A 121,896-nucleotide genomic window follows, 5' to 3' on the forward strand; every position below is an offset into this window, starting at 1 on the left:
ATGTGACCAAGAAGAAGAAAAGCAAGAAATCAAATGAGGACGCCATGAAGAATGTGAACATCGGCCTGCTGAACAGCATCTTTGTACAGGTATCTCACACTCAGTCACTTCTGCTGTTGTGTTTGGAGTCTGTATTGAGATTGCTGGTCTGGTGTGTCAAGTTGAGTCATGTTCCTCACTCAAAACTATAACTTTAAAACAGTTAGATCATATTGAAACAGTCACAGACCCCATTATGGAAAAGAATTCAGTGTTTGAGAAAGACCCTTTATTTTATGCTAAAGACTGTAAAACAATGAACCTCCTCATCTGTGTAGACACAAGATGAATGTGCACCATTACATTTACATTCACATTTTTTCCGTTACATTTTTCCACCGTTTAGAATGAAAAGTAAATACATGATGTTAAGCAGCCTACGCTGATTTTCCCACATGCACATATGCATGTTCAGTACATAAGAGTATCTAATGACCCATAAATCAGGGAAGATTAGAATGTGCAGCAGTTGATTTGATCTTGTACTGTATCACTTAATTAGAAACAACACAATTAAATTGTCGTCTGTTCCATAAAGACTGGTGAACAGACATTAAGAAGAGTTTTAAAGTACAAAATATTGAAAATTGAAATGTGTTTAAAAAAAAAAAAAAAAAACTAAACTTGCATTTTTAGAACACTATAACATCAGTTAATCAATGATTCTCCAGCAGGGATGAGGAATAATGGTCCTGCACTCTTAAAAATAAAAATTCTTAATTGGCATCAACAGTTTCATGAGGAAACTTTAACATCCATGTAATTTTCCCATTGAACAAAAGCATCTTTATAGTGGAAAAAGGTTCTTTATATTTTTTTTAAATGTTCTTCACTCTGAACTGAAATGTTTTTTGGGGAACCAGTAATAGTTCTTCTATGGGATCACTGTGAAAACACAATTTTGGAAACTTAGCTCCATCCCCAATCAAACACACCTGCCTGTAATTTTCTAGTAATCCTAAAGATTTTTGTTAGATTCTTTAAGTGTGTTTGATTGGGATTAGAGCAAAACTCAGCAGGACAGTGAACCGGACCAGTGTTGTCCATCCCTGTTCTACACACACTTGAGGTCTTTACGATAACTTGAACATTTTGCCCAAATACCAGAAATATGTCATGCAAACCGATGAAGATTTTGGACATAGGTCTTTCTTTACATCCAGTTTAAACACTGCAGTGGTCAGTCAGCCATCTGAGCTGTTATTACTCAGTAAAGGTTGACTGGACTCTTCAGCTGATTCTACAGGTTTTGGGCAATCCAGAATTCTAAGCATGCTCTCATCACCCACACCAGGATTAAACAGAGGAACGACTGATCCAGAGAATGTGGTGCTGATGGTCAGGAGATGTTTACTCTCTTTGATGTTGTAAAATGACAGCTGACCCTCATCATAATCTAACAGAACTCCCAGTCGTTCAGGTCTCGGTGTCAGTGAGAATGTGACTGATTGGTCAGTGTTGGTGTGAAAACCATTAGGACCGTCTGAACACAAGAACCAGTAACCACTTGATGGAGTTAAAGCAGATCTGTCTCTTGAAGTAAAAGTTCCCTCCTTCACCACACCAATTAACCAGTAGTTTTTAGGAGGGGTATTTTTTTGTGCCAGCTCTACCTCCCAATAGTGACGACCAGAGGTGAATCTTTGGGCTCCAAATGCGCATAATTCATATGGAAATCCCTCTCCAGTGTGTTTATATTCTGGACCGCCCCTCATGATTTTCCGGTTCTCAGAAACCGTCAGATCTGGATGTAAACGCTCACGGTCAATAGTGATCTCAACTGTGAGGAAAACATACATAAAGCAGTTAGTAATGCTCATGAATGTGCAATGGTATTTACACATATATTATGAAATATATTCTTATATAAATTAAATGATGAAAGATGTATGAGATGATGCCTTACCTGCATGTTTCCTCAGTTCTTCTATATTTACGTATCCTACAACTGAAATATAAAAGATATAATTTGTGAGTGAACTACAGCTATATATGAGAACATCTACAGTATCAATATACAACAAATGAGTTTGTTATTGAAAGTAAATAATGTTAATAACAGTATTAATAATTGCCTGACTGTGGGAGTGTCACACAGAGGCTCTTTATTCTGATAAAATAACTTATTATTATGACTTAGAATAACTTAGAATTATGATATATGATATGGTAAATTGTAAAAATACAAAACAGAAGCATTTTCACTGATGCTTTCAGATCTCTGGATGTCACTGTATGAAATGACTGGTTTATAAATATTTGGCTATAACTGCTGTGAAATGAAAATGCTGGTTTATGTTTAACATGTGTGGATACTTTAGGCTATTTCCTCACATCTAGCACATTCCACTCAGACTCAGCAAACCTGTCATATTGATGTTATTGTCTGCTATAACATAAATAGACATTTATGTAATCATTAGTAAATCATTTCAGCAGTTACAGTTATTATAAAATAAAGCAAACAACAAAAGTCTTCAAATACCTTCTTTCTTCAGTTTCTCCATAATTTCTTTCCCACAAACTAAAATGAGAGTAAAATTTCAGTGCAAACTTTATCAGTCTGGTTCACAAATACAAACTCTGAAAACCACATTAAATTACATTTTAACCCTCTCAGGCATTGACTACCATAAAACACACACTTCTTTAGCTAAGAAAAGTCTTCTCAGAAGCAGGCATTTTCTCCCAGTAATGCTGTCAGAGTTGATGTTACTTACTTTCTTTAGCTGGTTTCTTCCCTGCAGAACAGATCACAAATATCAACACATGAGATGTATGAAACAAAAACCAAATCTTTAAAATTTCAACCATATTGTACCTGTCAGTTTGTTTCTGTATTTGTAGAGAATCAGCCCAACCAAACCCAGAAGAGCACAGATGAGAAAGGTGAGGAAAAGAGCCTTCCATGGACCTGATGAATCTGACTGATCTGAGACAGAACTCCTCTCTGAAATGAAATATGTAAATCATAATAAAATATACAGCAAAATATAGAAATGATAAAAATAAAGCTAGACAAAACAACTACAAAAGCAACAATGAATGTCAGCATGAAATGCCAGTCGCATTAGTGCTCATGTTCAGTTCATGTATGTTCACACCAAGCTTGGCAATGGCATCATGATTTTCCTAAAATAATAACAAAAACCTACTGGACGACAAAGACTTGAGAATATACAGTACTGACTATGATATGATTGACTGTTATGACTGTTATTGGATTTGATAAACACCAGTGGAAAGAAAATTATATGAGATTGGAGCACCATGAGGGAGAGTCATTTCTACAGGAGAATTATTCCTTTAATGAGGTGCAGATTAATGAAAACACACTGAATTGTAGTTTTTGACTCACCAGTGATTTTGAGATCTATTACTTTGCTGTCATATGAATTTTCTCCACTCACTTCACAGTGAAATGAACCTTCATCCTGAAATGTGAGTTTCTCCAGCCGTAGAGAGACGTCTCCATCCTTCAGTCCACCAGACTGATCTGACCGCGGAGTCAAAGCGGTTTGATTCCTGAAACATTCATGGATGTCCTGGATCTTCCCATCTTTATAGTGGAGAACAGGGTTGTTGAACTGATTCTTTCGGTACCAGCGGATCTCCAGAGCTTCAGCGTTCTCAGGAGGATTGATCCAGCAGGGCAGAATCACTGTGGATCCCACATGAGCCACTACAGGATCACCAGGAACCACTACAGTGAACGACACTGACACACACAGGGAATAAATATACTATGAATTAATTAAATGTTAAATATGCATTAGTTACTGAATAATGTATATTTTTATTTAATATATTTCAGATGTGGTCACATTTACTGTTACTCAGCTTTCAGCTTGCTTTGTGAACAAAATCCAGTCATTCTAATGGGAAAATTGAAAATTCCAAAATTTCTTAAAGAGGCTTAAAGATTTCCCACTCAGACTGTGGAATTCATGGATTTGCAGCACGGATGAACAGAATGCTTAAGTAACTGCACTGTAAAAAACAATCTGTTGGGTCAACTTAAAATAATTTGTAACCTGGCTGCCCTAAAATTTGAAGTTCAGTCAACTCAAAAAAAGTTTATTCAACTTGAAATATTAAATTATACTAAGCGGCAACTTAGATATTTGAGTTGAATCAACTTAAAATTTTAAGGCAGCTGGGTTACTTACCCATCTGTTAAGTTTAGCAAACACAAATATCTAAGTTGTTACTTACTACAACTTAACATTTCAAGTTGAATAAACTTATTTTAGTTGACTGAATTTTAAGGCAGCAGGGTAAAAAATTATTTTAAGTTGACTCAACAAATTGTGTTTTTATTTTTTACAGTGTGTGCTTCATACACTGCTTCACTATTGACTATTAAAATCTTTCTGCAAAATGTAACTAATGTGTGAGACTTCATATTCATTACATCTATAGGGGTAAAAAATCAACAAGGCAGGCTGCAATTCTCACTTTAAATGTCTCTGAACAACTGGTCATTGATCTCTACTGTAAAATAAATGTATATAAATGTACAGTTGGCATTCTGGCTTTTACAGTGTGTTTGCTGGTAGAGACATAGAAATCTGCTTGTTATTGTATGACCTTGTGGAGAGTGAATCACCTTAAATCACCTTCCATAGGCAGATCCTATATATAACCCAGTGCCATAATATCTAACAGAAAGTGTTCACATATATGAATTATTCGATGTGTTTAAACATTTGCTGAACTCATCAGGCCTGTGTGGAATATTTAAGCCTTAAAACTGAATGAAATCCAAACGTGTCTGTGTTCTTACCAGAAGTCTCTATGAGGAGATTCAGCAGTAAAGCGACAATAATCGACAACATGCCTGTGAAATATATGCAGACTCAATAAAACAAACACTGAAAGATATTATTACCAAAATAAATGATACAGAGATATAATCGATCAGACTGTTCTTCAATGAGGAAAACAAACTCACCGACTCGTCCGTTGAATCACATTAATCTGATTTTAGATGAATTTGAGCGGTTATAGACGCGTTCAACACAATAATGGAGAACAAACGATAAAATAAACGAAAACAGGTAGAATCCAAACGTGCTCCTGATTTTCCTCCTGTTTTACTTTCGTTTTCTAACAATGAAGCTTCTAATGATCCCCAATAAAACCGACGTCACCAGATTGATATTCTGTCATATTCTGTTAGATGTGATTTTGTGTAATAATATTTGAGATGTGAACATGCATATGTGTGTGTGTGTTCTGTTGTGAGGCGATGGAAAATAACGGAAAATCCACACAGATCTCGCCACATGGACACGTGACGAGGATTTGTCAATTTTTCTCCTGTTAGATCCACTGAAGTAAAAAAAATATATATTAAAGGGAAAAGCATAAAATATGACTGTTTCTGCGTCTGATGATTGAACAGAGTTTGAAATGAAAATATGGTTCGTTTTATTAAGCAAATGATAAGTGACATTAAGGAAATGCTTGTTGAGTTTCATAGTAGGCTATTTGATTCAATGAACTATTTACAAATGTATTGTGCCACATTTATGTTGAAATTCACAACTCTCTACAGAATGGCACAGCCAGCAGAGAGACCAGCAGTCAGGTCAGGGAACGTTCAGTCCATCGATAAAGAAGAAATAACATCAGTTTCTGCTTTGAATTTCTGCAAACTGTGATGTTAGAGCAGTTTGGTCACTATCCTTTAATGTTTTTGTCATAGGCAGCCACGATCATGAACATCACAACATTTCTCTGTTAATTTCTTGGTCTCTTATAGGTATATTTTGAAACATTTTGCATCAGTCTCGATTAGGGCACAGTGTTACATGCAACAGAAATTTTCATCTTCAGTTAACAAGTTTATCACATGTTTGCATTTTGTTTTTCTGACAGCATCAAATCCAATCAACTGATGGCTTTGCCCCAAATCAGCAGCTGGTGATGTGACAAAATAGAAGAAAAGCAAGAAAACAAATGAGGACACCTTAAAGAAGGTGCACACCAACCTGCTGAACGGCATCTTTGAACAAGTATCCTCCATCTCAGTGTCAGTCCTCCATCTCAAGTGTCAGTCATTTCTGCTGTTGTGTTTGGAGACTGTATTGAGAATGCTGGTCTGGTGTGTGTCAGGTTGAGTTCTGTTCCTCACTTAAAACTGATAAAACTTCAAAACAGATCATATTAAAACAGCCCCAGTCCCCATTATGGAAAAGAGTTCAGTGCTTGAGAAAGACACGTTTTTATGTGTCTAAAAAACAATTGAAAATGAAAACAAAGACTGTAAAACAATTCACCTTATCATCTCTGTAGACAGAAGATAAATGTGCACCTTTACGTGTATATTTGCATTTATTCCACCGTTTAGAATGAAAAGTAAATACATGATGTTAAGCAGGCTACACTGTACCTGATTTTCCCACGTGCACATAAACACATACATAGTTCAGTACATAAGAGATTCTAATGACCCATAAATATATGATCAGATTAGAATTTGATCTTGTTGTGTGATACTGTATCACCTAATTAGAAGCACCACAATCTATCATACATCTGATGATTGATGACCAGACATTCAGAAGCTTACTTTAAAATGCAAAGTAATGAAAATTAAAATGTGTAAAAGCTCAGCAAGAAAGAAGGGGAAAAAAAACTACTTCCATTTTTACAACACTATAACATCAGGTAATCAAAGATTCTCCAGCAAGGATGAGCAACAATGGTCCTGCACTCTTAAAAATAAAGTTTGTTTATTAGCATTGATGTTTTAGTGAAAAACCTTTAACACTTGTGTGTCAGTTTAACAAAGTTACACATAGGTTTAGACGACAAAAAAAAAGTCCATGTCAAAAAACTCTCATAAAAATATGAAGCTTGGGAGTACAGACTTAAGTTCTTATTTTAAGTTTTTAAGGTCTTATTTTAAAGAAGACCCTTGAACAATTATTGGGGGAAGAAAATGAACCCCAAAAAGTTATAGACGTTTGAACACAATATGGAACACAACATGAACTTTTAGTAAGATTTTGTTTGGGTGCAGTACCAAACTTTTCCCATTAGGTTCCAGCAAAGCTCCGCTGGTGTTGCTTTATATGCCAAACTTTGAAAAAAAAAATGGCACCAAAAAAATTGCACCAATTTTTGTACAAATTTTAATTTTAAAGCCTTGCCAACAGAATGAAAGTCTGTTAACAAATATTATCATTTATCATTTTATAGTTAAATGGTCCTGGGATTAAAAATAGCATTTTTAATGGTTTTCAATGAGGACATGTCCAAAATGTGCTGAGAGGAACTATTTTTTGTACCTAGAGTAAAATAGATTTATTAAAGGAAATGAGGGTGAAATATTACAATTCTAATAAAAATACACACCTGAGCCAAAAATTATGCAGTTAGCATGAACACAGGCAAAAAAAAATGTCTATAAGGTTGCACAAGGGTTAACATCCATGGAATCTTTTCATTGGACAAAGCATCTTTATAGTGGAAAAAGGTTCTTTATATTTTTTTAAATGTTCTTCACTCTGAACTGAAATGTTATTTGGGGCAACAGTAATAGTTCTTCTATGGCATCACTGTGAAAACACCCTTTTGGAAGCTTTATTTTTAGGAGTGTGCAGAGTTTCGCTCCATTCCCAATCAAACACACCTGCATGTTATTTTCTAGTAATCCTGAAGACATTGTTTGAAATCTTCAGGTGTGTTTGACTTAGAGCTAAACTCCGCAGGACAGTGAACCTCCAGTACAGAGATGTCCATTCCTGTTCTACACACACTTGAAGTCTTTACGACGATTTGAACAGTTTGACCAAATAACAGAAATATGTTATGTAAACAGACTGGGAATCAAACCTATGACCTTGAGACTGAAGATTAGTGTTTTTGTGGACATTAGGCACGTTAGTCAGGCATCTGAGCTGTAAAAACTCAAAAGGTTACTTGACTCTACAAATATTGGGCAATCCAGAATTGAAAGTGCACTATGATCACCAACACCAGGATTGAACAGAGGAACGACTGATCCAGAGAATGTGGTTTTCATGGTCAGGAGATGTTTACTCTCTTTCACGTTGTAAAATGACAACTGACCCTCATCATAATCTAACAGAACTCCCAGTCGTTCAGGTCTCGGTGTCAGTGACAATGTAAGTGATTGGTCAGTGTTGGTGTGAAAACCATTAGGACCGTCTGAACACAAGAACCAGTAACCGTTTGATGGAGTTAAAGCAGATCTGTCTCTTAGAGTAAAATTTCCATCTTTCACCACACCAATTAACCAGTAGTTTTTAGGAGGTGAATTTTCTTGTGCCAGTTCTACCTCCCAATAGTGACGACCAGAGGTGAATCTTTGGGCTCCAAACGCACATAATTGATATGGAAATCCCTCTCCAGTGTGATTATACCCTGGACCGTCCCTCACCATTTTACAGTCTTCAGAAACCGTCAGATCTGGATGTGAATCCTCACGGTCAATAGTGATCTCAACTGTGAGGAAAAAATACATCAGTACAATTATTAATCCTCATGTATCTGAGATTTACACACAGACCTATATGCAGCTGTGTATGTATAACTGAGATCATCATACCTGCATGTCTCCTCAGTTCTTCTATATTTATGTCTCTCACAACTAAAATGAAAAACAAATCATTTGAAAATACAGAAAATTCCTTCACATTAGTACAGTACATTTTGCCCTATTTTATGGATTTTTTTTTGAAAAGTGCAGAAATGAGGAAAAAAAAGAATAAATTCTTCTTCCAGAAACACTGTGTGTCAGCATCTGATTCATGGTTGTGTTTAGATGTTGAATGAGTTCATGTTACTTACTTTCATCTGCTGGTTTCCTTCCTGCAAAACAGTTTAAAAATATCAAAACATGAGATGCATAAAACAAACAAACAAACACAGCAAATAAAATCTTTCAACTAGATTGTACCTGTCAGTTTCTGTCTATATTTGTAGAGAATAAACCCAACCAAACCCAGAAGAGCACAGATAAGAATGGAGAGGAAAAGAGCTTTCCATGGACCTGATGAATCTGGTGGATCTGAGAAAGAAATTCCAAATTATTTTAAACTCAACCCAAGATATATAATAAAATATATAGCAAAATATTGAATATAAATAATTAAGGTTAAAAAACAAAACAAAAAAAAAGTCAGCATGAAATGGCATTCACATTAGTGCTCCTGTTGATGTATGTTCACATTCACAACAGGCTTTGCATCATGATGTTAATGTTTTCCTAAAATGTCAGTTTGATGTCAGTTTGTACTTTACACTGGATGACAAAGACTTGAGAATATATTGGACTAGACTGTTATGATACTTGGGGTTTTATTTTGTCTTGCAGCTTTACAGCCTATAACTAAATCCCATAAACCCCAGTGTATGAGCCATCTTTTGGTTGTTGTGATCACACCCGTATGAGGGGGCATAATGTATTCATGCTCTCAAGTTAACTCATAAGTGGTTGGACTGGAATGGATGGTTCTTTGTTTTTGTTGTTTGCTTTTTATTTGATGAAAAGAAATTGACAATAAATGGATCGCAATATTCAGATCAGCATTATCAATCTGTTAAAGAAACAAACATGTCAGATCCAAGGATCAAACTGTTACGAATCTGGTCGGTGTCCTGCGGTCCGCTCACCGCTAGATGTCGCTCTCACCCTGTCACTACACACAGGCTGTTGCATTGCACCCCGGACTACTACTCCCATCACCCATCGCGCTGATTGCGTCGACTCCTGTGGCCAATCAGGCGCGCTATAAAAGCCCCGGTCTTTCCCCATGCTAGCCACGGAGTATTGTTGTTGTTGTTGTTGTTGTTGTTGTTGTGGTTAGCATTTTTATCGTTCCTAGTTCGCTTGTCTCCTAGTTACCTTGTTCCCTAGTTCCCCTGTGTTTTGTTCCCTCACCTGGCCATCTCGTTTCGTCTGTCTCTCCGCCTGCCCATTGGACTATTGCTCGTTTCTCGGATTTATCCCTACGCCTTGCCTTTGATATACCTGTTTGCTGTTGTTTTGACCCTGCCTGTTTGACTATGTATCTGTCTCATCCCTTCAATAAAAGCTCGCAGATGGATCCACTCGCCTCTCGCCTTTCACTCAACGTTACAGAATACTCCGTCGAAACAGGATCCAGCAGCTTCACCCCCGGACAATCGACAGATATGGACACCGACAGGATTCTTTTCCGGATTAAACAAGGACCACGCACACTCGAGCAACACATCCGTGAGTTTTTGGCCATTTCAAACCATTCCACCCTCCTGGACTGTATCATAATTGAAATATTCTGCGATGGCATAAATGATCCTTTAAAAACGAGACTGAGACGCGAGGGTCCGCGCTCATCCCTGGCTGACTTTTTGGACTTTGCTCTGTTGTCTGTGGGCTCGCCATTTACTGTGGGCGTCGCGGATGAGGAGCGCGACGCCACGGAACCGCTGACCGCCTGGCTCGCTCGTGAAATGGCGGCCACGCTGGAGCGCGCTCAAGCAATGGCGATGGCTACGGATAGCGCTCATCTAATGGCAGCGACAGCTGTTCCCGTTCACAAGATGGCGGCCGCGCCGGGGCGCGTTCATACCATGGCGGCGACGGCGGAGCCAGTTCACAAAATGGCGGCGAAATTGGAGCTCCGTCACGTCACAGCTGCTATATCAGAGCCATATAAAGTCACAGCTGCATTTCCTGAGTCAAGTCAAGTTGCAGCTGCGTTTCCTGAGTCAAGTTTCAGAGTCAAGTCAAGCTGCAGCTGCGTTTCCTGAGTCAAGTCAAGTTTTCAAGTCAAGCCAAGTTGCAGCTGCGTTTCCTGAGTCAAGTCAAGTTTCCGAGTCCAGTCAAGTTGCAGCTGTGTTTCCTGAGTCAAGTAAAGTCACAGCTGCCACTCCAGAGTCAAGCAAGATTACAGCTGATGTTCCAGTGTCAAACCAAGCTACAGCTGCTGTTCCTGTGTCAAGTCAAGCTGGAGCTGTGTTTCCTGCGTCAAGTCAAGTCAGAGCTGCTCTTCCTAAGGCAAGTCAAGTTAAAGCTGTGTTTCCTGTGTCAAGTCAAGTCAGAACTGTTGTTCCTGTGTCAAGTCAAATTACAGCTGTTGCTCTTGTCTCAAGTCAAGTTACAGCCGTCTTTCCTGAGCCAAGTACTGTCAAGATGGCCGCCACGCCAGAACCACTGCACAAGATGGCCGCTACACCAGAGCCACTGCACAAGATGGCCGCCACGCCAGAACCACTGCACAAGATGGCCGCCATTCCAGAACCCGTGGTCAGCACTCGGACGCCACCTATGGTCATGATGGCCCACGTGCTGGACTCACCCCTAATGGCGGTATGGGCAGCTAAAATGACGCTTCATCACGTCACGGCTGCTACCCCTGAGTCGAGTCAAGTTGCAGCTGTTGTTCCAGGGTCAAGTCAAGCGTCAGTGTCAAGTCAAGCTACGGCTGTTGTTCTAGTGTCAAGTCAAGTTCCAGCTGTGTCTCCCAGGCCAAGCCAAGCTAAAGCCGCTCTTCCAAGGTCAAGTCAAGTTAAAGCTGTGTCTCCTGAGTCAAGTCAAGCTACGGCTGTTGTTCCAGAGTCAGGTCAAGCTACAGCTGTAGCTTCCAAGTCCAGTCAAGCTTCCAAGTCCAGTCAAGCCTCCAAGTCCAGTCAAACTTCCAAGTCCAGCAACGTCAAAGCTGTCGTTTCTGCGACAAGCAACGTCAAGGCTGTCGTTCCTGAGTCAAAGCAAAGTCACAGCCGTGATTCCTGAGTCAAGCAAAGTCACAGCCGTGGTTCCTGAGCCAAGCAAGTTCATAGCCGTAGTTCCTGAGTCAAGCAAGGTCACCGCCGTGGTTCCCGAGTCAAGCACGGTCAAAGCTGTCATTCCTGAGCAAAGTCAAGTGAGAACCGTCGTTCCTGAGCCAAGTCAAGTCTCTGCTGGTCTTCACGTGTCAGATCAAGTCACTTCTGATCTCCATGAGTCAAGTCAGGTCACTGCCGAGCTTCGCAGGCCAAGTCAAGTCACCACTGATCTTCCCGTGTCAGGTCAAGTCATCACTGGTCCTCATAAGCCAAGTCAAGTCACTACAGATCCCCATGAACCAAGTCAAGTCACCACTGATCCTCATAAGCCAGGTCAAGTCACAGCTGGCCTCCATGAGCAAAGTCAGTTCACTACTGGTCTTCATAAGCCAGGTCAAGCCACAGCAGGTCTCCGTGAGCCAAGTCAGGCCCCAACCAATCTCCACGAACCAAGTCAAGCCACAGCTGATCTTCATGAGCCGAGTGAAGTTATTTCTGCTGTTCCAAAGTCAAGTCACATCCCGCCTGACAGCCCAGAGTCAAGTCACGTCCCGCTTGACGGCCCAGAGTCAAGTCACGTTTCGTCTGACCGCCCAGTGCCTCGTCACGTCTCGACAGACCGCCCAGTGCCTCGTCATGTCTCATCTATCTGTCCAGAGCCTCGCCATGTCTCATCTGACCGCCCAGAGCCTCGCCAGGTCTCGTCTGACATCCCAAGGTCACGGCCTATTATGATGGCCAGTGTGCTGGACCCACCACTTGTGTCAGTGAGGGCAGCGAACATCCCAGTGGCATCAACACCGTTAAAATCCAACATCAAAAAGGTCCTGCCACCCGCCACAGCCCTTCCCTTAATGGCGGTTGCCATTTGGTGTGTGTGGGCTGCACACTGTGCTCCTGAGGTCATGTCTGTTCACAAGTCTGCTCCTGAGGTCACGTCTGTTCACAAATCTGCTCCTGAGGCTACGTCTGTTCACAAGTCTGCTCCTGAGATCACATCTGTTCACAAGTCTGCTCCAGAGGTCCCGTCCGATCTCAAGTCTGCTCCAGAGGTCCCATCTGGTCTCAAGTCTGCTCCAGAGGCCTCTTCCGTCAGAGAAGCTGCGCCCATGCCTCCTGAGGTGTCGGCACCCGCCGTAGAACCTCCTAGGGAGGCGGCGTTAACCTGTGCACTCTCTGCTTCTCCCCTTATTCTGTCTGCCTCCTCTGTCCCTGCTCTCCCCAGGTTCCAGTCCTTGACACGGGTCCTTGTTCCGCCATGGAGGGCTTCTGCGCCTCCTGCTCCGCCCTGGAGGGCTCCTGCACCTCCTGCTCCGCCCTGGAGGGCTCTTGCGCCTCCTGCTCTGCCTCCGGCTCCGCCCTGGAGGGCTCCTGCGCCTCCTGCTCCACCCTGGAGGGCTCTTGTGCCTCCTGCTCTGCCTCCGGCTCCGCCCTGGAGGGCTCCTGCACCTCCTGCTCCGCCCTGGAGGGCTCCTGCACCTCCTGCTCTGCCTCCGGCTCCGCCCTGGAGGGCTCCTGCACCTCCTGCTCTGCCTCCGGCTCCGCCCTGGAGGGCTCCTGCGCCTCCTGCTCCGCTCTGGAGGGCTCCTGCGCCTCCTGTTCCACCCTGGAGGGTCCCTGCGCCTCCTGCTCTGCCTCCGCTCTGGAGGGCCCCTGCGCCTCCTGCTCCAGGACTGTTTTTCGGTTGGAGCGTCTGGAAGCCGCTCATTGGGGGGGGGCTATGTTACGAATCTGGTCGGTGTCCTGCGGTCTGCTCACCGCCAGATGTCACTCTCACCCTGTCACTACACACAGACTGTTGCATTGCACCCCAGACTACTACTCCCATCACCCATCGCGCTGATTGCGTCGACTCCTGTGGCCAATCAGGCGCGCTATAAAAGCCCCGGTCTTTCCCCATGCTAGCCACGGAGTATTGTTGCTGTTGTTGTGGTTAGCATTTTTATCGTTCCTAGTTCCCTTGTTTTCTAGTTACCTTGTTCCCTAGTTCCCCTGTGTTTTGTTCCCTCACCTGGCCATCTCGTTTCGTCTGTCTCACCGCCTGCCCATTGGACTATTGCTCGTTTCTCGGATTTATCCCTACGCCTTGCCTTTGATATACCTGTTTGCTGTTGTTTTGACCCTGCCTGTTTGACTATGTATCTGTCTCATCCCTTCAATAAAAGCTTGCAGATGGATCCGCTCGCCTCTCGCCTTTCACTCAACGTTACACAAACAATGTGTGCCTACAAAAGTCAAAAAAGTTTGACCGCAGTTAATGCTGCTTTTTATTTGCTTGGATGTAAGTCTACATCAACAGACTGAACTGGATTAAACTGGAGACTAAAAGAACAAGCCGACTGATCTGCTGGAGGAAAAGCACGTTGACGGCTCGTTTGAAAGCAGCAGCTGCATATGAAAAGCCGTTTGTGGATCTTGTTGCGGATTATCGCTGTGGATGTACCGTGACAGCTGCATGGGCTAAGGGGCATCTTTAAATCTCAAGCTACAATCAGACTGACTTGACAAATTTACAAGGCCATTTAAAACACAATCAAAAAGACAGTGTGCACACACTGTTTAAAAAACAAGAGAAAGAAAAATGTATGGTTTATCGTGTCCAATCTGTCCATGTTTACAATGTTCATTAAGTATGTGTTTTTATATCTGATGTGAACAAGCAGTGAGTGTTTTATGGTCTGCAAGATGTAGACGGTAATGGGAAAGATGACCAATCAATTCAAACTAAAAAACGGTTGTTGCATAAACTTGATATGTTGCAAAATGATCATGTGGTATCTGCTGCCTACATGGAGAAAGTGATTCAGTGGCAGCTGATACCACGTGACAGCTCTTCAAGATTACGCAGTCTTTCTGCGAGGTTGCTGCAATGCGATGTCAGAGGTACAGTACTTACAGAAACTGGATCTGCTAGCCAATATAAGACCAGAATGTGGTAATCATCATGTAGAAACAACTGCACCAACAGTAAACAACACACTTGTGTCTGCACAGGCATGTCATCATAAAGAGTCTGGAAATAACAGTGGCATTATTGCTATTCTTCCAGGACAAGCAAGCATTGAGCAACAAAGGCTGAATTTACACTGGCAAAAAAAAATCAGATTTTTTGCTCACATCTGACACAGATCAGAATTTGTTGCACACAAATCCAACCTATCGGATACATATCCGATATCTGGACATCCGACCTACATGTAAACCAGTGGTGTGAAATGAGGCTCTGCTGTGGAGTGGATGTGAGCCAATGAAAGTACACCTACACTTCTCAATCCAGCAGATAATGTGTTTAGAGTTATGACGGTTCAGAAGCTCATAACCTGCAAGAGGTGGTTAAATGGTCCAAAATTTCCACTCATAGACTGATCACATACTTTTCTGAGTGGAAATGGCTCAGCATAGCAGTAGCATGTTTACTGAAGTTACAGAGCATTTTTCTGGAACTAAACCGCCAACGAAAGCAGTCTGACTTTCAATTAGACGACCCAAGCAATGTGCAGGAATTTTAGACTTCAATAACAGGACAATGCTTGTCTTCGGATGACCTATTTGACGCAGAAAAGACCATCATCCAATTCTGTCAATGAGAGAGGTTTGGCATGGAGTCTAAAATCAGCAGGGATAGTACTATTTATAAGCTGAACCCTATTCTTGAAGATGGACTGTTGAGAGTTGTTGGTCAGCTGTGCAGGATCGAAATGCCAGAAAAGGTAAAGCATCCTATAATTCTCTCCAAAGATCAGCATATTTCCAAGCTTATCCTTAAGCACATACGTGAACAGATTGGTCATGGTGGAAGGAACCATATTCTTTCTACATCAAGAAGAAAGTACTGGATCACCCACGCCAATGCAACTGCCAGGTGAATCCTTTCGAGTTGCGTCTTTTGCAAGCAACAGAAAAGGAAATTAAGTGAGCAACTAATGGCTGACATACCTGTAGAAAAGATACTGTAGATCTACCTCCATTTACCAATTTAGGAGTGGATTACTTCAGTCCAACTGAATTAAAAAGAGGCTGCTCTTTTGTGAAATGTTATGGTGTGATTTTTACATGCATGGCCAGTAGAGCATTCAGTTTTAAAGGTCGCTTCTTCTCTAGACACTGACTCTTGCATTAATGCATTGCGCAGATTCATATGTAGAAAAGGACAAGTGTCACATTTAAGATCTGACAATGGGACAAATTTTATTGGCGCAGAAGTGGAATTGAGAAAGGGCCTTACAAACTTGATTCAAAACAAGATTTAGAAAACCTTGGCACACAAAGATATCAAGTGGAGTTTTAATCCACCTATGGAGGCACATGGAAACGTCATAAGAATGGTAAAGAAAGTATTGTCTTCAGTTCTGCGTCAGCAAATGTTGGATGATGATGAATTGCACACCTTTCTATGTAAAATAGAGGCAGTCCTAAATGATCGACCCCCTTACCAAAGTGTCTGAGGATCCAAATGATTTAGCGCCACTCACCCCAAACCATCTTCTTACAATGAGAAAAACACCAATCCTGCGTCCTGGGCTGTTTGATGAAAAGGACCAGTATGGAAGAAGAAGATGGAGGCAGGTTCAATACCTCTCTGACCTCTTTGGACGAGGTGGATTAAAGAATACTTACCTCTACTTCAAGAAAGGCAAAAGTGGACTGAAAAAAGACGTCATTTTCAACCAGGTGGCATTGTTTTCATTGCAGACACTGTGGTCCCTTGCAATTTGTGGATGCTTGGAAAAGTGCTAGAAATGATCCCAGATCAAAAAGGTAATGTATTCGTGCTCTCAAGTTAACTCAGAAGTGGGCTCCGAAGAAGGTCAAAAAAACGTTTTTGACCGTAATAGACTTGAATGGATGGTTCTTTATTTTTGTTGTTTGCTTTTTTATTTCATGAAAAGAAATGGGCAATAAATGGATCAGAATGTCCAAATTTATTTTTATAGGTATGGACGTCGCATTTTATCATCAATCTATTTAAGAAAGAAACGCATCAGAACCAAGAATCAAACAATGTGTGCCTACACCCAGTGGAAAGAAAGTCATGCATTTGAAGCAGTCATGATGCAGATTAACTTCTGCAGATTAATTTCTTTAGTAATGTGTAGATCCATTAAAAAAACACAATGAATTGTAGTTTTTGACTCACCAGAGATTTTGAGATCTACTACTTTGCTGTCATATGAACTTTCTCCACTCACTTCACAGTGAAATGAACCTTCATCCTGAAATGTGAGTTTCTCCAGCCGTAGAGAGACGTCTCCATCCTTCAGTCCACCAGACTGATCTGAACACGGAGACAAAGAGGTTCTGTTCCTGAAACATTCCTGAATGTCCTGGATCTTCCCATCATTATAGTGGAGAACAGGGTTGTCGAACTGATTCTGACGGTACCAGCGGATCTCCAGAGCTTCAGCGTTCTCAGGAGGATTGATCCGGCAGGGCAGAATCACTGTGGATCCCACATGAGCCACTACAGGATCACCAGGAACCACTACAGTGAACGACACTGACAGACAGAAAAACACACTCAATGAAAAATTATTAGTCTGTAATCTTTATTTATTTCATATAAATTGAATTTATTATATAAAATATATAAACTGTACATTTATCTTTGTTCTGTGAATTTTTGCAGGCAAAATCCACTATTCTTTACTAGGAATCCACATTTGGGAATTTCATGTGAGAGCGATGAATTTCCCACTTAGAGTGTGGAATTCACGGATTTGCCACGTTAACCAACAGAAACGGATTGGTTTTAAAGCGAATCCTGTGCTTAACACATTGTTACACTATTGACTCTATAGTCTACAACTGATGTTTGACGCAAAAGTTTGCACATGAAAGGTAGGGAAAGGCTAGCGATAGCAAAGAGTAGTTAAGATTAAGAGTTTAATAATTTAGATTAGTTTAGAGTTTAGTTTTTCAGATTATACTAAATCACTATGTCTGTATCAAATGTCTAAACACATGTAATCTAATGCAATAACAAAGTAGAAACTCAACACATATATGAGTTACTTGATAAATATGAATATATTTTATCTCATCAGGCTTGTATGAAATATTTATACCATGAAACTTCATGAAAACATGTTTGTGTTGTTTGTGGTGTTCTTACCAGAAGTCTCTATGAGGAGATTCAGCAGTAACGCGATAATAATCACCAACATGCCTGTGAAAATAATGACAGACTCAAATAAAACAAACTCTGAGGGAGATTTTCTTCCAGAAAAAATGATATGAGAAACGTAAATCGAACAGACTGTTGTATTCAGAAACAAACTCACCGGAGACAAAAATGTGTCTGTTTTTCCTGTTTAACTTTTGCTTTCTAAAAATAGTTGATGAATGACAGTAAGACATCTGTCAAGAGATGATGAATGACGTTTCATATTCAGTGTGAATGTGTAAAGGTATTTGCATTGTGAACATTTCATCTGTGTTTTCTGTTGTTATGAGGCAACTGAATGTAATGGAAAACCCCAACTTGCCACTTTGACATGTAATGTATGAGAAGTTTTCTCCACATTTTCTTTTGTTATATTGATGGTACAAAAATATACCAAGAGGGAAAAGCCTGCCCTGCAGTATGTGATATCTAGATCAACAGTGTGACTATATGGACTGATAATGAGCATGACTGACTTCCAGCTAGAAGAAGATTCTTCATTCTGTCCCTGTGTTTGATGGAAGAACAGCTTTGTGAATTTTCTCATAGTGATATCAAGGTTTGCATTTTGTTTGACCCTGTTGGATCTAAACCTCTATTAAGGTTATGGAGAGATTGATTGTCTTTCTTATAAATAAAAGTGGTACATTGCAGCTCTTTTTATTAATTTAATAAATTATTATTATTTATTTATTTTTTATTTTTTTATTTTTTTTTATCAAAATATATTATTCCATATTATGGAAAATACTTACACTTGATTGGAAAAAAAAGCACTTGTGTTATAATATGTTGTTCAATGAACTGTTTACAAATATAGGGTTTGATACTTCTATGGTGCTTTATATGGATTGATAATGAGCACAATATATTAAAGCACATTAAAATATATCATATTATCAGTTCCAGTAAACTCAGACCCAGGAAAATCTCTTTATGCTCTTCTGCACCATTTTACATTTCTTTTCTTTTTTTTTCTTTTGGATGCAGTTCTGTTGTCTCCGTGTGTTTTCTCTTGTTTAATTTGCTTTGAGCAACTTGTTTTGTGGAATCATCTTTAGAAATCTATGTCAGACTTTGCTCTTCAGATCATTGTGTCATTTATTAAATTAACACAGAAACATCAATCAATGTTTAAATATTACAATATTAAATATCATTAAATATCAGTTACAATATTTTAGAAAAGAAACATAAGACCCGAAGTACAACGAAAAATCGAAGTATTTGGCTGAGGCACCTTATTCTTCTAGGTCTTTTAGCCCTGTCCCATTAGGGTGAGCATTTACAGACACTTTCAATTAGCAGAGACTTTTTTCCAAATGAGGAACATCACAGGGAATTTGTCATTAGAGCTATCAACATTTGTAATACAAAATAATATGTTTAAATGATTGATCAGTACACAGGTTTGTGTATAAACTTAAGCATTTGAGATCTCAGTTGATCAGGTGGAGGCCAGAACTTAATGTTATTTGCCTCATTCAGTAGAATTTGTTCAATTTAATTGACTTTTCAGGCATTTGAGCTGTTATTAGTCAGTAAAGGTTGACTGGACTCTACAGCTGATTCTACAGGTTTTGGACAATCCAGGATTTTCAGTGGAGTCTGATCAGCCACACCAGGATTGAACAGAGGAACGACTGATCCAGAGAATGTGGCGCTGATGGTCAGGAGATGTTTACTCTTACTGACATTGTAAAATGACAGCTGACCGTTATCATAATCTAACAGAACTCCCAGTCGTTCAGGTCTCGGTGTCAGTGAGAATGTGACTGATTGGTCAGTGTTGGTGTGAAAACCATTAGGACCGTCTGAACACAAGAACCAGTAACCACTTGATGGAGTTAAAGCAGATCTGTCTCTTGAAGTAAAAGTTCCCTCCTTCACCACACCAATTAACCAGTAGTTTTTAGGAGGGGTATTTTTTTGTGCCAGCTCTACCTCCCAATAGTGACAACCAGAGGTGAATCTTTGTGCTCCAAATGCACATAATTCATATGGAAATCCCTCTCCAGTGTGATCATATCCTGCATTGTACCTTATGATTTTACAGTCCTTAGAAACCAGTAGATCTGGATGTGAATGTTCACGGTCAATAGTGATCTCAACTGTTAGGAAAAATACATGAGTAACATTTATTAATCCTTATGCATATGAGATAATTACATACTGTCACGAATCTGGTCTGTGTCTCGTTGTCCACCAACCACCAGATGTCACTCTCGCATCACTTACACACTCTGACTGTCACTATCAATCTCGGACTGCATCTCCCATCCTCCACCGCTCTTATTGCGTCAGTCCCCGTGACCAATCAGGCATCCTTAAAAACCCCGCTCCCCCTCAGTGCACTCACGGAGTATTGTTGTTGTTATTGTTGTGTTTCCTAGTTCCCGGTTCCAAGTTCCTAGTGTTTAGTTCTATCGCCTGGTCTTCTCGTTCTCGTCTGTCTAGCCGCCTGCCTTTTGAACCCTCGCTCGTGTTTACTGATTATTCCCTTCGCTCAGCCCCTTTATGGATTATGTTCGCCACGGATCGACCCACGCCTGACTCACGGACTTCTATTGTGCATCGCCCCAACATACCTGTTTGCTGTGATTTTGACCCTGCCTGTCTGACCATGTCTTTGCCTCGTCCATTAAATAAAAGTTCGCAATTGGATCCGCTTGCCTCTCGTCTCGTTCATCCCGTAACAGAATACTCCGTCATACAAGGATCCAGCAACTTTTTCACGGACATCATCCAGGTATGGACTGTACTTATTTGACTGTGGGCTCGTCTTTCACGGTGGGGGTCGCTAATGAGGAACGCGATACCCCAGTGATGCCGGTCGCGCAACCCGCTCGCGGAGTGGCGGGCGCGTCGGAGCGCGGTCATATAATGGCGGCTACTGTGGAGCCGGCTCGCAAAATGGCGGCCGCGCCGGAGCGCGACGCCACGAACACGCCGGCCGCCTGGCCTGCTCACGACACGGCGGCTCTGCTGGAGCACGCTCAAGCAGGGGTGGCCGCGTTGGATCGGCTTCTCGAAATGATGGCGAACTTGGAGCTCATTCGCAAAATGGCGGCGAGAACGGAGCTTCGTCACGTCACAGCTGCTATACCTGAGCCATATGAAGTTGCAGCTGCGTTTCCTGATTCAAGTCAAGTTTCCAAGTCAAGTCAAGCTACAGCTGCTGTTCCTGTGTCAAATCAAGCTGGAGCTGTGTTTCCTGTGTTAAGTCAAGTCAGAGCTGCTCTTCCTAAGGCAAGTGAAGTTAGAACTGTTGTTCCTGTGTCAAGTCGGGTTAAAACTGTGTTTCCTGTCTCAAGTGAAGTTACAGAGCCACCGCACAAGATGGCTGCCACGCCAGAGCCACCGCACAAGATGGCCGCCACGCCAGAGCCACCGCACAAGATGGCCGCCACGTCAGAGCCTGCTAAAGCCCCGTCAGTCAAGCCACAGCCTGCTCAGGCCATCTCAGTCAAGCCACAGCCTGCTCAGGCCATCTCAGTCAAGCCACAGCCTGCTCAGGCCATCTCAGTCAAGCCACAGCCTGCTCAGGCCATCTCAGTCAAGCCACAGCCTGGTCACGTCATGTTTTCTGCTCCTGAGTCGGCACCCATCATGGCCGGTCTTCCCGAAGCGGTTTCAGACTCAAGTCACGCCCCGCCTGACGGCCCAGACTCAAGTCACGCCCCGCCTGACGGCCCAGACTCAAGTCACGCCCCGCCTGACGGCCCAGACTCAAGTCACGCCCCGCCTGACGGCCCAGACTCAAGTCACGCCCCGCCTGACGGCCCAGACTCAAGTCACGCCCCGTCTGGTCCCAAGTCTGCTCCAGAGGTCCCGTCAGTTGGAGAAGCCGCGCCAATGCCTCCTGAGGTGTCAGCCGTGGCTGTGGATCCTCCCTTGAAGGTGGCGCCCCCCTACAAACTCTCTGCTTCTTCCCTCATTCTGTCTGCCTCCTCTGTCACTGTTCTCCCCAGGTCCCAGTCTATTATGCGGGTTCCTGCTCAGCCCTGGTGGGCCCTGGCGCCTCCTGTTCCGCCCTGGAGGGCCTCGGCGCCTCCTGCTCTGCCTCCGGTGCTGTCCTGGAAGGTCCCGGGGTCTCCTGCTCTGCCTCCGGCTCCGCCCTGGAAGGCTCCTGCTCCACCTCCGCTCTGGAGGGCTCTTGCTCCGCCTCCGGCCCCACCCTGGAGGGTACCTGCTCTGTCGGTCCTGCCTCAATCTCTGGGCTTCCCTCATGGACCTGGTCCTCCAGCCCTCGCCCTGTCTCGCTCCCACCCCACCGCTCCCCTGGACTGTTGTTTCCCTCGAGCGTCTGGAAGCCGCTCCTTGGGGGGGGGCTATGTCACGAATCTGGTCTGTGTCTCGTTGTCCACCAACCACCAGATGTCACTCTCGCATCACTTACACACTCTGACTGTCACTATCAATCTCGGACTGCATCTCCCATCCTCCACCGCTCTTATTGCGTCAGTCCCCGTGACCAATCAGGCATCCTTAAAAACCCCGCTCCCCCTCAGTGCACTCACGGAGTATTGTTGTTGTTATTGTTGTGTTTCCTAGTTCCCGGTTCCAAGTTCCTAGTGTTTAGTTCTATCGCCTGGTCTTCTCGTTCTCGTCTGTCTAGCCGCCTGCCTTTTGAACCCTCGCTCGTGTTTACTGATTATTCCCTTCGCTCAGCCCCTTTATGGATTATGTTCGCCACGGATCGACCCACGCCTGACTCACGGACTTCTATTGTGCATCGCCCCAACATACCTGTTTGCTGTGATTTTGACCCTGCCTGTCTGACCATGTCTTTGCCTCGTCCATTAAATAAAAGTTTGCAATTGGATCCGCTTGCCTCTCGTCTCGTTCATCCCGTAACACATACATACACACACACACACACACACACATTTATATATATATATATATATATACACACACACACACGCATGCATGCATATATAACTGAAATTACGTCATACCTGCATGTTTCCTCAGTTCCTCTATATTTATGTCTCCCACAACTAAAATAATAATAATAATAATAATGATAATGATAATAATAATAATAATAATAATAATAATAATAATAATAATAATAATAATAATAATTTGAACAGGAAAAGAAAGTGAGCAGTAGTTAAAGTAAAATATCAGTATCAATATACAACAGAAATCAGTTTGATTCAGGAGGTGAGTGAATAATTATGTGATAGTGGGAATGTCAAAGCAGATAATTCTATAATTATAATTATTTTCCATATTGAAATGATATGACATTCTATATTGTGCTCTAAAACACTTATCTGCTTGTTAAGTGATGTAATGTGTCCAACGAACGCACCAACGAATGCAGTTTCTGGGTCTAAACCCCAAATCATTTCACTTGAGAATACTGTCTCAGCAGCCGTTTATGGGCACTGTTTGTTCATATTAAACATTTACGTTTTCAAACTTACGGTGTACATTACAGTCTCTGTGCTCACAGCGTCCCAAACACAAATCATTTTTATATTTATTTATTTATATTTATATTTTCATTGTCTGGCTATCTGGGATTTCAGTATGAAAAGTAGCGTTATGATTTTTTTGGTAGTATCATATCACATTGTGAGTGCATAATTAGCAAGTGGCCCTTTGAAGTGGCCAGTTTTGAGTACTTCGGTTTGGAGCGACCCTTCAATATGGTGGCCATGATTGTTTTCACTCTGAAGTGCCCTTTGGAGGGCGATATCCGTTTAGAACACATTGTGTGTTTTTCCCCTGACCTAGTTTTGCCTTGTGGCTTAATTAGTTACTCTGTTCACCTGTGTCTAGTTAATTATCCTTATTAGTCCCTCGTTTGCTTTAGTACTTATAGCCCTGCCTTTCCCCACTTTCTTCGTTTTCTCTCTGTTATATTGAGAGGTTGTTGTCTCTTTGGGTTTACTAAAAACTCTGCCTCCTCCATGCTCCTTCGACCGTCTACCCCAACAACCTGTGACGCACTGAAGATCTGAGAGGAAAAGTATTTAATATAAATACGTTGTTTAGTCAGTTTCCCCGCAGTTTTCTCCACACAAACTAAAATGAGAGAAAGTTTCAGTACAATGTTTAATTATTAATCAGCTTCACAAATACTCCAGACCTTGTAAACCACATTAAATGACACTTTCAGCCAGAGAGACAGAGTCTCTGTTTAAATATCTGACATATTTATTTTGCCAGACAGGAGCAGTGAGTGCTGTTTTGGTTTTAAAACTTTGAACTTTTTTTAATTTGACATGGCAACTTAAAATATCTGCTCGTACATAAGAGGCAAGAAGACACAATGATCAAAGATCATGCATCTAAAACATTTAAACATCATTTTACTAATCATGGTGTTGATTTATATAATGTTTTAGGAATCATGATTTGTAACAGAATTAAATGTTCCCTCTAATTTATGGATTGTAATTCCCGATAATCTTTTGAATAAAACATACAGGAACAGTTTTAAAAAGTAAACAGTCTAACTGGTAACTATTTCAGAAACACCAGATTTTTGTCTGAAACTCTAAAGCCAAATGAGGACTAAGAAATGAATCATTTTCTCCCAGTAACACTGCGTCTGAAATGATTCATCTGATTCATGACTGTGTTCAGATGATAAATGAAGTGATGCATGTTACTTACTTTTACCTGCTGCTTTCTTCCCTGCAAAATGGATCAAAAATATCAACACATGGGATTTATAAAACAAAACACTGTTTAAAAGACTGAATCTTTTAAAACTTTCAACCGGACTGTACCTGTTAATTTTTGTCTGTATTTGTGGATCAACCAAACCAAACCCAGAATCAAACAAAGGAGAAGAATGAGAAGGGTGAAGAAAAGAGCCTTCCAGGAACCTGATGAATCTGAAAAAAATAAAGGATAAAGAAAAAATTAAAAGCAGAGTACAGTAACTTCTACAGTAACTGTTCCTTTAATGAGGTGTAGATCCATGACAACATGAATTGTTTTTGACTCACCAGTGATTTTGAGCTCCACTGCTTCACCATCATATGCTGTGCCTCCACTCACATAACAGTGAAATGAACCTTCATCCTGAAATGTGAGTTTCTCCAGCCGTAGAGAGACGTCTCCATCCTTCAGTCCACCTGACTGATCTGAACGCGGAGTCAAAGACGTTCGGTTCCTGTAACATTCCTGGATGTTCTGGATCTTCCCATGATTATAGAGGAGAACAGGGTTGTCGAACTGATTCTGACGGTACCAGCGGATCTCCAGACCTTCAGCATTCTCAGGAGGATTGATCCAGCAGGACAGAATCACTCTGGATCCCACATGAGCCAGTACAGGATCACCAGGAACCACTACAGTGAATGACACTGACAGACATAATCAAATAAATATACAGTGTGTTAGTCTTTAATCAGTATGTGTTTAATATATTATTTACTATAAGTTTAATTTATCATATAAAATAAACATATGTTTTATTTGGCCTTGATCTGCGAATTTTCATGGGTGAAATCTAGTCATTTTAATACAGAGCCCTTCACATGACATGCAGGGGGGGAAAAATGAAATCATGTGCATGATATAATAATTTGTTCCCTCGTTTTACTAAATCATGTGTACAACATTTACTATTTTTTTTGCATGTCATGTGCAATCTTAAGGAATATCTACTAAATGGAGTGTTGAAGATACAGTAGTTGGAGTTGTCCTCACAATCCTTGTGAAGCATCAAGCTTTCTAAAATATTTGGCACCTAACATTTCTTTCATTTATTTCTTCACATTTTGGTATTTGAAAGTGCTCGTGCTTAATGTCGTGCATACTCTCAAGTCTCTATTATTTTTCTTGACGCACATCATGGAGTTCACCCAGTCATCACCCAGAACTCAACATTCATTCACTACAGACTGTGCATTTTCCTTCAGCTGAATCTTGTAAACAGCAACGACACAGAACAGCAGGTGATACACTTTATTTTTCACTGTAAAGATGTATCATCCAGGTCGATGTCTAGGTCTACGTTTTTTATTTCTGCTCACTTCTGCTCATTTCTGCTCTTATGTGTTCTTCTCTGAATGACTGATCTTTTTTTTTTTTTTTTTTTTTTTTTTTTTTTAATTAAACATAGAATACAAAAACTTGTAGAGGTAACAGCATTGTATCAAACCAAGTACAATAACAGTCAGCATCAAATCTTAAGGGGATCCACATTACAAGTAAATCAATAAACTAATTAATGAATATATATATATAGATATATATACATATATATATATATATATATATATATATATGTGTGTGTGTGTGTGTATGTATGTATGTGTTGGGAAGGTTACTTTGGAAATGTAATAGGTTACAGATTACAAGTTACTTGATTTAAAATGTAATAAGTAGTGTAACTTTTCAATTACTTTATTAAAGTAATGTAACATTACTTTTAGTTACTTGATTTCTAACTTTCTAATATTTTCAACTGTTAATCATTTTGAAACATTTAAACCAGGCAGAGTTAACCTTACAGTAGCACTCAACACTGATTACTGTCAGACTTTTAAAATACTTTATGACTTGAATTAAGATTATAATAAGTAAGGGATAATATACATCTTTATTTTGCAATAACAACTGGCTGAATGTACATTATCTCACTTATTACACAGCTGCTTGATAGATTATTTAGATGGTTTGTGGCAAAATTATTAGACACGAAACACTGATCTGAGTTGAAAAATTTGAACGCAAAGCTTCCATGAAAAAATCAGTTGCTAGCAAACGGCAAGTTCAAACTAGACATTTTAGGGATACGGTGCTGTCACGGATCTGGTCGGTGTCTTGCGGACTATCCGCCACCAGATGTCACTCTCACCTTTTCATGCTCTCTGACTGTTGCTTTGCATTTTGGACTGCATCTCCCATCCTCCACCGCGCTGATTGCATCAGCCCCCGTGACCAATCAGGCGCTCTATAAAACCCCGGACTTCCTTGTACACTGCACGGAGTGTTGAATTGTTGTTTTGTTAGTGTTTTCCCTTTGCTTAGCGTTCTCTGGTTTCCTAGTTCCTGGTTTTTGACCTCTCGCCTGGTTTTCTCGTTTGGACTGTCTAGCCGCCTGCCTATTGGACTATCGCTCTTGTTTATTGGTTATTCTCTTCGTCTGCCTGTGATATATCTGTCTGCGCCCGTCTCGACCCTGCCTGCACGACTTTGTATCTGTCTCGCCCTTCTAATAAAGCTTGCTAATGGATGCGCTCGCCTCCCGTCATTCACTAAACGTAACAGGTGCAGTCATACCAGTTTTCTTACACAACATTTCACCACATAAATTATTATGGAAGTAGTACTAGTTTGTTAGTTATCTTATAATCCATTACAGTGTCCAAAAAAAAAAAAAAATGGCAGCAGCTGCGTTTGTATGAAACAATAGAGCGAGTCCACGATACCAGGATGACAAAATTAAGAAATTGTCCACATAATATTGAATTAAGCTTTAATATTTTATTAGCTAACCAAACGCAAAGCTTCCACCAAGAAAAATTATCAAGCATATAGCACTGACTTATTTTGCCCCGAAAAAGTCTGAGCTGTGTAATCATTTAATTTAAAGCACAGCCACCACAAATTCAGACTTTTTTTTTTAACTTATATTTTTGGGCTTTTTATACCTTTTAATGTGATAGGACAGTAGAGAGATGACAGGAAAGAGCTGGGAGGAGAGAGGGGAGCGGGATCGGCAAAGGGCCTCGAGACGGGAATCGAACTCCGGTCACCGTGAGCGCAGTTGCGCTATATGTCATAACAAGATCATAACATAAATAACATCATAACAGGAAATAGTTTAATAGCTATGATACTGGGTTTGAAATCAAATGTTTGCATAGTTTTGACAGAAAACACTAGCATCTAACAATGCCTTGGAAAAAACAATCTTAAAAAATAAAGTTTATGCATAAACCCAAATAGGAAATAAAACGGTTATCGAATAAGCATGTGTCCTATTCTGTGTCCTAAACTCCTGAAACATTGGTGTCTCATTTTAGAGCAGTCAATGCAATTTAAAAGAAGTCAATTAAATCTGTAAGTGGGGGTGGGTGTGGAAAAAATTCAGATGTGATCCCCTTTGTAATCACTGGCATTTTTCAAAAGTAACTGTAATTTAATCACATATTCTTTCTCAGTAACTGCAACTAATTACAATTACATTTATTTTGTAATTAAATTACGTAATTCCATAACAACTAGTTACTCCCCAACACTGTATATATATATATATATATATATATATATATATATATGAATGACTGATCTTCTGTCTCTTGCATAAAAAATATGCATAAAACAGTGCCATCTAGTGATCTTATTATGAACAACAGGCACAATCGATGAGTGTCATTACAGTGTTCTTACCAGAAGTCTCTATGAGGAGATTCACCAGTAAAACGATGGTAATCGACAACATCCCTGTGGAAACACAGACAGACTCAGATAAAACAAGCTCTGAGAGATATTCTTCCAGAATAAATTAAAGGAGAGACGTAATCGATCGGACTGTCGCAATTAATGAGGTTCAAAGACTCGTTCAATAAATCCCAGTAATCTGGTCAGTTTAGATGAATTTGAGCCATTAGACGCGTTCAACACAATATTAGAGTCAGATATGAACGATCAAATAAAATCAAACGCTCTCCTGTTCTTCCTCCTGTTCTATTTTCAGTTTAACTGCAGTTTAATGACCCCAATAAACACCGTCATCAGCAGCTCTACACACGTGTGCGATTAAATCTGCTGTTAAATTCACACAGATTTGGGCGCTCGTGTTTCTGTTTAGGTCGTGTTTACAGGATCCGCGCACAGGAACCTGAAGGGAATTGGGCACCCCGGACCTTAAGTTCCCTAATTTTTTTCTCTGTTTAATTTTTACAGCCTAAAATCAACGCTCCCTACATATTATTTTTAGCTTTGACTGTTTAAAATGAAACTATCTAACTCTGCATAAGTTTTTTGTGTGAAAATCAATATGAAGCTAAAATGTGACGATTAGAAGACTCCTCTATACTCCACTGCCATTCCATTCTGGTCTGGTCTTCATCTCCCACAATTCTTTATTTTCATTGTGTCTTTGCGAAGCCTTGCTAGTGTTGCTGCTGCATTTCTGAGCGTTCTGTTGTGTTTCTGTTCTATAGTTTTGACCCCTGCCTGTTTCTGAATTTCCCTGTTTGCTTGAGTTCCCTGCCTGGTGTTTTGTGTTGGACTGTACCCTGTAATGACTTCTAATAAACTCTGCATTTGGATCATTCTTGACCCATGCACCAGAACAGTTTTATATATATATATATATATATATATATGTTGTGACATTTTGCTGTTCACCTGTGGCCAGATACATAAACTTAACCTCTATGTTAAGAAACAAACTAGCAGTTACATTTTTATGTAACTACCTTAATAAGATTAAACATTTTAACACATACTGGATTCAACAGTGAGGCTGGAATTAAGACATGTACTTGGCGAATGTTAAACACTTCATGGAAAAAGATTTGAAATGAACAATTTTGAAAGAAAAGTGATGCATTATCCGGTGTGGTTATCATTTCTGACAAAAGAAATTTCTTTGTAAAAATAAGAAAAGTAAAATCATATACCTTACACACAATCATATTCACTGTGTAAGTGTAAATGTAACACATTGTGTAATAAGTTATAACGGTGTGGATATTTTCTAACGCAGGACATCAAGAGTCTGATGTGGTAGGGAGATGTGTACGTGCTTTCATTGAGCTTAATCTTTGCTTTTTAAGTGCAACTAAATATTCTCAGGAGAGCCACTGATCCCCAGAAATAGCTCCTTATGAAGATCTCACATGTGCTGTTTCATTCAAGCGTAGTTTACAACTTTGAAAGTTGGCTGGTTTGCAAAGAATGAAGTCTTTCTTGTATCTGTAGCTGCCTTATGCCCGGACAAGTTGTTATTGTTTAAACAAACTTTTAAACTGAATCAGAACGTTATGGGGACAAAGGGCAGTTTCTTGATAAAGTCATCAACTCATCAACTCATCAACTTCAAAGACTCTTCATGTGATCAGCAGACAGACGCTTACATCAACATGTGCAAACTTTTGTACATGTATTTTTGAGTAGAAAACCAATAGTGTATTTTCAGAGAAGGGCATGTTTCACCCTGTTATTTATCACACTGATAAAGGCCGGTTCAGAAAAGTACGATCATGTACAGGATGTCAGATATTGAGTGCAGACTTTGTTGTGTAGTAATACATCAAATAATTGGCCTGAGCAATATTTGTCCCAATGAGCATAACAGCTTTTTAAATAATAAATTATACTAAATTGTGTTTTTAAAAATATAAAAATGCAGAAAATTACTGGTGGGCTCACAATATGCTTTGGTCTCTGGAAATGTGTTTTTTTTTTTTTTTACTTAATTTGATATTGTTCTTAAAACCAATCAATATCTTTCTCACATCCCCATAGAGGGGAGAGACCATAACACACCCTGCAGCAGATGACCCCAGATAAGAGTTCAAAAATTGGTCTGAAAAGTCTGAACAGTTCATTTATGAGCTGTCACTGTTCAGAATCGATCGGTCTTCACATTGACCCCAGAGGATACACAAGGCCACGGACCAAAACTGGAATTTCAGTTATGTTTATTAGGAAATGCTCAAATGTATTTAAAAGTATTTTGTGGTGGGGAAGATTTATAGATTCTGTCGTTGTGATACGGTCTGGCTCTGAGGTTGATCTGTTGGCTTTTCATTCACATTTGAATACTACAAATGCACATTTAAAGCTTAGTTTGGATTTTTCATTTCCTTATTTTATTCACTCAATTTTTTGGATTTAAGAATATTTAAGGACAATGAAGGAAAACTGCATACAACTATTTTCAGAAAAGAAACAAACAGAAATAGAAATACTATTTTAAGAGCAGACATTTCATTCCCCATGGTTAATTGATAACAACCCTTTTGGACAATTTCAGAGGTTAAAAGGGATTTGTGATAAGGAGGAGGATTTCAATATCAGGGCCCAAGATATGACTCAAAGATTTAAAGAACGAGGATATAAAAATAGTGTGATTCATAAAGCATACAATAAAGCTAAAAACATTAGTAGAGATGAGTTATTAGTACAAAGACAAATATCAAGTCATTCTGAAAATTCAGTTTATGTTGTAACACAATACAGTACAGAGGCACATAAAATTAGGAAAATTGTATAAACTAATTGGGAATTTTTGATGAGTGATCCTCACCTTAGGGAAGTATTAGCTGAATCTCCTTCCACTGTGTTTAGAAGAGCTCCAGCTATTTAAGTTAAATTGGTGAGAAGTCATCTTTCCTCCATAAGGCCAAGAACTTGGTTAAGATTAAACATAGGAAATCACAGATGTGGTAATTGCAATCATTGTGAGAATATGGTCAAGACAAATATATTTAATGATGTAAGATGAGGCCGTGAGTTTAAAGTAAATTAAATGGAGAATTGGATTTTTTTTCCTTTTTTCAACACAACACAAATGTGTTGTTTTTAAAACTTTAAAGCCATGTAAATAAAGCCTTTTTATATTTTTCACATTATTCGAGTTCCTTGGACTTATGAGGGTTTTTTTTAATGTATTTAAAAGTCTGACTGACCAAATGACTGGCTTGGTTTGACATGCTCAAGCTCAAGCTCAAGCTTTACTTTTCCTTTCTGAAAATAAGAAATAAGACAGATGTCATCAGATGATGAGTGACGCTTTATGTTCGACATTATTTTGTTTAGATGTGATTTTGTGTAATGACATTTCCAATGTGAACATACATTTGTCTGTATTTTCTGTTGTTATGAGGCAACTGAATATAATGGAAAATCCACACTTCATAGGACAACAAAAAAAAAAAAAAAACTATCATAGTATGCCATAGTATTTAGAAATGTATTGTGTCACATTTATGTTAATACTCACAACACTCTGATATTTCAAGATACAGATTGGCACAGAGAGAGTGCCTCCTACAGACAGGACAGGACACATTAAGTCTATTAATAACTAAGAAATTTCATTTCATTTCACTTCTATTCTTATTCTTAAATTCTTGTATTAGAATCACTCCTCCACATGATGGCATGCAGTGACGTGACCAAGTACAATAAAATGAAGAAATCCAGTGAGGACATTTTGAAGGTGTAGACCAACCTGCTGAGCAGCATCTTTGGACAGGTAGGCCTATTTCACGCTCATTTCTTCTCTTGTGTTTGGAGTCTGTATTAAAAATGCTGGTCTGTTGTGTCAAGCTGATCAATTTCTGTTTACACTTATATGATTTATTCTAAGTGTTCTGTCATAAGATAAACTTCAGAAATCAGAACACTTAGAATAAAGCACACAAGTCATGTGCACTACTATTAGGATACTTTCATAGTGCTTTATGTCACATTACAGCATATTCAAAGTTCAATCATATTAACAGCCCCACACCCTATGGAAAAGAGCCATCCGGACATTCTACTGAATGTCTCTTTGTGGACTTTTTACCATTTTATTTTTTCTCTTCTTTTAATACATTGAGCATCTTGTTTTTGTCATTTGTGTGGTCATGATAAACACAATAAGCCACAAGGCAAAATCCAGTACAGAGAAACAGTCCAGTACAACAGTTCAGTTTAAGTACAAGGTAGACTTAAAGAACCCCATAATGAATTTTTGAAAATGACCTCTCATGCAGTGTGTAACACAGCTCTAAGTGAATGAAAACATCCTGCAAAGTTTTAAATCTGAAAGTGCACCGTGTATTAAGGTATTGTCTCTCAAAAGAAAGAGTCGATTCGGAATCATTTAAACGAGTCATTTTTAAAACGAATCCCAAGCTGTTCCTTGTTGACATCAACTTGAAACATTAGCACTTGTTGTGCGCAAAGACCCATGAAAACTTGAGCCCCCCCTCCCCTTAAAACGCCATAGCAGATTCCTGTCAAGAAGACGCAGTGTGAGTACAGTTAGGGTATGTCCAAAAACTCCAATCACATTTTCTCCTCCAACTTCAAAATCGTCCTACTTCACTGCAGAAATACATACCCAGTGTTTACAAACTGAACGTGCAAGAAGGGTCAAACACCCTTTACAAAAAACTGTAAAACAGCGATGTAGGACAATTTTAAACAAGACGGTGAAAGTGGTTTTGACCCTTGCATGCATGTCAACCTGTTGTTGGGGACTCCCAAAACCAAAATATGAACCTTTCATAATCCATAATAAGGGCCATTTTATATGAAGAATTATTGTTACAACTTATTATGTTTTAATTCGGTAACGCTTTAGATTACAACCCGCAAAGAACTACGTAAGTAAACAGAATTTACGGTGTATGTTTCTGTAATTATAGTGTACCTATAAAGTACGTACATGTAGGTATAAGGGAACAATATGTTATATTTGGGTAATAAGGGGATAACAAACCAGATATTCAACCTGCAAAGAACTACATAAATATACTGAATTTACGGTGTACGTTTCTGTAATTATAGTGAACTTATTAGTACGTATGTGTAGGTATAAGAGAACAATAGGCTATGTTACGTTTTGGTAATTCGGGGGGTAACAACCAGATATACAACCTGCAAAGAACTGCGCAAGTAAACTGAAGTTACAGTGTATGTTTCGTATTTATATTGTACCTACGTGTAAGTATAAGGGAACAATATGTTACGTTTGGGTAATAACGGGGTAGCAAACAGATATACAAATAATTTATAATGGAATTAATTAAAAAACTTAACAGGTACCTGTTCTATTAAATCGTAAGTTTGGTGTATCTATACGTAAACTTTTTAAAATTACTGGGAAATTATACTCTTGTTCCATGTAGTTACAGGGTAATTGTGCCCTCTGCGGGCTGTAAATTAAAGTGGCAATTGTTCCCCTCTTGTTCAACGAAGTTACAGTGTAGGTTCAATACATAAACACACAATCTGAAAATATATCTAAAAATGTTTTTTTATAGTCGCTAATCCCACTTCTACCTCTAAACCTAACGTTAACTGTGACTGAACAGTAATAAAAATATAAAAAACAGGAAAGTGCAATCACAATCATTTATTTATTGCAAACATGTCAACAGCCATACAAAAACGTAATCCAAATAACGATGCGTTTGCAGCCGCAGTCCTCTTTGGCGTAATACAGTAGGTTTGAGATGCAGTAGATAAGAGCAGAATTTAAATTGTTAATCGCTGAAAATATTATCCAGATTATTGTCTTGATCCACTCCTCGAAGGCGCCTTTAAGCGCGTCATTCCAACACATCTCACCAGAAACACGGCATGTCGTAATCTGTGACGAATGCAGGCGAGAGCCAATGAACGTCCGATTTTACTGTCGCAAAATGCACTTTAGCACGGGTTTACGGCTGTTGCTGCTAGGGATGGAGATGAAGATCGCCGGACAAAGCCTTGAATTTGGTTCTGATCAACCGCAAATCGTATGGATTCTGAAGATCTGGGTTCCAGCACACAAATAAAATTGTTTAATTTGTAATTATGATGCGTGTTCGTTGTATTTTATGGTTCTATTGTTAGTCACAGCATGTTAGAGAAAACGCCTTTGTGTTCCACCACGGCAAACGAAGTTAATATTACATGAATGATTAAACGATTGCAGAAATATTATTTATTTTAAGGGTTTAACGTGTAGTCATGATAACATTATGTAGACCTATTCTTGGAAACGAGCTGGCAACAGAAATCACACAGAGCAGAATGAAATGTTATAATTTCATATTAAGTAAACGTTAAATGTTTAGATGATGTAAATATGTCAGTATTGTACATTTACTGTCTGTAAAAAATGTAAATAAATGTACAGTTTGTGGAACCACATTTTACGTCGCGTTGTTATATGTATCGTACCCTGTAACTTCGTTGAACAAGAGGGGAACAATCGCCACTTTAATTTACAACCCGCAGAGGGCACAATTACCCTGTAATTACATGGAACTAGAGTATAATTTCCCAGTAATTTTAAAAAGCTTACGTATAGATACACCAAACTTACGATTTAATAGAACAGGTACCTGTTAAGTTTTTTAAATTAATCCATTGTAAATTATTTGCATATCTGTGATAAACGTAACCTTTTGTTCCCTTATACTTACACGTAGGTACAATATAAATACGAAACATTCACCGTAACTTTAGTTTATTTGTATATTGTTGTTACTCTCTATTACCAAAACGTAACATATTGTTCTCTTATACCTACACATACGTACTAATAGGTACACTATAATTACAGAAACGTACACCGTAAATTCAGTATACTTATGTAGTTCTTTGCAGGTTGAATATCTGGTTTGTTATCCCCTTATTACCCAAATATAACATATTGTTCCCTTATACCTACATGTACGTACTTTATAGGTACACTATAATTGCAGAAACATACACCGTAAATTCAGTTTAATTACGTAGTTCTTTGCGGGTTGTAATCTAAAGCGTTACCTTTAATTCTATGTGACTCATCATTAATTCAACACAAGTTCTTATATTCTGTCTGGAATATATTTCTGCATCACATCTGGCTCAAAAATTAAATGTCTCTTATTTACCCACCTTCATGCCATTCCAGATGTATATTAGTTTCTTCAAATGAACACAAAGATTTTTTTATGCATATAATGCAAGTGTACGGGACTGCTTCAAAAAGCACACAAAGTGAACACAAATGTAAAGTTCAGAAAAATTAGTATTTGTATTTTTTTTTTTTTTTTACACATCTATTGTTCCACTTAATGAGAAATCAGTAGGGGTTATATGGGTTAACATCATCATCATCTCCTTGTGTAGTTTTTGACGCATCATCTTTGTACACTCTGTACACTTGTATTATATGCAGTAAGTTTGTTGTTGTTGTGTTTGATTTGTTTTGTTTTTTTCTAAAACTCTTAGTTCGTGTTCATCTGAAGAATGAAAATTGTATGAGATGGCATTAAGGTGTAAAGGATGAATTTTTTTGTGTGCCACTGTGCTGTGTTTTAACCCTAATAAAAACACACCTGCTTATAGCTTACTAGTAACCCTCCAGACCTTGATTAGCTTGTTCAGTTGTGTTTAATTAGGGTTGAAGCAAAACTCTGCAGGGCTGCGGCTCTCCAGGACCAACATTTGCCAACCCTGCACTAGATAGATATGTTTGACAAGTGCCATTGCGTGTTGTTTTCTCCCTTTAATCAAACCTTTGTATATCTGTCTGACAAAACGTTATATGCAGTTTATTTTTAAGCAGTTTCATTTTGCATTGAGAAGGTGGTTCAATGAGATGAAACAATTTTTTATTTATTTATTTATTTATTTATTTTTTGCATAGGTTACTTCTACTTTTTCATTACTTGAAAGTATCAACAGGTTTTGGACAGTGCAGGATTTTAAGTGTACTCTGATCACCCACACCAGGATTGAACAGAGGAACGACTGATCCAGAGAATGTGGTGCTGATGGTCAGGAGATGTTTACTCTCTTTGACGTTGTAAAATGACAGCTGACGGACATCACAATCTAACAGAACTCCCAGTCGTTCAGGTCTCGGTGTCAGTAAGAGTTTAACAAACAAACTTCATTGTTACCTTTTTTTGACAGTTTCTCCATAGTTTCCGCCTCACAGTCTGAAATGAGAGGATTTCAGTGGAAGATTTAATGATCTGCTTCACAAATACTCCAGATGTTGTAAACTGTATTAAATTACACTTTTCTCTTTAAGCCACAGAGATGGACTCCCTAATTATATACTATTTATGTATAGTATTTAATCATGAAAAAATAATAAGAACAATTCTGTTTAACATAATTTTAAAACATTAATCATAATGTAGAACAGTGAAGGGTAGTGAAGTTTTTGTTGCAGGTTCGAGTCACAGGTCTGGCAGGGATTGTTGGTGGGGGTGAATCAGCGCTCTCTCCCTCAATACCGTGACTTGAGCAAGGCACCGAACGCCCAAACTTCTCCCTGTGTGCTTAAGCAATATTGCTGCCCACTGCTCTGCGTGTGTGTTCACAGTGTGTGCATGTACTTTTCTTTCCAACGAAACACAGTACAACCAATAAAACTAACTGTGTTCGGTGAATATATAACTACTGAAGTTTGTCAAACAAGAGCAGTGAAGAGTGTTTCTGTTTCTCTCAACATTAATGTTGTTTGATTATTGGTGATGACAGCACAGAGCTCAGTAGCTCTTATAAAAGTACAGCACAGAACAAACAACAACGTCAAATACCTTCTTTTGTCAGTTTCTCCATAGTTTCGTCCTCACACTCTAAAATGAAAGAAATATATCAGTGGAAGGTTTAAATAATAATCTGCTTCACAAATACACCAGACTCTGTAAACCACATAAAATGGCTGTGTTCAAATGTTAAAAGAAGTTCATGTTACTTACTTTCTTCAGCTGGTTTCTTCCCTGCAGAACAGATTAAAAGACTAATAAAATGAAACCTGCTAAAAACCACATCTTTAAAAACTTTTGACCAAATTGTACCTGGTAGTTTGTCTCTTTGTTTGTACTTGTATAGGATCAACCCAACCAAACCCAGAATCAAACAAATGAGAACAATGAGAACGGTGAAGAAACGAGCCTTCCATGGGCCTGATGCATCTGATGGACCTGAGAAAGAAAGTCCAGATTATTTTAAACTCTGGAGCAAAATAGATCAATAATATTAAGTAATAATATTAAAAAAACAAAAACAACAGCAGTAGTCAGCATGAAATGGCATTGGCATTAGTGCTCCTGTTCAGTTCATGTTCACACAAGGTTTGGCATCATGATGTTAAAGTTTTCCTTAAATAACTTCAATGTCAGTCTGTTCTTCACAAAAAGCTACTGGATGACCACCAAAGACTTATTGGAGAACATACTGCACATGTGGTAATGAACTGTAGTTTCTGACTCACTTATGATGTTGAGAAGCACTTCTTGGCTGTCATATGCTGTGTCTCCACTCACATAACAGATAAATGAACCTTCATCCTGAAGTGTGAGTTTGTCCAGCCGTAGAGAGACGTCTCCATCCTTCAGTCCACCAGACTGACCTGACCACCGCATCAAAGAGCTTCGGTTCCTGTGTGATTTCTCCTGGATGTTCTGGATCTTCCCAGGATTATAGAGAAGAACAGGTTTGTTGAACTCCTTTCGGGTACCAGCGGATCTCCAGAGCTTCAGCGTTCTCAGGAGGATTGATCCGGCAGGGCAGAATCACTGTGGATCCCACATGAGCCACTACAGGATCACCAGGAACCACTACATCGAACGACACTGACAGACAGAGAATAAGTATACTATGCATTAGGCTTTATTTATTATATTTACACATAATGATTCCAATTCTGCAGCAATTAGAATCTGCACACATTAAAAATACAGGTAGGGATTGTGAATCATGTGTTATGTGTTGCACTTTAGACTCATCTACTGCACTTTATAGTGAGTCTTACAGTAGTAAAGTTTGAGAGAAGGTAGAGATTGCGTCTCAGATTAGTCTAAAGCACTTTAGCACTTTCCTCATTCAGTATGTAATCTAATGATATAATACCATATTTAAACTGACCATGTATATGAATTACTCAGTAAATATGGACATTTTTATGTCATCAAAACTGTATAAAATATTTAAGCCATAAAACCAATCTAAACGAGTTTGTGGTTTTCTTACCAGAGGTCCCTATGAAGACATTCATCAGTAAAAGGATAATAATCGACAACATACCTGTGAAAAAACAACTCATTTGTTCCAGAGACACACGTTTGATTTGAGAAATAGATAATCAGACTCTCACATTCAATGAAGAAAAAACTCACCGGTGGCTGTTAAATCACAGCTGAATTTGAGCCATTAGATGCGTTTGACACAATAATAGTGTCAAATATAAAGGATAACAGATGAAAATCAGTCAGAATCCAACCGTTCTCCTGTTTTTCCTGCAGTTTAGTTTCACTTTAACTTCAGTTTATGACCCGCAATAAACAGACAAACATCATCAGATCTGAACCTAGGGTAAGTCTACTTATGTGAGCGAATTCACACAGTGAATTCCCTCTAGTGAATTCAATATGCAATTACATCACAAATGCATATAGCAAGTACACCACATCTCCCTTTTTTCACAGGAAACAATGCACGCTATAAACAGGATATATGAACACTGAATATAGATCTTGAATTCCACATAACAGGGACATTTTCCTCCTTATTTATAGCAAACATCTTGTCAAATAAGCAGTTCAAAGCTTAAGCATGCTTAACATTAATTACTAGGCAAATATACAGTCGGTTCATGCAGTATAAACCTCACAGAACCTGATTTTACCAAATACGACATGTTCCTGGATTAACATATTTGTTGACCCTGGAACAACGCTGTGATTAACCAATCAGATTTGAAAAAAACAGTTTATAGTTTTTGTGAAGTTTAGGCTTACAATCAGTGTTTGGTGCTTGTACATCAGTGTCATTCATCTATTATTTCCTCTGAGTTTAGGGATTACTCATTGGGTAAGGTTAGGTTTAGGTGTAAGGATGTGGTCAAGATTAAATTTTTGGATTAAAATGTTGTTCCAGGGTCAATAAAATATGTCGACCCAGGAACACATCTAACTCAGCAAAATCAGGATGTGCATAAACCTCACAGGAACTTTTGCAACCTAATGTAAATCAGGTAGGGTCTGTTGCGGCGGAACTGTCATCCTTCTTCATGGACAACGTTGTACAATCTTGGCTCATCTTGTTTGGAAACATGAGACCTGGCTGCCACCAGGTGTGTTTTTTTGACATGAAGTTCTGGCAGGGCTTTTCCTCCCACATTGCAGTAACACATGCGCTTTTTCTGCAGGGTTGGAGCACCTGATGAACAGTAGTTGTTTGCAGGACTTCACTGGACACTGGTAAGGTGCTCCTCAGAACTCTTCCCATCAGAATCTGAGCTGGTAAATAGGAGGTAGCACTGATATGTGTATTTCTCAGTGAGAAGAGAATACTCTTGAGCTACAATGTGTACACCATCTATGTCTCCGAACACATCATTGTTGTACTACTTGAAAACTTCACTAGCAGACTTGACAGCAAACGGCTGTCAAGTATCTATCCCATGGCGCCAGAGCGTCCTCCAGAGCCCGCGCCTCCAGAGCGTCCTCCTGTGCCAGCGCCTCCAAAGCCCAGTCCTCCTGTACTCTCCTGGGCTGGCAGTACCCTAATTTCCCCCAAGAAAATTTTGGGGCAGGGGCTACGCTCATGAACTGTGTGCTCCGTCATGGCCGCCCGGACTGTATACTCGGCCATGGTGGATCAGGGAGCTCGGGGAGCCATGGCCAAGCCTGGACTGTATACTTGGCCGTGGCTCCCATACAGGTTAGAGAAAGAAGCTGATACAAAGCATTTTTAATTCATTGGAAGGTTTACAACAGGACTCAAAACATATTGGTGCACACAAGTCAAGTATAAATCAAATCAAGTTTAGATGAAGTGTCTGTATCTGCAGGATCTTTTCTCTTCTGTTTTGGTTATTTTTATTGGATGAATGAAGTGAGTTCAGGAACTCTATTTATGAAGAAAAATCATTCACAATATTTAGATATTTGATTTATTTATTGGGTCTTTTATTAAAATAACAAATTACAATCACAATCAGTCAATCAAATCAATAAAGATGAACTTCAGTATCAGTTACAATGTTTTATTAAAAATATATATAACAAAGTTCAATCCATTCCAGTGTTCTAACAGTGAATCGTCACATCACATCCAGTGTAAGACAGTATGACTGATTATAACGATTTCTATTTGCGTTTGTCTTCTTGCCCTGTGCCACTCTCATCTGGTGTAGACACACTGTTAGTCAGTAAAGGTTGACTGGACTCTTCAGCTGATTCTACAGGTTTTGGGCAATCCAGAATTCTAAGCATGCTCTCATCACCCACACCAGGATTAAACAGTGGAACGACTGATTCAGAGAATGTGGTGCTGATGGTCAGGAGATGTTTACTCTCTTTGATGTTGTAAAATGACAGCTGACCCTCATCATAATCTAACAGAACTCCCAGTCGTTCAGGTCTCGGTGTCAGTGAGAGTTTAACTGGTGGATCAGTGTTGGTGTGAAAACCATTAGGACCATCTGAACAAAAGAACCAGTAACTGGCTGATGCCGTAAAAGTTTTTACAGTATTTCTATCTTTCACCACACCAACTAGCCTTTAGGAGGATTAGGTGGAACTGCCAGTTCTACCTCCCAATAGTGATGACCAGAGAAAATTTTTGGCTCCAAATGCACATAATTTACAGGGAAATAAGGATTTATTTATTGTGCATTTTATTAAAATAACAATAAAGTTGTTTTAATAAAATATTATTAATATTTTAATAATAAATATTAATAATATTTTAATAAAAATAAATGTTTTGTAAAAGAAATGTATTACAAAGTCCAGTCCAGTCCAGTTTTCTGATGGTGACTCATCACATTGCATCCAGTGTGGACAGAATCACTGATTATAATGGTCTCTATTTGTTTTCAGTGTGTTACATCTAGAGGTGGGCAATGTGGCAAAAATATCATTTCACAATTTATTTTTCAGAAATATCAGTACAGTTGAGCAGAACAGCCAAACTATTTAAAAATGTTAAAACAAAGCCTTTCAAGATAAAAGAATGACAGAAATTAAGGCCAAAGTGAGAAAAGATAAAAATAAAAATCGGTGTCATTATTTTAATATGTCATTTATTTTATAAAAAAATAAGAATAAAGATACACATTACAAATAAACATTATACAAATAAAACAAGATCAGTGCTTTTTCAGGTACAGTAGGTGTATTTAGCAGTAGCATTCAAGAAAATTGAATCAACTAATATAAAAAGTGAATCATTATATGAAGAGTTCAGATGCAAAACCAGCTAAAAGCCAACTCGGTCAAAAATGAGATGATGATAGTGAGTGAGTATGTCCATCAAATACTTTTACTTCAAACTCACTAAATTTCAGCCTCAGCCCAAACAGAAGCACCAGTACTTACATAGAAACCTATACAAAGTAGCCAGAAAGAAATGCCCATTTTAAAGAAATACGGCAGATGCATTTAGAGGCTTTTGCATCTGAACTTTTCATATACTTATACGCATATACATCAATTGCACAATGATTCTTATTAAAGCAACTGTATTAAAGTTCTTCAGTCAAGAGCAGTAAGTGATTTTTCTCTTTGTGTTTTGTTGTTTTATTGACATTAAAAGAATAGTTTGCACAAAAAATGAAAATTCTGTCATCTGTCTGTCAATTCCGTCATAGTGTTTTATTTTTATACCATCATTTACTCACTTTCAGGTTGTTTTAAAGTGCCCCTATTATGCTATTTTTAAGGTTGCTAATATTATTTTAATAGACTCCCAAAACAGGTTTACATGTATGCAGGGTCAAAAAACACTTCAGTTTTCTCCAAAAATAGATTTAAATTTACCACATTTCTAAATGATTTGTAAACGACTCGTGCGAAGCAGTTCGAAGAATCAGTCTCTCTAAACCCCTCCTTTCTGTGAGCCCTCACTGCTGTGATTGGTCAGATGGCGCAGTCCTTTGTGATTGGTCTACTGCATACAGCGTGTCGGAGAACGAAACGCCCATTACCATAACTGACTGACAGCCCTGGATACTTGTCAATACCATAGACTGTAAAAAACATGGACGTAGTGTCCGTGACGTCACCCGTAGATTTCTGAAGGGCATTTTTGAAGCTCTTAGTGGGCGGGAGTCAGCCGTCGCCATCTTGGAATCGCGTCATTGCACGTCACTCCCGGATAATCGAAAATGGGCAAATAGGCGGGACGTGGGTGGAGCTGGTTGCTGAAACCACGCCCGCCTAGCGCGATGGTGGTGACAGCAGCGGCAATCCACCTGTCACTTAAGTGGCCACGCCCCTAAATTATGTAGAACTTTAAGGCTTAATATAAATTAAACGGATGAGTTATAAAAAAATTCACCCCCCCTCACAGTTGACATGAAGGGCAAAATTAGCGATATAGACCAAAACCACTTTTTGAACCAGGCTGTAAACATATTTTTTTCTGCTGTGAAGTTGAGCATTTTAACATGGGAAGTATATGGGATTGACTCCCTTTTGCAGCCAGTCTCTAGCGGCCACTCGATGAATTGCAGTTTTAGTCACTTCCGTGTTGGCTTCAAGAGGGAGACTGGGAGGTTGCCACTTGGTCAATACATAGAAAAGATGGCATCGATTTTACCATATCAATTCCAGCCAGAGTCTGACGATGAAACGGCTGAAGTGGCTGATCGACAAGTTAACACAGTCTACCGTGGAAAGTGCTCGCAATTTGCTTTTGTAAGCGAACCGGGCACACCTCTATGTTGTAAACTTTAACATTGTATAATGTATTAAGCGGCTTTCACACCGAACGCGGAAAGCGCTGCGCTGATCGCTGGGTTCAGTGCAGCCCTTCAGAGCACAGCGGCAAAAGTTAATTTGAATAACTCATTTGGACTTTGTCTGCGGCGTGCGCGCACCGCGGTGCGTCCGCTTTGGTCGAGGCAGAAACAAGCCGTCCTAGCAGGGCAGAAAGCATTGAAATAAATGGGTTTCATAGCACAGCGCTTTCCGCATTCGGTGTGAAAGCCGCTTTGTGCGCCATCCTTTATCATTACTCCAACTAATGAGACAGACAGACAGTCAATCTGCATCAATCACAAATTGTCAGACTATAGTGGGTCCACAGCTGAACAACAGAACTACAGAAGCGTGATTTAGCCGGTTAGCATGACATGTGCAGGGTTGTTACACAACATAACATACACAACTACGTATTTTGAACGATCACTAGAAAATACAATCTTTGTAGATTCATCATCTTTTGGAAGTTAATATAAAACAGTTTTACAGATACAGCGTCTTCTGTATAATGTACATGTAAATTTCCATGTGACCTAAACCCCATGGAAATGTATGGGCGGGCAAGTTGTTCGCGACGTAGAACATGGGCGGAGATTATGCAAATCTGTTACTTCGTGACGTGTGGCTGTAACAAAAAAAGATTTGAAATCCTGACGACTCGTTTAGGCAAATGTGAGTCAACTCTTTTTTTGATAGACAATAACTTTATTTATTGTGCACTGATGGCTTCACAACTTTGCAGATAGTTTATGTTCACATACAGCTTCATGAAACACTACATGAAAGGACATATTTGAAAACGCAGGGGCTCTTTAAACCTGAATGAGTTTCTTTTTTCTGTTGAACATGATCTATTTGATAATTTCTGTTATAAAATTCAGTGGGGACCAGCTACTGTTTGGTTACTCACATTGTTCAAAATATCTTATTTTGTGTTTAGCACAAGAAAGAAATGACAGAATTATAACAATGACAGAATTATAATTATCAGGTGAACTATCGCTGAATACAACAGCGATACAATGAGTACAATCTGCTGTCCCTTTAAAAGCTACACACATCTAATATATAGGCACACATCCATTTTTTTCTCAATTGTTTACTTTCACTTTAGACATAACTTTAAGCAAAATGTTTTTATATGTAAGCCTTGTGTGTTTTGACACTATTAGCGCATTTAGACATGATACATAACTTTGTTTAGTAATTAGGTCCTCTTTGACAGGATTTTAGCGTGCACACACTTCAGGTGTACAAGCACTGGAAAAGTGTGTGTCAGAACAGCACACATGAAATGTTTAATCGGCAAGACTAAAAAGCAAATAATGTACTTCAGTGATTGTGAATTGAAGTTCAGTGTCCTGAGAGTGTAACTCTACCACCGAGTTAATACTAATGATGTTGTACAGTATTTTGAGACAGAACTGCAGCTGATAGAACAACACAATACAACGATTTTTCTTCAAAAGCAGATTGTGGAGACATTTTTATCGTCCACGATCAAAAAAAGGCATATCGCACACCCCTAGTTACATCATGCTGCACTTGTCTGGTTCAGAATCAAAGGCTGACTGGACTCAGGTACAGGATTTGGGCAATCCAGGATTTTCAGTGAAGTCTGATCACTAGCACCAAGATTGAACAGTGGAACTACTGAACCATAGAATGTGGTGCTGATGGTCAGGAGATGTTTACTCTCTTTAATGTTGTAAAATGACAGCTGACCCTTAACATACTCTAACAGAACTCCCAGTCGTTCAGGTCTTGGTGTCAGTGGGAGTTTAACTTTTGGTTCAGTGTTGGTGTAAAAGCCATTAGGACCGTCTGAACACAGGAACCAGTAACCACTTGATGGAGTTAAAGCAGATCTGTTATTTATCTGAAAATGTCCTTCTTTCACCACACCAATTAACCAGTAGGTCTCAGAAGGATTAGGTGAAACGGGCAGCTCTACCTCCCAGTAGTGATGACCAGAGGAAAATCTTTGGGCTCCAAATGCACGTAATTGATATGGAAATCCCTCTCCAGGGTGATTACATTTATCACCGACACTCATTGTTTTACGGTCCTCAGAAACTGTCAAATCCAGAGATACAAACTGACGGTCAATAGTGATCTCATCTGTGAGATATAAAATAAAGCAACAATTATTCATCTTCTTAAACTTGTGTGAGATCATATTTACACACATATGCATACATAACAGAGATGATGTCATACCTGCATGTTTCCTCAGTTCTTCAATATTTACGTCTCCCACAACTACAATGAAAAACAAGCAATTTGATGTTTTGAAGAAAACTACAGTTGTACTTGAGGATATCTATAGTTATCAATATATAACAGAGATGAATTTGACAAATATGAAAGATGAGTGATTTATTATGTGACCGGTGAATCATTAAAGCAACAAAATGGCATTGACCTGTGAATGTATTTTGTATTTTAGTGTATTTTAGTGTGTGAATAGTAATCAGCGCTGCCCTCGATGATAAAGATTTTTCTGGTCAAATAGTAGTCGTTCATTTTAAGCATTAATCTACATGTTTATTAATGAACCATATAAATCATAATTGTGGATAGAAATAATAATTATGAATGTGTCAGGTAAAACAGTAAGGAGACTGCATAAACGTTTTAATAATTTATTAATAAACTAGTACTTTCTTTGTTTTGTGCTTAAGAGATGAAGTCAGCAACAGTGGTGATGCGCCTGTGTGTTTCATACAGATTACATAATCTGAGAATATTTGTTTCCACTTTGAATTGGTTCATTTAAAAGTAGACATTTCACACTCTCTATAGATGTATTTTTCATGTCGGAGTTTCAAAGTTTCACGCTCAAGTTCACAAAGACCAAGACGGCAGAAAGCACATCCTGTTTGCTTTTATAATTTCACAAAAGCGCGCTACTATTCAGCTTTCACACTCCACACAGACACTTCAATAGACATTAGATTTATCTTTCAGATAAAAGGCCATATCTGAGTTCGATGAATGATCCTGATGTGATGATCTTGAATGATGTCCTGCCCAATGTACTGTATGTCCACACAGACCAGCTGTTGACGATCTGTTCGTCACTGACTGTTTTTTTCTGCGACTAACAATTCTTTTGTTGACCAAGCCTCTACGGTTAGGTAACGGTTATTAAGGAGCAGCCCTAGAATAGTTCAGTCCTGGACTAGCTGTTTTTTATTCTGTTCATTCTATTTTCCACCAAGCCTGTTATACTCATGTTTATTATTTATTACAGTTATTATTATACTATATTACTATGTAGTATATTTAATTATATTTCATTTAAATACAGTTCTTATATAACACAGAGAAAACAATGCCTTCAAATACCTTCTTTTGTCAGTTTCTCCTCACAAATTGAAATAAGAAAAAGTATCAATGGAAGGCTTAATTATCAATCTACTTCACAAATACACAGACACTGTAAACCACATTAAATTATGACTGTGTTCAGATGTTTAAAGACATTTTATGTTACTTACTTTGTTTAGCTGGTTTCTTCCCTGCAAAAAATATCAACGCATGAAATTAACAAAAACGAAACCTGCTAAAAATATATTTAAAAACATTTTGACCAGGTTGTACCTGTCAGTTTGTTTCTGTATTTGTAGAGGATCAGCCCAACCAAACCCAGAAGAGCACAGATGAGGATGGTGAAGAAAAGAGCCTTCCATGGGCCTGATGAATCTGATGGATCTGAGAAAGAAAATCCAGATGAATTTAAACTCTCGAAAAAAAAAACCTAAACTAAAAATCAATGAAATACCATTCACATTAGTGTATTTTCCAGAAAAAAAAATTGTCAATGTCAGTCTGTTCTTCACAAAAAGCTGTTGTATGACTACAAAACACTTACTAGAGAATATATGGCACATGTGGTAATGAACTGTAGTTTTTGACTGACCCGTGATTTTGAGAGCCACTTCTCGGCCGTCGTATGACGTGTCTCCACTCACATAACAGTGAAATGAACCTTCATCCTGAAGTGTGAGTTTCTCCAGCCGTAGAGAGACGTCTCCATCCTTCAGTCCACCAGACTGATCTGACCACGGCATCAGTGAGCTGCGGTTCCTGTACGATTCCTCCTGGATGTCCTGGATCTTTCCATGATTATAGTGGAGAACAGGATTGTCGAACTGATCCTTACGGTACCAGCGGATCTCCAGATCTTCAGCGTTCTCAGGAGGATTGATCCAGCAGGGCAGAATCACTGTGGATCCCACATGAGCCACTACAGGATCACCAGGAACCACTACAGTGAACGACACTGACAGACAGAAAGACACGCTCAATGAAAAATACAGTGTGTTAATCTTTGTGTTCATGCTGTATTTATTTACTATATTTACTTTTTATCTTTTGATTTTTTTCCTAAATCTGCAGCAATGCAGTAGTTCAGTAGTAGTTCATATAAGGACAGTAAACGGTGAGATTTGCACTTTAGACCAGGGCAGTGCCTTGCCTTGCCTTTAGTAGTGAGTATTTCTCAAGATTGAGATTTGGTCTCCGATCACACTAATTCACCTTCCATGTCTAAATCCAGTGCCATATCAGATTTAAATTGATCTCTATATGAATTACTCAATAAGTATAAACATTTGTTGATGTCAAATCACTATGGAATATTTAAGCCACAAAACAAAATGAACATGTCGTGTTCCTACCAGAAATCTCTATGAGGAGATTCACCAGTAAAGCGATAATAACTGACAACATGCCTGTGGAAATAAAACAAACTCTCAGGGATTTTTTTATTCAGGAATAAATGACATGAGAGACATAATTGATCAGACTGTCATTTTCAAGGAGAAAACAAACTCACCGGAGACAAAGACTTGACCGTTAAACCACAGTAAACTGGATGAATCTGAACAGACAGACGTGTTCAACACAGTAACCGAGTCAATATAAGTAAGAAAATAGACGAGAATCAGAATCCAAATGTGCTCCTGAGTTTCCTCCAGTTCTGTTTTCACTTTGAATCCAGTTTACGACCATCAAATAAAACACACACGTTATCAGGCAGATCTACATGTGTGTGTGCGATTGTTAAATTCACACAGGTTGGTTGGGAAAGAGCAAAGTGCATTTATTGATGAACTGTGAGACATTTAACCATGAGTTTAGCATGTATTTTACGGGATGTTGCTGCAGTCTAAAATATTTCATCAATGAAAATAAATAAACATTTATAAACTCAAGTGGTGGAGCTTTAGATTGGAAAAGATGAGAAGCAACTTTATCATTCTGTTCCTCTGATCACGCTAAGATGAAGTTTGATGGTCAGCTCTGAGAATTATGCAGTTTTTGCCTCTTTTTCACAAGTTTGCCTGCCCATCCAGTCCTGATGGGCAATGGTAAACAAACTGGGCTTGCTGTCCTTAATGGAGGCTCAAACCCGAGGCTCGGCTTGAGTGCAAAGTTCAACCAAGAGGCAGAGATAAGTGAAACGTAAAAGCAGGTTTATTGAGATCGGAGAGACTGTGGTGACTGAAACTCCCTGACATTATCCCAAACTGCAGGAGCGACTCCTAACGGCCTATTGTAGTGACAGCGATGACCTCGGCCTCTGGGTGCGGGAAGATCAGGGTGGCTGTGGTGGAATTCAGTGAGCAAGGAAGGATCCAGAATGTCGTCCAGGGCCACCCAGGATCTCTCCTCTGTCCTGTACCCCTCCCAATCTATGAGGTACTTGGGCGACCACCCCTTTGCCTAGAATCCAGGAGTTATTTGAAACGAGATGGAGGGTTCTTCCATGACTTCAGGAGGAGGAGGTACTGCCTTTGAATTTACAAAGGTCTGAGTAGGAATACGTGAAAGGCAGGGTGAATACGGTACCATGCAGGGAGTTCCAGTTGGTAGGTGACATCCCTGATCTGCCTCTGGATGGGAAAACGACCTGTGTGCCAAGGACTCGTCTCTGGGGTGATGGACTGGGGGCATTGGAACGAAGAGAGTCTGTGAATTCCTTGTGTCTCTGCACTGCCTGCTGGAGTTGGATGTGAGCTGATGTGATCTCCAGTCTCCATTGAGGGAAAGAGCTCTCTGAACATTCTGCTAAACAACTCCTGTGTTTGACTGAAGAAAGAGCATCATATGGGTGAAGAGTGACTGTGGATCTGACCAGACCTGCTGACTGAATATGAGGTACCACAACTGTGATTGTTGGAGAAATGAAGAGATACAAAGCATTTTACATTCATTGGATTCAAAATGTATTGATGCACATAAGTCACGTATAAATTAAATCAAGTTTAGATGAAGTGTCTGTATCTGCATGATCTTTTCTCTTTACTTATATTATTTTTCCTTGTGTTTTGGTTGTTTTTTAGTGGATGCGTGACGTGAGTTCATGACCTCTTTTTATTAAAATAACAAAAACACAAATCAACCAGATCAATAAAAGTGTACTTCAGTATCAGTTGCAATATGTTTTATAAATGAAATATATGATGTAAGTTCAATCCAGTCCACTTTTCTAACAGTGAATTGTCGCATCACATCCGGTGTGGACAGTATCACTGATTATAATGGTTTCTATTTGTTTCTGACTTGTTCCACTGTCCCACTCTCATCTGATATAAACTCACTGTTAGTCAGTAAAGGCTGACTGGCCTCAGCTGATTCTTCAGCTTTTGGATTCACAGGTTTTAGACAGTCCAGGATTTTAACTGGACTCTGATCACCAACACCAGGATTGAACAGAGGAAGGACTGATTCAGAGAATGTGGTGCTGATGGTCAGGAGATGTTTACTCTCTTTGATGTTGTAAAATGACAGCTGACCCTCATCATAATCTAACAGAACTCCCAGTCGTTCAGGTCTCGGTGTCAGTGAGAGTTTAACTGGTGGATCAGTGTTGCTGTAAAAGCCATTTTGGCCCTCTGAACACAGGAACCAGAAACCACTTGATGGAGTTAAAGCAGGTTTGTTTTTTACACCAACGTTTTCATGTTTCATCACACCAATTAACCAGTTGTTTTTGGGAGGTTTATTCTTTTGTACCAGCCCTACCTCCCAATAGTGACAACCAGAGGAATATTTAGCATTTGACATATCACTTTTATTTAATAATTACAGTTCCTATAATCATATAATACAGAGCACAGTCAGCCCACAAAGTCTTCAAATACCTTCTTCTGTCAGTTTCTCCATAGTTTCTTCCTCACGATCTAAAATGAGTGAAGTGGAAGGTTTAATATTTAATCTACTTCACAAATACTCCAGATTATGTAAACCACATAAAATCATGACTGTGTTCAGATGTTAAATGAAGTTCATGTTACTTACTTTCTTCAGCTGGTTTCTTCCCTGCAAAACAGATGAAAAATATCAACACATGAGATTATTAAAACATAACCTGCTAAAAACACATCTTTAAAAACTTTCTACCAGATTGTACCTCTTAGTTTGTCTCTGTACTTGTAGAGGATCAACCCAACCAAACCCAGAAGAGCACAGATGAGAACGATGAGATTGCTGAGAACGGTGAAGAAACGAGTCTTCCACAGATCTAGTGAATCTGGTGGATCTGAGAAAGAAAATCCAGATTATTTAAAACTCTGGAGCAAAATATATCAATCAATAATATTAAGTAAAAAATAAAATAAATCAGTGAAAGTCAGTGTGAAATGCCATTCACATTAGTGCTCCTGTTCAGTTAGTGTGTGTCAAAGCAGTCTTAGCTTCATGATGTAAAAGTTTTCCTAAAATATATTTCAATGACAGTCTGTTCTTCATAAAAAGCTACTGTATGACTACAAAAGGCTTGAGAATGCATATTGTGTCATAATTAATTGTCATTTTTGACTCACCAGTTATTTTGAGAGACACCTCTCAACCATCATATGACGTGTCTCCACTCACATAACAGTGAAATGAACCTTCATCCTGAAGTGTGAGTTTCTCCAGCCGTAGAGAGACGTCTCCATCCTTCAGTCCACCAGACTGATCTGACCACTGCGTCAAAGAGGTTCAGTTCCTGTACGATTCCTCCTGGATGTCCTGGACCTTCCCATCTTTATAGTGGAGAACAGGGTTGTTGAACTGATCCTGATGGTACCAGCGGATCTCCAGAGCTTCAGCGTTCTCAGGAGGATTGATCCAGCAGGACAGAATCACTGTGGATCCCACATGAGCCACTACAGGATCACCAGGAACCACTACAGTGAACGACACTGAGAACAGAGAAGTAAATATATACTATGCATTAGTCTTTATTTATTATATTTACTAATTATAATGATTCCAATTCTGCAGCAATTAGAATCTGCACACATTAGAAATACATGTAGCCATTATAAACAACAAATTTGTGTTACTTTTTGTACTTTAGACTTAAGTCAATATTTTATAGTGGAGTTATAGATGAAATAAGATTGTCTTTCATTAGCTTAAACCACCTTCCACATTCGGTATTAATCTAGTGCAGTAATATCCATTTTGATTGTTTGCATTGTTCTCACCAGAAGTCTCCATGAGGAGATTCACCAGTAAAATGATAGTAATAAACAACATGCCTGTGAAAATACAGACAGACTCAAATAAAACAAACTCTGAAGGAGATTTTCTTCCAGAATAAATGATATGACAGACATAAATGATCAAACTGTTGTATTCAATGAGGAAACAAACTCACCGGAGATAGACTCATCTGTTTAACCACAGTAATCTAGTTTAGATAAATTTGAGAGGTTAGAAGCGTTCAACAAAAAAATAGTCAAATATAGATGATGAAATAGAATCAAACGCTCTCCTGTTGTTCCATCTGTTTTATTTTCACTTTAACCACAGTTTAATGACCCTCAATAAAACACACACACACACGTCATCAGTAGGTCTGTATATTCTGTTCCTCTGCTCCAAGAACTTTGATGGTCAACTTTGGGAATTTTGCATTTGTTTGCTTCTGTTTAAGTGAACACTTTTAGCTTTAACTGTTGTTACAGCCTGGGCTCAGTTACAGACAGTTTTATTCTTTAAATCCATCAATCTATCAAAAGTGTAATTTATATTATAGCTCTTCAGAGTTTTATGTTGTATGCTATCTATGTATGTACTATATCTTACTAACAGCTACAGAATAGGGATCATTCAGGTCAGGAAACGTTCAGTCCATTGAATAACTGAGAATATATAATCACTGCAAGTTTATTCACAACTAAATTACCAAGACAAGTAAGCTTAATTAGGAAAATACGAGTGTTAACAATTTTCTGTTGATGTTTTTTTTTCTCTGAACTTTTTCTTCTTTCAGTTAATGAATAACTGAGAATATATAATCACTCAAGCACACATTATAACCAAAGCCCTTGCAAGTTAAATCAGGTTCCTCTGGATTTTTTTTTCTTCTAGCAGTAAAGCTAAGGTTGTGCCAAAGCCCTTGCATGATCAGGTTCCTCTGGAGTTTTCTTTGGCCGCACCCACATGTTTCCTGTTTTAATCTGGACACGTTTAGCCATTTAATCACCTTAAAGATCTTCTGACGCAGAGACTGAAACACAGATTCAGCAGCACCTTCAGATCCTCAGCATCTCTGCTGGAAAAACGTCATCTTCAGCCTGTTCCTGCGTCTGCCAGCGGTAAGATCACATCTAAAAAACAGATGCTTTGGGGATTTCACAGTAAACTAGAGGTTTGCATTCACATTTGAGTGTGTAGTTTGAGATTTAATGTGGTTTCAGACTGAATCTCTATAGAGTTAAAGATGGTTTGATTTGGTCATTTTTGATTACATTGGAGATCTTCAAATATAGAATGTATACTGGAAAAAAATATCCTAAATGAAAAAAAAAGGATATTTTAGATATTTTTCCTGGGAAAAAATTAAAAAAATGTTAAACATGGTAATTAAATACATTTTCAAAACTGAAAATATACTTCATTTCAACCTTCATATAAGAAAATATTTTTAAAAAATGGAAATGTATTTTATTGGATAGCAAAATATGTAGAAATTTTAAATATATTAAATAGAAAATGGCCAAGGATATGTATTGTTAAAATGTATTTATGTAAATATATTTTTATAACTATTTTATTGCATATTTTTTTTAAATATATGTAAAATATATTTGAAAATATATATTGTTCATTTATATATAAGCCATTTGACATCTGAAATAAAATGGGAGTAGTTTAGTAAACCATCGATTAAAATGTATTCAGTGTATTTGTGAGTATGTTTATTCACTGAATGGAGCTGTTGTGAATTATTGGACGCCTCTTTGAATGTATGATTGTCTCTTATTAACAGCTGTAGAATATGGCACAGAAGGCAGACAAAACTCCATCTACAGAGAGGTGAGGGAACATGTGCAGTGATATTCTGAATGAACTGAACTTGTGTTAAACCACAACCAAAAAATGTGTGATAAAAAGAATAATGCAGAGCATCCTAACCAGGATTGATTCCATTAAGTTTCTTTTATCTGAAACAGCGTTACATGCTCAACTTTCTGTTAATGAGTTTCTCACACATCTGCATTTTCTCCTTCATCAAAATGAACCACATCCAGCCCATCGGCTGATGGCTCCGCTCCCAAATCCGCCCTCCGCAAGACGGCAACCGCCGACGCCACCAAGAAGAAGAAAAGCAAGAAATCAAACGAGGACGCCATGAACAAGGTGTACACTAACCTGCTGAACAGCGTCTTTGGACAGGTATCTCACACTACGTCTTATTACGATCTTAAGCACATGAATCAGCTCTTTAAATTAATCATTTATGCAAAAATGACAATTCTGCATAGGCATTTTGTGTTCATCCTCTTTCTTCTGCAGAACAAAAAGTTATTTAATTCTGCTTGGTCTAATGACACTTCAGTGTGATCACAATCTGACAAGCTCCAAAAAGGAAGAAAATTCCACTTAATCATTTGCACCTAAAGCACAAGCACAGTGCATGTAATATTACAGAGTAAATGCGTATCATCCATGTTAATGTATCACTGTTCATTGCTGGAGAATCTGCACATATGATAATGTGTATATCTGCTGCCATGGGGAAATCAAACACAGAATGCCGTGAATCCGTATGTATTCATTGACTCTTGCGGTCTGTGAGCGTGATGTGTGCAGTACATCTGTTAAACGCTCATTAACCCCCGTAATCGCACTCGAACTGTAATAATAGCACAGGACGCAGTTCAGTGTCACTCTTCATTTACTCTAACGAGGTTTAACGAGGCTTAAGGAGACGGAACGAGACTGAAGGACAGTGCTGCTGTTTGATTCATGACTTCACTCATGCTCCACACACGTGTGTCTGTCACACACAGCACTGGACACAGAGTCTGAGGATGTTTCAGATCACTTTTGACATTCAGATGACTTTCAGATTACCATATGACATATAAACGACTGTTCCAAAATTTGAACCATTTCAATTTGAATGTTGTTTATTAGTTTTGACATTAATACTGTTTGATATACAAACTTCAAGTGTGAAAATTGCAAACCTTATATTAAGTCAACTGAAAATAATAAAACAGCATGTTTCATACTCAGTTTGACCTTTAGAGGTCACCATCGGTTACATGCTGTGTTTCAAACAACTGGAAAAAAGTTTTTCATTTGCAAATGTACTAATCTATTATTATTAAATATAAGATTTAAATATGAGTTAAACTGAGTAAAATATATATAATGAAAAAAAATGTAATACTTTGCAAATTACAGTAAAGAGTAAAGAATCAAAATGGACAATGACAATTTAAAAAATGTATGGGAAACTTTGTATGAAATTATTTAAAAACATTTGTAATTTACAGTTTTAATCATTTAAGATTTTTGCAAATCACAGCAAGTGAAGCAAGGGTGTAGGTTTGATTTTGGAATTAATGAGGATATAACAGCAGACGAATGTTAAAAAAGAACAAAACCCATGGTTACTATAGTTAAACCATGGTAACCACAAATTAACCATGGTTTTGCTACACTAACCATAGTTTAACCATAGTATTTGTAGTAAAACAAATATAATTTATAATTATAAATTATAAAAAAAAAAAACGTGGTTACTACACTTTTACTATAATCAAACCATGGTTAATTTTCTTAAGGGATTTGTATTTAAATCTAAATTTCGAATCTAAATCAAATTATTTGCTATATGCGCTACAAAGTCCCGATCTGAATCAGATTTGCGATTCGCGCTCCGAAGTTCTAAATCAAATGATTTTTAGGGTCATTTCAGATCGTTTATTCAATTTGCGAAACGATTTGCAAAACCGCTCCGAAGCTGATTCGCGAACTCGATCTGAATCAAATGATTGGAGAGCTTCGAAACAGTGAATCATTTTGCGACGCAATGGTAGGCTAACTGATTGGGAGTTTCCAAAAGCTCCGGAAATTCGAAAATTAATTGCACTTCTGATCTGGTTTTTGCTATTGAATCGCTTGAACTGAATTGAACTGAACTCAAAGTCATAAGTTTGAATCAATCGGATCGGTTCCTGAGTACCACTGAAGTTCAGTTGGTGACAGTTTATTTGACAGCATCCAATCATCTCGTACCATTAGAGTTAATGTTTAATATATCAGTCAATATGAAAAGAGCAAAAAAAAAAAAATATATATATATATATATATATATAGATAGATAGATAGATATAGATATATAGATATATATATACACACACATAAAAAGAGCAAATGGGAGAAGCAGATGAATAGAAAACATCATAACAACAAAGTTAAACTTAATCATTAAACTTAAGAATGCACGTATGTGCAAACACTTTTGGCTACTTTTACTTACTCCGCCCATCTATTAAATGCATTTTTTTTAGTGAATTTTTTTAACTTCTCAGGTAATATTTTATGACCTGTTTTTCAGATGCAGCTGAGATTACAACAACAGTGGTTATATATTTAATTGTTTGATCAAAATTATTCCTTGGTACAATGTAGTAGTCGCTGGATATTCATGGAAAAATAAATAGGAAACTGTCATTAAATTATTTTAAAAATAACTTGCCGTCTTATTAATTTGGTCATTTGCAAATTTCAGCATGAAACTAAGCTAAAATATACAATGAAAAATGTGGAAAAAAGGAAAAATTAAATAGCAAAATGTATTTATTTAAATTTGTGTATTTAATAATTTGCAAATCTCAACATGTGCAGATGTAGTAAAGGTTATAGCATCATCTCAGGCATCCTTCAAGTAAATGTTCTAGAGGTTCAGCACAAAAATCTTGTGAAGCTCTTGTACATAATTTCACAAACAGATATAAAAGTGATCGTGTTTGCAGTAAAACATCTATGCTGATCCAGTGACAATATGAAAGAGATGCACAAAAGGAAACAGTGACGATGCTGTGGATTCTCGAGTGATTGTTCTGTGACCCAAAACACGAGACGGAAACTTAGATTGAGTCTGAAGCTTTAATCTGAACGTGTCCTGATTGATTCTGAGCCTCTAATCAAATGAATGCTTGATTCTTTCCTCCATCAGATCATCAGCTCTTACGACAAACACATACACGAGCATGATGAGCTAACATGATCTCTGTGTTTTCTGTCAGGAGCGAGAGCTGTCTCAGCCGGAGCTGGACGGTGAGTATCTCACAGTCTGACCACATCACATCTTACATCATCACATCACAACTCAACCACGGCACGCGACTGCTTGTGTTCCAGAGCTGGCCGAGGCCTTCAAGGAGTTCGATTACGATCAGGACGGCTATCTGAACTACAAGGATCTGGCCGAGTGCATGCGGACGATGGGTTACATGCCCACAGAGATGGAGCTGCTGGAGATCATTCAGCAGATCAAGATGAGACGTCAGTATCTGCACACACTAATACAATAATAAACTGATGCATCATATATCAGGGTCTCAGGTCACCTGCTGTTTCTGTGTGTTCAGTTGGAGGTCTGATGGATTTCGATGATTTCTGTGAGCTGATGGGCCCCAGGATGATGGTGGAGACGGCGGATATGCTGGGACTCAAAGAGCTCAAAAGCTCCTTCAGTCAGGTACAATCACAACCACATCTGTCACTTCATAGATATATATGTTACACTAAAATATACACTGTTCCAAAGATTTTTTAAATATTGGTATTCATCAAGGATGTATTAAACTAATCAAAAGTGCCAGTAAAGACATTTATACTGTCACAAAAGATTTCTATTTCAAATAAATGCTGTTCTTTTGAACGTTCTATTCGTCTGTGAATCCTGAAAAATAAATGTATTACGGTTTCCACGATAATATTGAGCAGCACAACTGTTTTCAACATTGCTAATAATAAGAAATGTTTGTTGAGCAGCAAATCAGCATATTAGAATGATTTCTGAAGGATCATGTGACACTGAAGACGGTAGTAATGATGCTGAAAATTCAGCTGCGCATCACAAGAATAAATTACAGTTTAACAGATATTTGCATAGAAAACAGCTGTTTTAGATTGCAATAATATTTCACTATTTTGTACTGTATTTTTGATCCAAGTAATGCAGCCTTGATGAGGAGGAAAAAACTTTTTTTCAGAAACATGTAAAAAAAATTTAATTAAAAGCAATTTCACAGAGGGGTTTGTCTATATTTCATTCACACTGATTTACAGAACAAGCTCTAATATATATTAACAAATCAAACAAGAATTTTGAGCCAATGTTCAGATTTCTGCTCTGGAAATGAATTTGAAATAATACACGTTCAATTAGATAATGCCTCATTTGCATTTTTTAAACAGCATTTCAGAAAACAGAATGTTTGCAGTTCTAAATGTCATCAATCAACAGAAGTTTGATAATATCTGTTGATATCTGTACCTTATTCAACCGTAATGTCTTCTTTGAATGTAATTGATCTGAGCTGTGTGTGTTTGTGGTCAGTTTGATGCTGACGGTGATGGGAAGATCTCTATGGATGAGATGAAGGAGGCTTTGAAGACACTGTTAGGAGAGAAACTCAAGAAAGGAGAGCTGGAGGAGATCCTAAAGGAGCTGGACCTGAACGGAGACGGAACTGTGGATTTTGAAGGTGAGAGATTTGATTGAACTGCAATATAATATAATGTAATGTAATATAATATAATATAATAACATGCTGAAATGGAAGCATTGTGAGATGTGAAGCAGAAGTGATCTGATATGATGTTGTTCGTTTGTGATGTGAATATGATTTGATGTCTGTGTTCCTCCAGAGTTCGTGATGATGCTGTCGGTTCGATAACATCATCATTCTGATTGATCAGCCAACACCTACTTTCACTGTTCCTCATCCAACAGCAGACGACACGGGACAAACTGCAAATATCTGAGCTCTTCGTAACTGTGATTTCTAGGTGAAATCATAAATGGCCACAGTCATTTCTGTAATGAAAATACATTTCTCTAATTTTGCTCTGCTCTATAATATTTCATGGACTAGGTATAGGTCTTTATGCACTAATACTAACAGCTATAATAGTTTGAAACTATTCATTTTGAGCATTGGTGCTTAATATCTGAATGCAAGTATTTTCTGTTAAATGAGTTCATGAATGTCTTGAAAGGTCATGGGAACTGATTTGGGAAAAGTGTGAGACACCTCATCATATCATAGAAGTGTGATTTCATTACAAACTAGTTTTAGATAGAACCAAAAAACCCAACTTTAACATTTTTACATTTTCTAAATGATTTGTTAAATTAATGCAGTGCAGTACATAGATGTGACTTTAATAAAATACTGTACATGTGTCTGATATGTGAATGTATAGAGATATTTTTATGGATAGACATTTGAACAAGTGTCAAGTTTATTTTTTTCAGTTTTGTTAATAAAAAGCAAAAGTTTGAAAATGTGTGAGAATTTACATAAACATTATTTTTTATTTATTTTTTATTTTTTTTGAGAACAGGATCATGAAAGTGTTTTAAATAGCACAGAAGCAAAACGTCACATCTGACAGAAGAGAGACAGAAAGTGAAACTGTATTTCTAAACCATCAGTGTGTGAAACTGAATTCGTTTGCCCATTTTTTGTCATTCTCATTCATTTGACAGTGTTTTACAGCCTTACAGCAGGTGTACAGTGGTGTAATCAGATGACAGTGTCATGGAAAGAGTCTGGAGGAATAAATACTAATAAACCAGCAGGAAGAGGAACCTACTAACCTCTTCCTGGAAACACAAGAGCGCAGGATTATCGTGTCACGGTGACATGATGAACACAAACAGCACAAGGGCCCCAGATCTGTGACTGACCCCTACAGGTCAAGATGATTACTACAGCTCAGATCAACCAATAAACAACTACACAGTAAAAGTTTGAGTCCCTCACATAAAGAAAACATATACTACACTTTACCTGTATTTCAGGGACTGTTAATCAACAGTTCAAACAGATCAGAAAACACTGATAACTTTAATTATCTAGTTAAAAGTCATCTCCTTCGCATAGAGTTGATCAGGTTGTTGATTGTGGTCCACTCCTTTTCAACAGCTGTGCGAAGTTGCTGGATATTGGCAGGAACTGGAACGCACTGACGTATACGCCGATCCACAGCATCCCAAACATGCTCAATGGGTGACATGTCCGGTGAGTATGCTGGCCACGCAAGAACTGGGATGTTTTCAGATTCCAGGAATTGCGTACAGATCCTTGCAACATGGGGCCGTGCATTATCATGCTGCAACATGAGGTGATGGTTGTGGATGAATGGCACAACAATGGGCCTCAGGATCTCGTCACGGTATCTCTGTGCATTCAAAATGCCATCAATAAAATGCACCTGTGTTTGTTGTCCATAACATACGCCTGCTCATACCATAACCCCACCGCCACCATGGGCCACTCCATCCACAATGTTGACATCAGCAAACCGCTCACCCACACGACACCATACACGCTCTCTGCCATCTGCCCTGTACAGTGAAAACCGGGATTCATCCGTGAAGAGAACACCTCTCCAAAGTGCCAGACGCCATCGAATTTGAGCATTTGCCCCACTCAAACTGCACATTTCAGAGTGGCCTTTTATTGTGTCCAGCCTAAGACACACCTGTGCAATAATCATGCTGTCTAATCAGCATCTTGATATGCCACACCTGTGAGGTGGATGGATTATCTCGGCAAAGGAGAAGTGCTCACTAACACAGATTTAGACAGATTTGTGAACAATATTTGAGAGAAATAGGCCTTCTGTGTACATAGAAAAAGTCTTAGATCTTTGAGTTCAGCTCATGAAAATAGGGGTAAAAACAAAAGTGTTGCGTTTATCATTTTGGTCAGTGAATATATATATAGTGCTGTCAAGTGACTATTCGTGATTAATTGCATCCAAAATAAAAGTTTTTGTTTGCATAATATATGCGTGTATGCTTATGTATATATAAATACACACACATACAGTATAAATTTTAAAAATATTTGTATGTATTTACATGTATATATTTATATTCATATAACTGATATTATACATAAATATTTTTAATATATATACATAACATTTTTCTTAAATAAACACATGCATGTGTGAACAAAAACTCTTATTTTAGATGTGATTAATCACGATTAATCGTTTGACAGCACTAATATATATATATATATATATATATATATATATATATATATATACAGTACTGTGCAAAAGTTTTAGGCCACTAGTATTTTTTATTTTCACCAGCTAAAAAATGGTTTAAAGTAAGTTATTTCTATCTTTTGCTGTAGTGTGTCAGTAGGAAACATCAGTTTACATTTCCAAACATTCTGTTTGCCATTAATTGTAATAATCTAGTGAGATTTTTGTTTGCACAAGGAGTCTGACAACAGCCAGTGCTTCACACTGAGATCTGATCTCATCATCATCCAGTCTTCCTGGAATGACATGAAGACACAGAACAAACTGAAACAGACTAAATCCAGAAGAACTGTGGCAACGTCTCCAAGATGCTTCAAGAGACCTACCTGCAAAGCTACCTGAAAAATGTTGTGCAAGTGCACCTAGGGCAAAAGCTGCTGTAAACGCAAAGAATGGTCGCACCAAATGTTGATTTCATTTAGTTAATAGAAGGTAATTGATAAAGAAAATCTATTTATGACAGCGTCCTCATTTTACAGCATTTTTATACAAGTGCCTAAAACCTTTAACAGTGCTGCAGCTTTGCAGGTAGGTTTCTTGAAGGATCCTGGAGACTTTGTCACAGTTCTTCTGGATTTAGTCTGTCTGAGTTTGTTCTGTTTCTTCATGTCGTTCCAGACAGACTGGATGATGATGAGATCAGATCTCTGTGCAGAGCACTCGCTGTTGTCAGACTCCTTGTGCAAACAAAAATCTCACTGGATTATTACAATTAATGGCAAAATTAATGTTTGGAAATGTAATCTGACATTTCCTACTGACACACTACAGCAAAAGACCGACTTTAACTGACTTTAAACCATTTTTAGCTGATGAAAATACTAATGGCCTAAAACTTTTGCACAGTACTGTATATACATATATATATATGTGTGTGTGTGTGTGTGGTGGAAATGGCCTTTTGCCAGGAATTTTTTACGCACTACTAATTTTTTGCTGCACATTTTTGTTTTGTTTATTTATTTATTTTGCATCCGTTTATTTTAAGATTATGAAATACTACTTTGGTATTTTAAATTCAGATTTGTTTTCAGCATTTATAATAAACAGAGTTTGTGCGCCCTCTTTTGGCGAATTCGGATCATCTGAATATAAATATTTTAGTTAACGTTTTTATTTCATTGTTTTTTATTCACAACTTGTACATTATTATTTACAAACGTTTGCTTTTGTCATCTGTTCATTATGGTCACACACTTGTTTTCTACAAAACACTTCAGCTCCGTTTGTATGGATTTATTGATTTGTGTGCTCTGAGACTCAACTTAATATGTTCGTTTCATCATTTTTCCCGTTGTCGAGTGTGTGTTCGTGTGTTTTTTTTTGGGCAGTTTCTCCAGTGTTTTTGTGTTGGATGTGTCAGTGCGTCATCCGGGTATTTCCGCGCATGTGCACGCGCTCGCTTACTGTAGAGTCGCGGAGGCGCGCGGAAGGAAAGTGTTGTTGCGGTGTGTCGTTCATTCTTCACTACAGCCCGGAAACGTCAAAAAGCGACAGAGAGCGAGCTGAGCTGCAGTGACGCGCGATATGGACGGTAAGTCGAGCGTTTTTATGGCGCGTTTATTCATGTGGACGGCGGGAACGGCATGTTGTGGTGTCCGCGCGGAAGGGAAAGTCCCGCCGCTGAAGTTTTGTTCTCGGTTTCGCCTGAGAGAACCGGGCGTTCCGCTGCGCCGAGTGTCTCCGGTTGATCGAGACGGTGTCCGCCGAGTGACGGGAATCAAACACGCCCGTGATCGCGACGGGTCGACGCGACTTTAGTTCTGACGCGCGCTGACGCATTATGGCCTACAGGTGTGAGTGAGTGAGTGAGTGAGTGAGTGTGTGTGTGTGTGTGTGTGTGTGTGTGTGTGTGAGTGAGTGAGTGAGTGAGTGAGAGTGTGTGAGAGTGTGAGTGTGAGGGACAGATCTTTGAAAAGTCCTCACGATTGAAGTGAAAAGCGGAAAAGAGGTTCAGGCCAGATTGTAATGGTTAATTCCGCTGGTTAGTGGTGTGATGGGTAAGTTAGGGGGTGGGTGGGTGGGTGGGTAGGTTACAGCTGGTTAGATTTAACCCTTAGGGATGGGCTAGTAAATATCATCACCCCCTCATATTTTTATGACCTCAAAAATAATAGTGAAACTAAATCTGCTTTTACAGAGCTCATCAACTGTACAGAATGAAGGGAAACATCTTTTTTTTAGGATATTGGTCTATTACATAAGCAAATATCATTCAGTATGTTTTATGTTTTTCAATTAAACAGTAGTCTACGGCAGAAGTTTTCAATATTTTTTATATCACAGACCCCCAAATATGAGAGAGACCCCATTCTAAAATGCAATAGGCGTATTGATGTATATTTTACAAATATTTATATTAATTTAAACAGGTATACCAGTTTAAAATATTATTTGGAAAATATTTTGTTTCTGTTAAGTTACAGTAAGTTTTTTTTTTTTTTTTTTTCTACTCACTGTGGCACTGTACTGTTACCTTTATTATAATTTTAAATTTAATTGCATTTTTGTCTATTTTTATTATTATTATTATTATTATTTTATAGATTAATTTTGTTTTTATGTATTTACGTTTTTTTTTATTTTTTAATCACATTTTGTTTTATTTATGAGTACTTTTTCCTTATTTAATCTGTTTATTATTTAAAAGGAATTTTATTGTTTGTTTCAATCAAATAATGTGTTATGTAATTGTGCCTTATTTTTATTTATTTATTTACTTATTTTTGTATATTTATTTATTTAAACGTTTTTTATTATTTATTTTAATCAGAGATATTATGTAATTATATCTTATTTATCTGCATATTTGAATCTATTTATTTAAATCATTTTTTTTTTTTATCAAAATTTTTTTATGGACCCCCAGCACTTTCTTGTGGCCCCTGGTGAGTCCCTGGACACCAGTTTGAAAACCCGTGGTTTATAGTATTTGCTCGTTAACATACTTAAATAAGCGTGACTGTGTGTGCACAGGTTTTGATATACTTGTGTCAGATGAGATTATTATTATTATTATTATTATATTTGTGATGAGGGGCCCTGATGACCCCTGTACTGCCCCACAAAGGCAATACATGGGAACTACAGCAACACTGCAGTGATGATCGCAAAGATGTAAGATGTTTTGGGAAGGCCTCAGAAGATCCTGATGATCAGATTTAAAACCAAAAAATGATTCATGAAGAATCAAGTAAAGCCAAGCTGCTTCAGTCCAGTAAGTGTTCATCTAGAAATATGACTACAGTTATTCAGTTTGCTTGCTAGCAACTCCTAAACTATCAATGAGACGCCAGAAGTCATGGAGTAGATGTGTACATGTGCGTGAAACAGGTTTAGCAACAAAGATTATGTTGATCATTTAGAGACTTTAGAAATTCATTATCAAATATGATCTTTCCCTTTTAATTCGTGTCTCAGGAAAGACAGCAGCTCTTCTCATCCGCTGTGCTCGCTCATGTCAGAATGGACTTTATCTCGTCACAATCATGTTTTCTTCTGTCCTCACTGTAAGACAGTGCAGACGCAGCGATAGAGCTGGAGAGCGTTCACGAGTTCTTCTGTGTGCTGTTTGTGTGTGTTTCTGCTGCTGTTCTGAATCTCTGCACTTCATTCGTCACAGGGTCAGATCAATGATGTTGAACTCGAGCACTTTATCAGTCTGAGTTCTGTCAGTACATGATTCTCTATTCAGATTCCCACAATGATTCAGCGATGATTTCACTTTCTCTTTTGGCTGATGTCATCGGTCGTGCACATTTTTGTAGCTTTCATTATCCACTTCATTCCTGGTGTTTTCGATTCCTTGTTGAATGTGATGAAAGATGTGACGTTACGGAAGCGTTTGATGTTAAAAGCGTTGTCCTGGCTGAATGTTTACATACGGGTCTGAGACAGTTAAGTGCGTTAAGTGCGCTTCAGTGCGCTAGCAGACGGGTTAGTCACAAAAACGCGACACATCCAGGTTTAAGTAGGTCAAAGTGTGTTTGCCGCCTCCCGCCCTTTCTGGATTTTCTTCTTTGTCCGTCCGTCTCTCTCTCGTGATTGTCTTTCGTTTAGTGTTAGATTCATGAATCTTTATGAATCTTATGACTTGGAGGAAAAACTGTAGAAAAACGGGAAAGGTGCTGGTCATTTCCTGACAGGATGTTTTCTGTGAAGTTTACAGACATTTTTTTAATGCCAAGAATCACAAGAAAATACAATGTGTAATTCAAAATACAGGAAAACACCTGTGATGATTGAAAAATGGAAAAATGGAAAATTCATTCATATTGCACAGTATTTGAACTATTATTTGACATTTTTTAGATTGCAGTGAAGAACATGTCGGGCTATATTTGACCCCAAAATCAAAGTAATAAAGAAATTATATTTTACTTAAAGTAAATGAAGGCCATTTGCCTGTTTTAGGACTCTTCTTTCAGTGAAGAGCACACACAGTTTTCAGAAACACTCAGATGATTGCAGCGTTAGACCAAATGTGTCATTCCATCACATGCTCACCAACAGATCCTCTGCAGTGAATGGGTGCCGTCAGAATGAGAGTCCAAACAACTGATAAAAGCATCACAGGTAATCCACACCACTCCGGTTAACATCTTGATAAGACAAAAGCTGAAACAAATCCATCATTAAGACGTTTTTAACTAAAATACGAGTCCGTAATCCATAATAACGCTTCCTATGGTAAAAAAGTCCATCTCCTGTTGTCTCTCACATCAAAATCCAGACACGTATTTGTTTAGAGCTGTTTTGGCTTGTAAACGGTGCTTGATCTGTGCAGATTTCTCTCCTGATTCAGACCACTTTTTTCCTTGGTGGAAGCGTTGTTATGGATTGTGAACTCGTATTTGAGTTAAAAACGTCTTAATGATGGATTTGTTTCAGCTTTCGATGTTAACTCATGGACTGGAGTGGTGTGGATTACTTGTGATGTTCTTAACAGTTGTTTGGACTCTCATTCTGACGGCACCCATTCACTGCAGAGGATCCGTTGGTGAGACAGTGATGGAATGACACATTTCCACAAGTCTGATGAAGAAACAAGCTCATCTACAGCTTGTATGAACTGAGGGAGCACATTTACAGCAGCATTTCATTTTTTGGCTGAACTACTCCAATAATTTCAAATCCATAATGACTAAAGGCCATAAAGGTGTGAGTGAGCACCATTATGAAATGATCATTTTATTGTTAAAAGCCAATTTTCTGAAAAACATTTGTGGATTATAAGCAGATCTAGTGGTGTCATGTAAACTAAGGTAGCTGCAGAACAGCTGTTCTTAGATCAGCAGTGGATTGACCAATCAGAAGACCGAACCACAGCTGTTTCATTCAGTTCTCTCTCCTTCTCTCAGGCTTTGTCTCGTTCAGGTGTGTTATTCGCTGCTTTGACTTGAATGTTGTCTCCAGAGAGAGTTTATCTCTATGTGCTATAAAGTGCTTTGTGTCACTGATCTCTTGTCATTTGTTCTTTCAGGACTGTTTCACCAGTGGGGACAGCCCCCGGTGTCCCAAGGTAGGAAAATCTGCTGTATTTATGTCACATCATTACACTGTGACTGTGTCTGGGATTAACTGTAGTCTCAAACAACTGCATTTACCTTGACATCTGCTAAACTGAAACAATTATGTTTCATGATAATAATAGACCAAGCTGTGCATGGCTCACTGCACTTTCAGATACGTGTCTATTCATACATTTATAATGTTAAAAAAAGATTTCGGTTTCAAATAAATGCTGTTCTTTTGAACTTCCTGTTGATCTGTGAATCCTGGAAAATAAATGCATCACAGTTTCCACAAAAATACTGAGCAGCACAGCTGTTTTGAACATTGCTAATAATCAGAAATGTTTGTTGAGCAGCAAATCAGCATATTAGAATGATTTCTGAAGGATCATGTGACACTGAAGACTGGAGTAATGATGCTGAGAATTCAGCTGCGCATCACAGAAATAAATTACAGTTAAACAAATATTCACTTCAAAATCAGCTATTTGAAATTTCAATAATATTTCACAATTTTTACTGTATTTTTGAAGAAAGAAATGCAGTGTTGGTGAGCAGAAGAGACTTTCAAAAAAACATTTAAAAAGCTTACAGGCCCTGAACTCCTGAACACTAGTGCATGAGATGTCAATTAGTTACAGTGTTGTTTTTGATCTGACAGATACCCAGACATGAAACATTGTAATCCCGCACAGTTAAGCACTTTGTAACCATAATTGTGTTTCTGTGTGTTTTTCTAAAGGCCCTCCGTACGTAGAGATAATCGAGCAGCCCAAAGCACGAGGGATGCGTTTCCGCTATAAATGCGAGGGTCGATCCGCCGGCAGCATCCCGGGAGAGAAGAGCAACGACACCACAAAAACACACCCTGCCATCAAGGTGAGACGCCTGAGATCTGTTCCTAAACATAGACGCTGCCATCAGAGGCACTCCCCATGTCATCCTTCTTTGTTTTGTGCCGCAAAACACATGCTGTATCGGATATGTGACACTGCGTGGCTCTTTTCCTAGGTTCACAACTACAGCGGTCCCCTGAGAGTGCGGATCTCCTTGGTAACCAAGAACCAGCCGTACAAACCACACCCACACGAGCTGGTGGGCAAAGACTGCAAACACGGATATTATGAGGCTGATTTACAGGAGCGCCGGATACACAGGTGTGTGTGTGTGTGTTATGAGGGTTTAACAGCAACCAGTGATGGATGAGCAACACAAATCAAATACTTCAGCTCTAATAAAATATTACTCCAATATAAGTATTTACTTTAAAGTTTACTTGAGTAAAAAAACAACATGACTTTTTTTTTTTACCAACCTACACTACCAGTCAAAAGTTTTTGGACAGTAAGATTTTTAATGTTTTTTAAAAAAGTCTCTTCTGCTCACCAACGGTTATATTTTTACTAATAATATTTTAAATATTTGAATATTATTATAATATATTGTATAATATTATTCTGAATATTTAAAATAGGTGAGTACATTTCTTTCAGGATTCTTTGATGAATAGAAAGATGCAAAGATCAGCATTTATCTGAAATAAATAGCTTTTGTAACATTATACACTATGCCATTCAGAAACATGGAATCATGGAAGAAATGGCAGAAATTATTACTTTGATTTACCCTTTGTGGTCCAGGGTCACAATTAGAAAACCAAAAATGTGTTTATATACGTGGTTACAGATAGTAAAAAAACGAAACCGAAAACAAAACGCATCATTCAGACATCACATGGGGTAAAACGCATTAACGTGTTAAGAGGAATGTTATGAAAACATATTAGTTTTATATCATTTGGAACTGCAGCAGTAGGGAAGACATGATGGTCATTAATTCGTGTTACTTTACCTAAAATCACCTTTCAAACATGCACACCTGACAATAATGACCTAAATCTGACTTCATATTTTTGTATATGACTTCATTTCTATGCCTTTCCAGCTCTGATATCCCAGTTCGTAGCTGATTTTGAGCGAATCAGTGAATCAGTTGAACTTGACGGTCTGATTCACAAATGAATCGTTCAGTGTGATTTGTGAACTCATTCAACAGGTTTGTTCTAAAGAATCAAACATTGGTCAAAATAAGATGTTTTTGTGAATGCAGTGGAGTAAAAAGTAGTGAAGAAAAGGTTTCCCAAATAAAAGCACTGTGATCATGTACTGACTGATTTAAATTCATTCAAACTCTATTGAAGTGGCATGAAAATTAGCAGATGAGAGATGAGATTTTGCTGCTTTGGTCTCTGTCAATCTCTTGTATGTGTGTGTGTGTGTGTGTATGTTATTTTTGGTCAGTACTAAATTTAGCATCTGGGCCTCGGAAACATCACATCACATCAGTCGTTGCTTCCTGTTTGGGCTCACAGATGCGCGTTCGTGGGAAGCTCCATCTTGTGGCCGAAAGCCGTTCGTTTCCAGACTTCAGCGCTGCCTCTGCTTTGATCCGTTTGCCGAACGCTCTGCCGACTCATTTCTCTCTTTCAGTTTCCAGAATCTGGGTATTCAGTGCGTGAAGAAGAAGGATGTGGGAGATGCAGTTTCCTGTCGCCTGCAAACGCAGAACAACCCCTTTAATAGTAAGAGAAACACACACGACCGGACAGGCAGGCGGTTTGTGGAAACCGTGATTCATTTTATTTTTCAGGATTCACAGATCAATAGAAAGTTTAAAAGAGCAGCGTTTATTTGAAACACAAATCTTTTGGAACTTTATAAATGTCTTTGCTGTTAGTTTTTAAAGAGTCCCTGATGAACGAAAGCTATCATTTCTTTTTGAACCCAACCTTTTCAATAGTAGTGGATGATGGTTTACACAAAAATATTATGCAGCACAGCTGTTTTTGACATTGATAATAATACGGAATGTTTGTTGAGCAGCAAATCAGCATATTAGAATGATTTCTGAAGGATCATGTGACACTGAAGACTGGAGTAATGATGCTGAAAATTCAGCTGCGCATCACAGAAATAAATTACAGTTTAACACGTATTTACACAGAAAGCAGCTGTTTTAAATTACAATAATATGTCAATTTTTACTGTATTTTTGATTGAATAAATGCAGTCTTGGTGAGCAGAAGACACAAAAAATACAAAAAAATATTTATTATTATAACAATTATTTCAAGCTTTGGAACACTAGTGTATTTATGTATTTTCAATGTATCTTAAAAATTTTAAATGATGTTTTTGGTATAAGTTACATAATATGTTTGCACAATGAATGAAGCTCATTGTATATTTATAACTCATATGATCTGTGAACAGAGCTTAACTTTAAGCGTCTATCTAATCATGTTTTGTCAGTTTGTTAGGCATGAATATTAATCTCAGTGACGGTGGTTCAATGTCTGTGTGTCTGTGTGTGTGATTGCAGTTCCTGAACCCAAGATCTGGGAGGAAGAGTACGACCTGAACGCGGTGCGCCTGTGTTTCCAGGTGTCCATCACGCTGCCCGGCGGAGATCTGTATCCTCTGGAGCCCGTCGTGTCTCAGCCCATCTACGATAACCGTGAGTCACGCCGCCGAACACGCGCCTGAACGTTCATCACGCGTGACCGTGACCGTTCTGTCTGTATCTCTCTCGTCCTCAGGAGCTCCGAACACGGCCGAGCTCAAGATCTGCCGCGTCAACAGAAACTCCGGCAGCTGTCGCGGAGGAGACGAGATCTTTCTGCTGTGTGATAAAGTGCAGAAAGGTGTGTGTGTGTGTGTATGTGTCACGCTGAGAATACACATAAACCACAAGCCAGTGTGAATTTACTGTTGTTGAGATACTGCTATCATTTTATTCGTGTTGAGTTCGTTTTTACTTTTATATTTTGTTTTCAGGTTTATAGAAAATTTGTTGTTTTTGCCATTTTTATTAGTTTTCTAAAATGTGTCTCTATAGCTACATCAGTTTTGTAGAAAATGTATGAAATTGTTATAAATTATTAGAAAAATGAGAACAATGCCTTGGCATTGACAAAACAAAAGTAAGTTTTACTAAAGTATTTTTTATATTTTGGGTTTTCATTTTGATTGTTTTTAGTGATTCTGTGTTTTTTGTTGTTGTTGTTGTTGTTAGTTTTAATATAAAACCTATTACATTTTTATGAGAAAAAAAATAAGAAACAATGATTTGTCAACTAGTTAAAATCTATTGACAATTATTCTCCACACACCTGACAGCAATCAGTAGGTGCGTAAAAAAACAAAGACCAAAAAGGACAAAACTGACCAGCAAAAACAAATCCTGCACACTACCACACTATGCAAAAAATGTTAAAAATGTTAAAAATGTTTATTACAAATTCAACCATCGTGGACATGGTGGCTTTTTAAAATGTACTTGAATTAGTAATTACATGTTTGAAGATACCTGAGGAAGGTCATACGACCGAAATGTCACAAATAAACGTTTTTGATACTTTTTGTGTAGTATGGTAGTGTGCGGGATTTGTTTTTTTGCTGGTCAACTAGTTGATATAAAATACTTTTATTTTCACTTACTTTATTTAATTTCAAGGAACAGCTTATTTTTATTTTTATATTAGTTTTCCAGTAAAATGTTGCTTTTTCTAGAGAAATATCTAAACTACATATTTAAAACAAGTTTAATTTACTTTAGAACCCAAATTATGTAAAGAAAGTATTTTATAGACTATTCATAAAAGACTAACCCTAACCCTAACTGTACTTCAAAAAAAAATTGTGGTATAAGAAAAATAAAATGATTTCAAAATGTCTTCTGTGGGGAAAAAAAAACCTTGGAAATAAATAGATTTTGTTTTAAGGTTTTTAAGGTACTTTTCAAGATGAATCCTGATAATGCAGCATGTAGAAATATGACTGATCTGATGGTTGTCGGTCAAATACTCAAAAACAGCCCAGTGTTTTTTTTAATTTGTCTGTATAGCTCTTTAAAAATTTTATTACAGTTTTAGTTATTTTAGTACTTAAACTAAAAGAAAGTGCGTATTGATTAGTAACTAGCTGAAATAAATACAATATCATTATTTTTGTGTTTGTTTTATTTCAGTAAATGTTTATTTTTAAGTAATAAAAATAATAGGTTTTTTTTTTTTGTAATGGTTCTAGTTTTAATTTTAATTTTAGCTAATGATAATAACCCGGATAGTAACCTCTTCTCTCTACCTCTGCTCTAGACTTTTTGAAATGTTTGTTTTATTTCAGTAAATGTATATTTTTTTAATAAAAATGTTTTTTTTTATGGTTTTACTTTTAATTTTGGTTAATGATAATACCATTAACGTGTTCTCTCTCTCCTCCAGAGGACATTGAGGTGCGTTTCTTCCAGGACTCGTGGGAGAGCAAGGGCTCGTTCTCTCAGGCCGACGTTCACCGGCAGGTGGCCATCGTGTTTCGCACGCCGCCGTACCGCGACACCAACCTGACGGAGCCGGTGCGTGTGAAAATGCAGCTGCGCAGACCGTCTGACCGCGAGGTCAGCGAGCCCATGGACTTCCAGTACCTGCCGTCCGACCCGGGTGAGACAGTTACTGGGTTACTAGCGTTCGTTCTGCATATTCTGATTGACAGTTACATTCTCACCCAGGGTCATTTACTTCCTCTCATGCTGTTGGTTTGTTCTTTCTGTCTTTATTGTGTGTTAAATGAGCAGATGAGCACAGGCTGATGGAGAAGCGCAAGAGAACAGAAGGGATGCTGCAGAACCTCAAACTGAACAGCATCATCACAGGTGTGTGTGTGGATCGACTCAGTCAGAGCATTTACTGCCATTTCAGGTCATTTTAACTTGTTATCAAATAATTAATACATGTGTTTCGTGTGCAGGATCCTCCATGCCTGCAGACAGACGGCCGTTTAGTACTGCTAAACGAACACTAGGCATGACTAAACCCCCAGTGCCCAGCAGCATCCCAGCAGGTAACTAGTTATCCAGATCTAAACTGATTAATGTGGAGGGTTGGGAGTTAAAGGGATAGTTCAGCCAGAAATAAAGAGCTGCTGAAAATGTGCTCACCCTCAGTTCATCTGAGATGTAGATGAGTTTGTTTCTTCAGATTTGTGTAAATGTGTCATTCCATTGTCTCATCAACAGATCCTCTGCAGTGAATGGGTGCCGTCAGAATGAGAGTCCAAACAGCTGATAAAAACATCACAATAATCCACAAGTAATCCACACCACCCCAGTCCATCAGTGAACATCTTGAGAAGACCAAAAAAATGAAACAAATCTATCATTAAGACTAAAATACAAGTACATAATATTGCAAAAAAATGGTCTGGTTTAAATCAGGACATAAATCTGCACAGATCAAGCCAAAACAGCTCTAAACACATATATGGCTGGATTTTGATGTGAGAGACAACAGGAGATGGACTTTACCACTGGAGGAAGCGTCATTATAAATGATGGACTTGTATTTTAGTTAAAACACCTTTTATCAGCTGTTTGGACTCTCATTCTGACGGCACCCATTCACTGCAGAGGATCCATTAGTGAGACGGTGATGGAATGACACATTGCTACAAATCTGATGGACTGAGGGTGAGCACATTTTCATTTTAGGCGGAACTATTCCTTTAAGGTTTTTTTTCTGAAAAGCACTATACTAATAAATTGAGTTGACTCGTTGAAGAGCTGTGTTATTTTGAGCAGCGTGGTGTAATGTTAATGACTCAGAAAATAATTTCCACCTGTCAGGTGGTTAAAAAGGTTTGAGGGTTTAAAAGCAGTTGTGTGTAGCCTGTATGTTTGTCAAAGTGACTTCAAAATCTACTTTTCTGAGCTGTAAAATCATCCCTACTAGGGATGTGACGAGATCCGACTGGTCTTGCGAGAATGTGACAGTATCCCAGGGTTCCCACGAGTCCTTGAAATCTATTTTTTTTGTAAGAAGTTTTTTTTAAAAATTTCCATATTGCTCTGGTCCGCTAATGTGTTATTTCACCAACATTTTGTGGCTTATGCATACTAGCTTGCTAGATTTACGTTAGTTACGTGCATTTACGCGTTACCAGCGCGCAAAACTGCTATGACAGTACCTCAACATTTTACAGACGCACTGTGAAATATTGCAAAAATGGGCTGTGAAGTTTGAATAAAATGCTTTTTTGCATAGTTGTGTCTGACACTTGAAAATTGTAACAATGTATCTTACTAGGTAACATGATGTAACCATGCTCTCACTTGAAGTGTGTCTCCACATTAAGTCCTTGAATTTGAGGACTTAAAAAGTAGACATAAAAAGTCTAAAAATCTCATCTCGTCTCGATCTTTGTGAATACTTACGCTACTGGTTAAAAGTTTGAAATAATTCGTTTTTTTTTAAATGTTTTGAAAAAAGCCTCTTCTGCTTACCAAGGTTGCATTTAATTGATTAAAAATACAGTAAAAACAGTGATGTGGTGAAATATTATTACAATTTCAAACAGCTGTTTTCTGTGTGAATAACAGCTGAATTTTCAGCATCATTACTCCAGTCTTCAGTGTCACGTGATCCTTCAGAAATCATTCTAATATGCTGATTTGCTGCTCAACAAACATTTAGGATTATTATCAACCAACATTTTTGTGGAAACCATTATACACATTGTTTTTCAGGATTCAAAGATAAATAGAAAGCATTTATTTGAAATAGAAATCTTTTGAAACATTATAAACATCTTTTAGTGGCACTTGTGTCCAGACTCTGTCACATCTGTTTCTACCACATGTGCAGAAGTACATATTTTTTTTCTGTCTGTTTCAGCGGCGTCTGCGTCTGCAGGTGTGTCAGTGAAGCCGCAGACGTCCTCGTTCTTCCCTCCCGCTCCGGGTCAGCTGTTCGCTGCGCCCGCTCAGACTTCACGCAAACCGGAGCCGCCCACCTCCACCGGCGACGCGTGGAAGTTCCTCCAGAGTTTGACCGTAGACCCTCAGCCCAAAGCGGCGCCGGCAAACACCTTCACGAGTCATAGCACGGCTCCGGCCGGCCTCGCGCAGGACTTCTCCACCGTCAACCTGTCCGACCTGAACGACTTCACGCTAACCAACTTTATCACGTCGGATCAGATGAGCGCGCCGGTCGCCGCAGAACCTGTCCAGAGCGCCGCCGCCACCGTTTCCCAAGAGGTTCATAACATGTTCGCCACCGGACCGTTCAGAGTCGACGGCGACGACGAGCTCCCCGAGTTTCCCAGCTTCTCGGAAGTGCAAGGCTCCGACGTCGACAACATCAACATCGAAGATTTCCAAGCCCTGCTGGTTCAGAGCGGCCTTCCCGGCGAAGCGGGACTCGGCATGGGGAAGCCGGCGTGTCACGGCTCTGCGGCGAGCGACGCGCAGGAGCCGGCGGCCGATCACGCGGGGAACGGCTCCACGTGGATGTCCTTCCCCCCCAGCATCGCCAACCTCATACAGAACGAGAGCATGATGGAGAACGCGGCTCCTCCGGCTCCCGCCGCCACCGACCTCGATGACCTGGAGGTGCTGAACTCCATCGACGACGACCGCTTCATGTCCATCTTCACCAGCAGCAACCAGGTCGGCTTCTTATCCGGACACCCGACCTAGAACACGCCGCGGAGCCGCGACGGACTGGAAACGCCGAGGTGAAGGAATGATTTGTTTGAAGTTCCTGGTGCCTAAATGTATTTAAACTCAGTGCTGTTTTCAAACCCCATATATATATGTGAGATTAATCCAGACTGTAACGGCTTTAGCGGGTGGCGGTTTTCATCGGATGTGCGTCTCGTGTACAGTGTTTATGTCGTCACGTATCTTACCTTGTGCGCTAGGAGCAGGTTCACCAGTCAAACCAGATTTCAAATGAATAAACTGTCTCTGAAAACACACATAGTGCCTTATTGACCAGCTCAGCCAATCACTGCACAGCCTCATCAACCAATGACTGCTGAGAACACTGAGCTTTAGTGCTTACAGAGGAACAATAATAATAACAATAATAATAAAACAGTTTATTAATACACTTTTAAAGGAATATCGCATACCGAATATTTTTTCGTTATTATATTTTGTGTCATTTAAACAGTAAACCTCCCGTGTGCAGCCAAAAAAATTTGAACGCAATTGTAACATTTTTATTTGATAATCTATTTAATCTTTTAAAATGTAATCAAATTAAGGTATAAAATATTTAAAAAAATGAATGAATATTTTGTATGAAAAAATTGGAAAAAAAGGAAAAAACTGATTTTCTGCAAAATAAATAATTGTAAATGTAATGTAAAATTAACAAATGAATTAATTCAGCTGTTAAAATGTTTTATGAATTCAATTAATTAGACATGTTTTGATTATAAAAGTTTAATTAAATCATTAATTAAATGTGCTCAAAAAATAAAACTAAACCAGGGCCCAAAAAGGTTTTTTTTTTTTTTTTTTTTTTTTTTTTTTTTTTTTGGTGTAACTTTTCATAAATTGCGGCTTATAAAAATTCAATAAATCAGACATGCTTTTTAATTACTACTTTTATACTTTTATTAAAACTAAAATTGCATTGAACCAGTAAAATAGAACAGAAACTTGAAAACTGAAACATGAAATACAAATCAAACCAATCCACGGGGCCCTAAAAGTGTCATTGTCATGTTGATAAATGTTTGTTAAATTGTGTGTAAAACTTTCATGATGATTTTAATTAATTAGACATGTTTTTTAATTACTAAACATTTAATGAAACCATCAATAAAGGATCCAGAAAAATAAAAAAATGCTGTTAATGCCAAAATAAAACAGAAAACAAAACCTGTTTCATAGTTTATATTGGTTAGAAATTGAAGCTGTTTAAATGTGCAGGATTAGCCCTGAATCCCCATGAGCACTAGTAAGTGGTCATGTTTATCTAGCGCTGCTCCAGATATCCAGTCTCTCTGAATGTTTCAGCTTCGGGTTCTTGAGGCGTCATCCACATTCTCTGCTGTTGTTTGTTGTTTATTCTGGTGGTCCATTACACACTTTATGCATGGGTTCGTCTGACAATATCTGGCAATTTGTGCCAAAACTAGCACTGACAGCTGCGCTCCGCCTTCACATGCTTGCAAAAGGGAAGCGTGCAACTGAAAGGACTTGTAAATAGCCGTAAACTATCTGACCTGATGAGGAACTTCTTGTATGTCAGTGACAATGGTAACCAAGTTAGTACTTCAGTAAACCCAGTGCTGCAGCTTTAATGCAATAATCCTTCATTATGTTCTGTTGTATTTGTAGGCAATCATGTTACTGCAAGCACGTTTGTCGTGTTCGTTTTGCATCACAAACGTTAATCGCTCAACTTGCATGGAAAGAGAGACGGAGGCGATCGTTTCTGTTTTGTGGCCTTACTGCAGTTAAACCTCCTGTTCTGACACAATTCGAGTGTTGTACAAATGAAATATGCTTTTGTACTATTATCTGAGCTGTAATAAATGCGTTTATATCTTTTAATTCTGACTTTTTCATATTTTTCAGTTTATATTTTACATCTCAGTTTACATCTTACAATTGACTTTTCTTGTGATTTTTGAGTTTATATAACAATTGTTTTTTCTCAATTTTGATTTTATTCTTGTACTTTTTGAATTTACATCTCACATTTACGTCTCGTGATTTTATTTCATTAATTTTTTCTTGTAACTTCAGATTTTTACGTCTCGCAATTCAGATTTATTTTTTTGTAATTCAGATTTTTCTTGTTCTGAGTTTTTCTTTTTATTCTGATTTTACATCTCACAATTCTGATTTATTTCTTGTAATTCAGTTTTTTCTTGTTATTCTGATTTTATGTCTTGCAATTTATTTTTCTTGTAATTCAGATTTTTTTCTTGTAATTCTGAGATTTCCTTTTTATTCTGATTTTACATCTTGCAATTCAGATTTATTTCTTGTAATTCTGAGTTTACATCTCACAATTCATTTTTTTTTTTTCTTGTAATTCAAATTATTTTTTTGTAATTCTAAGGTTACATCTCACAATTCTGGTTATTCTGATTTTACGTCTTGCAATTTATTTTTTCTTGTAATTCAGATTTTTTTCTTGTAATTCCAAGATTTTCTTTTTATTCTGAGTTTACATCTCGCAATTCAGATTTTTTTCTTTTAATTCAGATTTTTTTTCTTGTAATTTAAATCTCCTTGTAATTCTGAGCTTTCTGATTTTTTTTTCTGAGTTTTTCTTTTTATTCTGTTATATCTCGCAATTCAGAATTTTTCTTGTAATTCAGATTTTTTACTTGTAAGTCTGAGTTTACATCTCAATTCAGATTTTTTTTTTCTTGTAATTCAATTTTTTCCTTGTAATTCTTTTTTTTTTTTTTTTTTCCTCGCAATTCAGATTTCTTTCCTATAATTTTGTTTACATCTTGCAATTTGATTTTTTATTTTTTTTTTTCTCTTATAATTTTCAGTTTACATCCAACAAGTCTGATCTTTTTTGTGTAATTGTGTTGTGCACAAAAGAAATATGCTTTTGTATTGTTATTTGAGGTGTAATGAATGTGAATAGCTGCTTTATTTCCACAGAGAAACACCGTTTGAACTGTCCCAGATTTATTTGGCAAAAAGAACGAATGAACAAAACCAACCTTGTTTAAAGTAAAAGATGTTTTAAAAGAATAACTCAAACATCTCCAAGCCCTTCAACATTTCGGCTGTATTTACACACGACGGCATGCAGTTTCTGCGTCATCGCTTGACATCGTTAATGCAACAGAACGATTCTACAAGACAAATCTCCTCCAAAAGTGCCTCGCGGGAGTTACAAACGAAAACGAAAACAAACGAGAGTTCAGGAACCGGAGGGGCTTCACGTGACCTCCTGATTGGTGACCTTGTTGATGACGTGCGAGCGGCGAGGAACGCTCTCCAGGTCGAACATGCTCTCGTAGATGGTGGGGCAGATCTTCCAGCGGTTGTTCCGGTAGATTCCCAGGTACGAGTAGACGTCGGGTTTGTAGTACAGGACGCATTTGACGCCGGCGGCCCGGATGGTGGCGTCCAGCCGCATCACCTGCTCCTCGTCCGTGAAGTTCTGGTTGTACGCGCAGATGACGTGTCTGGAGTCGGAGCGCGGGTCTCGGGGACTCACCTTGGCCGTGACGATCTTCCCGTCGAGCGCCGCTTTGGCGATGCACTCCCAAGCGCGGTCCACCTTGAAGCCCGTGTCCAGGTGCATCAGCCACTTCCCGTACAGCACGTTGTGATTGAGCGCCAGCTCCTTGATGGTGCCGAAGGTGACGCCGCGCCCGCTGTCCAGCAGCGTCTCCCAGCTGTCCTGGAGCCCCTCCACGTCCGCCGCGTCCACCCAGTACTGCGGCCCGCAGACGGCGATCCAGCCCACCGGCCCGCCGCCGTCCTCGCCGTCCCCGTAGCGGCTGACCTGCGAGGGCCTGTTGGACGCCAGCCAGCTGCTGAACTCGGCTCGGGGGCGTCTTGCGGGCGTCGAAGACGATCCAGGGGTCCATGTCGGCGGCCATGGCCTCGGCGGCGTAGTCCTCCGCGCAGAGATGCTCGCCCTGCCTCGCGGCCTCGTCCTCCGCCATAGCGACGAGCTGCTGTGAGGACAAACACGCACGTGAGGGACGGGAGACGTCTGAGGACGTCTCAACAAAAGCCGTCTGTCCGATCACACGGCCATAACTGCACCTTTCTTTCCTTAGAACTCTAATCTTAGAAATAAATTTATATTTTACAACTTTTACATTTTCTCTCAATTGACTTTTTTCCTCACGACTTTAGTTTTGACTTTTTTCTTGTACAATTTAATTTTTTTTTCACAATCGAGTTTTTTCTCAGAATTCTTGAGTTTACTAAATGTTTCTCCAAATTTTGACTTTCTGAATGTTTGTCTCAAAATTCACTTTTTCCTCAGCTGCAGATGTCTTATATTGCAAAACTGACTTTTTTCCCTAAAATTACCAGTTCATATCTCACATCTGAGTTCTGAGTTGACATCTTGTCATTGTTTTTTGTTTTCATCGGGTAATAAGAAAGCTCACTGAGACTTTTCATCTCACAGTTCTGACTCTTCTCTGAACTGCAAATGCGAACTTGCAGTTGTGAGAAAAACAGTCTTCGCTGTGTTCTTCTATTGTTTGACTCGGCGCCGGAAGTGGCTGTCTCAGCTGTCCTGTCTGTTCGTCTGTCAGTGTTTTATCATCGGCGCTTCACTGATGCGCTGCGCCACACAAAACCACATATTTCATCACAGACTTAAGTACCGTCATTTTAATATGTGCATTGTCGTATTAAAAGTGTAAAATTCTCACTCTGCTGTGTGTTTTTCTAGCAAAACTCTGCTGAGTCACTGCGGCTCTCACCCGCTTTCCGCCTCAACACTTCCGGTTTCCGCTGCTTCTTCTTCTACTCTCGGTTGTTATTTTCTGTTGTTCTTTTCCGCCACCTCCTGTGACGGAGCGTGAAGCGCTGGTGTTTATGGAAAATAAAACCAACAATAATAATAAAAATAGCATTTTATCTATGTATCTTTGTCTACGTACTATTATAAAAATGCGTTTTTGTTTTCAGTAGTTTCGGTTTCCGACTTTGTAACTTTATTTAAACACCCGGAAGCACAAAAAGCACCGTAAAGCAGCGAGAACTCGTGCAGCCAGAAATCATCCACCGTAAAATGCCGATAAAAATCGCAGAGACTCACGGACGGCGAACAGTGATGGCGCTTTAATCGCTTTAGCGACGGATCTGCGGGAATCCAACGAGTTTATCCTTCACATTCATTGAGTTTGACAACAGACTGTGACGGAACCGAGCGAGAGCCGCTGCCGCCGGTCCGTTTGTGCGCCGAGATGCCGAGCAAAAAGAAGAAATACAACGCCAGATTCCCTCCGGTGAGACTCCACACACACGCCCGAGCAAACACACACACTTAAAGGCCTTTAATGAAGGTTTTGCGCTTTAAAAGAACAAACACGAGGGAAGTTATTGAGAGAAACGCGTGGTCAGTCAGTCAGTCAGGTTAGCGAGTTAGCCGCTAGCTCGCTAAAACGAGTGTGTTTGCGATTAATCTGCTTTAATCGGGTTTAATCTGAACCAGTCTGTCAGTCTGTGACGTGAGGGAGTGTATTCGATCGTATTTACGCAAAAATAGTCTTTCGGTGAGGTTTGGTGTAACGACTTGCGCGTCAGGGGGGTTAGCATGAATGCTAGCTAACCTCCCTCTTTCTCTTTTTGTGTTGTGCTGTCGATCCTGATGTGTTTAACAGGATTTGAAGATGTTCAGGCCGTAATTCGCGCTGTAAGAACAGATCCGTCCAGCAGCTGATCCGGTTTACGCTGCGTTCACACTCGAGTCATGCGGACTGACTCCAGATTGTTCTGTTGTTGTTGATTTGTGTTTGTATGTCACATACAGTCAGACATGTGCTTGTGTTGACATCTGGATGGAGACAGACTCTCACACACATTTGCACATCACGCCTGACTGATCTCTGGCTTGCGTGTTTCGCTTTTAATCTAGAGCTGACGTTTCCCTCCCGCATGCCCGTGAATGTCTGAAGGGTCTTTGTTTCGTTTTCAGGCCAGGATTAAGAAGATCATGCAGACGGATGAAGAAATCGGCAAAGTCGCCGCCGCGGTTCCTGTCATCATCTGTATCCTTTGAGCGTCACGGTTGTGTCCGTAGCGCTTTATAACGTACAGACTGTTTCTAAGCAGCTTCTTGTTAATGAATAGTTCAGCTGAAAATGAAAATGTCCTCACCCTCAGGCCATCCCAGATGTAAATGAGTTTGTTTCTTCATGCTTGTCATTTGAATCACTGTCTCACCAATGGATGTGAATGGGTGCCGTCAGAATGAGAGTCCAAACGGCTGATAAAAACATCACAGTAACCCACAAGTAATCCACACCACTCCAGTCCATCAGTGAACATCTTGAGAAGACAAAAGCTGAAACAAATCCATCAAGACATTTTTAACTAAAACACGAGTCTATGATAACACCTCCTCCAGTGGAAAAAGTCCATCTGCTGTTGTCTCTCACATCAAAACGCAGCCACATATTTGTTTAGAGCTGCTTTGACCTGTAATCGGTGCAGACACGCTAAAAGCGTCTGTTAAATGCATGAATGTAAATGTGTTGTTGTCTCATCATATCTGCTCTTTCCTTGACCGTGATTTGAGCTCGCGCTCTTGAGCTCTTCCTGGAGTCTCTCCTGACGAAAGCGTGTCACGTCACGCAGTCGCGCAACGCCAAAACTATGACCACGTCACACCTGTGAGTCACGGCCGTCACGTGTCATTCCGACAGCTCGTCGTTCCGTTTCCTCATGTGCGTGCCCATGTGTGTTTGCAGAAAGCAGTGCATCGAGCTGGAGCAGCAGTTCGACTTCCTGAAGGATCTGGTGGCGGCGGTGGCGCCCGACATCCAGGGCGAGGGTGAGGAGAACCACACGGAGGGCGAGAAGATCCCGCGCAGGTCAGATACGCCGTCTGTGAGTTCTGAAACGCACGTGTGTGGTGTCACAGCTGAAGTGTGTCGTGTTGTGCGTTTCAGAGGTCGGAAGCCGGGCTCAGGACGCAAGAACGGCGGCGCAGGAGCCAAAGGCAAAGACAAGAAACTCTCAGGCACCGAATCAGAGCAAGAGGTAAATTGAATGCATCCTACAGTGTGCAATGCCATCTTTACCTTGACTCATTAATACTTAAAATTAGACATGAAACTGGCTTAAAAATGCTAAAATAATCTACTCTGTTCCCCAGAATCATGCTTTTATCATCTGAAACATGCTGTGATTTGTGTTCCAAAGCAACTTGTTGTAATACAGTTAACATCAAGCATGCAAAACCTACTCAAAGCATTTGCAGCAAAACGCCTTGAAGGAAATTCATGTGGCCTCTGAAAATCAGAGGAATGATGTAATGTGTGTTGGTGCATTCACGCGTGTATTGTTTTGTGTTCAGGATGATTCAGAGGACAGTGAGACAGATGGAGAGGAGGACGAGGACACGTCTCACACCAGCACAAACACACAGCCTGCAGCGCTCTTCCACAGGTACAGATCAAACCACCACAACCACCTGAGACTCAGGTGACCAGCAGTATCCCTCTGTTTTTAAAGAAATCCACTTCCAGAACAACAATTCACATATAATGTAGTCACCCCCTTGTCATCCAAGATGTTCATGTCTTTCTTTCTTCAGTCGTAAAGAAATAGTTTTTTGAGGAAAACGTTTCAGGATTTTTCTCCATATAATGGACTGATATGGTGCCCCGAGTTTGAACTTCCAAAATGCAGTTTAAATGCAGCTTCAAACGATCACAAATGCGGTTGTAAACGATCCCAGCCGAGGAAGAAGGGTCTTATCTAGCGAAACCATTGGTTATTTTAAAAAAAACAAACAAAAAAAAAACAATATAATTGCTTTTTAATCTCAAGCGCTTGTCTTGTCTTTCTCTCCCTGAACTCTGTGTATTCTGGCTCAAGACAGTTAGTGTGTGTCGAAACTCCCATCATATTTTCTCTCTCAACTTCAAAAATCATTTCAAAATCATCCTACATCACTGCAGAAGCACCGACACAGTGTTTGCAAAGTGAACATGCAAAGAAGATCAAACACCCTTAACAAAAAAGGTAAAACAGCGATATAGGGCGATTTTGAAGTTGAGGGAGAACGTGAGATGGGAGTTTTTCCACATACACTAACTGTCATGAACCGGGATGGTTTGAAGCTGCATTTAAACTGCATTTTGGAAGTTCAAACTCAGGGCACCATATCAGTCCATTATATGGAGAAAAATCCTGAAATGTTTTCCTCAAAAAACATAATTTCTTTAAGACTGAAGAAAGAAAGACATGAACTTGGTTACAAGTGGGTGAGTACATTATCTGTAAATTGTTCTGGAGATGGACTTCTCCTTAAACTGTGTGTGGTAGGCTCATCCAATCAGAACTTTGTATCAGTGATTCCAAAATACATTTAAGGCTTATGTATTTGAGTTGCATATAAAATTTTCATGCTTCTGGATTGCATGTTTTTAAAATAATCAAAACCATCAACTAATGTGATCATATTTGCTAATTATACAGAAATGAAAAAATCATGGCTTAGTTTATTATTCAAAATTTGCATCTGTTGATTTTATTTAGATAATCATATTTTCAGATGCATTTTTTTCAGCTTAGCTTAATTCTATTGATAAATCTGAATCTTACTCAGTTACAAAATATAAACGTTGTTCAAAATATGACCAGTGTTATTTCAGTCTCACTGAGATACTGTTTTTTTTTTTTTTGAATTGGTTTTTATTTTGTTGTGTTTTGTCGATTCCAAAAAGAATCAGTTCCTCGATTCTGAGGTGTTGGGAATCGAGAGTGGATTCCAAGGTTTCCCCATCAAGGGGAATCGACTCTCCACTCACAGCCGTTTTCAGTTTAACAAATCTTGTCTGTGGGCGCCTCTCAAACGAAAGGCTGCATCATCTGAAGGCTGCATGTCTCAGCTGTTGTCATCAAACGTTGCTGAACATCGATTCACTGAATGAAAAGAGTCGGTGCTGAGCTCGTCTGAGTTTGAGGATGCAGCCTTTCTCGACAATAGTGATTAGAAGTCTGATTCATTTCCATGAAAAGGTTCTTTTGGATCGTTTTAATGAACCAGTTAAAAAACGATTCAAAAGTTATTTTACAGTGAAACAGCCTTACATTGTCCACAGTTTGAAGCGATGCATGACAGAATAGATCATGACGTGATCGAGGGTCTTGACTCTATTTCCATCTTAAATAAAATGCTATTTCTAGCCTTTCTATCAGCAATTAATAATTCTGAAAGAAAACGCAGAGAGCACAGATCAGTGTCTGAGAGCGCATCTGATTCGACAGATAAACCATTAACTCTTATGACTCTTATATCAGCGTTGTTGTTCTGGTTATTTTGTTTCAGTGTACAGTTTGTTAATTTTGCACAAAGTATACCACTGAAGTAAACATCATTCAGCTGAACTGTGCCTTGTTCCATTCATGCAATAAACGTGTCCACTGCTGCGTTGTGGGCTGTGACTAATGTCATATGCAATGCAGAAAACATCACAATTTAAATACAGAAATGTATCATAATTTTTAAAAATAAGGCTTCATATTATGATAAGGCTACTTTCTAAGACCTTTATATCCTACAGTCATGGTGAAATTAGGTTCCTCCAATCTATAAAAAACAAGAATCGAAAACAACAGCGAGGAATCGGAATTAGACGCGATTCCGAAATTTTCCGAATCAAACAGCCCTAGTGTTTTGTCATTGTATTAGTTGTTTAAAAGTATAGTTCTTGTTTTAATGTAGTTTTAGTTATTTTTCCAAGTTAAACTAAAGGAAAAGTTGTTGGCAAGTAGCTGAAATAAAGTGTGTTTGTATAATGTTTATTTTATTAACATTTGTTTTAAGTAACAAAGTTGTAGTTAACTCTATGAACTCTGTCCAGGCAGTATTCAGTTTGTTAATGTATAAGAATGAAATCAGTTGGATTTATTGCTAAATGTATAAAGCTGGTTAATGTGTAATTAAAACACGTTCAGTTTATTAGCACTATTACAGAAGTCTGACCTGTTTTATTCGTGTATGACTGACAAATATGATCACATTGTTTGTTTACAGTCATTCATATTGTCACAGAAATAATGGGATGAAAGTTTGTAGTTCAGATATAAATATTGATGTCTATGGTAGTGATCAAAATAGAGCAAATCAAAAGTTTTCTGGAGCTTCAAATGACCTTTGTGTCGATGGCACCTAGAAGGTGAAAAGTGACTGTTAAAAAATGTTTGTCATTGAATCATTTGTTCAGGAGATTCATACAGAAACGCTGTTTCTTCCAGAGATGAGAAGTTTATGTATTGAAGTGTAAATATGCAAGTATTTATGAGTGAGTCATTGAATCAGTTATTCAAACCACTTTTTCATAATTGTAAATGTTAAAAATTGGTGTACTAAATGCATTATATTTGAAATGCGCACACACACACACGTGTGTGTATATATATGTATGTATGTATAGTCATCTCTGTTTGAAACCAAAAAAATGATTCACAATTTATGCAGAATCATGCAGCTCTAATGTAAATTTAATATGCAGTTCAAATACATCCATCTTACATTTAGACTTAAACATTAATGTGTGTTTCAGTAACCAAGTAAAACTAACACCCTTAAAAATTGTTACTTAAATGTTAAGTGATATTTCATTTATTTGTATGTTTTATTTTGTGTTCTGTCTGCTGACGGTCAGTGTTTTTGTTGTGTTTGTTCAGTCCGGACGCAGCGGTGGCGCCGCAGGTGCCGTACGCTCCGATGGGCTCCCAGCAGGTGGCGCCGGTGTCGTCGTTGGCCCCGCACGCGTCTCTGATGGGTCTGCTGCCGGCCGCGCCCGTCCCGCACAAGAACGAGGACGACGACGAGGACTACGACTCGTAGCTGCGCCGCTCCTCTGCCTCTTCTCTTCCGTTCTTCTCTGTGCGCGAACAGAGGGACAGGCGAGCCGTGGCGAGCGGCGAGAGCGGCTCGGAGTCCAGCGGCCGCGGCGCGCCACGACCCATAGCTTCTCTATTAGATACGTTTTAAGTTCTTTTTTTAATCTTATTTTATTGTCCAGGAAGAGTTAAAGTTGTTTTATTGAGTCGGCGTTTTTTTTTTTTTGGATAAACGGCCCCAGAAGCGAGAGCGTGTCGATTTCCCCCTCATGTATTCTTGCACTTTTCTTTAGTTTCCCCGTCTCTCGTCATGTTTTAAGAGCATATCACTCCCGTCGGCTTTACGTTGCGCTCTTCTGGTTACGCTGAGGAAGTTCAGGAGATGTTTTGTTCGTTTTAGCAGCAGATGCTGGCGAGAGCGGCTCGTCCTCACCCGCAGAGAATCCTTGAGTTGTTTTGTAAGGGAAATGCAGAGCGAACAGTTCTGTTCTTTTGCTTTTGTGACTTATGTTTCTGGTTTTGTCCTTTTTAAGCTAGTTTTACGATTAAAGCTTCTCTCTCCCAGCGATCAAACTGTCTAGCGGCACTTTCATGCAGTTTTTAATTCATTCTGTTCAAGGTTGTTCACCGGATGAGAACGCGTCGGTTTGGTTTGCAGAGAGTCTATCCAGAGCGTTTAATGGTTTCTCTGTTCATTTCCCGGACGATGCACGTTTGTATAGATGATTTCCCCTTTGTTTTATATCTTTTAGACTCTTTTAATGTTTGCTGTGAACTTGGAGAGTGTCAGGTGACTTCTCTCGTCTCGCTCAGACTGTCTGTTCGCTTTTAACATTCTCTTGATTTTGTATGAGTGAAATAAACTTTGAGGTTTCAGTAATTTGCTCTTTCGATGTGCTTTACTCACGGCTCCAAAAACATGAAAACGCTGAGTTTGTGGTTCTTATAATCATTCTTTAATTTGGTTTGTGGTCCTGAGAGCTCATCTTTACTGAGTTTAAGTCAAACTGTTCAATAATTACATGTGGTTTAATGGCACAGACTTTTGAAGAAACCAATCGCGTCTTGACTTACTGAGGGTTTTAATCGTAGCAGTGCTGCACACTGAAATGCGTTAGGGTTAAACTAAAACCATCATAAATAAATATTACTTGAAGTAAAATACATGTAATGTGAAAAAAAATTAAACAAAACTAAAGCTGCAACTAAGAAAAACTTAAAACTATATAGACATAACAAGCAAAAACAAAGCATCAAGATTACTGAAACTTTAACTAAAATTAAAGTGAGATGCAGTAAAAACTACACTGACTGACTGATTCACACATACACATGATAGTTCCCTAAAACTAAAACCATAAAATTGTTACTTGAAGTAAAATAAAATATGAAAAATGTATTTTGAACAATTATTCTAGTTCAGCCAGGTGCCGTGGCAACATTCCTTACTTTTAAGTTTATTTAAAAATGCTAAAAGGTTTCTCATTTGATTCATTAGATTAGTAGTCTTATTGACAGAAACACAAAATACAATATAATAAAATAATCTGTCTATGTACACTGCCCTCCAAAAGTTTGGAAACACCCCTGGCAAAGTGTGGTTTGGACGATATCAGCATAAATCCTTATCATTTTTTGGAGCAAATACATTAAAGTTGACATTATCATTGAAGAGCAGCAATAATAGTTTTCATTTTGATGACATAGTAATGGCAATATACACATGTCAAAGTCAGACATGCCCCTTTGTCAGCTGTGATGTCTGGTTACGGCTTTAAACTTGGTCCAGGTTTTTAAAAGGTTTTTGGTTCAGCACACACTAATAGCTTCAACAATTAATTGCCAATTAAGTTCAGAATACAATGAATTTAGGCCCAGATTATGCAGAGCTGTAATAGCTGCTAATGCTGGGTGTTTTGATGAATAGAAAATTCACGTTATGTAATAAAACATGTTTTCATAGTTTGTGTTGTCCCTTCTCAGTGCAAAAAAGGATTCATGCCAATATTGTCCAAAACCCTACTTTTCTAGGGCGTTTCCAAACTTTTGGAGTGCTCTGTGTGTGTGTGTGTGTGTATATATTTAGATTTTTTATTTCGTTTTTTTTTTTTTTTTTTTTTTATTAGATACCCTTTTATATTGCAATAATTTCACATTCTATCTACAAATTAATGTAGAAACAATTACTGAAACAATATTACTGATGTCTCTAGAAAATTGTTCCTGATATTTAACCACTGACACATTCAACATTACAGTATAACTGAGAGCTATGAATTTTAACGTTTATTAGACATTAAAAAATAACTTCTAATATAACTTGGAACAATATTTACATAAACCTATCACTTACTCGTGCCCTGAATAAACTTATCAGACACTACATAATACATTAAATTTAGATGAACCTATAAAGGTACAAATGTTTTTGATTTCCTTTTTTTTTTTTTTTTTTGTTCTTTAATTAACACACAGCTGGGTTATTAGCTTATTTTTGGCTGCTATTACTTTAAGAGCCGACGCTGCTGAACGTGATGCGGATCTGACGCGTGCTAGTAGTTTAATTCATACTTTAATATGAAATGATACAGGCTCCGGCGCGCACTGCCGCATTTATGCATGCAATTATAAGTGTGTACATTTGATGTGATTGTAAAGATGTTGTGTGTCTAAATAAATGCAAACAGAGAGACAGGATTGCCAGGTTTTCACAACAAAACCCACCCAATTGCAACCCAAAACTAGCCCAGTCGTGTTTCAAATGGGGTCCCCTGTTAAAAATCACATTCGGGGGGGGTAAAATACATGTTTTTTGGCAGGTTCCCTGGTAAACTTTGCATTCCAGGAACTAAATGTCAAGTTATTGGAGTCACTTCAAGCCACAAGCATGAAAAACAGCCCACAGCAACAGTGTTAAAGTAGCAGGAAAACACTGAAGAGACAGAAGCCACAGTTCTAAGGTGGATTCCAACCCTAGCCCCGCCCCCTCATTAAATATTTTTAATGCTGTTAAACTGGAAGAATTACTTGCCTGTGTTAATGTGCTAATTTTGACAGCATATAAACAACACATGTAAAATGAACAGTTTTTGATGCTCAAAGAGGACCAATGTCAATTTTTTAAGAATCATTTGTAGCAATTTTTATTTTGTCTTGTTGGATGTATTTTAAGCAGCTTCTTCAGAGCAGTCATTCTAGTGTGTGTGTGTGTGTGTGTGTGTGTGTTGTAGCATTCAGAAGGTCAGTTGTGACCGACACACTATATAAACAACTGCATCCTTCCTGCAGAAATGATGATTCAGGCCTCAGCGAGTGTGTGTGTGCGTGTGTGTGTGATCTTAAAGACGAGGGTCTCGTGACTTTTCTTTAATAGTGCCAATAAATCAGACAATATGTGGCTGATTTTGTTCTGGGCGTCGGAAGCGTCTCCTGCGTCTCTTCCAGCAGCCTTGATGAGTTCAGATAATTAAAATATTTGTGGTCAGATGAGTGCTGAGTTGAAATGTTCAGGTGACGCTCCCAATTAAAAGTGACATTTTGAAGTAGAAAGACTGAAATAGTGTGTTCCTGTCGAAGGGGCTGTAAGAATCATTTCCCAGCATGTGAGTGAATATACAGGTGTGTGTTCAATGTGAGCATTTCGTCTCATTTGTTAGTCTGCATTTTACTCGTGGTTTCTGATGTAATGAATGCGATTGAGCTCATGCGTGTTCTGGTGGAAATGACACGACTGCAGAGGTAAAACCATCAAAGGCCTGACCAACGGAAAGCTTCCATTTCCTCTGGACTTATTTACAGCCGCCGGCTCCGAGAGCTCAGGAATCATGGGTAATAATGAGACTGATGCTGTCTGAATTACACTCGAGTTTTGGATTAAAGTACATGGCAGATCAGAACTTGTCAAACTAATATTTCAGTGATTATAGAGACTCTTAAAGGCAGCTTCTGTCACAGTGTTGGACTTTTCCACTGTTTTTGCCCAGGAAATGACACACACACACTCTGACTGCTTTAGCGGGGCATGTTGTCACACTGTATGGACTAAGCTTTGATAATGACAACAATGTACAAATGCACTATACTATTTAATGGATTTCATTACACTGCACAAATTCAAATCACAAAATTACTCAAACTGTGTTAGTTTCTGCATAAAACTTAAAACATACTGCTTGTTTTCTTTACATAAAAAAAGCTTCTCTGTTCTTTTTATATTCTACCTATTTTTTCTATTTATTATACAGTTAATAAAAAACCAAAAAAGCCTCTAACGCTAACTTGCTTTTCTTTTATATTCTATCTGTTTTCTTTTTTTATTGTATAATTATAAAAAACCTTGCGATGTGTACTGCGTCAGGCTAAATGAGACTTGTAATATCACATGCATGTTATTGCTCTTTTATTGATTTTGATTGCTTGCACTGTCCTCTTTTGTAAGTCGCTTTGGATAAAAGCTTCTGCTAAATGTCTAAATATAAATGTAAAACAAGCAAAAATAATTTTGATTAGGCCTTGATTTAAGATTGTTTTGCTTGTTTTAAGCAAAAACTAAAACAATTTGGATATTGTTTTCAGAAAACAAAATATCTTAAGCCATTTTACTTGTCAAGTACATGCATCCTGATTCAAGAATTCTTAGATATTTATATTACAAAACAAAACAAAAATACTAAGGAACAAAATCATTTTTTGCAGTGTAAGGTTTTAACAATAACACAATTGTGAAAAAAACTTTATTAAACGTCAAATAACAAACAGCCATAATCAAAGTCACACCCACAATAATGCAAGCAGCACACACTAAAAAAAAAACGTATAAATAGTGAATATTATTATATGAAAAAGCAAATTACAACGTAATGAAATTATGCATTATATTGCAGGTAATTTAGAGAGTTAGAAGGCACTCCTCTTCAAAAACATTTGCCAAGCTAAACAAAGCTATAAAACTATAAACCATTTTCATAGCTGTATTTGTATTATAATGATATAATAACGATAAGTTTAATTTTTACACCGACATGTAATTCAGAAAAATAAAAAACAACAACAAATATATAATAAATATAACTGTGCTTTAGTGTGACTTTATTTACAATCCTAAAATATATGTATTACTGGTGAAGAAAAAACAGCAGCAAGAGTTCAGCACACAGGGAAAACAAATAAAGCGATATATATATAAACATAAAGAAGCTGAGTCTGACATTTGTGCGCGCGCACACACACACACAGAGAGAGAGGGAGAGTCATGCTGCGGCCAGGAGAGGGAGGAGGAGAGTCGACAGTCATCTGATTCTTTTCCTGTCCCACCCTCTACCGGACAGACGGGAAGAGTTCACGGTAAACGGGCTCAACACACCGACTCCGCGAGCGTTTGCGAGCCGAGCGAATGAAGACGATCGACGTGGAGCGGCAGAAATGACGCGACGCCACTAGAACAGCGCGGCGCGATCAGCTGAGCGGCCCGAACGCGCGTCTCTTCCTGCCACAGACGCCGAGAAAGAAGTTTCAGAACTTAGGGTTAGGGTCGAGAAGTCGAGAAACTGCTGAAAGAAGACCCGCGATGATCGGTCCGGACGGGGAAACCTGACGACGCGACCCACGCGATCGTGAGAGAGCGTTTCTCCGCGCGTTTCTGCGCGTTTGGCCGCGAGTTGAATTGGCTTTTCCTGCTATTCTTCTTCTGAGCGCTTCCTGCTCGGGCAAAGCCACAGCGAACCAGCAGCTAAAAATACTGTCCTCTCAATGGAGCGCTGAACTGAGACTGTAACTCCGCCGGGCTCATGCATCTCCGCTTCCAGCGGTCGACTGGGAGATTTAGAAGGACTTTGAGATCTTGGTAAGTCGGAATCAGAATCATGTGTTCCTCTCTCGTGTGACGTTCATAAGCGGTGTTTTCGGAGTATGCAGGAAGAAGCGCTCCTCGAGTGACCGTCGGAGAGTCCGTTAGTCCGTGAGGATTGATGTCTGATGGAGACGCGTTCACCGATGATCCGGACGCACAGAGATCTGAGGGCGAGAGGGGTCGTGACGTACCCACCTGAACTTCCACATCACTCTTCATCCGACTCGATTCAAAGCTCCTTGTAAACGCCATGGAGCCGCTGAAGAACATATTCTCCCGCGGGCCGCTGTCCACCTGGAAGAGCCTGGAGCAGAAGGGGAACTTCACCAACCCGGTTTGGACCGCGCTGTTCGACTACGAGGCCTCGGGGAAGGACGAACTGACGCTGCGTAAAGGGGACCTGGTGGAGGTCCTGTCTCTGGATTCGGAGATCTCCGGCGACGAAGGATGGTGGGCGGGAAAGGTCAACAACAAGGTGGGAATCTTCCCCTCCAACTACGTCTCCTTCAAGCCCAGCGGCTACGGCAAGCTGCCGGGCTCGGCTCTGGGCCCGGCCGTGGTGAGCGACTTGGAGCCGGAGACGGTGGACTTCGGCGAGCTGAGTCTCGAGGAGGTCATCGGGGTCGGCGGCTTCGGCAAGGTCTACCGGGGAACCTGGAAGGGCGAGCTGGTGGCCGTGAAAGCGGCCCGTCAGGACCCGGACGAGGACATCAGCGTCACGGCCCAGAACGTCCAGAACGAGGCCAGGCTCTTCGCCATGCTCAGGCACCCCAACATCATCGCGCTCAAAGGCGTTTGCCTGCAGGAGCCCAACCTGTGTCTGATCATGGAGTACGCGTCCGGCGGCCCGCTGAGCCGCGCTCTGGCCGGCCGACGGATCCCGCCGCACGTGCTGGTCAACTGGGCGGTGCAGATCGCCCGAGGGATGCAGTACCTGCACAACGAGGCCATCGTCCCCGTCATCCACCGAGACCTCAAGTCCAACAACAGTAAGTTCACGTCCTTATCGGCTTTCGTGACTGCTCACTTTCCAGCAAACGTTTACATTTGTGCGTTTGCCGTTTTATCCAAAGCTACCTGCATTGAATTCAAGCTGTATAAGTTCGTGCATTCATTGGGAATCGAACCCATGACCTTGCGTTTTTGTTGCCGAACTCTACTTTTTGAGTGCCTACGAAGTTTAGACCAGCTAATGATCATAGAGAATCCATTTCTGTTACATTTACATAAATTACAATTGGTAGAGATGCGTTTTTAAAGGTATTTACATTGCATTCAGTCTACACATTTGGTCAGTTCATGCATTCCCTGGGAATTGAACCCGTGACTTTGCCGAACTTTAATTTTTGAGCGCCACAAAAGTTTAGATCAGCTAATTACAATAAAAGATTTACTTTTTTTAAAAAAATTTCCATTAATGCATTTGGCAGACACTTTTTTTCTGTCATAACTAACCCTAACATTGATTTCAGTCTGCACATTTGGTCAGTTCTTGAATTCATTGGGAATCAAACCCATGACCTTGCGTTTCCATTACCGAATTGACATTTACATAAATGCATTTGGTAGAGATGCTTTTTTAAAAGCAATTTACATTGCATTCACTTCATTTAGTCAGTTCCTGCATTCCCTGAGAATCGAACCCATGACTTCTGCATTTCTATTGCTAAACTTTAATTTTTGAGTGCCACAAAAGTTTGTATCAACTAATGACAAAAAAAGATTTTTTTTTAAATTTGTTTTTTTTTCTCCACATTAACGCATTTGGCATACTTTTTTTTTTTTACTGATGCAACTAACCCTAGCATTGATTTCAGTCTACATGTTTGGTCAGTTTATGCATTTCCCGGTAATCGAACCCATGACCTCTGTGTTTCTGTTGCCAAACTTTAATTTTTGAGTGCCACATACATTAAAGGATCAATTTCTGAAGCAACTTGCATTGCATTCAGTCAAAACATTTGGTCAGTTCATGCAGTGCCTTGGGATCGAACCCATGACCTACTCAGGCAAGCTCAAGTTTTCATTTCTGTTAGAGTCCATCTCTAAGTTGCACGCAGATGCATCCAGTCTGGTCCGTTCTTGGGCTCGTTCAGCTGCTGGCAGTGTTGTGTTATGGTTTGGGATTATTATCAGGCCCACATGGAATCTCGCCCGCAGAACTCAGGGAAAAGCTCTGCAGGTTTCCGTAGAATAGCAACGCCCTTCATTTACTGCATCCTCTGTCTGTCGTTTGGTTTGGTATTGTGTCTAATTCAATTCTGCATTCAGCTCTGTTGTAGTAAATTTAGCTCTATCCACAGAATTCCTCCAATATCCTTTTTAAAATTCCATCTGGGCCTAAATAGTATTTATTGGGGTTATTTGGTTGGGCTCCAGGACTCTGAGAGAATCGCCTGTTTTGGGAGAAGAGGATATTCCCATGGCATGTATCACACAGTTGTGAAGGGAATGTTGTTGGCCTGGATATCAAATGACTCACACACACACACACACTTTGCCAAGTTGTGAAACTCGATAACAAGACCACACAGGGGTCAAAGATCATATTAGGACGCAGACATGTAGTACTGAGCTGAACTTTGTGTTTGCATTGCTCACTATGTCGTATCATGTCGATTCCTCGTGTACCGACTGATACTCACGTACCGTAAAACTCTACAGCCTTGGTTTTCCTCAGATAAAAGTAAATGTAGGCTATTATTCTTCAAATGAACTGTTGTGCTCATCAGGATGTTCTGTTTAGATGCTAGATGACACAAACATGGTAAAATCACTGGTTTATGCTTTTATAAAACATGCTCAACAGCTGGATGATAATATGTTAAATGTATTAATCATAATAATCCAAATGAACAGTACTATTTCATTAGTCTTAACTGTAGACTCTTTGGTATTTTGCAGCATTTGCAGACACTTTGATCACAGTGCATCCAATCAGAATTTAGAGTCACAAAAGTTGTTTAATGATTTTTTTGTTGAGTTTCTGTAATCATGTGAACAGTTTTTAAGACTCTTTACTAATACTCATATAACATTTGAACATGTGGTGCAGGAGTGTGTTTGTCAGCTTAATCAGAATTTAGTCAGAGCTATGAATATTTATCTTGTAATCACCAAGTACACAGAGACACACTGTGCTTTTTAAAAGCGAGTATTTGTAGTCTTCCTTCCTCAATTTTCTCTCTTTTTTCCCACTCTCTTACACCTTTACCCAGTGTCTGTTTGGTTATTGTCCACCCACGTATATCCCATGATCCTTCACTTCCCTCCCGAGTCAGGAGAGTGCGCGTCCGGCGGGCTGGAAACCACCTCAGTTGCGTAAAACAAACGTTTTAATGCCGGCTCGCAACACACTGCAGCCAAAGCAGCACAATTCACTAGCTGGAGTTGCGATCTTATCTTCTCTCTCTCTCTCTCTCTCTCTCTCTCTCTCTGCCTGTTGTTTTTTAATACTTTCCAAACTCTTTGTCCCAGACCTGCCCTCACTTGTCTCTCGAGCTCTGTCGTTCCAGATTGCAGCATCCTGTGTTTTTCTTTCTTCTTTCGTCTACTTCTCCCCCTCCCCACCCCAGCTAACTTCATTTTTCGCTTCCTACTCATTTTCTAAAGACAGCCTCCCTCTGTTCCTGCGCTGCGCTCGATGACTGAGCATTACGGGCCGGCGTTCAGGTCACTGCCATGCATTCGATTAGTTTTCATGTTAAAGACCTTCTTCATGTCCCATTATTTCTTTAGCAGTTTAATGTCAAGAGTTTATTCTTTAATTAGTAGTTAAATGAACAGTTTCTTCTTTAATGAGTAGTTTAATGTGAAGAGTTTCTTTAATATCAGTAGTGTAACAGTTTATTCTTTAATCTATTTTTTAATGTTCACTGGAATCAGTAGTTCAGTGTGAAGGGTTTCTATAATTGGTAATTTAGCACGAAGATTTATTAATCAGTAGATTAAGGGAAGGGTTTGGTGAATCAGGGTTTGGTGAATCAGTAGTTTAGTGTGAAATGTCCTCTGTGTTTAAATGGTAGTTTAAAGTGAAGAGTTTCTTCTGTGTTTAATCAGTAGTTTTGTGTGTTTCATTATTTAATGAGTAGTTTAATGTGAAGTTTAATTAGTGAGATTTAGCGTTATGATTCAGTGAAGCGAGTACCCAACGTGACAGTTGTGCGATTGTGGTTAAAATATGAATTAATCAGGTCATTATGTGCTCGAAAGGTTTTGCTGGGTGTATTATTTAATAAAAGATGTATTCAAACACTTCAAAATGTATTGCCACGAGCTGTGATTCTGTGCCGATCCTCACGCGGTGTTGGATTTACTCCTTCGGATCCTCGCTCGGCTCATTCTGCTGTTTTCGTCGAATGACAACAGTGAATCTCATTAGTCGAAATCTCCCTCCTGACAGCTGAATGTTCAGCTTCAAATAGGATCTGATGTTTGTGAATTTCACCTCTTCACACGTCGTTTCGCTGTCAGTAAACTAAAAGCTTGGCTTGATTTTCGTCTGGCTGTGACTTTTGTCCTGGGAGAGTCTTTTGTGTCTTATAATCACATTTGTTTAGACATCTGAAGGTTTTGCACCTAAACGTGGCTCATTTCCGTCTGCGGTCCAAAGTCTGAGCGTCTGGTGTTTACCAGGTGAACGCAAGGACAGAAGATCACTTTACAGAAGCTACAGAGGAATCGAAGTCAAGCCAAGTCAATTTGATCTGTGTCGTGCTTTTGTCAAGACACACTGCACACAAACTTAAGATGTTTATAATCTTCATACTTTATAGTCCAATGAAGCAGAGCCGGATGAAAATATAGTTACACTATGTTATGGTATAAACAGTCACGCAGTAGAGGTTTGCTATGTAGTATACATGGCTTCACGTGAGTGAACTGTATTTACGTAGGTACAGATGCGCAAATATCAGACTTGATTTATTGATCTGTGTGATAATAGTTAGATTTTGCAGTGATCTACAGAATCACACAATTGAGATTTGCTCCAGGTGGAGTATTTGGGGATGATGATAGTGGTCTGATTTTGTGGTCTGTTTGCATTGACACAGACAGCCGGTAATCGTGGGAAAATGAAGTCATATCCTCATACAATCGCTGTCGTTTACCCGTCATGCGCCGTGTTGATTTCAAACCTGCTCAGTAAATCAGCAGCGATCTGGAGGGAGTTTGTGAGGTGACAGATGTGTAAATCAATTTTGATGATTTGATTACACTGTAATACATGATAGTAGTGGATTAACCGTCATATCTGCCATGTGCTTTGTTGAAATGTATTTCTCCACTCGTTTTTGCGCGCTCTATACTTGTGTCAATTAATTCATTTTAAGATTCTTCGCTATTTTGGCTAAATATTAGTGTTACATTTTCCATTTTCATTTGAATTTTATTTACTTTTTAGTTATTTTCTCTTGTGTGTGTGAGAGAGAGTTTTAATATATCTTTACAGTTAATAATTGATTATTTGAAGTAATTTTAAAGTTAATTTAATTTTAGTTTCAAGTTAAAATAAAAGGAAAATGTTGTAATAGTATATCAATGATACTGAAATAACACTGGCATGGATTTGGTGCATCAGAATTTTACAACGGCATGTTTAAAGCGTTTACGTGTTCTGTTTCATGATAAAATAATATTTTCATTGTTCATGCACAAATCTGTAAACTTTAGTTCTGTTGCAAACCTTCGTGTTTGTCTTTGTTTACTACCGTCTGTCAGTGCAGTCGCAGTCGCGATATGTGTGATTTGTCCTTGTCGGCCGCTTCTCTTCAGAAGCTCTTTGGTTTAGACACATTGCAAGTGTGTAATTTTTGCACATGCAGATTTAAAAGCGATGCATGCCGTAGCGCTTCTAGCTTTTCAGATGTTTGGTGATGATTATAATGACGCAGTCTGAATTGCATTATTTGCCAGTTTTGTCTTAGCCAGCTCGTCCATTGCTAATATTTAGACGGTTCCCTTCCTAGGCAGCATCTGATGCTGATTGATTTGAATCGTACGAGAGGCTGGACTTGTGTTGGGTTTGACGCCGCAGTACAGCACACTACTGAGTTTAACAGCGGTCGGACTGCGAGCTTTATCATCCCCAGAGCTGAGGAGGAAGCTGTTTGACGTCAGCTGTGCTTCCGTGCTGCTGAGTGCAGAAATCTGCTGGTTTGAAGTGTTTCTGTGTGACTTTTGTTTAAAACAGGAACACGGTTTTAGAGCGAAACTCCGATGCTTTCGGTCTGTTTTCAACCTCTGACATTTTTTTGGGGTGGGACAGGCGCAGATGAATGAAGGCGTGGAGGATATCAAATGCGGTTTGACTGAATGAGAAACATTCAAACACAGACAAACTTAAAGAGATAGTTCACACAGAAATGAACGCTCTGCCATCATTCGATCCCATACGACTTACTTTCTTCTGAGAAATGTTTAGCAGAGTCACAAGAGCTGCCCCTTAGACGGCAAAAATGACCATAAAAGTGTTTGACCACTTTAGTGCATCAGCTAAAAGCAAAAAAACAAAAAACATTTTCATTAAAATATTATAAAAAATAATATAAGTTAAAACAATAATTAAAAAAAAAACACATATTTCAGCTTAACAACCAAACGGTTGACGGTAGCCATTGAGTTCCATAGTATTTTTTCCCCCCATACTTTGGAAGTCAATGGCTACCGTCAGCTGTTTAGTTACCAGCATTCTTTGAAATATCTTCTTTTGTGATCAACAGAAGAAAGAAGCTCACACAGGTTTGGACTTGATGTGAGTAAATGGTGACAGGATTTAAATTTTTGTGTGAACTGTCCCTTTAAATCATTGTCTGAATTTGCTCATTTTCATTCACTGCATTTAAAGCTTTTACTTGTTCTCTTTCATGATGTGCGGCGGCTTTTATTAGCTTGTGTGTGTGTGTGCGTGTGTGAGATAAGGACGAGCAGCTCATGGCCTCGCAGTCTCTTTATTTTGGAAAGGCCACATCCGGAGATTGAGCAGGCAGATTTGGGGAGGAGGCAGGTACGATCTTGGCACGGGATTCCCCTTTTTTCCAACCCTTAGAAATATTTCCCAGCATGCACCGGGAGTTCAGCTTTTTCCCAAAGACAGCGGCGCTCTGGAATGAGCATGTCAAGGGGGCAGAGTATTCCAGAAACACACACACAGTGACCCAAATCACTCGATTCATGGCGGAAACTTTAGATCGAAGGGAAACCGGAGCGTTGTGTTTCCTAAACAAAATGTGCAGTTTGCCCCCGTAATACTGCTGCGTTCCCCATCGTGAGATGTAGTCAGAATGACTTGTAAATGAATCTGTTTTCTAAATGCGTGCCGTTGATTGAGAATGATTTAGCCATGCCTGTTTAATTTTTAAGAATGTTTTGACCCTATAGGTTCATCCTTGGATTTCCTGTCTGGTGATGGTTAGTTTGTGTGTGATTTTTACATCAGTGTATTGATGAGGCAATTCCAGTGCTATTTTAGAATCACTGAGATGTTATTATAGATGAGGGTCGACCGATATGTGGTTCTCAGGGCCGATGCTGATACCGATTATCACAGATCAAGTCGACCGATAACCGATATTTCGAACTGATACATATGTCTGGTGTAAAAATTAAAATTGATGTCAAAATTAAGAATAGCAAGGGCTCTGACAAACACTTTCTTTAAATGCTTTTAAATTATTTTATTGGCAAATTGATTTTAAAAATGGCCGATACCGATAACCATAAAAATGCTTAATATCTCCACTGATAATTGGTCGACCCCTAATTATAGCCTTTATAAGTTTATATAGTTTATATAAACACCTTTATATAGTGTTTGTTTGTTTTTTTTAAGTTAATTATTTTACCTAAATTAAGTGAAACTAAAAGAACATGAGAAATGATGTCTTGGCAATTAATTTAAATATATATACACTACTGCTCAAAACATTGGGATCAGTAAGACTTGTAATGTTTTTTAAAGAAGTCTCTTATGCTCATCAAGGCTGCATTCATTTGATCAAAAACACAGAAAAAATGATAAAACTGCAAAATGTTATTACAATATAAAATAATGGCTTTTATTTGAATACACTGTAAAATATAATTTATTCCTGTGATGCAATGCTGAATTTTCATCAGCTGTTACTCCAGTCTTCAGTGTCACATGATCCTTCAGAAATCATTCTAATATGCTGATTTATTATTAGAATGATCAATGTTGGAAACAGTTGTGCTGACAAATATTTTTTTGGAACCTGTGATTCTTTTTTTTTCATGATACTTTGATGAATAACAAGTTAAAAAGAACAGCATTTGTTCAAAATATAAATATTTTCTAACAATGTAAATCTATGCTAGCACTTCTTTTTTTAATTAATTTAACACATCCTTGGTGAATAAAAATATGAATTTCTTTCAAAGAAAGAATAAAAATGTACTGACCCCAAACTTTTGAACAGTAGTGTATATTGTTAGAAAAAAATTCTATTTTAAATAAATGCTGTTCCTTTTAAACATTTCATTGATCAAAGAATCCTGAAAAAAGGTATCACAGGTTCCAAAAAAATATTAAGCAACACAGCTGTTTCCAGCACTGATAATAAATCAGTATATTAGAATGATTTCTGAAGGATCATGTGACACTGAAGACTGGAGTAATGATGCTGAAAATTCAGCTTTGATCACAGACATAAATTTGATTTTTTATGTATATTAAAATAGAAAAACGTTGTTTTAATATTTCACAGTATAACATTTTTTTTTCTGTATTTTTGATCAAATAAATGCAGCCTTCATGAGCATTAGAAACTTATTTAAAATATATTAAAAATCTTACTGATCCCAAACATTTTGATTGGTAGTGTATGTATATGTATATATAGCTTCAGTTAACATGAATAACCCTGGGCACAGCTGTAGAGTCTTTCTTTCGTCTTTCTTATATGGTTGCATTAAATGAGCCGCTGATGTTTCTGAGGGGTCAGAGGTCAGCACTAGTACCCGGTTCCGGTTAAACTTCAGCGCTCACAGCGGCACACAGGAGAGTTAATTAGTGACCGATTTCAGAGATTTCAGAGAACCTTTTAATGAACCTGCTCTCAGTGAGTGAGGCTTTCTCTCAAAATGACTTTATAGATGTTAGAAAAAACACAGTATTAGGCGTTGTGGGGGATGTGGGTGGTTGCCGGGGTGTTGCTACATTGCGGGTGATAACTAGTGCATCGCTGGGGTGTTTGGATGCGTGCTGGGGTGTTGCTAGGTGATTGTCAACATGCTCTGGGTGATAACTAGGTGTTTGTAGTGGTTTCTGACTATCTGAAGCGTGAGAGAGACTGTCTGTCTCTGTGTCGTGGGCTGGATTCTGCTGCACTGGGGGTTTTTCCCTCAGAAGAACGAGTCTTTGTCTTAGTACGACGTACAGACTGTCTGGCAACCTCAACACACACACACACACACAGACAGAGACAGGCGGCTGTGAGAAGGTTAGCCGGTTGATTTGCTGGAGACTGAGGGAAATCGTGATCGCTGGAGCTCGCTGAGGTGCATTCTGGGAGCGGCGTGAACAAGGCCCCCTCTCATACGGTAAACAGCCTCCGCATCAAAACAAACACGGCCGGTTGCCACGGTTACCGTCGGGCCGTGTCGCCGTGGCATCCAGCGTGCGGTGAAGACGGTCGCATTCCTTAAGAAAGCCCGGCGTAATTACAGAGTGATTTCTGAGCGGAGAGAAGCGCGTTGGGCCGCACGAGCAGATGTGCAGAGACCGAAGATCACGTGACAGAGCGGATCGTTTAGAGACACGTTTGCACTCAGAACACTTGACTCCTGCTGTGTCTGACTCATATTTACTTGCGCTTGATTAGTGATCTACAACAGGGGCAGATTTATTGATGCGTTTTTTCCCACCGTTATTTTAATTGATTATTTATTTAATGAATTAATTATCATTTTAAAGATTTTGTTTTTCATTTTTTAATTATTTTTTAACTTAATTTTTAGCATTTAAAGGAAAATAGCTACATTTATAACTAGATAAAAAAGTTGGCTGGAGAAAGCCGGACCAGAAAGTTTTAAAAAGCTCTAAAAAGTTTTAAAAGATTTTAGAAGATTTAAAAGTTTGATGGTTTTCAGTCTGAAACAGATTGAAGTGTAAAGGACTTTTGAAGCTTAAAGCTTGAATGTTTTAAAGGTTAATTTTAGATGGATAGAAATTATTAGATGATGGATATATAGATATCATGTTGCTAACTTGTTTCTAGCATGACCAGCATGTTGCTATCATGTTGCAAGCATGATTAGCAAATTACTAGCATGTTGCTAGCTTGTTTCTAGCATGATTGGCAAGTTGCTAGCATGATTAGCAAATTACTAGCATGTTGCTAGCGTGGTTAACAAGTTACTAGCATGATTGGCAAGTTGTTAGCATGTTGCTAGCATGATTAGCGAATTACTAGCATGTTGCTAGCATGATTAACAAGTTACTAACATGTTGCTAGCTTGTTTCTAGCATGATTGGCAAGTTGCTAGCATGATTGGCAAGTTGTTAGCATGTTGCTAGCATGATTAGCAAATTACTAGCATGTTGCTAGCATGATTAACAAGTTACTAGCATGATTGGCAAGTTGTTAGCATGTTGCTAGCATGATTAACAAATTACTAGCATGTTGCTAGCATGATTAGCAGGTTGCTAGCATGTTGCTAGCATGATTAGCAAATTACTAGCATGTTGCTAGCATGATTACCAAGTTACTAGCATGATTGGCAAGTTGTTAGCATGTTGTTAGCATGATTATCAAGGTTGCTAGCATGTTGCTAGCATGATTAGCAAATTACTAGCATGATTGGCAAGTTGTTAGCATGTTGTTAGCATGATTAGCAGGTTGCTAGCATGTTGCTAGCATGATTAGCAAATTACTAGCATGTTGCTAGCATGTTTCTAACATGATTAGCAAGTTGCTAGCATGATTCTAGTTGCTAGGGATGGATAGGTAGATAAATAGATAGATTGAGTCTCAGTGGATTCTGGGAGTTTTGTCAGTTGTAGTTTGAATAGTGTTGGCTCATTTGAACATTCCGTCAATGTAAGTCTATGGGATTTTTCCCAATTGTAATCGTCATTTTAAGGAAAATCGTAAGTCCGATCAGTTAGAAAAGATACAGCAACTAACTTCAGATCAGTGTGAAGATCTGGGCTGAGTTTGGAGTTTGTAGAGTTAAAGCTCTAGGACGAGTTACAGTTGATCATTTTAGTCTCAGAAGTTGTTTAAATAGCGTTTCAGTAAGTTGGCTTTCTCAGACTCCTGCACTCTGTGCTGCCTGTTTAGGCTGTTTTCAGCAGGTCTTGTGTTTCAGCAGCGGTAGAGCAGACTCCAGCAGGTCCTGGATCAGTGATGATTAACGCTGGAGACGGAGCTGAACTTCACATGCCCTGATACTGCAATACAGGAAGTGCAGAGAGCAAGACTCACAGACATGCTGATTTGTCAGAATCATTTCTGTGTGGCCGATAAAAGGACGGAAACCTCTGTATGAAAGCTCGTCTTTGCATTGTGCGTCTGATTGACGAGCCTTTCCTGTGTTCTGCTTAACGACCCGACACAAACTCGTAAACCCTGATCGACACATGTTGATTTCATTCTCCGTTTACCTTTTTGCATTAATGTCAGATTTTAACGTAATGTCTGTTCATGTTATTTTTCTCCATTTAATCAGTTCTTGCCCTTGATGACTTTGGCCCTTGTTGCTTTTGTTCCTCATTTGCTTCAGATAGAAGCGTCTGATGAATGAATGTCAGTGTGAAGGAGCACCTGTATCAGAGCAAGATGTGAAAGAACTCTAATAGTTCAAACAGGAACTCAGATGAGTGAAGCGTATTCTTGAAACGTGCCTTGAAGTGAACTCAAGAAACGTTGCTGTGTGTCTCCAGATTTTGTCGTTTTTATTTAGAAGTGTGTTGATTTCATTTGCGTCACTTCCTGTGGGGGTGGGGGGGGGCGTTGCTGGAGCGGCCGACGGAAGCCAGCGTTACCGCCACAAAGGAGTGTGAGTGTGAGTGTGAGTGTGTGTGTGTGTGTGTGTGTGTGGTCAGTGGCAGAGAGACAGACAGATTCTTCTAGTTGGATTGAAGGCAGGGCGGTAGTTTCACTTCTTCATGTTCTGCAATTTCGTTCCACATTTCCTTCATCGTCCAGAACACAGATGTGTGTGTGTGTCTAAATATTCACCACAGCAGAAACTGGCCAGTTGAAGGCCTGCTGAGTGTGTGTGTGTGTGTGTGTTTAAGTGTGTTTGTCCAGGCACAAAGCTCTCTCTCTTCTGCAGACTTTTGCAACAGCTTTGACGTCACACACACACACACTGCTGTCTTCCTGCTGAGAAAGAGACAGGCAGATCTCTTGTTCTTTGTGTTTTTAGAATTTTCAACCTATAATCTCATTTCATATATAGAACATACACTATACGGACAGAAGCATTGAGACACGCCTCATAATGACTGCATTCAGGTGTTTGGGTGAGACCCGTCGCCACAGTCGTATGAAATCGAGCGTTAGCCATGCAGTCAGTGTTTACACTCATTTGTGGGGAAAAAATTGAAGAGGACTGAAGCGTGGCACTGATAGGATTCCAGCTTTGCAATGAGTTTCGTCTCTGCTGGATATTCCACACTCATCTGTAAGTGGAGTTGTTGGGAAGCGTTTAGGAGCAGCAGTGATTTGAAGCTGAGGACCACGTGTGCATCACCTGTACAATTGTACCGAGCGTGGGATGGAGTGAATCACACAGTCGGATGGGCGGCTCTGGGTTTTTGGAGAACGGTTCCTGTCTGACTGCCAGTTGTAAAATGAGCTGGAGGAGGGGTGATCGTGTGGGGAGTCCTGACCTTAACCCCCTTACAACACCTTTGGGCTGAACTTTAGCAGAGATTGTGAGACAAGCCTTCTCGTTCCTGAGCTCACAAATAATCTGCTGAATGAATGGGGAAAAACTCCCACAGAAACATTGAAAAATCCGGTGGAAAGCCTTCCCGGGATAGAAGGGGGACCAATTCCTTATTAAAGGAGAAGTCCACTTCCAGAACGACAATTTACAAATAATGTACTCACCCCTTGTCATCCAAGATGTTCATGTCTTTCTATGTATATATATAATAAATCAAATGACATTTCTTTTTAATGTGATAGATGATAGATAAGACAAACAAGAAAGGCTATTAATAATCTTTCACTGTGCAAAAGTATTATTACGAAAGGCTGCAAACTCAGAGCGGCACAGAGCGCTTATGCACATCCTGTGTGTATCGATCCATAGTGTATTAAACCTGTGCGTTAGTTTATTGAGCCTTTTCTTTTAACAGCTTTAGATTTCAGTTACTGTGCTCCTGAAGAACAATTCATAGTGCACTCTTCAAAATAAAGGTGCTTTAAAAGCTTCTTCACAGCGATGCCACAGAAGAACACATCAGTCAAAGGTTCTTTAAAGAACCATCTCGTTCTTACCTTTTTATAATCTGAAGAACCTTCTTTCACCAGAAAGAACTTTTTGTGAAACAGAAAGGTTCTTCAGATGTTAAAGGTTCTTTATGGAACCATTTAAACAAAAAAGGTTCTTCAGTGACATCGTGAAGCATCTTTATTTTTAAACGTGTGCTCTGCTCCAGTGTTGTGAGCCAACAGACACCGGTAGAAAAGTAACACGATTTAGAAACGGCATGAAACTCCAGCAAGATAAAGTCCTTTTTTGACCTTTTTTTACAGATTAAGTATAATATTAGGAACATTTAACCAAGAGTTTGATCGTACAGCGACACACAGTTTGAATGTTGAATGGAGGACGACAGACATCCACAGCGGAGAGAAGAGTTCACATCAAGCTGACTTAAATATTCATCTGTTCTTCACATTAAACTATGTAACGGCTTTAGAACACTTGAAATACAGTGAAAACTTTTTTTTTTTTTTAAATAAAATGAAAAGTTTTTTGTGCTCTATAATGTTTTTGTGGCTTTCATGGGGCTTAACAATAACACAGAATAGTCGGTGTACACACATTATTGAATTTGGACCGGTCTTGTCTGAAAATGCCAGTATCAGAGCGATACCAGTACTGAATATCGGATCAGCGCACCCCTGCTTATTATGTAATTAGCTAAACAAGTGAAGTATTTATTTATTTACCTACTTAAATGTGATTTTTTTTTTTTCCTTTTTTTTTTAAATCTTTCTCGCCTTCCCTCTTCCTCTCTAAATAATATTTCAACACATTTCACAACATTGATCTCATACATCCAGGATCACAGGACTTCTTTCAAATAATCTCTATTGTTTAAAGTGCTATAAAAATAAAGGTGACTTGTCAAACTGGACTTAAAAAAATGAAACGGTTAAACAACGGTTGACAAGTAAAGTGTGATTGTTGATGGTTCAGAGGAGGATGTGAAAGATTTGTGTGTGTGTGGCACATTGTTTCTGAAGAGAAAATATTATCAAAAGCATTATTTCTGACATCTGTGTTTGTGTCAGTTCTGCTGGCAGAGCCTGTGGAGAAGGGCAGCATCGAGGGAAAAACCCTGAAGATCACAGATTTCGGTCTGGCGCGCGAGTGGCACAAGACGACTAAGATGAGCACAGCGGGAACCTACGCCTGGATGGCGCCGGAGGTCATCAAATCATCCACCTTCTCCAAAGGCAGCGACGTCTGGAGGTGAGAAAGATCCTCTGAGAAAACACGTCTGCTACGAGATCACATGCTCATCATAGTAACACCTGACACGTTGTCATGTGGTTGCCAGATTTTGAGAATTTAAATCTCCAATCAGAGCCTCTCATTTAAAAGTGTTTAGTTTATATTCACAATCTGGCAGCTCTCTCTCTCACACGCTGTGGAAAAAGCACTGATGACCTTATTATTTACAGCTCTGTTTAATGTAGTTCACAATCTGGCAAGCATTTGCACAGAAGGAATATTGTAAAAATGATGAAGTCTTCACATCCATGTTCTCAGCACTTTTACTCATGATTTAGTTTGATGTTTTCACTTGCTGAGGTTGTAAACCGTACATACAGTCATTGTGGCTTATTCTAGATCTGCATGTTGATGAGCGGTAGTTATTGCAGTCAGTTCTAGATGACGTTCATCTGCTCTTCAGGAATTACCGGTTGACCCACTACTAGAGATCATATGATTGACTCACTGCTGCATAATCACGCAATAATCGCTGAAATCAGGAGCTCTGATGTATCTCTGAAAGGGAAACGCAGACCTGGTGACGTCAAACTGCGTGAATGAATCATATTTCACCCAAAACCTGATAGTCAGCATGAGTTATCATTTTATCTTAAAAATAAAAAGCATTTCATTTAGGCTAAATTTCTATCAGGGAATAATTTGATGTTTCTTAATGTTAGAAGAATAGGTTTTGTACCATACGTTCAACACGCCTGAACATCATCCGCTTTTAAATACTGCAATATTCTTATCAAAGCATATTTTTAATATGATGTAGAAATTGTCGAATCATCCGAAGCAGCTCATTTCCCTCGGACGTGACGTTCATTAACGCGGCGCTCAGAATGACGGCTCTAGATTGATCAGCCGCAGACACAAATGAGACGTACGGCTTCACCGTTTGCCCTTAAAACCACACTTTCCTCTGCAAAACATCAGATGCTCTCATGTTGTTCTGGTTTATATGGTTTATGAGGACACGCGTGTATAATGATGTAAACATGGTTTATGAGGTTTACACTTCCTGTGTCCCCAAAAACTAAAAGGCATAAACCAAAAATACTAAACTGTGTTTTATGAAAATCAAAACTTGCCAGTAGTTTCCTGTGGTGAGTAGGTTTAGGTGTAGGGTTGGGGTAGAACATCCAGTTTGTACAGTAGAAAAAAATCCATTACGCCTAAAGAGAGTCCCCATAAACCACATATGCACAAATCAGTAAGAGTGTGTGTGTGTGTGTGTGTGTGTGTAATGCTGTAATTAGACAGCTATATAAAGCGTCTGTGGGCCGTCTGTCTCTCATTCTGTGTGTAGTTATGGTGTGTTATTATGGGAGCTGCTGACCGGAGAGGCTCCGTACAGAGGGATCGATGGTCTGGCTGTGGCTTATGGAGTCGCTGTGAACAAACTGACCCTTCCCATCCCCTCCACCTGCCCCGAACCCTTCGCCCAGCTCATGGCCGGTGTGTTCATTCATTCATTCATTCATTCATTCAATCATCCATTTTCTCTAATAGCCAAAGATAAAGAGAAAATAAAAAGTTTCAATAAATGCTTGTTGGACTGGACAGGAAGTCTTTAGTTTTTTATGAGTTTTTTAGATGCCAAAATTTCTAAAAATTAAACTAAAATTAAAACAGAAAATATAAAAATAAAAAATAAAACCATAAAAAAAAATTCTGTTACTTAAAACTACATTTTTAACTTTAAATAAATTGTTTAATAAAATAAAATATTAAAAATTCTAAATTCTAAACTAGTAAATGAAGTTTCATGGTTTATTGCGCTTGAACTGTCAAATACACACAAGTTTATGTTAAAAACGTTACACGGTCTGTGAAGGGAAACAGCTGGGAAAGAAATTGCATCTTTTTATCAGATCTGTGTGGCAGCAGCGTAATAATCAGTACCAGTAATATACTGCCATCTGTGCTGTCAATTTATGACCTAAACAATAAAATAAAGACAGAAATCACTCACTGCTCTTGAATGAATCATTTCTGTAGCTCCAATAAGAAGACATCTCATAATAGGTGCCCTTTAGACTTATTTTATTTCAGCTACTTGCCAAGACAACATTTTTTCATTTAGTTTAATTTAATGTACTAAAATAACTAAAACCAACACTGAAGTCAAATAAATAAATATATATATATATATGTGATCCTTGACCACAAAACCAGTCTTAAGTCGCTGGGATATATTTGTAGCAATAGGCAAAAATACATTGTATGGGTCAAAATTATTGATTTTTCTTTTATGGCAAAAATCATTAGGAAATTAAATAAAGATCATGTTCCATGAAGATATTTTGTAAAATTCCTACTGTAAATATATGAAAACTTCATTTTTGATTAGTAATATACACTGTTAAGAACTTTATTTGGACAACTTTAAAGGCAATTTTCTCAATATTTAGATTTTTTTGCACCCTCAGATTCCAGATTTTCAAATAGTTGTATCTTGACCAAATATTTTCCTATCAATGGAAAGCTTATTTATTCAGCTTTCAGATGATGTATAAATCTCAATTTTGAAAAATTGACCCTTATGACTGGTTTTGTGGTCCATATATATATAATGTCGTTAAAAATGGCAAAATCACACAGCAAATTAAAATTAAAACAGAAAATATACAAATAAAAACTAAAACCATGAAATACAATAAACTTTAACTGATATAAAATAAAATAATCCTATTTTATTTCAGCTCATCTAATTTTCATTTAGTTTACCATGTATTAAAATAACCTAAAACTGAAGTAAAAATTTTGAAAAACTATATGGACCTTTTTTTTTTTAAATCTAAATTTAAAGTGAAAACAGATCAAGTAAAATCAAACTTAAAATATGAATAATATGAATCGTAGTATTAAATGAGATTGAATTAAATTGAGAGTTATTGTGTGCGTCAGAGTGCTGGGATCAGGATCCGCACCGGCGGCCCAGTTTCTCCTCCATCCTGCAGCAGCTGACGGCTCTGGAGGAGCAGGTGATGGACGAGATGCCGCAGGACTCCTTCCATTCGCTCCAGGAGGACTGGAAACTCGAGATCCAGGACATGTTCGACGAGCTGCGGGCCAAAGAGAAGGTACGTGCGTGATGGGATACGTTAGACCCGTTTAGATCTGCTCTCATGGTTTAACGGTCACTCACCCACAACTCCTCAGCAAACACATGCACGCATTAATTCCGCTCATTAAATGTGAAAATCTGTGGTTTTACATTAATAACTCTAGTAATGATGGCATTTCAGTAGTCTTACCACAGTCTACATACATTTGTGAAAGGGGCCCGGGGCCAACGGGAGGCCTCAGTGCACTTAAAATTATTTAAAATAAGACAAAACAACCTTTAAAAGAAACTAAGACAGCTAAAAAGGTCAGCCTTTTTAAAATTTGTATTCATTTTTGTGTAATATTTATTTATTATAATATTTGAACTGGATGATGACTGATCATTGAATTCAGTGATGAACTGCCTTTACCTGAAAATTGAATGTTTACTGTTGCCCTTTTGCATTATTGATGCACTATTTCCTATTTAACACTGTACAGCCGCTTTATCACAATTGTGTATTGTTAAAAGCAGTATATAAATAATGGTGACTTGACTTGACTTGACTGTTAAAACCTGGATATATGGGGGAATTTTAAACATTTTGATTTTTGCATGTGGAAAAGTCATGGAAATGTCTATGATCAATTTACATTTTTCTAGTAATGTCAGGCTCTAAAGTAAAAATTGCCATTTGTGAGTTAAAAATAATTTTAACACCTCATCCCATAAATGCAAACGTGCTTTTTTAATTTTTCTACATTTTTTCTTTAAATTACATTTTATTTTTCTATTTTCTACTTTTCATTCTAATGTAACAGTTTTAATATTTTTGTGTTTTTGTCCTTTTTATATATGTATTTAAATGTTTTTTTTTTTTTAAGTTTCAGTTTTTAGTTTTCTTTTTAGTTTTAGTTGTTTTGGTTCTTCAACTTAAAAAGTCATGGGCATTTCTGTAATGAATATAATTTTTTTGTAGTTGTATCAAGCTCTAAAATATTTTATTGAGTAGTAATTTGTGTTGTTTTTTGCGATTGATCTTTTGTTGTATTTCTAGTATATTGTCTTATATTGTAGTGTTTTCCTTAATGTAAGCTTTCATGTAACGTGCCTTGAGAAAGCAACTTTTAAAAGCACTATATAAAATACATGTATAATTATTATTATTATTATTATTATTATTTGTGAGATGAAAGTCATTTAAAAACCTTGTTCCATAAACGCAAACAAGTGGAAAAGGTCATATAAATTAAATTACATTTTAGAAAAGTAGAATTTAATGTATTATAATTATTGTAATTATTGATATATCAACATCCTTATTTTCTGTAAATTTAGTAAAAAAAAAAAAAATAGAATAAAACATTTTTTTTAATATATTATTTCCGTTAATGTTCATTTTAAGTAATAAAAATATTTCTAGTGGTTTTAGTTAATGATGTGAACCCCAGATTTCAGATATTGGCCTGGACAGTGAGGGTCTTTGGAGAAGTGCTGATCTACAGTCAGTTTTCATAGGCCGTGTGTGAATCGTGTGTGTGTGCAGGAGCTGCGGTGTCGTGAGGAGGAGCTGAAGCGCGCGGCGCTGGAGCAGAAGTCTCACGAGGAGTTCCTGCGTCAGCGCGAGCAGCAGTTAGCGCAGTGGGAGCAGGACGTGTTCGAGCGCGAGCTATCGCTGCTCATCCTGCACCTCAACCAGAACCAGAAACCCAACGTCAAGAAACGCAAGGGAACCTTCAAGAAACACAAGCTGAAGGTGAAGAACGGAGAGAAGATCAGCATGCCGCAGGGTGAGTCTCCATCCTAGTCACTTTCTGTGCAGTTACTGGGGTGTTCTAGACAACTTTCAGCACATTAAGTGTTGCTAGGCTGTTGCTAGGGTGCAGTCTGTGATGTTCTGATCTGGTTTGGATCGCTTCTGTCCTCATATAATCTGTTGTGATCGGTGTATGTGAGATCATTATATTAAGCTGATGATAATTATTACACTCACTGTACTAAAGAAATTAATGAGCTGCAGTTGCACAGTAATGAGCTGTTATGACACTAGAATAGAAATAATAATGTTACAGAACAGAACACACACACACACACACACTCTTCTTTACATTGTTAGTAATTATTAACTGTTGTACTCAACAGTGGTTTTGATATTAAAGCAAGAAACTAAAGGTGAATAGTGTAAAAAAGTATGAACTAATAAATCTCAGCATACACCGTTAACTAATCACAGTACAATAATACAATAGTTTTGTATTTCTGAAATGTTTAATAAATATGCACTAATTTGCATAAATGTCTAGAAAAGAAATCAAAAACTTTTTGTTGCCATATTAAAGGTTTTTACAGAGGGGATTTTGGATTTCTTTTTCTATCACTCCATAAATCAGAAAATACTGTCAACAGACAGAAAACAAACACTTTTTCACCATGTCTTAGGAGTGAAATGTGATATAAATCAGTGTAAATGAAACGTGAAGTGAAAACCTTCAACAAAAAAAAAGGAATAAAACGGCTCTTGAAACATACAGATGCTAACAGACAAAGTGCAATAAAACAAAAACTTAAATGTGTGTTTTGGATGCTTTATTTCCAGAGGTCTGAAAGTAGGCATGTTATGGCAGTAAAATACACCAAAATCTCATTGTTTTATGTGTAGTGTGTTGCAGTTGTTGTTTTGTGTAGTGTTGAAAGTCTGTGTTTGTGGTGATGTGATTGTAAATGTTGTTTTGTTTGTTTTCTGCTGTGTAGATTTTATCCATAAGATCACGGTCCAGGCGTCTCCGTGTCTGGAGAAGAGGCGGAATTCTCCAGATTTGGGCTCGCCGTCCATCGGCCCGCGCTTCCGAGCGATTCAGCGTGAGTGTGTCCGCATATCCAGCGCTCTCACCTCTCATTACTTACCTTATGCTTCCAAATACACTGTACAAAACACAAAATCACACGGCACTATCAAATACAAGTGAAAGGTAGTAAACGGATACAGAATTAAAATGAATATACAAAGAAGCAAAGTAAAAAAGACATCAAATTTGATGTGCAGTTAATTTGACTAAATTAATTATTTAAAATAATCGGAAGACCCTGTACATGATGGTGAAAGTGTGTTTTGCACCTGTTGGCGCTGTTGTGTCTCATGTGTGTGTGTGTGTGTCAGTGAGTCCCAGTGAGAGTAAGTGGAGCTCGGTTTGGCCGCTGGAGTCTCTTCCTCTCAAACAGACCAACGGCGAGAGGAGATTCGCTCCTCATTTGAGCCCCAAAAGCCCCAAAAGTCCAAAGATCCTCCGTCTGAGCACACAGGAGAACAGGTACGGGATACACACTGTGTGTGTGTTTAATCAGCGTGTTTGTGTGTGAAACAGATGAATCTGATGCGTGTGTTTGTGTGTGTCAGTCTGTCGATGAGAGCCAAACTCCTGGAGGTGGACAGTCACGAGAGCGAAGACTCAAAAGCTGATTTTGAGGAGTACAGACCCATCACACCAGAGTCCAGCCACAACGGTAACTAACACACACACACGAATATATATACAGTGCTGCTTAAAAGTTTGTGAACCCTTTAGAATTTTCTGTATTTCACACAAGATTTGAAAATTGACAAAGAGAGCACAATTACACAAATCAGAGGAAAATATATACGTTATCATTTATTTATTATGAAAAATTATCCATCGTTAAATATTTGTGAGTTGCAAAAGTATGTGAATCTTTAGTATTAGCAGTTCATTTTAAGGTGAAATTAGAGTCAGTGTGTTCAGAAGTGTTTTTAGTCAGTAGGATGACAATTAGGTGTCAGTTTATGCCCTGATTTAGTTAAAGAACAGGGATCTATTAAAGTCTGATCGTGTTTGTGAAAGTGAATCATGGCACAAACGAAAGAGTTGTTGTTGCTCATCAAGGTTACAAAACCATTTCTAGTGTTTAGACTTCACAAATCCAAAGAACCCCAGGATAACTTCTGAGCAACTAAAGGCCTTTCTCACATTGGTTAATGTTGAAGATCATGAGTCCATCATCAGGAGAACAATGAACAACCATGGTGTGCATGGCAGGGCTGCAAGGAGAAAAACACAACTCTCCAAAAAACACTGCTGCCTGTCTGCAACTTGATAAAGATCATGTGGACAAGTCAGAAAGCTATTGGAGAAATGTTTTGTGGATGTATGAGACCAAAATATAATTTTTGGTTTAAATGAAAAGTGTTATGTTTGGAGAAAGAAAAACACTGCATTCCAGCATAAGAAGAACCTTTTCCCATCTGTGAAACATGGTGGTGGTAGTATCATGGTTTGGGCTTGTTTTGCTGCATCTGGGCCAGAATGGCTTGCCATCACTGATGGAATAATAAATTCTGAATTATACCAGCAAATTCTAAAGGGAAATGTCAGGACATCTGTCCGAGAACTCAAATCTAAAGTGAAAGCAGGTCGTGCAGCAAAACAATGACCCCAAGCACACGAGTCATTCTACCAAAAAATGGTTAAACGAGAACAAAGGTAATGTTTTGGAACGGCCGAGTCAAAGTCCGGACCTTAATCCAATTGAAATGTCGTGGAAGGACCTGAAGCAAGCAGTTCTTAGGAGGAAACCCACCAATATCACAGGGTTCAAGTGTTTCTGTACAGATGAATGGGCTAAAATTCCTACAAGTCGTTGCGCAGGTCTGATCGGATCATTTTTCTCAATAATTAAATGAAGAAGTATATATATTTGTCTTGTTTGTTTGATTGAATTCTCTTTGTCAACTTTAAGAGCTTGTGTGAAAATCTGATGATGTTTTGCGTTATATTTATGCAGAAATATAGAAAGCAGCACTGTATATTACATTTACATTACACATTTACATTCAGCAGATGCTTTAATACAAGTGACTGTGTGACTGAAAGAGGAACAAAGCAATCTGTCAAAGAGCCAACTTGTATACATATAATATTTATTTAGTTGTTTTTATTTATTGTATTTTCATTTTTCATTAGCATGTGGTCCACACAATCATGCGTTTCACGTGAAACTGAAATATTTCCTCATGCTGATTTAGCAACAGTTGGTCACGTGGATTCGCCGCACTGACCGACAGAACGCTGCTTGATTTGAGCTGCGCTTCATATGTTGCAATTCGACCGACAACAGACAGCGGATCTGCTTCGCCTGCGAGATTTTGTTGTTGCAACCTTATATTGTTTACTTCAGATTGCCACAAAAATAGCCCTTGATGCAGATAGAAGATACATTTTAATAACAAATAAGACATATAAATAAAATTGTCTGTTTTATTTTAGAATTTCTATATGTGTGACCCTGGAACAAAACCAGTCGTAACGGACAATTGTTTTAGAATTGAAATGTATGGACTAATTCGTAGTAGAACTAAGTCATAGTTACATCACTTGCAGTTGCACACGCATTGTGGTGGCAGAAAAACGCTGGTAGCAAGACGGAAAGTTTTTGTGCTTTTGATACCAGAATCGGATTGAAAATTATTTTTATGAAATACTGTTGTCAAAGATGCCATTTGAACATAAATGCAGGTGTTTAAACGGACAGATTCTGGATGAAAACTGCTGTTATTACTGTACTTTTAAAGCATAAATTTGATTTAAACAACACATAATATTCACATTTGCTGTTCGTAGGGGACACATCGTATTAGCCCTACAGTAACAGCATAACAATATTTAAACCTATTTCTATTTTACATAACATGTATTTTAGTTTTTTCTTGCAACTGCAAGTTTATATCTCCTAATTTGGACTTTATAGCTTGATTTAACTCAACAATAGTGAGTTTGTCAATTCTCAGGGGTTAGGGTTAAATGACGGGTTGTTTTTTCTTATCATAATTTTAAAATATAAACTCTTTTATTCCTTTATTCTATGACTCCATAGACTGCTACTTGAAAACTGTCATTTTCTGCAACCGGATAAGCTTCGTCCACAAAAAAAGTCATCACTGTTTGCAAACACTGAATTGGTCAATACAAATTCTGAATAAATAAGCTTGTTAGGATAGAAAAATATTTAGCCGAGATACAACTATTTGAAGATCTGGAATCTGAGGGTGCAAAAAAAAAATCAAAATAGTGAGAAAATCACCTTTAAAGTTGTCCAAATGAAGTTCTTAGCAAAGCATATTACTAATCAGAAATGAAGTTTTGATATATTTACAGTAGGAAATGTACAAAATATTTTTATGGAACATGATCTTTACGTAATATCCTAGTGTTTTTTGGCATAAAAGTAATATTGTTGGCTATTGCTACAAATATACCCGTGCTACTTATGACTGGTTTTGTGCTCCAGGGTCACATATATAATATGAAGTGTATGTTTCTGACCCCTATTTCTCCGTGTGGCTCTCAGAGGGCTCTGAGAGCGAGGAAGGTGGTTCGTCCCCGTGCGGTTCTCCCAGACCGGATCACCCCGGGCCGGTCTGTCTGGGTAAGAGCACACACCGCGCTCTGCTCGGCAGCGCCGCCCTGCTGGCGTCCGTGGCTCTGGGTCGCTGTCTGGAGCCGCAGCACCCGCCCACACCGCCGCCGCGGGCCTCGTCACGGACGCACCTGCCCGCGCTGGAGCTGGAGCCGGATCGCTCTCCCGGTCCGGAGGTGGTGGGAGATCTGATCACCTTCAGCACGGACTCACTGCCGCGAAGCTTTCTGGACTCGCTGAAGCCGCCCGAGATCAAGCCGCTGCCGCTCACGCCGCCCCCGCCAAACCCGCGGGACAGAGATCGGCCGGGACGAAGGACGCTCGTCGACTGGAGCGCGCACGTCAACGGAGACGCGGAGGTGCCTCAGCAGAGCGGAGAGCGCAGGAGGAGGTCCAGCTACGGACTGAACTCCTCACAGCTCAGTAAGAACGCTTTTACATTTTAAAAAAAGGCATTTTTTAAATATTTCCTACTAACGGTCACTAATTCTCATCTCTGTCCTCTGTGCTAGTGTTGGATCTTCCGCTGTGTCAGGACACGTTCGAGGGCGAGGACAAGTCTCCCCTGCCGTTCGCCCTGTATCCAGACCCCCGCCTGTGGAGCCCCAAAACCCGCCGTCTGGAGGTCAACATCGTCCCTCGGCCGCGTCCGTCCCCTAACCGCCCCCGCATCGACCCGTGGAGCTTCGTGTCGGCCGGCGTGACGGACAGACAGGGCGCCGCGAAAGCCGTCAGCAGTCCCACGAGCCCTCGACTGGGCTACCAGCCCTCGCCGACAAACCCCTTCACGAACTGCGACCCCTTCCCTTCCCCGGACTGCGACCCCTTTAATCTGAAGGTCGACCCTTCCATGAACTCGGACCACGGCTCGACCTTTGACCCCTTCTCCACCCCCTTCCCCACCTCACGCTCGGCGCCCTGCTCCACCAACGGCAGTCCCAATCTGTCGCTCAGGGTGGCGCCGCTGAACCCGGCCGACTCTCCGCTCATAGACCTGGGCTGGATGGGCGTCAGCCGGCCGCTCGACGGCACCAAAGAGAGGGTCCATCCTCACCGCAATCTCGGCCTAAGCCCGTTCAGGTCGCACGCGCCGCTCAGAGATGACAGGTTCTGAACGCTGTCCCGTAAACGAGGGTCCGTGCCAATTCTGGGAAATGCAGGAGATTTCCATTTGACCCAAAGCTGATGGGTTCCAAATGCTCGTTTATGTCTTCCTCTCTGATTGGTCGGTCTTCCTGTTTTTCAGCACCGTCTCAGGGTCTTAATGGCCTCTAGTTGCGCTTAAACGGATCCGCACCTGCTGCGTCTCTTTATTCGGTCTCAAAAGCGATGCGGTCAAAGGATTTCAAAATGATTCCTTGTTTCAGCCCACATTCGTCTCAGTTGTCAACAAACGTTGCGTTATTATGCATTCCAAAAGCGTTATGTGTGGGAAAATACATTACACATTCAGTGTAGTCGCCAAAGATCGGAAGATTTTCACGTCCGATGATCAGTTATGATTTTTATGTTGAAGCCAGTCAACAAACAAGCAGAACAGATGAAGTAATTCAGGTCACGCGTCACTTGAATGATTGGAGAAACGCTCTGCTGACCTCGCTGCTGGTGTTTGGACTGCTTTTTCTAAATAAAACGTTTGTGTCGAGTCAGAGTTTATGGGAGTGTCTCGGCAGACAGAAGTAGAAATAAAGATCAGTCTGAGATTATGAAATCACTAAGTCATTTCATAGACGGCGTCGTGTTGACTCTTCAAATGTAGGACTGAGGAACGTCAGGTAGAGTTGTAGTCAAAAGCAATACGGAAACCCAAAAACCTCAGTTCACTTTCATCCTCAGTATATTTGTCTTGTTTTCCAGTAAAAGTGAGATCCATTTGTATTTCTCAAACCTCAATAAATGTTTACAGCTTTTTTTTTTACAGCTAAAACGTTATGGCAATGAAATGAAGCCTATTTATTTAAATATTCTAAATTAAAATACATTTACTGGAGATGCAAAATGATGCTTTTTTCTGATAGAAATGACCAAAATGAAGTGGTTTTATGCTTAAAAAAAACTATCCATGAGTAATAAAAATGTACTTAATTCAAAGGGAAAATGAGTTTGTTTTTCTTACTTTCGTAACTCATTTCACTTTGATCATTTTTATCAGAAATCAAGACTATAAATGTCTCTTAATATCTGCGTTTAAGAACAGTTAGATGTTTGTGCTGGAAAACAAGACAAAAATACTAATAAAATCATTTTTGCATTGCTCATCTAGACGTCATAAAGCGTCTAGAACTGTTTTGATCTGATGAGAGGATGTTTCTCCGCTGCACCTGTAGTTCATTTCGGCAGGTGTTCACGTGTCTCTCTCTGGTGCTGTAGATCCATTAGATGTAATGAGTGACTGTGGTCTGCTGTGTCTCCCCCTGCTGGTCGCTCCCACATTCTCCTCTCTGACGTTTTTCCCAACAATGAAATTCCTCCGGGAGGCCGTGCCGTCGGGCGGGAGACGCTGCGCCTGAACAATGGCCTCCTTTGGCGTTTTGCTCCGTCATCATACGCTTGTAGAGCAGAGCAGATAGGCCATTTTCAAGAGTCTTGAGATATCTTGCGTAATATTTTAGATTTTTGATACAGGCAATAATAACTACATACAGCATTAAATACTGTGTTTGAACTTCAGGAGAATCAGTGCGTGAATGTCATAGAGTGAAACCTCAGTTTTCGGCACCGTAACCTCAACTAGACTAGTGTAAATGTGCGTTGACCTGATTCTCGTTCAGCTTTATCTTTCATGCGGCCTGCACAGACTCTGCTGAGCATCTGTGATTCTTCTGTATTCCCATCAGAGCACCTGCGGTTTCCTTTCTGTTTCTCATCAGAACAAGCTGAAGTCATGCAGGCCTTCGGCCGACTCGTGTCAAACATCAAACCACCGCTGAGAGCACTTTATTACCTGAACTCGTCTTCCCGAAGAGTCTCAAATCTAGAGTCAATATTAGCCCTGTTTTCTGTGTTTGTGTGTCGCCGCTGGTTCATACTGACACGAGACCGAGGGTTTGATGGTGAACTCTCTTCATATGGAAGTTTATTTCCACCATGGAATAAAAAAGTAATTGTAACAATATCACAATTAATATCTCAGTGCTGAGTTTATATTCCAGTTAAAATCTGAACTGTGAGATGTAAACCTGGTATTGCCACAAAAAAGTCAAAATTGTAGAAAGCCCGTAGTTTGTAAATGTTTTTATTCTCTGGTGGAAACAAGTTTTCATTCAGTTACGATGTTGTGTTCACTACTGAAAAAATAGAGGTAATTCCATATTTTTATTTCATAATTTAGACTTTTTTTCTCGAAGTTTTGAGTCTGTATCTTGCAATTTTGGCAATTTCTTGCTATTTTTTTCTCAGAATCGTGAGTTCGTGTCTGGCAATTTTTACTTTATATCTTGCAATTCTGCCTTTTCCCCAGATAAAAAAAAGTCAGAATTGTGAGATACAAGCTTGCAATTACCTTTTTTTATTCTGTATTCTTTTTCTTATTCTTAATTCTGTACGCTTCTACAGAATTGCGAGATTAAAATTCAGAATAGAGAGGATAAAAAAAAACATCAAAATTGTCAGATTTTAATAACACAGAATTCCAAGGGAAATAAAAAAGGTCCATAGTTGTGAGAGATTGACTTGGGATTGTGAAAAAGAAAAAGTCAGAATTACAAGATGTAAATGTGAAAACTGAGATATAAATTCAGAATTGTGAGATAAAAAGTAGCAATTCACATTTTAATCATTTTATTTTGTAGTGCAAGTTTCCATAGATTTGCAAAATTCTTCCGTGGAATAAACTCAGAACTCGAGTAATTTGTAATTGTGATATATATGTTCACAATTGGGAAAAAGTCTGAATTGTGGGATGTAAACGTAGAACTTAGGGGAAAAGAATAAAAATGAGGATATAAAACTAGAATTCTGAGAAAAAGCTAGCTTTTACGTTTTTTTTAGTTGGTGGTAAAAACAGGCTTCTATAGAATTGTGAGATATATAGGAGAAAAAATGGCAAAAACGTAAGATCTGAAGTCAGAATTCAGAGAATTCAAAAAGCCTGAAGTGTCACAATTACCCTTTTAATGTTTTAGTTTGTGAAAATAAGCTTCCGTAGATATGGGCTGCTCCTGACGGATATCTTTGTTAACTCAACCATCCTCAGCGTCTGTCAGCACACAGGCAGCACTACTAGCTGTGGTCAGATCAGATCGTTTCTTCTCATTAGCGATGATAGCGTGTGTCAGACGCGTGTTGACGTCAGCTTCTGTTTTGGCTGGTGTAATGTCACCATCTGTTCGCTCGTGTGAAATCAGAAACAGAACCCCAGACGCGTGTGATTCACAGCTCTGGCGCCGAAACTGACACAAACACTCGACGCGGCGCGATTGGTTATTATTATTCTGGCCGAACCGGTGGAGAATCGCCGTCATCCTCACGCGTTTGGCCTCCGTACTGTATGCAGATCCCCGCTCAGAGCGAGTAAAGCTAATCGCAAGCTATTAATATTTATTACTGAGGCCTTTAACACACTGGATTCAAGAGATTTTAAGGGGCCCGAGACACAGTCCACGTTAGGATGCTTTATTATATTTTATATTGAGAAATATCTTTAGGTTTTGTTCGGTTCTTCACTGGAGTTCTGGGTGCTGCAAAGGGACAAATCTGTGTTTTACAGTGTCAAAGACTTGGAGCGTGTGCCTGAACTGAAAAGAGAAATATCTGAACAGTTTTCTTTTGCATTCTTCTTTTATGCTCATCGTTTTTGAGATTTCCTCAACCAAAACACTCCAGACGTCTCTCAGGCTCACGGACGGACGGACGGACGTTCACGTTCATCTTCCACTACCTGCTAAAAACTTGCCAATTTGAGGGAGAATCTTCTGTGCGGAAGGAAGGTTTCTTGTTGATGTTGATTCATGTTTTATTTTAAGCTTATGGCGATATATTCAGTTCTGGTGAAGCCCGTATAACATCTGTCTGTGTGTGTGTGTGTGTGTGTGTGTTATTCTCAATGGGCTGGACCTAATCACTCCATTACTCGTGTGTGTGTGTGTGTGTGTGTGTGTGTGCGCGCTCGATTGTGAGTGTGTTTCTGTGTTCAAGAATGTGTGAATGTTTATTTTGCTAATTGTAATGGGTTTTAACCTGTGGAACTTTTAAATTTAAAAGATAAAAAAGACAAAAAGGAGCAAGACCAAATAAAATTTAACACGACTCTAAAACCGTGCTTGTGTTTGTCTGTATTATGTCATTCACACGATCTGTGACGAACATGTGCGACAAGCCAGTTCAGTTTGTCTAGTGTGGTTGTTTGAGTATTGGTGAGGCTTAAAATATAGTTAGTGACATGAAACATGTCCAGGTCATATTTCACCCCAGAAACAAGAAATATGGCATTTTAAAGGATTTATATTATTTTTTATTATACGTAACATCAGTGCTTACCTTCAGTTTAGTTTTAGAATCTATTTCCGGGGTGCTTAACCCTGTTCCTGGAGATCCACCTTCCTGCAGAGTTTAGTTCCAACCCTGTCTATAATTATCAAGTGCTCCTTCAGATCCTAATTAGTTGGTTCAGGTGTGTTTGATCAGAGACAGGGTTGAGCACCCCTGATCATTAGCATATCAGACAAGAATCTCAATGTCCGAAAATCTGACAAAAAAAAAAAAAAAAACAGAAACAAACAAACAAAAAAAAAAAAAAAAAAAAAAAACATTAATATATTCAGCAGTTTTTTATTTTTACATTTAATTGTAAAGTTTTAATCATTTTTGTTTTTTGTTTTTTTTTTTTTTTTTTTTTTTATAAATATACTTTCAATTTTAGTTCATTTTAGTGCAATGAGCAATTACATGATGTATATATAAATTGTAAAGTGTAATTTAAACTAAGTTTTTTAATTAAATTGTAGCACAAATTGTTTATGAGCTATCTGTACATGAGATAT

The 121,896-nt window shown here is 38.9% G+C and overlaps 9 protein-coding genes across 10 annotated transcripts in view; 4 read left to right on the plus strand and 5 right to left on the minus strand.

The window, feature by feature from the left end:
• LOC127168039 (butyrophilin-like protein 8) overlaps positions 1-5,271 on the minus strand; it is a 5,547-nt gene extending 276 nt beyond the window's left edge. The window contains exons 1-8 of the mRNA XM_051114536.1: positions 4,994-5,271; positions 4,826-4,879; positions 3,398-3,757; positions 2,861-2,989; positions 2,760-2,780; positions 2,525-2,563; positions 1,946-1,987; positions 1-1,819 (exon numbers count right to left, since the gene is read on the minus strand). The exon at positions 1-1,819 is cut by the window's left edge and continues 276 nt beyond it. Coding sequence (XP_050970493.1) covers positions 1,224-1,819; positions 1,946-1,987; positions 2,525-2,563; positions 2,760-2,780; positions 2,861-2,989; positions 3,398-3,757; positions 4,826-4,877 — 1,239 coding nt within the window. The 5' untranslated portion in view covers positions 4,878-4,879; positions 4,994-5,271 and the 3' untranslated portion in view covers positions 1-1,223. The remainder of the gene's footprint in view (positions 1,820-1,945; positions 1,988-2,524; positions 2,564-2,759; positions 2,781-2,860; positions 2,990-3,397; positions 3,758-4,825; positions 4,880-4,993) is intronic.
• Positions 5,272-19,165: 13,894 nt separating this feature from the next.
• LOC127168036 (erythroid membrane-associated protein-like) lies at positions 19,166-28,625 on the minus strand. The gene is made up of 6 exons (XM_051114534.1): positions 28,358-28,625; positions 24,961-25,320; positions 24,739-24,846; positions 24,623-24,643; positions 22,948-22,989; positions 19,166-20,097 (listed from the first exon to the last, which is right to left on the minus strand). The coding sequence occupies exons 1-6, from the start codon at positions 28,407-28,409 to the stop codon at positions 19,502-19,504; spliced, it is 1,179 nt and encodes a 392-aa protein (XP_050970491.1). The 5' UTR covers positions 28,410-28,625; the 3' UTR covers positions 19,166-19,501.
• Positions 28,626-36,478: 7,853 nt separating this feature from the next.
• LOC127168037 (myelin-oligodendrocyte glycoprotein) lies at positions 36,479-51,933 on the minus strand. Its single transcript, XM_051114535.1, has 7 exons — positions 51,882-51,933; positions 51,427-51,593; positions 37,899-38,094; positions 37,483-37,608; positions 37,384-37,404; positions 37,222-37,260; positions 36,479-36,612 (listed from the first exon to the last, which is right to left on the minus strand). Exons 1-7 carry the CDS (start codon positions 51,931-51,933, stop codon positions 36,539-36,541), a joined length of 675 nt encoding a protein of 224 aa, XP_050970492.1. The 3' UTR covers positions 36,479-36,538.
• On the minus strand, positions 44,027-48,385 carry LOC127168035 (erythroid membrane-associated protein-like). Of its 2 annotated transcripts, XM_051114532.1 has the most exons (8): positions 48,239-48,385; positions 48,081-48,134; positions 47,321-47,683; positions 47,002-47,112; positions 46,899-46,919; positions 46,747-46,773; positions 45,616-45,657; positions 44,027-45,516 (listed from the first exon to the last, which is right to left on the minus strand). In XM_051114532.1, exons 2-8 carry the CDS (start codon positions 48,130-48,132, stop codon positions 44,930-44,932), a joined length of 1,203 nt encoding a protein of 400 aa, XP_050970489.1. In that variant the 5' UTR covers positions 48,133-48,134; positions 48,239-48,385; the 3' UTR covers positions 44,027-44,929. The 2 variants fall into 2 exon arrangements, with proteins under 2 accessions (XP_050970489.1, XP_050970490.1); XM_051114533.1 differs by lacking the exon at positions 46,747-46,773.
• Positions 51,934-52,904: 971 nt separating the features above from the next.
• Positions 52,905-59,136, plus strand: si:cabz01076231.1 (calcium-binding protein 2). The gene is made up of 8 exons (XM_051115553.1): positions 52,905-52,997; positions 53,672-53,718; positions 53,934-54,078; positions 56,946-56,976; positions 57,061-57,204; positions 57,291-57,400; positions 58,265-58,412; positions 58,576-59,136. The coding sequence occupies exons 2-8, from the start codon at positions 53,681-53,683 to the stop codon at positions 58,602-58,604; spliced, it is 645 nt and encodes a 214-aa protein (XP_050971510.1). The 5' UTR covers positions 52,905-52,997; positions 53,672-53,680; the 3' UTR covers positions 58,605-59,136.
• A 3,234-nt stretch (positions 59,137-62,370) lies between these two features.
• On the plus strand, positions 62,371-76,910 carry rela (v-rel avian reticuloendotheliosis viral oncogene homolog A). Its single transcript, XM_051114373.1, has 11 exons — positions 62,371-62,530; positions 66,479-66,517; positions 67,252-67,388; positions 67,521-67,666; positions 68,999-69,090; positions 69,891-70,025; positions 70,108-70,212; positions 71,791-72,006; positions 72,141-72,218; positions 72,314-72,406; positions 74,236-76,910. Exons 1-11 carry the CDS (start codon positions 62,524-62,526, stop codon positions 75,036-75,038), a joined length of 1,851 nt encoding a protein of 616 aa, XP_050970330.1. The 5' UTR covers positions 62,371-62,523; the 3' UTR covers positions 75,039-76,910.
• A 1,084-nt stretch (positions 76,911-77,994) lies between these two features.
• c7h11orf68 (chromosome 7 C11orf68 homolog) lies at positions 77,995-79,791 on the minus strand. The gene is given in 3 exon segments (XM_051114374.1): positions 77,995-78,888; positions 78,890-79,638; positions 79,730-79,791. Coding segments are annotated over 2 exon segments (735 nt in total). The 5' UTR covers positions 79,004-79,638; positions 79,730-79,791; the 3' UTR covers positions 77,995-78,267.
• A 190-nt stretch (positions 79,792-79,981) lies between these two features.
• On the plus strand, positions 79,982-90,131 carry drap1 (DR1-associated protein 1 (negative cofactor 2 alpha)). Its single transcript, XM_051114375.1, has 7 exons — positions 79,982-80,308; positions 80,998-81,070; positions 81,601-81,694; positions 81,773-81,895; positions 81,974-82,064; positions 82,381-82,472; positions 85,722-90,131. Exons 1-7 carry the CDS (start codon positions 80,267-80,269, stop codon positions 85,882-85,884), a joined length of 678 nt encoding a protein of 225 aa, XP_050970332.1. The 5' UTR covers positions 79,982-80,266; the 3' UTR covers positions 85,885-90,131.
• A 1,027-nt stretch (positions 90,132-91,158) lies between these two features.
• On the plus strand, positions 91,159-121,170 carry LOC127168741 (mitogen-activated protein kinase kinase kinase 11). The gene is made up of 10 exons (XM_051115794.1): positions 91,159-92,717; positions 106,227-106,407; positions 107,744-107,892; positions 109,345-109,520; positions 111,033-111,276; positions 112,238-112,345; positions 112,644-112,794; positions 112,881-112,987; positions 115,847-116,338; positions 116,428-121,170. The coding sequence occupies exons 1-10, from the start codon at positions 91,979-91,981 to the stop codon at positions 117,027-117,029; spliced, it is 2,949 nt and encodes a 982-aa protein (XP_050971751.1). The 5' UTR covers positions 91,159-91,978; the 3' UTR covers positions 117,030-121,170.
• The last annotated feature ends 726 nt before the right edge of the window (positions 121,171-121,896 follow it).

Source organism: Labeo rohita, chromosome 7, assembly GCF_022985175.1.
Source record: "Labeo rohita strain BAU-BD-2019 chromosome 7, IGBB_LRoh.1.0, whole genome shotgun sequence".
In the NCBI taxonomy this organism is placed as follows: Eukaryota; Metazoa; Chordata; class Actinopteri; order Cypriniformes; family Cyprinidae; genus Labeo; species Labeo rohita.

Excerpts from the sequence above, each read along its gene's own strand:
- LOC127168036 (XM_051114534.1), bottom strand. The coding sequence starts at position 28,409 with ATGTTGTCGATTACCATCGTTTTACTGGTGAATCTCCTCATAGAGACT. Across the intron at positions 25,321-28,357 it reads TCTCCTCATAGAGACTTCTG|TGTCATTCACTGTAGTGGTT; the intron begins GTAAGAACACTG and ends TATGTCTGTCAG. Across the intron at positions 20,098-22,947 it reads GGAACTGAGGAAACATGCAG|TTGAGATCACTATTGACCGT; the intron begins GTATGACGTAAT and ends TTTTCCTAACAG.
- LOC127168035 (XM_051114532.1), bottom strand. The coding sequence starts at position 48,132 with ATGTTGTCAGTTATTATCGCTTTACTGGTGAATCTCCTCATAGAGATT. Across the intron at positions 46,920-47,001 it reads ATACAGAAACAAACTGACAG|GGAAGAAACCAGCTAAACAA; the intron begins GTACAACCTGGT and ends TATTTTTTGCAG. Across the intron at positions 45,517-45,615 it reads AGAACTGAGGAAACATGCAG|ATGAGATCACTATTGACCGT; the intron begins GTATGACATCAT and ends TATATCTCACAG.
- LOC127168037 (XM_051114535.1), bottom strand. The coding sequence starts at position 51,933 with ATGTTGTTTATTACTATCATTTTACTGGTGAATCTCCTCATGGAGACT. Across the intron at positions 51,594-51,881 it reads TCTCCTCATGGAGACTTCTG|TGTCGTTCACTGTAGTGGTT; the intron begins GTGAGAACAATG and ends CTCTGTTCTCAG. Across the intron at positions 37,261-37,383 it reads GAAGAAACCAGCTGAAGAAA|AGTGTGAGGACGAAACTATG; the intron begins GTAAGTAACATG and ends CTTTCATTTTAG.
- si:cabz01076231.1 (XM_051115553.1), top strand. The coding sequence starts at position 53,681 with ATGGCACAGAAGGCAGACAAAACTCCATCTACAGAGAG. Across the intron at positions 57,401-58,264 it reads TCAAAAGCTCCTTCAGTCAG|TTTGATGCTGACGGTGATGG; the intron begins GTACAATCACAA and ends GTTTGTGGTCAG. Across the intron at positions 58,413-58,575 it reads CGGAACTGTGGATTTTGAAG|AGTTCGTGATGATGCTGTCG; the intron begins GTGAGAGATTTG and ends GTGTTCCTCCAG.
- rela (XM_051114373.1), top strand. Across the intron at positions 70,213-71,790 it reads GTGTGATAAAGTGCAGAAAG|AGGACATTGAGGTGCGTTTC; the intron begins GTGTGTGTGTGT and ends TCTCTCCTCCAG. Across the intron at positions 72,407-74,235 it reads GCCCAGCAGCATCCCAGCAG|CGGCGTCTGCGTCTGCAGGT; the intron begins GTAACTAGTTAT and ends TGTCTGTTTCAG.
- drap1 (XM_051114375.1), top strand. The coding sequence starts at position 80,267 with ATGCCGAGCAAAAAGAAGAAATACAACGCCAGATTCCCTCCG. Across the intron at positions 81,071-81,600 it reads CGCGGTTCCTGTCATCATCT|CTCGCGCTCTTGAGCTCTTC; the intron begins GTATCCTTTGAG and ends CCGTGATTTGAG. Across the intron at positions 82,065-82,380 it reads GCACCGAATCAGAGCAAGAG|GATGATTCAGAGGACAGTGA; the intron begins GTAAATTGAATG and ends TTTTGTGTTCAG.
- LOC127168741 (XM_051115794.1), top strand. The coding sequence starts at position 91,979 with ATGGAGCCGCTGAAGAACATATTCTCCCGCGGGCCGCTGTCCACCTGG. Across the intron at positions 92,718-106,226 it reads AGACCTCAAGTCCAACAACA|TTCTGCTGGCAGAGCCTGTG; the intron begins GTAAGTTCACGT and ends TGTTTGTGTCAG. Across the intron at positions 107,893-109,344 it reads CTTCGCCCAGCTCATGGCCG|AGTGCTGGGATCAGGATCCG; the intron begins GTGTGTTCATTC and ends TGTGTGCGTCAG.